General features: G+C 31.3%; 8 protein-coding genes and 3 long non-coding RNA genes across 22 annotated transcripts; 4 read left to right on the top strand and 7 right to left on the bottom strand.

The window, feature by feature from the left end:
• The first annotated feature begins 3,021 nt into the window (after positions 1-3,021).
• LOC121120797 (uncharacterized) lies at positions 3,022-3,930 on the top strand. The gene is made up of 3 exons (XR_005865208.2): positions 3,022-3,365; positions 3,585-3,660; positions 3,723-3,930. It is a non-coding gene; the product is annotated as an uncharacterized lncRNA (long non-coding RNA).
• A 9,109-nt stretch (positions 3,931-13,039) lies between these two features.
• LOC121120231 (mitochondrial ribosomal protein L11) lies at positions 13,040-13,929 on the bottom strand. The gene is made up of 2 exons (XM_040715071.2): positions 13,697-13,929; positions 13,040-13,637 (listed from the first exon to the last, which is right to left on the bottom strand). Exons 1-2 carry the CDS (start codon positions 13,817-13,819, stop codon positions 13,191-13,193), a joined length of 570 nt encoding a protein of 189 aa, XP_040571005.1. The 5' UTR covers positions 13,820-13,929; the 3' UTR covers positions 13,040-13,190.
• Positions 13,930-16,573: 2,644 nt separating this feature from the next.
• LOC121120387 (uncharacterized) lies at positions 16,574-17,470 on the top strand. The gene has a single exon (XM_040715254.2). It carries the CDS (start codon positions 16,574-16,576, stop codon positions 17,468-17,470), a length of 897 nt encoding a protein of 298 aa, XP_040571188.1.
• A 350-nt stretch (positions 17,471-17,820) lies between these two features.
• On the bottom strand, positions 17,821-19,907 carry Fdx1 (Ferredoxin 1). The gene is made up of 2 exons (XM_040715256.2): positions 18,286-19,907; positions 17,821-18,234 (listed from the first exon to the last, which is right to left on the bottom strand). The coding sequence occupies exons 1-2, from the start codon at positions 18,596-18,598 to the stop codon at positions 17,966-17,968; spliced, it is 582 nt and encodes a 193-aa protein (XP_040571190.2). The 5' UTR covers positions 18,599-19,907; the 3' UTR covers positions 17,821-17,965.
• Positions 19,908-20,200: 293 nt separating this feature from the next.
• Positions 20,201-22,374, top strand: LOC121120881 (speckle-type POZ protein). Its single transcript, XM_040715782.2, has 3 exons — positions 20,201-20,883; positions 21,180-21,440; positions 21,507-22,374. The coding sequence occupies exons 1-3, from the start codon at positions 20,627-20,629 to the stop codon at positions 22,165-22,167; spliced, it is 1,179 nt and encodes a 392-aa protein (XP_040571716.1). The 5' UTR covers positions 20,201-20,626; the 3' UTR covers positions 22,168-22,374.
• On the bottom strand, positions 22,367-26,322 carry Gdh (glutamate dehydrogenase, mitochondrial). Of its 7 annotated transcripts, XM_071889630.1 has the most exons (5): positions 25,729-26,019; positions 25,414-25,662; positions 25,042-25,248; positions 23,194-24,284; positions 22,367-23,127 (listed from the first exon to the last, which is right to left on the bottom strand). In XM_071889630.1, the coding sequence occupies exons 4-5, from the start codon at positions 24,259-24,261 to the stop codon at positions 22,537-22,539; spliced, it is 1,659 nt and encodes a 552-aa protein (XP_071745731.1). In that variant the 5' UTR covers positions 24,262-24,284; positions 25,042-25,248; positions 25,414-25,662; positions 25,729-26,019; the 3' UTR covers positions 22,367-22,536. The 7 variants fall into 7 exon arrangements, with proteins under 7 accessions (XP_071745731.1, XP_071745732.1, XP_071745730.1 ...); XM_071889631.1 differs by lacking the exon at positions 25,414-25,662 and having other exon boundaries at positions 25,729-26,045; XM_071889629.1 differs by lacking the exon at positions 25,042-25,248.
• Positions 26,323-34,988: 8,666 nt separating this feature from the next.
• Psa (puromycin-sensitive aminopeptidase) lies at positions 34,989-38,518 on the top strand. The gene is made up of 4 exons (XM_040715943.2): positions 34,989-35,889; positions 35,990-36,871; positions 36,935-37,778; positions 37,835-38,518. Exons 1-4 carry the CDS (start codon positions 35,450-35,452, stop codon positions 38,210-38,212), a joined length of 2,544 nt encoding a protein of 847 aa, XP_040571877.1. The 5' UTR covers positions 34,989-35,449; the 3' UTR covers positions 38,213-38,518.
• A 6,423-nt stretch (positions 38,519-44,941) lies between these two features.
• On the bottom strand, positions 44,942-46,594 carry LOC121120937 (uncharacterized). Its single transcript, XR_011780948.1, has 2 exons — positions 45,896-46,594; positions 44,942-45,320 (listed from the first exon to the last, which is right to left on the bottom strand). It is a non-coding gene; the product is annotated as an uncharacterized lncRNA (long non-coding RNA).
• A 12,001-nt stretch (positions 46,595-58,595) lies between these two features.
• On the bottom strand, positions 58,596-59,268 carry LOC121120669 (uncharacterized). The gene is made up of 2 exons (XR_011780949.1): positions 59,077-59,268; positions 58,596-59,020 (listed from the first exon to the last, which is right to left on the bottom strand). It is a non-coding gene; the product is annotated as an uncharacterized lncRNA (long non-coding RNA).
• A 1,952-nt stretch (positions 59,269-61,220) lies between these two features.
• Positions 61,221-98,743, bottom strand: LOC121120385 (arylalkylamine N-acetyltransferase-like 2). Its single transcript, XM_040715252.2, has 6 exons — positions 97,740-98,743; positions 97,274-97,665; positions 96,121-96,152; positions 74,962-75,125; positions 66,805-66,920; positions 61,221-61,721 (listed from the first exon to the last, which is right to left on the bottom strand). The coding sequence occupies exons 3-6, from the start codon at positions 96,127-96,129 to the stop codon at positions 61,279-61,281; spliced, it is 732 nt and encodes a 243-aa protein (XP_040571186.1). The 5' UTR covers positions 96,130-96,152; positions 97,274-97,665; positions 97,740-98,743; the 3' UTR covers positions 61,221-61,278.
• Positions 98,744-114,274: 15,531 nt separating this feature from the next.
• Positions 114,275-123,857, bottom strand: LOC121120773 (uncharacterized). 6 transcript variants are annotated; one of them, XM_040715635.2, is made up of 4 exons: positions 123,744-123,857; positions 122,794-123,032; positions 121,165-121,282; positions 114,275-115,123 (listed from the first exon to the last, which is right to left on the bottom strand). In XM_040715635.2, the coding sequence occupies exons 1-4, from the start codon at positions 123,771-123,773 to the stop codon at positions 114,755-114,757; spliced, it is 756 nt and encodes a 251-aa protein (XP_040571569.1). In that variant the 5' UTR covers positions 123,774-123,857; the 3' UTR covers positions 114,275-114,754. The 6 variants fall into 6 exon arrangements, with proteins under 6 accessions (XP_040571569.1, XP_040571572.1, XP_040571573.1 ...); XM_040715638.2 differs by having other exon boundaries at positions 123,696-123,855; XM_040715639.2 differs by having other exon boundaries at positions 123,700-123,853.
• Between the last annotated feature and the right edge of the window lie 16,899 nt (positions 123,858-140,756).

Genomic DNA, 140,756 nt, shown 5'->3' on the forward strand with positions numbered 1-140,756 from the left:
AAGAACTAGACTTTATTTAGTATACAGGGTGGGAGACTTCAACTCGGGCCATCTCTCGGGTTGTATTTAAATACATTTTTTTTTAAATATAATGTTTTTCATCTGTAGTGTGTGATTTGAAAGTAAATGTTTGAGGAAAGAGATAAAAAAATGTGAAATATTGCTGGTAAACATCTTTAAAAAATCTTTAATATTTTTATATGTACAAAATACAACTTATAACCCATGAAAGGGATTATTGTATATATATGGTGTTTTCTGTTACAGAAAGAATTTAATAATAATTTGCCCTTTGAAAACTATTTCCAAGAAATTACTATTACATTTCAAATTTGAACGAATGACATTCATCTTTTCAGATTGTCTGTGGATATGGAATGTAGGATGTTACGACATAACAAAGTGCTGAAAAAGAGCGTGTAATATCACCAATAAATTATGTTTTGAATTTCCCACCCCTAAGTCCGAGGAGGAATTATGTTCTGAGCCTCGTCATGGTGTCAAACACAAGATCTTCACAACGGGAAGCCTTTGTTACTCGCGTACTCGTCTTATAACTCCAGAAAAGCTATAGTTAAGGCGGAGATATCCAAACTAATCTCAGCGGGAATTTTACTAAAGTCAAAATCAAATTGCCCGACTCAATACATTTGGTGGAAAAACAAGACGTTTGCTGGCATATGGTAGGAGACTACAGGCAATTAAACAATCTCACACTCCCATATCGATAGTCAATGCCTCATATTCCCGACTTCATTCGAAATATTGGAAGTTCAAATTCAAATACTCACCAAATTGTACCTCAAGCGGGCCTACTATCAGGTTCCTATGTTGAGCGAAGACGCCAAGAAAGTGGCTATTAGTAGATGTGCCGGATTGCACGAGTTTACGAGGATGCACTTTAGACTCCGTAATGTCTCTAATACATCCAACGGTTGATGGATTCATATTTGGACACATGGAGTTTGTATTTGCTTTCATCGACGGTATAATGGTGAATTCAATGTCGGAAAGAGAGAATCACAATCACATAAAGCAGGTCCTTCAAGCTCTGACGGATAATGATCTTCGTCATAGTGTAGAAAAAAGTGAGTTTTGCAAGGCAAGGATTGAATTTTTGGGACAAGTCATCAGCAAAAACGATATTCGTCCTATCCAAAAAAAATCTCGATCAGATGAGAGTGCTTAATCGACCCAGAAAAGGTAAAGACTTACATAATTTAATTAATATGTTTAATTACTAAAAACATTTGTTCCCAACTTAGGAGGCACTGTTGACCCAATTGTATACATTGTTACCCAAGTTCAAAGGTTCCTCCGTAGAGTGGACAGAAGAAGATAACTCATCGTTCCTCAAATTATGGGATACTCTTGCCAATGATACTACCCTTGGGCATTATTCCCCCAAGAGGGGCCTTTTTCTGACTGTCTACGCGTCCGACAAAGCTATTCGCGGTGTGCTGGAACAGCAAGATGATCGAGGCATTTTCCTCCCATTTGGATTCTTTAGTAGGACTTCAAATGCAACGCAGACTCGAAGGGGGGTCTGTCAACCTCCATGCTGAATTATTATTTTTATGTCCCATCCACACGCCACTGGAGAGATTAATGCCGATTACCCATAGAATGTTAGTGCCGAGCTCTTTGAAGAAATGGAGGTATGTTGTATAAGCTACAACTAACTACAATCTATATGGTTCCTGGGTGTAACTGTGAAGAAAATTGGAACTTACATATGGACTGATGTTGTTACAGCTAGACACGTCAATCAACTTCGGCTTAATGGGAATGGTTGATTGGGGGTGATGTTATGTTTGCAATCTATCAAACTTTTTAATATATGTATGTCAATGTTTTTACCTATTGGGATTTTCTCCCTCTTTTGTTCTCTTTTAAAGTAGTACTTGTATTACTGTGTTTGTGACACATAATTTTGTCAGTCGAAGCAAGACCCTACTCTAGGGACAATAAAGATTCTATGTTCTTTCTCTCCTACACTTTTAGTACCTGGTCCATTATATTACGGCGATGAATCCCTAATCTACTTACTCTCACATTACATAATTGATATAAGTATTGATTAGTTACGTGTGAGCGTGCTCATGAAAAGTGTACAGTAATAATACGGTTTTCTTGGCGAGTTATCGTTTATATTTAGTGATGAAAATCGTGTGTATAACGGTCAAGTTATAAAAAAAGAAACCAAAAACCAACATGGTAACCCTGACAATTTGAAGAATTTCTTTGAAGATATCAGCTACAATCAGCTGTGACAAGGAATAAGTCATAGAGATAAAATACATTATATGATGATGTGAATGACTCTATCAAAAAAGATGAAAAAATTTGCATTCACTTAAGAGCTTACTCACAATTTAGTACGCATACATTCCTCCCAATTGTTATTATTATCCTTTAGTCCTTCTTTACTGCAATAGCTCCTTTTTAGGTTATTTTGAAAAATTATTCTTCTTTTAAATAAATTAAAGTAATTTCTTATGATTTTGTTTTCCTAAATACAAGTATTTTCTTACGATTTCTTCCCCTTCAAGAAAAAAAAAAATAGAAAAACGTAGTAAAATTTAAAAAAATAAAAGTTTCTGATGAAATTAGAACATATTCATCGGTTTCATGTTGGAATCAGTGTGATTTAGTTACATCTTCGAACCATATCATTATAAGGAAATTACCACCATACATCATATAAAACACATAACACGAAATAAAAAAGAAATAATCGTTTTGAATGAGGATTTGATTTAATGAAAGTCAAAATCATTTCTATTCAGGAACAATTACTTTTTAGCTCCTAAATAAAGGCAACGACAACATCAATCAAGAATTTATTTTCGAAAATTTTATAAAAATATAAATACTAAGTTAATCGGTGCCCTATAATCTTTGCTGCAATTAAAGGAAATATTGATGTTTTAATTATAGCATATAAAATTTTGAATTATTTCTGAATTAGACACTGTGTTATCCGATTCTATCGAAGATTGTCTTCGAATAACTATGGACCCTTCCATCTAGGTAACTGCGTATCACTTTTTTTCTTTTCTTTTTAATAATTTAATATCATTACACAGTTAAAGTATTATAAACGTAAAAGAAATAAGTCGACACTACATATTATAAATGAAATATTCACAAAAACAAAAAATGCAGGCGAGAAAAGAAATAAAAAACATCACCTAAAAAACATAATCAAAAACTGGATTTGACTAATTTTTGAAATAATCATCTAATATAAAACAATAAATAAATCCCAAAACCGATTTTAAAAAGTGAATTCGTTAAGAGCAAAATTTTCCGGATATTATGGTCATATTCCAACTTTTTCTTTTATAAAAGACTCCAAGTTTGTGCGTCTGCGTTTCTATTATTAAGTTATATATTGTCTCATCTATCCGATCTATGTTCTGGGATCTCTAATCCTCCATTGAAACCACATTCCCAAGAACCAATACTTTTTGGACGAGATAATTAGCGCTAATTTTGTTTATTTTTTCCCATGAGTTTGTCAATATCTACGTTAATTCATCATTTATTACTAAACCCGACTCTTTTCCATATTCTTTTAGGAGCGTATTCAAGCTTGTTCTTTCTTCTCAAATTTGACGCTTCTTAGTATAACCGTGCAATCGTCTACAAAAACAGGTTCGTCAGATACCTGTTTCCTAAAAAATTTCATCTATTAATATTTCCATTTTTCTTTATAGGGTTCTTACTATGAAGGAAAAGAGACCAAGACTTACAAGATCCCCTTGACGCATTCCTCTTTGCAATTCTAACATTGGGTCTCTTTCGATATCAATGTTTCGATTTATGTTGCGTTGGATATAATATTTTCAATTGTGTTGCAATATAGTTGTGAAAATCCTATATTTTTCATCTTACTTAATATACATAAATGAATGTTTAATAGAACCGTATGTTTTTTAACCCCCAGAAGTGTAGAGCAAAACCTTGGGTTCTTTGCTTGGAGCATTCAGCAATCGATTGGAAATACATTACTACATCTTCCGTTTGCCCCTGCCCTTTCTAAAGCCAAACTGAGTATCTGGGAGTACTCTTTCAATTATTGGTTTCATACATTCATTTAGATATCCAATCTAAATTTGATACTCTATTTCCAATAAAGTTGCCATCCTCCAGTTTTCTATTTTTCTTAAAAAAAAAATTCTCAGGACAAAAAGTTATGATTCATTTTTTTTTCTCTTTGTTCCAGCCCATTACAAAAAATGTTCATTATATAAAGCAATCATGAATTTGGCTATTTCTGGTACCCCTTTGTAGAACAGGAGTAAGTTCTGAAGGTCCTGTTGCTTTATCATTTTTCAGCTTAATATTTGTACGGACTTCGTACTCAGTAAATATTTTGTTTAATTATTTCTCTTCCTTGGGTGCAATAATATTTTCCGGTACTTTTTCTTTTATGACCGGTTTTTTGGATCGGTAGAGTTCTTGGTAGTAATTTTGCACATGTTCTACAATCGTCCGTGGGGATATTATCTTCTGTCCATCCACAAGTATCTTGTTCATCTTTTTTTTTTCAATTGTTTTCCTCAGATTTAAATTATTTGAATTCATTGCGAGTGTCTTATTTAACTTGTATCTATTAGGCTTCTTTATGTAGTTTTCCCCTTCAAACATGGCTTTGAGAAAGAAAAAGTCTAACAGTCTGTTCGACGATATTTTATCCATTTTTATCTTTAACCCCCAACATATCACGTATTATCTATATTCAGAACCAGGTGAGACGTATATCAAATAAAAACAATAAACATATTGTATATATTTCGTATCGAGTTTTAAAAGTTGGTAATTTCTGGCTTTTCTCTTCTAGAAGCATATGCCAATAACCATACACTGCGTCAAACATTATTGAAAAACATGGACTTCGTGTTGATTTAAGAAACTATTATACTGACATTACATTAGAGGATGAATGTAGAGTAACAAGGCCCCTTGTTACGATAAGAAATATAAGTCCTTGTTGATAGTTGACGACTTTAATGCCAGAAGTTTACTATGGTGAGATACAATAACTAACCCTCAAAGCGAGAATCTTGAAGAGTTTGTGAATACATATAATCTGGGCCTTCAATAAGATGTGTAGTAATGTTCCTGGGGGGTAGAGGAGAATTAATAATTGATATAAGGATTACAAATTGCTGGAGCCACCATCTAGTATCAGCATAGAAAACTGACTTGGATTATTCTAATTTTTCGGACCAAACACAAAATATAATATTCTAGATATCAATGCCATTGATTTAGAACCCAACATTATTGCAACTATGCTGCTGGAATCCTTACAAAACTCCAGCAGTGTAAGATCCAGGATCCTCAGAAATCAACCCAAAATTCTTGAAATTATTGTACAATAGAGAATCTATGAGAAATGTAACAGGGTTTTGCAAAACCAGTATGCTTTTCAGAAAGGAAAACTACTGACAGACACTGTAAGTAGCAGTTTGATAGATTGCTGCGAAAGCAGTTTTTATTGTAAGGAAGAAGCCTTAATGGGCTTTCTTGACAGTAAAGACAATTAATAAATTCCTCTTTGATCATATCGTTCATCCCCTCCGATTTTTTTCCCAGCAAAGCTTCAATCTAGCGAGTGAGTAAAAAATGAGCTTCGCAAATTACAAAGATCAGATTTTCTAAGGAATCACCAGGGCAGGCGGTCGACTCCAACAACAACTTCAGAATCTTTTTGTGGATTAAGTCCGTTACTTCTTTATTTTATAGAACGTGCCTGCCTAACAAGACTACAAACAAAAATACACCACCCACTTAAATTGTTCTATCATTCATGTAAAGAGAATCTACAATACCTTGATGGCTACCTAGCGAGGTATGGAGTCCCGACTCCAAACCAATACACACAGGTCGGGTCATTTAGACGAGGGTACAAGGTGACAAATGTATGGAGTATAAATGAATATGATCTAGTTGGATATTCTGACGGATCAAAAATAAATGGTTACATATGTGCTGGATAGGCCTTAACACAATATGATCTCGTTATTGGGAATAATCATTAAGACTTCATGATAAAAACACAGTATTCCAAGCTGAAGTTGAAACTTAGTAAATTTAGAAACTAATATCTTATTTGACAAAGCAAATGGCAAGAGGATATTAATATTATCTTACAGCATGTTGTCTATATATAGTTTAAATATAAAACCAGGAATCATGTTTGGAGAAAAAAATTATAAATGTAAAAATGCCCTCGAGAATTTCAAGTGGAATATCAGAGTTGGAGGGATAATAATAATATAACAGTGAACGAGTTTGCTGATGCTTTGGCTAAGAAGCAGTGTGGAAAGTGGTACACCAGTCTGTGTCCCCGATTCCGTGTTTCAGATTAAGAAAGCTCTCAGAAAAGCCACTTTGAATTAGTGGCGAACTATCTGCCAACAGTTGGATAGCTGCCGCTCATCCAAGCAGTTAATCGTCGAGCCGTACATCGAGATAAAAGTTTACAAAAGATATCAAATCTCAAGCTATGGTTAGTGGCCACATACAACTTAATTTTTTTTTTAAATAGGTAAAACCCTGAGTCCGATCTGTCGACTCTGTGGAGAAGATGAGGAAACACTATTTCATCTTAGCCTTGACTGTGGGCATACAGTGCAGGAAATGACGGAACTTGCTTTGGAGTCTTTGGAAAAGAAAAAATCAATAGGGGAGTAACTTTTGAGGATTTTTAATATGTTGTGTAATTATTTTTTATTTTATAATAATAAAGTTAGAAACTCATAGATGAACCTCTATTGGTTGATACCGGATTGAGTTTCGGTGTGTTCGGGTGCATGTAAGAAATAAACAATTTTATTAGATTACTTGTTTGAATATTGTAATAATATCAAAGATTAGAGATCAATTGTAGTTATATTTGATTCCCACACTATGTCTACAATTGCATAATTTAGACAGATGAAGTGCATCAGGAAAGGGATGATGAGTATTCAAACAGGGAGCTGGTAAAATCCAATTCAATTTTAGTCCTACTTTTAGGATGCAAAATTATATTTTTTTAGTACTTTAGAAAAAAATAATTTTTTATTTGAAATATTGCCTGTCATTTTATAAATATAAATGATTGAACCTTTGAATATGATTATATGACTAGAATATTTTTTATAAAAGTAGATAGCTTTTTGAAGTAACCCGACAATAAGGCCACATTGAAAAAATACATTGCAGCCAAGATTAATAGAAATACTATTAACCTTAATAGCAGCCGGTAATGGTTAATATAAAATCTAAGTCAAATATCAACTCAATTTGAAGTACTTTAAATCCATACGAAAAATGCTCTGTGCGTCTTTGTTTTTTTTATTTTCTGGTGTAAATAATCAAGAGCGTGAGAATGTGTATTATATTTGCATGTTTTTACAATTAATTATATTAAACCTTTTTTATTTAAACATCCCTTATTTTAATCATGTAAATTCGTAGTAATATTTACTAGTTTTAATCACCAATGTACGTTCTTCTACCATACATTTTATTCTCCCTTTTATATATTCTATACTTTAGTCGTCTTATATCATTTAACAAATACAATGTAAGATTATATTAATTTCCCGATTGACAATTTGAAATTGACAGAGAAGCCCCTTCACCATTTTTGCTCTTCACAAATTCGAGCGTTATCTTCTTGGCCTTACCTTCCATATCAAGACAAATCATAAATCCTTGAAATGTATGCTCAATCCTGAAAAGGAACTTCCTGCAGTTGTCACAACCCGCCTTTCTTGTTTCACTATAAACTCTCAGGCTTTGATTTCAAGATTATGCATGTGAAAAGAGATGATAATTCTCATGTAAATATGCTTTCACGTGGTTCCGTTGATGATGCTGAAACCATAGATAATACGACTTATATTATCATCTGCAATTGTGGTTCTTCCCTTGGATCTTCTGAGGATTAACTTTTAAGAGCAGTTGTTCAAGATAATGGAGCCCTTCATGTAGAAAAAGAGGCTACATATAAATATCAGGGGGCTTTAGGTCCCTCCCCAATCTCAAAATTACTAAGACCTATTGGAACGGAACGCTAAAATCTCAATTTTAGTGGACATATGCTTCAATATATATGTATTAAATAATATATATATATATCGCGTTCCTGACGACTGCTATGAGCCAACATAGACAAAACAGTTCAAATATTTTATCACCAATATTTTAGTCCTGTTTTTAAAAATAAATCATTAACTAATTCATATGAATTTGAACAGAATTTAGTAGGGATACCCTTATAGAGTAATAATGTACCTTTATCTTTGACTATTTAACTAAAAGTATTGGCGTAACCCAATAAGTTTTTCTTCCATTGCCATTTGAAGGAGTCGACTTTCTCTAAATTTATGAAGTAGTGACATTTATTATTAGAGGTATATATTATTTTCAACAATTAGCAGCATCCACAAATGTTTGATACAAAAAATTAAGTACTTAAATGATGGAACTTTATCTTGATTTGAAAAAAAAAAATCCTTGAGATACCCTAGATATTTACTAACCAACTTGCTTTTCAGTTAATTCAACCAGAATTGTCAAAGTAATTGCACTTCTCAAACTAACGGAATGATTTCATCAACAGAGGATAAATGTAATATATCTTTGGATTTGAAAATTTTGATATGATCAGAAGATTGATCATATCTAACAAAAATAAGTTCCGAAATGTATTAAATTATTTCTAAGATGAAGTAATGGCATCATAAGCAAATATAATTTCAAAGTTCTTTGATTGTCATCGTCATACGAAGTTGAAACAATTATGGAATGGCAGCATTAGTTTTATAGTAATATCTTTCTACTGGACATTGAAGTTTAATATAAATCAACTGGAACCAATCAATCATTCTGAAGTGTTATATTTTATCAAATTGTTAATATTGAGCAATTTACTTCCAATCATAAATAAGGCTTCTTTTAAAAGAAAAGTATAGGCTAAATAAGTAGAATTCATTGTATTGTACTATGGAGTGGGGTTTCTGACCGCAAATCTATGTACGTTGTACACCCTCACTCATAATTAATTTAGATAGCATGTGGGAAATGAATTTATATATAGCTACAACAATCCAAAAATATATATTACGAATATTAAAAATACTGGTTATGGTACTTGCATAGAAGTTTGATACCATTCACTAAAATTGATTTTTTTTTCTTCTTTTACTTGATAAACAGTTTCCTTCATTATTTGTTGTTCAATTATGTGTACATTTGATTTTGACACTTCACAAAACAGTAATTTATATTACTTTAGGCACTTGCAATAAAATTTTGGCTGATACTTATTTGATTCGATTTGGAGGTCATTACAGTGTTTCTGATCATTTAAGAATCCAAAGTTGGCCTACAATTTGCTTTTCTTCAAAATGAAAAATATTGATAACTTTATTCCTATGTATCACTTAAGAAAAGGAGCTTTAGTGAAACTTTTGAAATTCTGCAACATAACCTTAAAAATTGAAACCTCTGAATCCCTTTAATAATAGAGAATGTGTTAAAAAAAAGTAATTTTTAAATTGTTATAGATGTAAAAATGCTCTTTGAAGATTGAAACTTTTCAGACATAACTTTTTCACCAAAGTACAACAGAAAATTGATTTAACAGGCCACCCTAAAAATTGGATACCCAAATACACACAATAAAATAAAAATTTAGAAGAAGTTGAATTTTCCTGTAACCATAGACCTATTTATATGACCTTAAAACTATACTTTATTCACTTAAAATATAGTATAACTATTGATTTAACTATTAAAGGGCTACATGGGTGCATGTCGAAGGGAAAATCTGCCGTGTCCGTGACCCAAACACCGAGGCCTTCAAAGCCACTGTCAGCAAGCACTGAGACGCCCATGAGTTATGACATAGAACTACATCTGGATTTCACGCCTTCCACCGCCACCTGGGAGTCATCATTGCCACTAAAGGCGACTACATTAATGTCTAAGAGAGCTCAGACCCACATCTAATTATTTTGTTGAAATTCTGTTAACTAATATTGTTAATCAATCTTCCTGTTGAAGTTTAAAATTCTAAGTGTTCATATTTTAATGGACCTCTCTGTATGACAATGATTGTCTGGCCGAGTCATAGAGCAAATATATTTATCTGTATGCTCTCGGTGTAGATAAGAGATGAATAGCGTTTGGTATAATTTAATTATTACCTACTGATTTAGGGCCATTTTTCTGTTTCTTTTTGAAAGAAAGGTTGAGTCTTACAAGAAAAGTAACGACGTGAAATATATGGAGCTATCTTCTTCATTAAAATTCGAGTTTAGTTTCGAATATAATTTCATTAGAAAATATTGATTTTTTTTTGACAATTAATTAATTTTTTTTCTAAAATTACCTTATATTTCGAAAAAAAATAATCTTTTTTTTCAATAAATCAAGGTATATATTATAGTCATCTTGATATAAGGTAAAAGGTCTTGATGAGAAAAAAGATTCATATATAGTATATATAAAAGGTCTCGGCATTTCTATGCAAACAAAAATAAATAAATAAATTGTGACGTCACGGACGGGATAAAACTATATTGTTTAAACGTACTAAGTATATAAATTATTGTTCTGTTTCTTTGACATTTTTCTACTTTTCAAGCAAGATCCTATTATGACAAAGGTGCAATAAGTTAAAAAATATTAGGGAGACGAAGTAACAAATCTGGGGAAGGTGGCAAGATTCTCCTTGGGGAGGAGTGGCTAGCCATTTTAATGATTTCAAATTTCCTGTGTCACCTTTATTGGCTTCTTAATAGTTAGAAGTAATAAATATTACTATGAAATTATTGGGAGGGCCTGGGCTCCCTCGGCTCCCCAGTTCCATCAACTATAAACAATATATCACAAATATGAAATTTAGAGGCTTGTGTATTATACTAACGGTTACTGATTAAATAATGAACAGCAGATGTGCTTCACTTTTTATTGAAGGATAAATTTATAATGCAGAACATAGGAAATAATAAGAATTGGTTATTGCCGTAGATAAGTTATATATTCTAATTGTGCATTGAGGTATCTTCTTCGTATCATTGTCCTTGTCTTGGTGAAGAGATTCAGAACAGCCTTGTTATACTTGCTTCCAAAGGAGTCTTCCAAAACTTGACAAAAACGTTAGATTACATTTGGATGACGATCTAATAGAGGTAAATGAACTTCTGATCGAAAACTTCACAATCTTTTAAAAAATAATCAGATAGCACCATCAGTCCTCTAGACAAATGATATATCCATGGTGCCAGTCCATGATCATTCAAATATATGTTACTTGTCTTCTTCCCCAAATCTGGATGTAAAAGTTTCATCTTGTGGGCAATAAAACCCGATACATAACTGAGCCCCTGAAAGTTGAGTTCCCATTTTTTGAATTGATCTAGTTGATGGTCTATTGCAAAATCCACATGAACTTCATGAGGGATATCAAACGTAAATTCAAATTCTGAACAGCTTTCTTCACCAATTGTGATATGTAAGATGTCTCCAGTGATTTGCTTTATTACGGATTCTTTTTCCTCTTCATCCTCAATTCTATAAATGTCTTATTCTTTTTCAATCTGAACAGCCGGGTTCCTCACCAAAGATTCACAATTTTTTTCCAATCTCCAGAATTATCATCCTTTTCATTGCTCCAAGAGCTCCAGGGTGATCATAATCACAACCAGCACTTCTCAAACGGGTAAAAAAAATTTCAAGGCAATCTTGATTAGTTCTGGACATCAAAATGAAAGAAAGAGGACCATTAGAAATCAAATCATGGTACAAGGCTCGAGTTGATTTGATTGAAACTCGCATACCTCTCTGCCATGGCAATTCACTCTTATTTCCCCTTCCAATGACCTTAAATGTATCCAAAAAAAAATCCATTTTATCCAAGGCAATAAATTGATCTTCAAAATTGATACCCAGTGCACTTCTGAGCTTGACTTTGTCATAAATTTACCTGCTATTTACTACATCAAACCAATTGTTGATTATTTCTACTCCGGTTCCTTTATCAATAAATTGGTTACCATTTATTTGTCTTGCCTCCTCATTTCCCTCCTGGAACGAGGTGAACAAAATCTACTTGGTCTTCACCTTGATTATCGACACTGCTGGGAGTTTGAGAGGATGTTGATTCATGCAAATTTTTCGGGAACTTTTTATCACATTGATCGTCAGGCTTAGGAACAGTGGAAGTAGCAGACTCGGTACTGCATCTGTCTTTAGCCTCTTTCTGGGAGTAAAATTAAGAAGCTCATGTTCCAGGTCCCTCTTGTAGCTTCTATCATTAAAGTACATACTACACACTTGTGCATCTTCTACTTTAAATGTATCCTTCCTCTTGCAAAGATTCTTCCAAATCCTCTGTCGAACCATGTTCTTTGGAAAATTGTGGTATATGACACCATCTGGACTTTTGCAACCGAAGATTGCACATATTTTATGATTTTTTTTATGGGGTTGGACTCAGTTGGTTCCAACTAAATAACCAATTATTGATAGTAAAACTCCAACGAAATATCTTTCATATCGTTGGTTATCTTCTCTCCATGTAAATTCAAGTCCATTATTATTTAGATCCAAAGGATGTGTTATAATTATATTGGAAAGTAATTTATTTAATTCTTAGTCAAGTAAAATATGATTCTATGAAGTATCACTGAGTTTATTTTGAATTTTATCCCGTTCGTGACGTTATCTGCATGGTTAGCAGTGTTGACTGAAATGCAACGATCTTATATATAGGATACTTGCTATAAATCGCATGGCCTAATCAAAGTACGGGCTCGTTGTGGCCTAATAGGCTGGTGCTCTCTCTTGAAACTTATAATTGACACATAGTTTTAATTTATTTGAAATAAGAGAATTATTATTTTGTCATGATTTATGAGAATGTTGGATTATGATAACTTCTCTAACACGGATGATTCACATAATTTAAGATATTACATATATTTTTTAAACATGAAGTATTAAGAATTAAGCAAAATTGACTAACACGTTAGTTTGAACTTTGTTGTGTTATTTTCAATTTTTTAAATCAATTTACACGGTTAAATGGCGAGTTACTTTAACCGAAAGAGTCTGTATTGAAAAATTATTCAAGTAATAATAATTACATAATAAAAACTGTCTAATTTAATAAATCACTACTATTGACGCAATAGTTTAGCTTCTTTAATGGCTTTGATTTCAGCGAGCTGTTCTTCGACCACCTTAGAAGCATCTTTAAGAAATACGTCATATTCTTCAGGATCCAGATGATCTACGATTTTAATACCTACTCTACGAGCAGAAACACAAATCCTTTGAACAATTTCTTGTAAGTCAATCATTTGCAGCAGAGGATCCTCAGATTTGAGTTTGGCAATCTCGTAGACATGCTTTCGCGTAACCATACCAACAATTTCATTTTTCATTGCACCCCTTGAAATCCCTGCTGCTTGCTTAAGGAAATATTCGAATGGAGGATGAGCCATCACTAAGTTATGACTTCGATCAGCGTTAAGGGTGATTTTACACGGAATGGGGACTCCTGCTTTGAAAATGCTTGTCTTCAAGTTAAAGTCTTTAATAAATGATGCAATGTTGACACCCAACTTAAAAGAACCCACATAATGTATCAATATTTAAACCATTAAATTAATAGAATGCATACTTCTCCTAACTGAGATCCAAGTGGAGGACCTGGGCTTGCCATTTGAGCAGGAATATGAGTTACAATACGTATTCGTGATACATTAGTCGCAGCTTGTTTAGCTGCTTTACCCATTTTAGACATAATTAAAATTGTTTAAAGATTTCCTAACTAGTAATTAATAATTATCCATTCAAAAAACGAGGTGGACAAACAATGTCTTTTTTTCAACTATTTGATGAAACGGCACATCAGCTGTTTTGTTTATCTACGTCATTGGCCGAAGGTGTTATTCTTTAGATAATATAAAAGTAAACCTTTATAGTACCACGCAACCTTTACTCCAAAAAGAAAAAGAAAAAAGCCCGAAATCATCTCTTAGTTAGCCATATAAGTCAATTATACCGTTATACCAACTGCTATTTATCTCTTTTATACCCCGTAAAACACGGGACTATCACTGTCATCCATCATTTAAAAAAATGAATTTCATATTATAAAAATCATCATATTTTTATATTTTATTCTGTATTCTAATATTGCTTAGTAATATTTTATTAAAAGAGTAGTTATCATATTATTTCTGTGGAGAAATAGCCAAAAAAATTTTATAGAAATATTAAAATGGCCAAATTATATATTCACAATGAGGGATCAACAAGAAATTTTCTTTTGGAAATTTGGCATAAGTGTAGAATAAAACTTTTTAATTTGTGTATTTACCAAAAGAATACATTATAAATAGCGATAACGTATCAAGGGAGAAGAGGGAATCGACAGCTGACAAAAAAATAAAGAGTACTTTTGTGTTAGTGAGGTAACGCCCTGATTCGGAGGAGCAAAAGCTTCAATCACGCAACCTGGTGTCGTGGAGAACATCATTTTTGATGATCAATTCGACTTAGTGAACTCATTTGAACTTTAGACAATTATAAGGCTATCATATTTGTCGTAGTTGTAGTGTTATATCAACATCACTTGGTATTTTAAGCAACTCTTCCATTTTGAAATAATATTCGAAATCCTAAAAAATTGTTTTTGAAGAAAAAATGATGGATTGACTTATTGTACATATACAACTCAAAATCAATGTAGATATATCTTAAAAAGTTTTCTAAAATAAAATTTAAAAATATTATCAAACAATAATTTAAAATCATGAATTTGCCCTTCAAAAATAAATTATCTTCAGTTTTGTGCTTGCTCAAGATTAAGTAGTAAGTTTAATATCAATAATAAGAAATATTATATCCCTATTGATTTTTAAATAATATTTTAATTAATTCATAACGAGGCTTATGTAGTTATATGTTAGTTACCATACAGAAAGGTATATAAAACTTACATATCCTCAATTAATGAGTTTAGAAGTTTCAAAATTATCAAATTTTACATAATTACATTTAATTGAGCAGAAAGTTAGTAAAGTAGCATGTAGGTGAATGAATGTAGAATTAAAATAAGTTTCATTCAAATAACAGGGAATATTTCTCCGTTAATGTTGTATAAATAATGAAATTAATTCATTGGGATGAACAAGATTCTTATATTGGATGCCGAAATAGAACCAATTTGAAACATCAGTGAGACTGTATCAATGTTTTATATCCCCATTCATGAGCTTAAAAAGATCAAAATAATGTAATTTTTAGTAACTACAGGCTACTTAAATCTATAACTTTCCATTAAACAATAATTATGGCTGATGAATGATCTTAGAGTCAGCGGAGTCATAAATATTCACTACCAGCTTTGGTTTGCAACACAGAGAATATGTATATTTTTCCTATGATTTGAAAAGACAATATCCACTTGCAATTTGGTGTAGGTCAGATTTTTTTTTTTTATCGATTAGAACCTTGTGACAAGACCAGTTAGGTTTTTGACCAAAAATACTTAAGGTGATGATGTAGAAAGTAAAGTGGTTGAGAAGTAGTTTTCTCTAAGGAAGATTTTGAAAAATATTCAAGATCTTCTTTATCATTATGTGTAGAGAAAGGATACAAAAAATGCAGAATTTTATTAATTATCTAAATTAAAATCAACTGTTATGTCTGAAAACGATTAATGACATGCAATGTCTTTGTTCAAAAAAATATTAAAGTAAAAAATTAATTAAATAGTGAAATATTATAATTATCCTATATTAAGTAAGTTATACTGGAAAATCCATCTTTATAGGGGTATATCCTAATATTAACACTAATTAACAATTGTTTTCAATTAATAATAAAAGATTTTTCATCATAATTAACAATTACTTTTTATTCAAATATTGCTAGGCTTCACGAATATCATGTTCTTGGTACATAAACTAAGATATTTCCTAAATCTACCCAACTTTAAAAAAAAAAATTATTTCAATTATATATTAAAAAAATCACTAAAAATGTAATTCGCTGAATTATTTGAGATTTCACTATGACGTTAGATATGGCGACATAAGATAGTCCTTTTCAAAATTAAATCTTATAATTAAACGTATAATTTTAGGAAATGTCTGTTTATAAAAATGTTGGGATAATATTTTTTGAGGATTGTGGGAAGGAGAAATTGGTCACCTTTTGAAGATGATCACACAATTCGGGTAGTCAACTGTCATAGAAAGCCATTTTGATAAGGGAAAGCAATCTTTCTCTACCAGGCACAAGGTTCATTTTGCTGTATCTTTATGTATATATAATATATTACCTTGCTATAGTTTTCAAAATAATTATATGAATATACTTAAAAGATTTTTGGAGTGATTTACCGAGTAAACGAAACTAATCTTTATTGTTTTTGGAGTGATCTGAGTTTCAATTAAACACAAGTTTTAATATATATATTTTTTTAAACCTTCCTATAGCCGGCTAACTATATTGAGATTTTACTATAATTTTTCGAATAAGATACAATATGGGCTCTCACGAGCAACTTTGTCTCAAATGGAATGATTTTGAATCCAGTATTAAGACAGGTTTTTCAAAGCTTCGTAAACAAAAAGAGTTTTTTGATGTAACCATCGCAAGTAACGGTCGGTTTATGAAAGCTCACAAAGTGATACTCAGCGCATGTTCACCCTTTTTCCATCAAATAATTAAGAATATCCCTCACGATCATCCCTTCATTTATTTACGTGACATTAAGGCCGAACATCTTGAGTCACTCCTCTGTTTTATGTATGATGGAGAGGTGAATGTTTCACAAAATGAATTAGAGAACTTTCTTTCAGTGGCAGAAGAGCTACAAATACATGGGCTATCTCAGAAAGTCAGTGCAAGTGAGCCAGATTTAAAGAAGCGTAAATTAAACAGAATCTCTACTAAATGCAATCCAGAGGTCCTGAAATCCTCACCGTCAAGTCATAAAGGCAAAGTGAGTGAAGAAAAGGATAGTATTACTCTCTATGACGAAGAGATTGTTCCTGATGATGAATATATTGAAGAGGAGCACGAAAATTTCCTCCCAAATGATAGCAAGATTATAAAATTCCATTACGATACTCCTAGTGGCGAAGGGAATTCATCCACATCATCTCAGTCTTTCGAAAAAAATAAATCTTTGAACAAGAATGAATTAGATATTGCTATTGACAAACTCATTTGCAAAAGTCCAAACGGTCATATTTATTGTACTCGGTGTGATTATTCTACAGCTCTTCAAAGAAGTATTCGAGATCATATAGAAGCTAAGCACATTGTTACAGATGGTTTTGAGTGTGATCAATGCAGTTTACGATGTAAAACAAGAGCAAGTCTGAGGCGACATCACTATCGACGACATCCTAAAATTAGTAATGATTTCATAATATAAAATATGACTTAAGAGTTGTTCTTCTGATCCTTTCTTAGATACTTGATTAAAAAAACATTAGACTTTTCGTTTTCATTCCATGAATATGTACAAATATATTGACGTGAAGTTCCAAAATCTCACATCGAAAGTTTATGTTATCTATTTTTAAATACCTCATCTTCGTAATGTAATAAATAATTATTTATATGATACTCTTGTAATGAATTATTTGGCAAATTGTGTGGAAGTCTAACGGGTTCAATTTAATTTAATCACTTAGTTAGCATTAAAAAGAAAAGAGCGGAATTTCAGAGTCAGCAATTTCCAAATGATTTTATAATTCTAGATTCAACACAGAAAATCCAAAATTAAAAGGAATAATTATTTTATTTTAAAAATTGGTTTCTCAATTTGAATGAATACTTATTTCAATGAAATATCACCTTGAAATGGACTATGTAGTATTAACCAAAATACTAAAGAAAATTTGTAAAACAATGAGGTACATATAATTTAATGAGGTTGAGGTTTATGTCCATCCACATAGAAATTCCTAGTGGCCTGAGGTAATCTCACCACAATCCCACTCAATTCTTCTTTCATAACTATTTGACAACCAAGTCTAGAATTCAATTCCAAAAAAGGTGCCTGATCCAAGAGATCGTCCTCTTCCTCAGTGGGCTCAGGGAGTTTTTCCTCATGGTTTTCAACATACACATGACATGTAGTGCATGCCAGTGATGCTTCACATGAACCTTCCATATCTATACCATGTCTGTGAGCTAAAAAATGTAATCATATTATAGAACTCAAGATATATTAACTATTGTTACCCAAATATAAGAGCCTTTCGCCAACTTTTCCTTTCACTCGCTCCTCTATTCCGTCTTTGGTTATAATTGTCACGTTGATGATATCCGGTCCTGATATAGATTCATGCAAACGGAACTGTGAAGTCGAAAGAGCTCTTAGTGAACCAGGAACGCCTCTATTAAAGGCACGTATAATTGGATACATCAACATCATACATGAGTTTGTACTTAGTGAGTATTGTTGCATAATTTTTCCATCTAGCCAATATGTGTATATTAGCATACGGTACCCCTGGAGAGTAAAATCAGTAGGAAAGACTGAGTAGGTTTCCATTTCATATGTTCACAAGACTTTAATCCTTATTTATTCATACATAATAATAGTCCAGTTATCTTCTATTGGATAATTTAGACTTAATTTGTCTATATCTGAGCTGCATACAGAGTAAACTTGGTGTCCTTACTGATGGCCGTATCATATTTTAGGTGCATTAAGTATTGACATACATAATTATTGAAATGCCAATTGTTTTTTGTCACATTTTAAATGTATGATGATATAAAAATGCAAACAATACTATTATATTTTTATCAAATAAATATTTCAGAAATAAAATATCAACATATTTAACAAAATAATCATTCAACTATGCATTATACAGAAAAAGTTAACATATGGTTTATGATGAATTAATTGTTACATTGACGTAATTTCAGATTCAAACAATCTGCAGTAGTAAATATAATTATAGAAGTAAACAAATGACACTTTGCTCGGTCTTCCCTACTAACTTATATATGAAATACTCGATCAAAAATTATGAAACAATATGGAGGATCTGAGTTGCAGTGACTCAAGTGAGAGGGAAGATTTTTATAAAGTAATGACGTCATTGGAAGTAAGCATAAAAGGAAATAAATGAGACAGCTAGTTAATACTAATTTAAAGCTCCTAGCTAAACCATTAAACTTTTTACCACTAGTTAAAGTAGCTTTACATTTCTTTCCCTCTTTTTTATTATTTAATTCTCCATAAGCTATAAAACAAAATGATAAAACGCACCTCTCAGCTTGAGTTCATGGTTTATGTTTTTTGCCATACAAGAGGTCGCTTTTTAAAATACAACAAATGACGTCACTTTATCATTTTTCAATATCCCGTATGTAGGCAGTTTACGAAAATCGTCTTTTAAAAAAAGTGTTTTTTTGGTTAACTTCCAGAAAACTCCGGTAAAATTCGAATATGATTAGGTAAACTTTAGGATTTTTTCTATCAAATAGCAAAAATTTTTAAATATCGATCTACTGGCATAGACATTATTATACTTACAAAATTGTTCTTTCTAAATGACAAATTTAGTTGGCTAATAGAATACATAACTAATTTAACTATGGCTACGTATACTTTCATTCGCCAGCTGTGTAAAAAATCGAGTTAAAACACTTAATACATTTAAATTCGACCATTTAAAATTCGTCATTAAAAAAAGTTAATTTTCGTCAACTTTCGGAAATTTTTGGTAAAATACGAGTATGATCCGTTAAACTTTAAAACTTTGGTTATCAAATAGCAAAATTTAAAAAAAAAATCGATCCACTGACATAGAGATTATTGGACTCGTAAAATTATGTTCACAATGACTGATAACAAAAATATGAAATATTGAAGAGAATATAAAATATTGAAGAGACGTCATGTATATAAAAAACCTTTGATCGAAAGTGCATGTTATAACTTATACTATAAGGAAATGTGTTCGTATGTTATATATTTTTAATATATAATTTGAAATTGTTATTGCCCACTGTATTTTTAAATAACCTTAAACGATGGGGTTGGCTATAGGTTGTGGCACCTACCTATATAGACATAAAATTCAAAAGAACAAGTGACGTCATTTTTTGAGGAATATGAGAAAAAAATTCAATTTTCGGCATAGAAATGTGCAATACCTCCGTGTTTATGCTACAAATAGAAGACATTTTGGTGTCAACGAAATTCTACACTCAGTATACATCGCAGGAACCTATTTAAAGTCCTTGTTTATTTTTTTGTTCCCATCGCAGAGTTTACCTTGATGTTTAAGTTAAAAGGATCAGCTCATAGAGGCTGCGTAGTTATGGTCCTATAGAGTGACAACTACTACCTTGTACAAATATTGATCACGCGGTGCTTCGTTTTGCTACTTGATTTTATAGCTATGAATTTATAGTATAAATTCTGTGGCCACTTGAGAGTTGCCTGCTAGAAGTAAGAACTAAGAAGTAGGAATCAATCTAATTGAACTCCCTCCCCAGGCCAGAGTGAAGCCCCTCTCCTTGCATCAAGTGTCAGAAATTGAAGTAGGTGGAGTGAGCAGAGATGAAATCTTCCATGTCTACTCAAAAGCGCAAGTTCGGAGATCCTTATCCAATATCTGCTCAATCCAGTGGGCACTACGAGTCCAGGGTTGTAGAATCTTGGAGTCAAACAGAGCAGTTTAAGCTTCGCGGTCGCCATTATTGGACAATTGTAGACTTTATGCGTCGTGCTGCTTCCACAGAAGTTGGGAATTCCCTTTGCTCTCCAGTATTCTCCATCCCTATATCTGATGAGGGATCTTCCACCTCGAAAATTAGGTCCAATGTCTTGCGCATCCTCTACTTTTCTTATCCCCTAAAATCAGTCGCAATTCATTTATTTTTCATTATTTTAAATTATTTTTAATTAATCCTGGAAATCCCGAGATGTCAACTCTGCCATTTTTTTATTTTTTTAAAAGAGATTCCCTTCTTTTTTGACAGTTTGAATTTTTGACATGTTTTTTGAGTTCGTCTAATACACACAAATACACACACCTAAAAAAAGCCCTCATAAATTTCTGTTAAGATGTTGGACCGTTTTTGTTTTTTTTTACTTTATGATGAATAAAAAGCTCTGATAATTGTGATACAAGCCTGACGTTCCAATTGGAAGTATTTCCCAATGGAGAAGAAGGAGAGGATAACTCGGACTATGTCGCCGTTTTTCTCACTTCTCGTAAAATGGAAGAGTTGGAAGTGACCTATGATTTTTCTGTTCAAAAAGCAGACGGATCTCCTTGGGGTAAAATTGGAAACACTTGTAAAAAGTTTTCTCCTGATCAAAACAGTTGGGGCTACGGGAAAGCCTTTTCGAAGGCGAGACTCATAGAAAGGTAGTAAAGTGATAGTGCGCTGGTTCAAGTAGTCACCTTTATATGCTTTGTTAATTGTCATTTCAGGATGAGCGAATTACTACCTGATGGAAAATTGACCATTATTTGTAATTTAGAAATCTACTACGATGATCGACATACGCAAGGAAAAAAGCCAAAACTTGATTTTAACATCACGGACACACCTACTCTGCAAGAAGAGATTTCTACTGCATTTACTCGTTCTGAACTATCAGATATTCAATTAAAATGTGGAAGCATCACCTTTCATTGTCATAAAATCATACTAGCTTGTAGGTCTGATGTCTTCAGTGCTATGTTTTCCCATACAGACACTAAGGAAGCTCGCACCAATGTTGTGAAAATTGAAGACATTGATGAAGAAACCCTAGAAGCACTTCTTCAATTCATATATACTGATAAAATACATGATCTGAACAATTTTGCTTCCTCACTTCTTATTGCTGCTGACAAGTACAACATTAGTCGATTAAAATCTTTGTGTGAACAAAAAATTGCTGAGAGTATTGATGTATCTAATGCCGCAGATGTTCTTGTGTTAGCACACCTTCATGAAGCTGATAAACTTAAGACTGCAACTTTAGACTTCGTTTGTGAAAATATGAAGTCTGTTTCGGAGACTAGTGGCTGGAATCGTATCACAGAATCTCACCCCACGCTCATGAGCAAGGTTCTAGTTGCTATGACTAGTAGATTAAGAACTTAGTACATTCAGACCTTTTACTCTCTAGACAATATTTTATCTGCGGATTTTTTTTTTTTTCCTTTCGTACGATATTGATTCTGAACCATCATTTCAAGTACATTTATACATATATTTTTCATATTTTCTGTTCAATAGATTTAAGAACCAATTGTGATACTATCTTGCCCTTACATATTTTAAACCAAAATAAACGAATATCTTTAAAAAGTCGAAGGTGTATATTTTCTTGATAAAATCAATATGAAAAAAAAACTTTCAGTAAGATAAAATTGTAATAGTACGAATATATGATTCATAGTCGACCAAATAAAAGAGCGAAAACATAAGTTAACGATTAATTATATATTGGCAGAAAAAGTCAGTCGTTACTTAGTTGAAAGTAAGGCCTGCATCTCTATAGGTTTTGAAGATCTTCTTGACAGAATTGATATAAGCAGCTGTACGCAAATCCAACCCCAAGTTGTACTCGATGGCAGTATTCATAATAGCTTTTGCAGATCTCTCCATGGTATAATCTAAGCCAGAATGAACAATATCTTTTTCAGAAGCACCACTCATACGACGATCAAATTCAGGTGATGGAGTGACCGGAATTCTGCCACCAACTCGTCCAAATCTACGTTCTAAGGAATCTTGGACGGATTGAAGAAGATGATAATTTGATTCTCTTTCATATTTGAAAGTAAGACGTCCATAAGAAACATGATTCAAATTTTTGAGCCACTCAAAATAAGAGACAGTAACACCACCAGCATTGACATACATATCTGGAATGACCAAACAGTTTTGTTCTCTCAAAATAATATCTCCAGCGGGTGTAATGGGTCCATTGGCGGCCTCAGCGATGATCTTGGCTTGGATTTTGTGTGCATTGTTTCTATCAATGACCTTTTCCATAGCAGCTGGAATAAGGATGTCACACTTCTCGTATAGTAAATCATTTTTATCACCAGTATATGCCTGAAAGTAAGTATGCAAATATGGCAAATATAATCAGAAACTCTGAAGTATATTGAGTGGTCTTACCTGAGCACCAGGGAACCCAACAATAGTGCCATTCTCGTTTTTATAGTCTTCTAATGCCTTGGGATCAATACCCTCCTTACTATAAATAGCTCCATCCCATTCTACAATACCGACGCATCTTGCTCCAGCACGAGTCAGATATCTGGTAGTATGGAGACCCACATTACCAAATCCCTGAACGATAAAAGTTTTATCTCCAAAACCAGGTGTTTGTCCAATCATGGACATGTATTGGGCCTCATTAACAAAGTTCTCCAAGCCGTGAAATACACCTCTGCCTGTGGCTGAAGTGCGTCCGTGAATGCCACCTTGGTGAACTGGTTTACCTGTGATACAAGCAGATGCATTTTGATCCATATATCCAATAGTGTTGGCATACGTATCTGCAATCCAAGACATTTCTCTTTCTCCAGTGCCCATGTCTGGAGCAGGAACATCAATACCAGGTCCTAAGAACCCCTTTTTGGAGAGCTCCATGGCGAACCTCCTTGTAATTCTTTCAATCTCTTGATCAGAGTAGGCCTTGGGATCAATGCGAAGTCCAGCCTTTCCACCTCCAAAAGGCACATCAACACATGCACACTTGTAGGTCATGAGTGCAGCAAGAGCCTTCACTTCATCAGCACACACATCCATCGAGTAACGGATCCCTCCTTTGCAAGGGGTACGATGATGAGAGTGCTGCGCTCGGTAGCCCGTTATCATTTCGATGCTTCCGTCATCCCTTTGAAGAGGGAAATTCAGTTCCAAGACATGGGAACAGGGCTCAATAATTTTGAGAATCCCATGGACACGCTGGTGCTTCGCCTCTTCGGAAATCCTTTGCTTGGACAACTCTCCTCGAAGGTTATCTTCCAGGAGCACACAGGCCTTGTGGAAGTAATACTCCACCATATTGAAGAAGTTGGGATCTTCCGCCTCAGGGATGTCCACCAGCCGATCAGGGATCTCCCATTTCCCTAGAGACCCTCCTGATCCTGTGTGCAAATTCACACTTGCAGGAGCCAATTTCATGGCGCTCGCTTCTCGCAACGCCGTCCTCAGACCACACTTCAAAAGACTCACCATTTTATCACTAATTCCACTTTTATCTACAAGGAATAATTAAATAAGTCACTTAATTAGATATCAATATATAAGATGGACTAAAAAGTGAGTGGGAAAAGAAATGGCAATTGCAGTCACTAGAATTTGATTGATTCTAAAAAAGAATCTCTTGCCTATTTCTCAAAAGGGGCTCGCCCAACAGGTTTCATTCAACATTCATGGAGTCAGAAGAGTAAGAGTGTGACACTACAACCCTCATGTTTTCAACTAGGAGTCTCACTCTGACTCAGTAGAATCAATAAAAGACTATAGACTTAATAAATATTATATTAAATCTAGACTGATTCAGTTCAAGGATTCAGAGTGCGACAAACAAGAATTACTTGTACATTTACTTATAGATAGATTACAATTTACATCCCTCAATCTACGAAAAAAAACCACTTTATTTAATACTGTCATGATCCAAGTTAGAAACAAGATTAAAGGCGGAGATAATTATGTATTTGCACCAAGCTGAACCAATGGCAATGGGTCTACTTACTTTAAAATACTACTACTTAAAATAATTTTCAAATCACACAATTAATATTTCTAGGAGCAACCGAACGATTTGCCGTCACAAATCCAACTGAAGTAACGTCACTTAATTCAGAATCTTTTTCTTTTTTTAAAGAAATTGACAACTTTTAAAAAAGTATTAGACATTTAGAAATAACATAATAATCTACATTTTCTTATAATATAAAAAGTTCCAACCGTACTTTACAAAAAAAAAATTAAAATATTATATACACGTACTGTTCGATCATCTGGGCATATTTTTAATATGATGTGGTACTTTTATTTAGTACTTTTCCTTTTTAGCTTGATATATATATATATATAAGGCCCAATTCCACGTGATAATATGTATGAAGATGTGTACTTCAATGCATGCACCATAATAGGAACACGTGATCATCTAGAGACAGCATCAATAGTAGGGGAGTGCGAAAGAAAGAGTTCCTTAGCAAGGAGAGAAGATTGATTTATAAATTTTTACTAGAATCATGATTTCGTATTATATGTATAATACATCGGAGTTTAGTTTTCAAAAGGCTAGCAATATACTTACGTAACCAAATAATACTTCATAAATATATATTAAAACAAAGAAGCAAGTAGAACTACCTAGTAACGGATGGTTTTGTATATAATAGTTACAAAATTATAAGAAGCAAGGTAGAAGTCCAAAAAAAAGCTTTGACTATTTATTTTTTAAATGTAATAGGAATCATATGATAAATTACAAGTCAAATGAATGGCGATTATCTCGTACGATATTGAACTGACTTTCTCCTCACCCCAATCCATCAGTAATGCCAAAACTAATTTAAGTATGCATCAAATCCAAAAGGAGGACCTCCCACCCTTTGAGTTCTAAAAAGTGTATTTTGTATTTTTTTTTTTTTTATAATTAGAATAAATTAATAAATATAAACTTACCCGTATAATAACAAGGACCTTTCCTCCTCTTTAGTCTTGGTAAAAGACGTTGTAAATATTCTTTATATATTTACAAGTCGACTAAGACTTAAATTAAGAGAATTGTACACTTTTTTCCCCAAATAGAAAGGTTGTATATCTTTATTATTTAATATAAAGGCTACACAGTAAGACAAAGGAGGCCGATTTGGCAATAACAGAAACGTTGAGATAGTTAAAATAAATTTTCAAAGGGATGTGTTACTACTTAGAAGCTACAGTAGAGTAGGTGAATGGCGTACTCTGCACAACACATGATCACAGTAAATTTGAGTTATAAATGCGATAGTATTATTAATAAGTTATATAATATATTTATATCTTACTGTCCGTTAAGGAATGACTTTTTTTTTGTTAATACGTACATTTTGTTAAATTCTTCACAATATAAATATATACAATCTACTTTTTTTCTCATCTAAAGTAAACAACGATTCTTCCTTGATAACATTCAGAGCTTTTGTCAACTTTTATTGGTTTTGCAAACTTGTTCTGATGATGGCCTCATAATGTAAATTGCTTATGAGGTGATCAAAATATTATTTTATCAAGAACAAAGTCTTGGTTTTTGCATCATTGAATAAGAAATGCGAATATTGGGACATACACACAGTAATACCTTGGATTACGTACATACAAATATGTGTTTGAATTTTTCGTAATAGAAATAATAATGTTTATTTACATTATAATAATTAAATTTATTAATTGCAAAATATGGAATTATATATGTACCTACAATAATTAATCATTAATATTATACACAAAGTATCACAGAATGACAACAAAACTGACCCAGAGCTTGCTTCTTGATGGTAATTAATAATTATCTGCGAGTTTAGTCACAAAAAGTTCTTAAATAGAAGAGTATTTGCAGTGCCGTAATTACGGGGGCATGAGGGAGGCGAATTCCATTGATAATATACCGTATTCCAACTAAAATTTATATATATATTATTTACATAATTTAAATTTTATTCTACTATAGCTACATAATTTTGACCCCATCCTAAATTATTATGCTTAACAATCGAAAAAATTTATATGAGCCCCAGACTTGTGACTAAACTCAATGTTTACGGCTTGGTCCTTTCCTTTGGAATTAGGGTGTTATAGCTTATAGGTCTGATCACGAGACTGTGCAGTAGGTTTTATTGGAAGAGTTGCTACAAATCACTCAAGACATGCCTTGTTATCCAAATTGAAAAATGGGAACTCGTTGTCCACCAAAACGATCATTACTAAGTTCCTCCTAAATCAGAGGTGGTACTGTATACTTTTCTGCATTGTCTCATAGGTATTTTATGAAAAACCTTTAAAAACGTCTTTGGTCAAGCAACTTTATACTAGTTTATTTCGTTATGCAATTTTTGTATATATTTAAGAATAATAATAAATAAGACCTGTTCACAAATAATTTTTTAGGAATACGAGTTAAGTTTCCGGCTCGGATGCAGTTATCGTCAATATTAATATTTAATCATGTAAAAAAAAAAAAAATGGCGCTTAAATGATAATTTAAAATATATAATTGTTTTGAGTCCCGTATCTTTTTTAAGATTTTTTTTTAACTTTGAGTCCTATTTAAGATTGAAGTCATATTTTAATGAGATTCTGACATTACTTATTTATCAGGGAATAAGATATTATATTATAATCAACTAATCTATATATATGTAAAAGAGTTTGTGTGTGTCTTTTATGGGTGCCCAAACCATTGGGCTAGGAGGCTGAAACATTGCAAGGGTGCCACTTTTGAATCTGGTCAGGCTAAGATGGGCTTGCATATTTTTGATGAGGGGGCATATAAGGATAGCTTACCCTATATCAAAACACCAAAATTGTTTTTTGGAGCTCAAGGAGACTAGATAGAGGGTTAAGTTATAAATCAAAAAGTGACTGCCGTCTCAACAAACATCTATACCACGAACGACGTTTTTTAAATTTATTCAAAATCAAAAAAGTTAGGGGCAAAAAAAAAAAAAAACTCGGTGAAACTTGCAGTTTCGTTTTTTTTTTAAGTGCAAAAAATTGGATTTCCAATGAAATATTGGATTCTTGAATCAAATAAAGTTTGTCGAAATTTGTTTTGATATTCGTTTGCATATAAATTTGTCAAATACTAATTGATGTTTAACTTAAATTTTCTTAATAATTTTTCATTTGTTTTCTCTTTTTTCACTTTTTTTTACGAATAACTAATAAAGTTTGTAGAAATTTGTCCGGAAATTCGTTTGCATATAAATTTGACTTTTAAAAATTGGTATTTAACTAAAAAATCTGTAATTTTTTTTCCATATTTTTGCACTATTTTTTATCATTTTTTTATGCAAAATTAGTAAAAAAAAGTTTTTGCAATTTTCTTCGTGAATTTCGATTTCGGAATTTGTACCCATATATAAATAATGGACTTCTCATCTAGACAATTTTTTTGATGCATATATGTTGGTATGCTATTTGAAGTTTATAACACAATATATTTTCTTTAAAATTAATAATAATACTAATAAAGTTACAAGAGATTTGTAGATTACCTTACATAGCCGGATTGATATAGTGTGAAGAATCCAAGAAAGTTATAATTAAAATTATCAGGATCTTTTTAGACAACAACAAAACATTCATGTTATAATTATTAGTATACCGTATGCGGTATGCGTCATAAGACCGTGTACACTTTTTATACAGATAACGTTTATATTTCGCGAAAATTTCTTAAAAAGGGAGAAATAACAAAAAAACTTTTAGGTGTTTATTGAATAAATAAAATCAGCTGTAGGTGTTTTAGGAGTTTCAAAGTACAGAAATGGAAAAACTTCGTCAAAAAATCGTTGCCCGCATCAGAGCCGGTGAAAATCCCACCGTGATTGCACGTAACGTCGGGATCAGTAGGACCGCTGTATACAACGCCAAGAAGCTCTACAACGAAACCGAATCCTTTGTCGATCGTCATAGGCCGCAAAGATCATAATCGTTCCATACAGAAAGCCTTATAAGGAGTGTGAAGCCAAAGATAGACGCAAACCTTTTGGGACAACATCTGCCAAATGGCCAGGGACTTCAAGGTTCACGAAACGGCTTTTTGGTGCATCTTTAAGGAGTAGTTGGCCCTAAAGTCTAGGGCTGTCACAAAAGTTAAGGGTTTGAAGGCTTTAAACAGACAAAAGAGGCTGGAACGATCAAAAATCCTCCTTAATAAATTGAAGAAACCCAATAGGAAAGTCCTAATTTTTTCGGATGAAATTTTTTTCTCATTCGACCCAGTCAGCAACTCCCGCAGCCTTCGGTACATCGTAAATACCCTCAGAGACGCCCCTCCCGAGGTAAAATTCACCGGGGGTTCGAAACACCCAGCCAATGTTATGATGCTCGGTGTCATTTGTTCAGACGGTACGACGTTTCACCAGCGTGGATAAAATAGGCCTAGAAGGCCAATCAATATAAAATTATCATTTTCTCAATTAATTTGATCATTTTCAATGTGAGTAAACCTTTGCAGTATAACATAATTTTAAATACAAATCTGTTTATATTTAATATGACCTCATTAAATTCTGGCTAAAAAAACAAAAAACTTTCAGACTTTAAAAATAGACGGATATCTATTGTACACATCAGTTGAAAAAATAAGCATGTATGTATAATAATTATAAATGTATATAATATTATTCATATCGAAAGTACTGCGTAAGCATTAAGAGTACATATTTACTATTCACATATTGGGATGTTTTTATAATTTTATAGTTAAAATTATAATTTATAGAAAGCAAGGTCAAATAAGTTAATGATTCACTACACTAGAGAAATAGAGGAGATAAGATACAGATGGAAAAGTCCCTGTTTCTCGAACATTAAAAAAAGGGGCGTCCACAGAAGTGGGCTGGTGCCCCTCACAAATTAAGGAATTTTTGCTTTTTACTAGAGAATTTAATATTTTAATTTTTTCATAATTTAATATTTAATTTAATTTTTTTTTCCAAAAATGTAATTTTCAATTTTTTCCCAAATAATGGATTTTTTAAATTTTTCTCCAAAAAATTATTTTTCGTTAACATCTGTAAATTCTTTAAAAATTAAATTTTTTGTGAGCAACTGTAGATTTTTTAAATTTTTTCTAAAAAATTTAATTTTTTGAGAATAGCGATGTATTTTAGAAATATTTTTCGAAAACTTTGAATTAAAATTTGTTTCCGAAAATTCCCAAAAACTAATCGAACAGCTGTAGGTTTTTTAAATTTTTTGTAATTAGCAGTGGAGTTTTGAATTTTTTTTTCGTCTAATTTGAATTAAAAAATATCATTTTTGAAAAAAATTTCCAAAAAAAATTAACTTTGAAATTTTTTGGATTATTTTTCAATTTTTAAAAACTTTGGAAGAGGGATAATTGTATTTCTGAGAATACCTTTTTACATTTTCTTAAAGACATCTTTTACTTTTTTTAGTAAAACATGTCTTTTTATCTACTAGGGGTACTCTCAAGTATCATTTATCAACCGCCTCCTCTCCAGAGTACAAATAAACTTTTTTATTCATTAATTCAATAAATATCCGGTTATATATATGATAAATGGGTATGTTGAAAATTGAATTAAAGGATAAAATAAAATTTATAATGCAGAAAGACAAATATTCAATTTTTTTAAAATATATCAGCGAGATCTGAAATATTGTTTTTTATAATTGTTATGTATTTAATATGTCCTTTCTGGTTTTTATCTTCTTGTATATTCGTCTATGTATTATAAGTACTGAGTTTTACGTATTATAAATAGTGTCGTCTTTTGTAAATATATCAGAGTATGGTTAGAATACACATGATCTACTGTTACATTATTCCTCCACGTGAATTCTTCTCCTCATGTCTCTTGGTCATCCTGGATCTCTCCTATTATAAATAAGATTGTGTCTCTCCCTCGTCAAGACGCAACAATAATCAAAATACATTTTTTAATACTTTACTCTAAAATTTATTAATTTCCAAAGATTAAAACCCTAAAAACCGACAATGAGATGTTGGGCAAAATTTCCCCTTTTTGGAAATCAAAATATGGTCAGTGGTCGTCATAGCTTTTGTAATAAAAATTTAACATATATTTAAAAAAAAGGGCAATTAGTTAATGTTATCAGGAGGGCAAATACCCTCTCTGCCTAGGATTGATTATACTATCCCATGGGCCATGAGTAAGACAAAGTTCGGAGTCTCTCGAATACGGATTTTATCGTAAGTGAAAGTCTATGAAAAAATAATAGGACATACCCGTATTATATATTTTATTACGAATTATTTTATTAATACACACTAATACAAACTCGCTAATCCTCTTCCTAATTCCCTTTTTTTAATTTTTAATATATGTATATGTATGTCCTTTTTTCGGATTTTTTTTTTGGTGCATTTTCGAATCTACAACCCATACCTTAAAAAAACTTTGAGACACGGAGAATCAATCTTGTTTTATGGAAAAGATATCTGGTCTGCTTAGAATAAAACATAGCTTTATATACGTAACTCAGAATTCTGAACAACTTTTATCAAAGGCCTATATCTGTCTCCGTTTGCGAAATAAATACCCGGGTTATTCGTTTTTATTAGCGGACATACTGTACATCTACTGTCTATAATATTATAGACAGTAGATAGGGGGAGAGTAAGGATACATGTTACAAAAAATGGATTTTTTTATAAGCTCCCATAAGTTTCACAATTTAAAAGATAATTCAACCCCAAAGTATTTTTTTATATAGTGCAATAATTAATAGCCATTTATTGGTTTTTTCTAAACTAACCAAAAGTAGGATACTTGATACATCAGGAGGAGGAGAAATGGTAAAGGGTAGGATGAGACATGTTACAACAGGGAAGAAAAATGTAAAAACTGCCATTTGTCATGTCCAAGCATTTATTTTACTTTCTATTACAGATTGTCAGCATAAAGTAAATACTTATAATTACATATATAAGATAAACAAATAAAACATCTACGGAAATAGAGCATAGTTAATAATAAAATTAAAAAAATATTTTTAAAACTATTTACTGTGATTGATTATTAAAGTATAATATGAAATTACACAAAAAACAAAACATAATTAAATATAATATAAATAAATAGCACATGTATATATACATATTTAATGAAAATGGGGTGTAGTAAGTCTCCTCCAGAATAACTGTTACAATCAGAATAAATGATGTGAATTGAATATTGAAACTAATAATGTATTTCAAGCATGTTAATTAATTGAACAACATACTATACTATGATATTTAAAAAAATAAAATTAAAATTTCATGTTTTATAAAATCTCAACACTCAACTTAAATGTTTACTTTTTGTGACAAAAATTTCAATGTTGAAATTCTTTATAACTATAAGTATTAGGCAACCCGGATTTTATGTTGATTTGATAAACAAATTCAATTCTATAAAAACAGGGTGGTTAGATAATTTTACATTTTAAATTTATTGGCTGTGTAACATGTCTCCTCCGTAACAAGTATCCTCACTATCCCCTATATATATCTGAGAGTGAATGATAATTATTGCATATTTATAAAATTTAAAGACTAAATCCTCAAAAACTCATTTAATTATACTATTTTTATGTTTGGTTCCTCTTTGGGGAATGGAATCAACTCGGTTTTGGGGATTCCACAAATGATTTCTCCACATTTCCCATACATTTTTATTTTTAAAATAAATATAGGTCAATAAAACTTACCAAAGGGAATTTAAAATAAATAAATATATTCTGTATTTTAATAACTTAATGATTAAGCATAATTATAGGTCAAGTTTACAACCAGACAGATTTCTTATCACCAAATATATATATTTATCATGTACAACTCTGCAATACGGAATTTTTTTTTATTAACTATTACAATTGTATACCTACGTTTACTCATGAAAAATTACTAAAATTATTTATAATAGGTAAAGTATCCTATTACTAGGAATCAAGTTGATGCTAGAGATGATGGCTTCGATAATTTTGTGAAATAATTTCCACTAAGCCCGATGATATAATCATAGAGGAATTGTTTGGACAGGACTTTACCTCCAACAGAAGTTGTATTGTATGGCACTGCACTAAGTATCAAATTAATAAATTTGATTGAGGATATATCTTATTAAATTGGATCCAAATTATTTGTATAAATATATTTTTATCAACTTTAGATATAATACTTAAAAAGAATGCAAATTACATGAAATTGCTTTCAAATATTGAATTTTTTGCGAGGAATCATATTCAGCCATCACTTGTTCTAATCTTATGATTAGATTTTCATGAACTTCTTTGATTTGTTTAACGTCTATACTTTCTAATTCTCTTCTTTTTTCCATAACGGACTCCTCTTCTTTTTTCAAATAATCAATTAACTTCCATAGATTCGGATGCATGTTTGTAATTGAGCTCTGTAAAGCATTGTGGAATTCTTCTACACTATTCTTTGTTTTTATAACATCACTAATTTGTTTAGAGTAAACGTTCCACAACTCGATTGGAAAAGTTGGCTTTACTCTTCTCCTTCTTTCTCCATGGCCTCGCAGACCCCCGATGTAATGAGTTTCAAAGTACGATACAAATTCTTGAGGCAAATCGTCGTCATCGGCGAGGTCAATGTATCCGTCAATCACATCCGGAATGGGCAAAAACGCTAATGCAGAGAAGCATTTAATCTTCATGTTAAAATCGCCGTCGGTGGAATATCTTAATTTTAGACCTATGTTTTCAATGTGTTGGTATAAATTTTTGGTCATATGAAACAAACACCCAGTGATGTTTTTTAATGGAAATTTTGCACTAAAGGCATTTAAATTTGTCTTTTCAAAATCGATCATTAAGGTTTCTGGATTAAAGGATGAATTTAATTTTTTTAAAGCAGTAAAAAGTCTATTGTAGGTAGCATCTGACCTATTTGGGAGTAAAACAAATAATCTTGGCACGGATACATGTCCAATAATAATGTGTAGAGTGAAGAGCTGGAAATACATTTCAGATGAGCAGTTGAAGGAACCGTCAAATGCCCAATCTGTATTAGAAGTGAGATCCTCTAATGCAACTTGAGAGCCAAAAATCAATATTCTATCAGGATCGTATTGACCGCTATCATACAGTAAGAACTGTTCTCCGTTGTCCAAGAATAAGTAATCAAGAGGAATAGGATATCCGCATCTGCCGATGGGGATTGCAGGAATTCGATTTTCCTTTTGTTTCAAGTTGTTAATACTATCATCCAAATTCACTGAATTTGACATTAGAGATAAAGGGGTTTCGTCCATGTCAGATGATGGCATTTCACCAGTTAATATTCGTGAAGAAAGAGTAACTGATTTCACTTTTCTTTTTTTAGCAGACACTTTTGGTTTCGGAGGTTTCGAAGGTTTATTGGGATGATCATGTTCCCCTACTCTGCTACAAACAGATATATTAAGGCTGTCGTTCTCCTTTGTTATAGTGTGAAGCCTAGATTTACATTTATCCCTCTCGCATTTCCAGTATACTTTGAACCCATATTTTCTGTCAACTCTATAAATGTAGTTTTTATCATCCACTAATTTCATTCCACCTCTTTGACTTTTCACTAAATGAACCATTTTAACAGCTTGGATGTATGTACAAAAGGAATTAATTAATATTTATGTTGTAACTGTATCCCGAAAGCGATGAAGGATACTTAGGAAAAGTACTACATCAAATATATAAAATGTAGAAACTAAGCGCCAATAGAAGAACAGTTTAACTAGAAACATAAAATTATAATTAAGTAAGTTGTTTCTGTCATCCACGGATCACATCAATACTAATTTAATACTTTGTTAGTTACCAAGGTCATTTGTCCTTGAAAGTTATGACTTTTAAAGTATGTAGTTGCAAATCAGCATAATGTAGACAAACATTAGAGATGAATTAAAATCCTTTAAGAATAATAATTATTAATGAGGTTTTTAAAAAATCCAATAGGCGAGTCTTCCTTGCGGCAAATTTTCCTAGTACTCATCGGAAGGATTTTTTTATATCCTCATTCATGAACCACTATAAAGTATTTTTTGTCTGCTGTTGATCTCTTGGTCATAATATTAGTGTTCTGATTGTTAATCTTCTGAACTCGAACGTGTTACATCTAAATGCACAAACCAATATAGGGATGTGCTTTTAGATATAACCAAGGTTAATAGAAATACATTATGTATTTCTATAACCTTGGATGTAACAAGCTATATAGCTATAGCTATAGATCCAATCGTTGTGGGAATCCGTATTTATTAGCGTTCTTAGAATTTTAGTGTTCTGCTAATCACTAATCCTCTAATTGATCACTTCGCTAATTATTTCTTATTCCACTAATTAGCTGAATGCCCACCTGTGATAACTAGGATAGGAATGATTGTTTTGATAATTATTTTTACCGATGTGGAATTAAATTCCCATAATTTAAATCTCCATAATGAAGCTGTACAGAGTGCATTCAATAAAGTCGAAAGGTTCCGTGATTCTGCGGGAGATTCCCTTTTGAATAGAGCTCTTGAATGTTTACAAGAGATGCGACGGGTGTCCAGAGTGGCCACAGAAGTGAATACAAAATATATCAGAAAAAATAGACTATAAAGAAAAAAGTCTCGTCATCCTCAGACCTCAACTCAAAACTCCCAAGCAAATCAGTAGAATCATGAAGACGCCATTTTTGAGATTAAGGCCAGATGCGGTTCCATCCCACTATGATCTGTTCCTTAAGACATGCTACGAGACCTGGAAGTCCATTGGTCGAGTGGACGTCTTCTTTAGCCTCGAAACGGCATTGGATGTCATTGAGATGAATGCAATGGAAATGGAGATCAAATCCGCCAAGATCCGTAATGGACCCACGAGTGTATGCACTAGGATGAGTGTGGATCACCAAACACTCCAAATTGAGTTTCCTTGTGGTTCTTTGTTGCCTGGGGAACATGTTCTGGAGATTGAATTCGTTTCTGAAATCTCCAAGTCCCTCAAGGGGCTCTACCGATGTGGAAATGGATCCGACCCCATCCTCTGTACGCAGTTTGAGTCAACCAGTGCTCGCCTTTGCTTCCCTTGTTGGGACGAGCCCGCATTCAAAGCCACTTTTAGGTAATAGTAGTAACTAATAACTACTACTTAGTTGAAATCATGGAATTAATCCAATTTATAGCATCTTTTGCTAATCCACGCTTCACTTCTCTCTTTTCAGCATCTCAGTCGAAGCTCCCAAAGGGAAAACCGTTCTTTGCAACACTCAAATTGAGAAAGAAGTGCCTGGAGAAGGATCCAGTATTACCTATCATTTTGAAAAAACTCCAATAATGAGCACTTATCTTGTGGCAATCGTCATCGGAAACTTTGATATGATTGAGGCGAAAACCAAACAAAATGTTCTTGTGCGTGTCTTTGCCCCCCTTGGAAAGTCTAGTCAAGCTCAGCTCACTCTTGATACAACCATCAAATCCATTGAATTCTATAATGACTTCTTTAAAATTGATTATCCTCTCTCTAAGTGTGATGTTGTGGGTGTCCCTGAATTTTCCGCACTTGCTATGGAAAATTGGGGATTAATTATTTTCCGTGATTCCTATATTCTATATGATCCTAATGTAACGTCGGCTCATAAAAAAAGAGACACAATTGCTACAATAACTCACGAGATTGCGCATCAATGGTTTGGCAATTTGGTGACGATGGAGTGGTGGACTCATTTATGGTTAAATGAAGGTTTTGCTTCATTTATGGGCAACATATGTGCAATGAAAATTTACCCTGAGATGGATTTCAATGTAGATTTTGTGGTATATTATTTGAAGAATTCCCTTAAATTGGATGCTCTTAAAAACTCCCATCCCATTGAGGTGAACGTTGAAGATCCGGATGAGGTAGAAGAGATATTTGATGAAATTTCTTATGATAAAGGCTGTAGCATTTTAAGGATGTTATACCATTTTATGGGGGATGAAGAATTTCGAAATGGGTTGTGCCATTATTTTCAAAAGTTTGCCCATAAAAATACGGTCACTGAACATCTTTGGCAGGCCCTGGAAACTACCTCGTTCAAAGGAATAGAGGAAATGATGTTTACTTGGTAGGTTTAAAGAAATGAAAATTCAATATCTTTTTAATTTAAAAAAAAAAAATATATTTACAGGGTTAATCAAATTGGATTTCCTCTAGTCAGTGTTTCTAGCCACTTTGAGAATAAATCCCTCACACTCACTTTATCGCAAGAAAAGTTTAATATTGACGGTAGTAAGTCGGCTGATGGAGAGAAATGGATTATTCCCGTGAGTGTTATTACTGAGAATGATCAAAAACCACAAAACTTCCTCATGGAAGATAATAAATTCGAAATTGTCGTCAATAATCCAGGACAATGGTTCAAGTTAAACTCTGATTGCGTTGGCTTTTATCATGTGAATTACGATATTAAGGATTTGAATAATCTGAAGACCCCCATAGCATCCAAACTATTAGGAGAAATCGATAGATTCAATCTTTGGAATGATATCTTTTCATTGGTGGAAGGCGGGAAAATGTCAACTGTTTCAGCACTCAAGTTTTTGGACGCATTTAAGGAGGAGGATACTTATTCTGTGTGGAACAATATTATTGACAGCTGTCATAGGATATCATCCATCATCATGGATCAAACTTATTATCCTAATTATCTCAAATATGTTGTAAATGTCATGACAAACATTTACAATCAGGTGGGGTGGGAAGCCCTTCCAGGCGAGTCAGAGAAACAGAAACTCCTTCGTCCTAGTCTTATTAAAAGAATGGGTCTCAGTGGTCATGAAGGAGCTATTGAGGAGGCTAGAAGGAGATTCGATCTTCATTTCAATGGCTCTAAAAATATAGAAGCAAACCTTCGAAATCCAATCTATAGTATAGTTATGGCCCATGGTGATAAAAATACTCTTAAACAGATGTTAACCATGTACAGAAAAGAGGATCAAGAGGAAGAGAAGGAACGAATTGCTTCCGTTCTAGTAAGTCTTTATAGAGTTTCTCTTTTTTACGAGCCTAATTACTAATTTATTTGTAGGGATTTGTGAGAGACAAAGACGTTTTGATGGATGTCTGGGATTTCTGTACATCCTCAGAAGTACGTACTTGTGACTCTGTGTTATTGCTGGCGAGCTTTTCTACCAACATTGTTGGAAGACAACTCTTTTGGGACTTGTTCAAGAAGAACAATTCATTCTTTTTGATGAACCAGCCTGTCCAATTGTATATAAGATTAGTTGAACTTGTTTCGAGTGGACTTTACACCTATGAAAAGGCTGACGAAGTTGAGGCCTACTTCAAGGAAAATAATATTTCTCATATTCAGCGCACAATTGATCGCTGCGTCGAAAAAATTAGAATGAAGGCAAAGTGGTTTGAGCGTGATTCGGAGGAAATCAAAAAATTCTTTCAATAGATGCATAGTTTGACTTCGTTGTTTTTTTACATATTTATAGTGCATATGCTTCACCATTAGAAACGAATGACATTAAAAAGCTCATGTTATGTTCTCATCTACACAATATTTGCATTATAGTTTGTGGACAGTATTTTTGAGTTAAATGTCTGCACTTATAATTATTGTTATATGTATTAAAAATCTTTTTTCTTGTCAATTTAGTCGTTCAAAGGATTTTAAGTGCACAAAAATTGATACTTTTTTGTCATGCCATAAAAATATCATTACCTCAAGGTGTTCAATAAAGTTTTGATGTCTACAAAATATTCATTACTTCTTTTGGAAGTGAAATAATGTCTGCTGTTAGTATCAATTTCCTATTTAATTAAAAATAATAATACTGTATGCTTTAGATGATGACTTAATATTTATATATCATGGAAAATGCTTAATTTGAAATTATTTTAGTAGAATTGCGCCACATTTTTCATACAATTGTGAGATTTTATCAAAAAAGCAAACCAATTATTTTTATTTCACGTAGTTGTAGGGAGCAAGAGGGTGTTCTAATTTGATGTCAAAAATGAATTGTTTATTGGCATTTCTTCTTAAAAATTGACGTTTGATGAAAGCAAAAGCAAAATTGTTAAGAAAATGACACATATTTTAGTTGAGCATTTTTTATTACGAGAAAAATTTATATGCAAACGAATCTCAAGACAATTTTTTACAAACTTAAGAATCCAATATTTCATTGAAAATTCATTTTGTGGTACCTGAAAAAAAAACAAAAAACAAAAACGGGATTGCAATTTTTACCGAATCCTTTTTTTTGCACAAAACTTATTTTATTTGAATAAATATAGAAAACGTAGTTATTTGTATAGTTTTTTTTTTTTAAACGCCAGTAATTTTTTTATTTATAATTCAACACTATCTACTCTCCTTGTACTTTAAAATGCATTTTTTGTGCTTTGGGTATAGAATATGCCTCCTCCATCCGAAAATCGGTGTTGCGTGTTCTCTTTTTATAGGAATCCAGACAAAAACTGCCCAAATTCCTCATTTCATCAAGCGCTTATACACAATGACATCTCACATCACTATGTAACCATATTACCCCAACGTTTTTGTCTGCAACCTGTTTGCCAGAATCATTTTACGGTGAACCATTTCAACTTGATACACCTTTTTTAAAAAAAGTGTAGTTGTATTATACACAAGAACTAATATCTGAGTGATATGAAATTAAATAACGCTTTCTCTAAAGCTCTAATTCTGAGCTCGTTAATATGAAGATCTCGATCATTCCCTGTCCCCAACCTTGTTCAAAGGAACCGTATGATAATTAACCTGGTAAGGAAGTATCCGTAAAAACTTCTAGTGTTTGATTAAATTTATTTTCACTGGTGCAAAGGCTATTCTTAGTTCTTCCCACCTTGATATATCTTTCTCGCTCTCTGAGGAGATTTGTATTTCTGGATTGAAAGGGTCATCAAAATTTCCCTTTTCTTATCGAACTGAAGGTATCTCTCAAAGAGTGGGGCATACGCAAATACTTGTCTCACACTTTCAATTTACCCAGTTATTTGTTGAATGTCTCAGACCGACAACCCTCGCCTGTGATAGAATTTAGCGACAAGATCTCTGATCTTTTGCACAATTATTTGTTGAACGTCTTGGACTGACAACCCTCGCCTTTGGTGGAATTAGCAACAAGATCTGGGATGATTTGCGTAGTAATTTGTCGAAGGTCTCTAACCAACAAACCTCGTCTTTGGCGTAATTTAGGAACAAGGTTTCGGATCCTTGGAGTAGTTATTTGTTGAAGGTCTCGGACGGACAACCGTCGCCTTAGGAGGAATTAAGTGGCAAGATCTCGGATCTTTTGCACAGTTATTTGTTGAAGATCTCATAATGACAACCTTGTCCCATGGCAATATATTCTTATAACATCTCTAGATGAATAAGTTACGTCTTGGAATCCAAGAACTCTTATTCAAATTGACCTTGAACCCAAGAATTGTGTATAACATCAATTCTAAACAGAACGAGAGTGAGGGATGCACAACAGCAATGACCTGCATAATTAAGTCATCTAAATAATGCTACAACTTACCTTAAGTTGTGACTTCAAATATATGAAACCATTTGTTTCAAAAACTTAGTAAAAATTATCGGTGCTGATGTCAGACCGAAACATGAAATATTTAATTGGTAAATATTGTTTCGCCATCGAAACCTGAAAAAACGACTTGAAAATTCTTAAAGGAATAATATAAATCAAACACATCTGAAGAGCATAAAAAAGGAAACTTGGTCTAGCCAACATCTTAATGAATCAATTCATTCTAATTTAAATTTAGAATAAACTTATTAATGGCCTTGGTATTTATTGTTACTCTCCATCGATAGTTATCCTTCTTAGGAACAGCGAATATTCCAGAAATAAAGGAAGGAGACAAATCACTTTCAGAAACTGTCTCAATAGCTCCGGAAGACAACATTTCCCCAACTTCTTTATCCACTGCTTTTTTAGTCTCAGTGCATAAATGAGGATTGCCTCCACATAAGAATAAGAAGCTTCTTTAGATAAAAATTATGGTTTATAACCAAGGTTAATAGAAATACAAGGTTATACCCAAAGTGATAATTCTGTAGAGAAAAACGCGTGCAAGGAGAAGGGGGGGGGGCAGAAAGACTTATGGTATCATTTTTTAAAATACTTATGTAATTATCATATGCCTACTTTATAATGATTTTTGAGGGTATAAAGAAAGTATTTATTAGCAAAATGTTTAATGAAGATATATTACGTATAATTGACTTAGACGTTTTTTATGTTACAGTAGATTTGTAATCGTCACACTCCATAAAATTGTAACTCATTATGAACCATATTCTCAGAATAATAACTAATGAAACGACAAAGTAGAGTATTTTGAAATATATTTGAAGTTCCAAGTTAAAAAAGAAGGCTTAAATTAAATATAATCTACATACTAAAAAATAAACCATCATATATTTATGTTAAATATACAAAATTAAACAATTGTAATCATATAACTAATAACAATAAATTATAAATACAGAATATTGAAATAATAAATTGATCCAAATAATATTTTCTTTTTCTGGCATGAATTCAGTTAAATATATCGTAACTTTATGTTGCTAAACAAAAGCCAGACGTGGAGTTTATTCAAAAAGATCATCTCCCTTTTTTCCTAATGTGGAAGTTGCTATATACAATTGTGCACAGGATAGATATATCTCAACGGATGAGATCTAAATAATTATTAATAATAAAGTAAATATCAAAATCATAAAATTAGACAGTAAATATACTAACCAATAAAAAATTTTTAGAATTAAATCCATCGTAAAGATTTAGTGCAAAAGCTAATTATGTAGTATTATCCGGCGATATTACTCCTTGTTAAGGGCATCAAAAAAGATTTCCCCCCGTTATTTATCCTTGTATAATAACAGTATACTATTATTATGAAGGATACGCACAATTGCTAATTATAATGCTACACCCAATCTAACTACCCCCGTTGTTGTGACCATTTAAGCAGTTGTTTTTGCGTTTTATGAGTTTTTTGAACACCATTTCTCGGGGCTTATCAACCATAGCTAATCCTCAAGTGATAAAAAAGTAATATTTATTGACTATGTAATATTGGAAAACCTAATGATCATACCCAAGTCTTTAAATGAAGAAACTAATGTTTAGGTATAAGTATGTCGTAGAGGTAGTTAGATTCATCAGGGTGACAAGATTCTTATTATAAAGTTTTGTTGTCTATTTCTAAAATATCTAGGCTAGAACATAATCGCAAATGTATAACTACACTATGAGTCATAGCGTAGTTATACATTTGTATTTACATTTACATAGCCTATGACATAAAATTAAACGTTGTTGATAATATATGTATGTATATATTATAGATTAAACATAAGTAGAATAAAACCACAAGTTCTGGTATACAACAATTTATTTAATTGTTACTTATAACAATATTATATGTAAAAATGAGAACAATAATAAAGTCAATGTGTTGAATAACTACGTGAGTTATAAATTTTATTCAAATATATCGGAACGCTAGCCATACAAATCGGCCATCGAAATTTTGGAATCCATCTATATCAAAAACAAAAATGAAATTTTTGCACGACATCTGTTGGCTACACGAAGGCAAATCCCGGGAGAATGATTGGATCACTACTTCCAAGCATTGAAACTCTTAAGTAAAGATTGCAAATTTAGGGCCTTCACTGCTGAAGAAGCAAAAAATAGCGCACTAAGGGATGCTTTCATACATGGACTCTACTCATTACACATAAGATAAAGGATCTTAGAGACTGAGACGCTTGATTTGTAAAAAGTTTATGAATAAGCAAGATCTATGGAATTTGCCGAGAGCCAATCTCTCTCTTACTTACATTCGCCTGCCGTTCCCTTAATTAACACTGTTACTGAAGGTCAAGAAGTATCATCGGCAGTTTCTTCTGAGGATAAACAAATAACTTCTTTAGTTGCTGTAAATAGATGCTATTTCTGGGGATATATAAAACATTTCCGTGATGAATGTCCCGCAAAAAATGCTGTCTTTATGAATTGGTTTGCAAGTCTTTGACGAATGAAAAAAATCCTTATATCTCGTCTGCAATTACAAGAGTCACAAATAATAGAACTCCTTTTTGTAATGTTCCACGAACACCACTTACAGACTTCTTCTTCTACTGACAAACGAGGTTTGGAAAAAGTGCTTGTTTTGGCATCAATGGATGCAAAAATAGTCAACGCATTAGTAGACAATGGGAGGACAGAAAGGTTTATATCATCAAACCTTGCTGAGAAGTACAATTGGCGATTAATTCCTTCCTAGCTAAGAGTATCTATGTTGTCTTCAACGTATCAACCTGAAATTATGAGCGTCTATGATGTTGAGAAACCAAAATCACAGACAAATTCACTTTTTGTTCTTCGAAATGTCTGCTGCGAATGTATAATTGGTCATAACATACTCAAAGAGCATTTGAAAATATAAATCCCTTTCCGAAGTCCGAGAAAGTTATTAAAAATAGGTTTTCCCTAAATTTTGAAAGCTCCTTATCCAACACTTCTTATGAGCCTCACGTCTGACTGTTGACCTATTATAGCAATTAAATAACAGCGGTACTCTGAGCTCAATAATAGGTTTTTGAGTCATAAAAATGTCTTGTGATCGACTACTCGCAAACCGAACCATTAATAGATATACACTTTTGGATGTCTATCCGCTCCCACGTTTAGACTATCTATTGATTAGAATTACAAAATATTCTGTATTTAGTAGTATATATATCTGAAAAGTCCATACCATCAGATAGCCATAGAAGGAAAAGAGAAGAAATTCACTGCATTTGAAGCGTGTGGTAAGCTTTATCAATTCACGAGAATCCCGTTTGGTTTCCAAACAGTAATTGATTTTATAACCTCAAACGAAAAATTGAAAAGTACTTATGTGTATATGGATGATATCACTATTTGTGGAAGAAGTCAAGAAAAACATGATGTTAACTTAGTAAAATTCAAAAAAGTTGTCCAAAAGTATGGACTAGTGATTAACAAAAATAAAAGTAAATATTCTTTTACTAAAATAACCCATTCAGCTGGATCCAGATAGAGTATGTATATCCACCTTTGGATACTTCATTTCCGAAAAATACTCCTATATTATGACGAGTATTTGGAATGTTTGCTCATTACACAAAATGGGTCAGAAATTTTTCTGAAAATGTTAGACCTTTAATAAATGTTACGTGTTTTCCGACGGAAAAAAAGAAAAGAAATGATACCTTTGTTAAACTAAAAGGAGAAATTGCTAGCTCAGTTCTCCCTGCCGTGGACCAGGAAGAATTTATGACTGTTGAAACAGACGCTTCAGAACATGCAATTGGAGCGGCCCTTAATCAAAAAAGAAGACCAGTTCTTTTTTTCTCAAGAACTGTAAATAAAAGGGAAATCAGGGATTCCTCTGTTGAAAAGGAAGTGTATGTTATCGTGGAGGCTATTTGCAAGTGGCGGTATTTCCTGATTGATAAACACTTTTCCATAATAACTGATCAAGAAACTGTGTCCTTCATGTTTAAGAAAAAAAAACATTCCGGTAGAATCGAGAATAAGAAAGTGCTTAGATGGAGACTCTAACTTTCATGTTTCTGGTATGACATCATCTATAGATCAGGAGAAGAAAATGCTGCGATGGATTTGCTTTCTCGAATATTCACTTCAACCCAAACTATTGATGATCTAAAAATGCTAAATATAAGTCTTGCTCATCCAGGGATAAGTAGACTAGCTCATTTTTTCAGTTACACAAATTTACCATTTCCATTGAGGACATTATAAGAGTTGTCAAAATACGTGATAGACAATAATAAATACATAAAAAAAACTAAAGGACTCTAGGAAAATAGCAGTTAAGGGAAAAATAAACAATTCAATCTAAAAACAAGGAAGACTATTTTCCTATCACCGACTAATAATATCGTGTTATAGTTGTGCCGTAGTCCCCTTATTCTTCTCTTTTCCCTAGGGAGAGACGGCTTGTTCAAACTGGCTTCGTATCTAGAGGAACATGTAGCATTTTCTAATTTAAAGCCAATCAGAATTGAAAACTACTAAATACTACATTCCTTGCCTCGAGTGTCCACTCTTTGCCCAGGGTCCTTTAACAAAAACGAATGAAATAGGAACTAAATTTCTGTATTTTTCACAAATTGCTTTAGTGAGTATTTAAAAATACTATAATAAATTAAATTAATAAACAATTGATGAATGAATATGTAGAATGATTGAATAAATAAAAAAAATGTCATAGCCTGGTAGTTGGAAAGACATAGACACTAGGGTACATCTTTCGGTTGTGAATCCCTTCTACTTCCTCCGTACGCACCAAGGAAAAATAATGGAATAACAGTATCTTTACAGATTGATGAATCCTCAACTGGAGTAGTACACGCATGATAAGACCAGTATCTGTCTTGAAATATATCCGATTTTACCAAATCTCCACAAGGACTCGACTTTTGATACTTGACATAGCACCAAAGTGCTCCATCATTCGTACTGAAAACATACAAAGTTGAAAAATAACTCAAGACTTGTTACCACCTATAAGTTTAGTGTCACGTTATAATGTTTGGAACTAAACCATAATTTTAAAAATCTTATATGTTTTGATGTACAAAAATTCTTATTTTACAAAATTAAGTGGTTTTGTAAGAATAAAGCGAACTACTAATGGAAATACATTGCTTTATGAAGGAAACTTTAGGAAATATGTGAGTGACCAATGACTAATAAGTTTTGAAGCTTTTCTTCTTGTGTATGTTATCTTCCACGTTAGTGGTTCTCTACCATGGTTCATATCTTACAAACATTCCAATACTTACCGTTATCTTATAGCTTGCTTAAGAATGTCATGCTTTTGAAAGATATCTTATTGATATCTACTTGCTATTGTTAAAATGCTGAAGAAAAAGAACTATTGACTAAGATTAAAATAAATCATTATTCGTTATTTTGCTTTAAACAATTTTGATTTTACATTTTCATATAAAAAGATCAAAATAAGTGTTTATCGAAATTGAAATTCAAAAACAGTTAAAAAACCAACCTAATGTTCATATAAACAGTTTTACCTTTCACAATTTCCGTGCAGTATTCCCCTTCCATCAATGTATTGAAGTGGAATACACTGACATAAACAATTCCGTTGGCTTCCTCGTAGCTCCATCGAAGTTATTAGAGGTAAAAGAGGCAAAATGCAAATAATTGTGAGGAAAAGTTTCTTCAGCGTCATTTTTTAAATAAGACTGAGTGAATATGAGGTAGGTTACTCTCCTTTTATAGTAAGACACACTCAGGTAATCCCAAGATGAAATAATGTAATAATATGATGTAATTCGACTACCTAAATTCCACATGGACTCTTTTTCAAATTTGTTATTCGTACAACTAATGACACCATACTTATGTATGTAAAGGTCAGCAATGAAAAAGGAGTTAGCATATATTAGTATTTACAATTGTTTACACTTATTGCCTTGTTTTGATGCCTGAATGTATACATTACGTATATACTTACATAGATATTTTATTATTCATGAATGGGTAGTATACAAAGTTCTAATTCAATAAACTTTATTGCAATTTATTACAACATAGGTTGTGATAAGATTGAAAGGAGGGAAAACTTTTATATTGCGATCCCAAGAGTGAACTAATTTTCCAATGAATATCTATTCAAAGAACACGGAACAAATCTCTCAGAAATAAATTACTCTGGTACAAGATTTAATCAACATATCACGAATTGTACACCACAAGGAGGGGTGAAGGGGCAATTGCCACCCCTTAGGTTACACAAACCTAGGAATATCCAGTCTTTTATAAATAAAAAAATGTCATCAGAAAATATATTTTATGAAATAAAATGTCTTCAAAAAAATGTTTTAAAAAATAGTGGGATCAAAAATTAACTACCCAACCCCTAATAAGTTATCATCTCCTACGCCAATAAATTACACATGCCCACCCCATATCTACATAGTACACACAAGTACATATATCAAGGTGTAAGATTGTATTGTTTTGATATGCAAAAATGTTATTTCCATGACTCATAGGGGATTAGGAAGAGTCAAGTAGGTGAAATATATGACTTGATGTATGAGAAACTATTTCATTTTTTTAATGAAAAAAACAAAGTTTAGAAATTAGTCAATGAGAAAAAAGGTTGTTGCGTGTGTTTTTTCTTCTTTTTTGTTCATTATTTGATAAGTCGTCGTGGTGTTCCCTTTTTTTCTGAAGTAAGCATTATTGCCTACCTTTGGTATAAAAAAAAATGCAGAACAGTTTCAACGTATGCCACTGTGAATATTTCAAGTGTATTGGAGCACTTAATTTAATTTTTTTATGCACATTTCATGCAAATTCTTTTGATCTATGTTTTTCATGACATCAAAAAAACGTCCTAGAAATTTTTTTCATAAGTTTTCCCTTGTCAGAAATACATTATTTGTTGAAATTAAACCACTGGTTCAGAAGATATTACTATTTGAAATTTTTGGTTCACAAATTTATGCTTCTACCTATCTATTTCGTTCGTAATAAGCCTCAAAACAATTCCCAATTAATCTGTACCACCCTATACATATATTTAAAGGTTAATTTATTGAAAGGAGTAGTCTTTTGAAGATTAGCGATGGAGACGGGTTATATTTACTATAAGTCTAATGTAGTGAAGTGATTCTAAACTTGCCTACAATTCTTCCCACGTTCCCACATAAAAGAAACGCCTAATATGAGTTTAACAATCGCTCTAACGTAAATAACATTTTGTGTAGTGTACTACATACCTGCAATTTACTTAACGGTTCTTGTTTAAAAGCTATTTTCAAATTCATGTCAATAACCTGCATCACAATATTTATGTATCGTAGTTATGATTATAATGTTGGTTCGTAAGCCTCAGGAAGATCTGTATGTAAACTTATGCAACTCCCTTAATTAAATCCCATTGAATGTCATTAACTATACAAAATAAGCCCATAAAAGTCATATTTGACATTTTAGCTAGTGTTGAACTCATGGTTTAAAACTTTATTTATATTTTCTTAATTCAGTTCAGACAAATGTTTGAATATAATTGATAATTAGCAATTGCGATATTTGCAATTAAAAACTGCAATAAAACCAATATTCATAATAAATAGTGTTGTTTCTGTCCTTATTTATTCAGTCTAGTCTAGTTCAGTCATACACTGGTCCTTACGACTATCCGTCTTTAAGACTGTCTGTACTTAAACTGATTTAAAAAGAGTAAATAAAGCTCAGGGACGTCATCAAGGACTTAACTTTATAAGTTGGTATGCTTGATATGCAGGACTAAACTGGACTGGATCGAGACTGAAGTGGACCGAGACTGAACTGGACATTAAGGCTTCAGTTATAAATAAGGACCGATACATCACTACTTGTTGGCATTTATGCATGGAATGCAGATTATTTTTTCCCTTTCCTTCATTTCTTTTCAAATTTTTTTTGACCAACTATTGTTTTTTTTTTAATATTTGTAAAGAGAGAACAGATTTTACAATTTGATGCACCGTACCGATTTCTAGGCAAGACATACATCATAGAGTTTAACTCTGGTACTTTAATAGTAACAGTCAAGGAAGAGGATATATAGCTACTCTTGGTAACAGTTATACAGTAATTAGCTTATACTCCAAGAGGTCACTATTAAAAAGCGTTGTGGAATTCAAATATCAGTCCGAAAAGCGTTGTGGTATAACATTGTATTTCTATTAATCTTGATTACATGATTGTTTTAAGAAGTTAAAATAATAGTATTTATCTATAATATGTCATATTATCAGAATTATAATAAAAAACTTATTTAATTACTTAAGTCATTCATTATACGATTGTTTTTATTCAAATCCCTCTTTTATTTTAAAATGAAAAATAGAAAATAGTCCTAAGTACTCAAACAAAAAGAAGAAAAAGAAGTGTATGTAGTCATTGACTAGACTCTATAACATTCAATACTCTTTTGAAAATATAAATTGAATTAGTCATAACCTAAATCAATTTATTTTTTCTTGAACGGGTTATTAATGGATGTGAGTCATTTCCAGCAGGGATAAAGTAATTGATCATTTCATATCAAATCGCCCAAAAGAGGCAATATTTCGCCTGATTATATAAGAATTTGATGAAATTTAGTAGAAATAAAAATTTTACCTGTAAACTTCAAATATATATATAGATATATCATTTATTTATTTGCAATTTTAGCAAAACCACTTGTGAATTCATGTTTGGCATTGTATGGATAATTGACTTCTTTAGGGCCTCTACATACTTCATGATCCACCCTCCCCTAGAAATAAAAATCAGGCTCAGGCCCAGGCTGTTTGCAGGCCAAAAATCCGGGCTCCAAAAGTGACGAAACTTTGTGGCCATTACATCCTGCAATTTTCTGTAAAACAGAAGCTGTACAATGGCAAAGTTGGATCTGCACGAGGTCAACCGGCCCTTCCAAAACTTCCAACGGCTTGTGGCCGAGGTTATCAAGAAAGGCAAATTTCATTATAAATAATTGAATGTAATTAAATGTAGTTTTCAAATAATATAAAATTTATGGTTCTACTCCTTTAATATGGGACTTTCAATTAGTCCTGTCCCACCCAGTCCCGTCTTTTTATTGGTCCTTGAAAATAGAGTTGAGTCAGGCCTTATTTATTCAGTCCAGTCTAATCTGAGGACCTGTCATTAATGCCGTCAGTCTTTCAGATTGCCAGTACTAGAACTGATTAAAAAAGAAGAAATAAATGAAAGTGACGTTAAAAAGAACCAAACTTTATTAGTTTTATGACTGATGTGCAGGACTAAACTAGACTGTACAATAGGCTTCAGTCCTAAATAAAGACCACTCCAGCACTAATTTAATACGTCCCAAATTTTAGAGGGTCCTTAACAAGGTATTTTTTTCGTAGATCCTTAGTCAATCATTTCTTACTTTTGCTTCAGCAATATTAATTACATGTATTTCAACATAATTCTACTTAATAAGCCGAAGTATTAGATTCATTTTATGATGTTGATAGAATGAAAGACTAACATACAAATCGGAAAAGGAAAAACAGTTGATTTGTATGCTCTTTCTTCATTTTTGTTCATTATTTAATAAGTCGTGGGTGTATTAACACCTCCTACTGAAAGAAGAATCCTCACTTATCTTTGGTGTAAATTGATTTAAAAATGGATAACTTAAATAAATAAATGTGAATTTAAATATTATTATTTTTTTTTTCTTGGCCTTTTCTTTATGTTATTCAAACTATTTCAAAAATATTTAAAACAAAAACAAGGAAATCACATCAAATATATCATAATAAAACATATCAGGTAGAAAGTTATAAGCGATTTTAAATTAAAATTTCAAATTAAATGCAATTTACAGTGTTCGAGTACAAAGTTAAAATAGGAATTATTCCATTTAAATTATTGTCGTTTATAGTCCTTAGCTTATATAAAATATACTGTGTCTTGGTGATCATGGCGTCAATTTTAGCGTTATTACTTGTTGTCAGAAAGTGGATACTTCCAAGTTTCTTAGCATGTCGCTCTTCAATGAATTTTGTAATACTCATGTAAGTCAACTGTAGTTGGACGCATTCCCACATGATGTGATATGTCGTTTTAGGCATTTCTTTGCAGAAAAAGCATAAATTTCTTTCATCTTTAAAAACTTGTCAGCGTCTTCAAGTATGCCTGTTAGTAAACGATATTTAAATCATTTTTCAGGAGAAGTTAGGAGTTTAATTTTTACAATATGCTGGGCTTTGTTAGGATATATTTCGTCTCTTTAAATAATTTTGGAAGGGCAGAAGAGAAGGAATTTTGTAATAGTTCCTTACGAAGTCCGTTAAAATTGATGAAATTCTCAACCTAAAAGGCACATTTGTTCTTTGAAAATTCACACAAGAACCGAAGATCGAAGATAAGCGTTTAGAGGCAATTTGATTGATCAAAGACTTAGACAAAATGACATTCCCTGCTATATTGGAGCATATGGTTTTTATATTCATTTTATTGAAACTTTATTTTAATATTTTCCTGTACTAATGCTATTTTAAATGTAGAAGTTTTCCTCTTTATAGGAGTAATTCATTTTCTCCCCCCATAGACTAGACGACCTTCGAGGGCAAAGTTGATTAAGTTGTCTTCTCCAGACATTATCTTGACATTTGACATACCATAGAGTTGTTCCCGTTGCTTTAACTAGAGTTTCCGGAACCCTCTTTGGTTTCCCCTGTACGTAACATCAGACCCAGACTTTCATAGTAGGCAAGAATTTCTTTTGTGAAAGACATTACTGATCTTGGAATTTGGCAATCTAATCAAGTGAGTACCTAAATGAAGAGAAAGTATAAGTTCTGTGGGTGTTTTTCCACATTGCTACGGTGTTGCCCTATACCAAAGTAGTAGCTCTTCAATAGACAATGATCGATTTTTTCGAAGGAGGTTCTTGACAATACCTATGGCTCTCTCAGTCAAAAATTTAGACTGAGGGTGATATGGAGGTGACAAAACTACCCCTCCCCCCCATTCAGACAACCTTGTAATGGATTTCTCACTTGAAAATTGTAAAACATTATCAGTGTGTACTTCCCGCAGAAATCCAAAGCGAGAAAACCAAGGGAATATCTATCTCAATGTTGCTATGGTCAACGTATCCTTCATTACTTCAAGCTCGATCCAATTTGATCCCGAGCCAATTAAGAATAGGATGTTCTTTCCATTGAAGGATCAATACTCTGGAATGCGTTCCAATTTGGAGGCAGGGGAGGAAGGTGTGTATTCTTCTTTTTGGTTTGGACGATACTCCTGACATGAAGAGCAAGTGTGTATGAAATTTTCAATGTCTACACAAATTCTAGGCCAACAAACTAACATCTGAGCTTCTGCCTTTATCTTAATTATAGCTCGGTAGTTCAGTTATAGCTCGTTTAGGAAGGTCTTTTGAAGAGGGAGCGGAACCACGAGCCTGATTACCCCGAAAAGATGGCAATTTCTCAACGATTTCTCCATTTATGGCGCCTTCAATTGCTTTGAGTAGTTCACTGTCCTGTTGGGCATTACTGAAGATAGAAGAATCGGCTGTTTCTGACTGAGAAAGGGATTGGACCATCCATGGGATCTTTTCTTCTGGCATTACATCATCAACATGAAGTCTTGAATTAGCATCAGCATTAAGATTGTGCGGTTTTTTATGTGTTCTATTGTATAGTCAAACGTGGGGAACAGCATAGGGTATCGAGACACCTCGCCGATACAACTCCTATTAACTCTTTTCCGGGATTGAAAATGTATACCAGGGGTTTATGATCCGTCTGTGTGTTAAACTGTCGACCCATGAGACACTGTATGAACTTGTTCAGGCCTTACACAATCCTTGTCGCTTCCTTATTGATATGAGGGTAGTTGTTTTCGGCCGCTGTTAGTTTCCCTGAACCAAAAGCCACCGAACGATCAACTCCCTCAATGAATTCTGAGAGGATAACCCCAATCCAAAAGATGAGGTATCAGTCGAAAGTTTGAGTGGACGTGAAGGGTCATAATGTGTGAGAACGGGAGTGCTAGCTAAAGCTTTTTTAATTTTCTTAAATCTTACCTCCTGCTTCTCCTACCAAGAGAAGTCAATATTCTTCTTTGTAAGTTCGTATAGAGGGGCTGCCTCTATTAGGGATCTATTATGATTAGGGATGAAAGTTCCATAATTTACACCATTCCTAGAAAGGACTTGACCTCAGTACACGAAGTAGAAGATGGGAAATTGATAACAGGGTGGATCAGTTCCGGATTTACAGATCGAAATTCTTTGGAAATCCTGTGTTCAAGGTAAATGAGTTTATTCGCTCCAATGATGTATTTCCTTGCCTCCAGCCTCGCCTCAGCATCTTGAACCCGACGAAATACTTCCTTCACGGCTCTAATGTGCTCCTCCTTACTCAGTATAGACTTTAAGACCTTTGAACCCTTGAAATTACTTCTCCTGTGCTGCTTGCACGATTGCTGGAGCATATGCAAATACATTTGCAGTACATGATACCTGATGAGGCCCAACGACCTTTTGATAATTAGAATCTTCATCGAAAACATATTGCTTTTACTACCTCGTGAAATCCAACTTTTTTGAAGAATTTTGCTCCTGCAAAATTTGCAAACCCCTCATCCAGGTGCAGTAGTGGATAGAGTTGTATATGTATCACGGAAGAAATAGTATGAGTGAAGTCAGCACAAATCCTGAATTTTCCATCTGGCTTCAGTATTGACACAATAGGAGACACCCACTCAGATGATCCTACACGACCCAGTGTTCCCCTATTGACCATGTCCCGAAGCTCTTGCATATTTTTAGAAGGAAATCATCTCCTGTGCACAGTGTCCCGCGCGGGTTGCTTCGATGATATAAATTCTCCTGACTATTTCCATGCTTGAACGACGAGATGCTCAAAAAATCTGTTATTAAAATTGACAGATAACACATTCAGCTTCAAACAAGTATTAAATAATTTATCTCAAAACCTCTCCAATATTAATAATTAGCCGTTTAAGTTATTCCGGATTTACCTTGTCACTCCTGAATACTATAAAAATCTAATTAAAAAAAGGGTTTAAAGGCTAAACTTATTGCAGTTGAAGGTTTTAATTGTTATTTTTGTTTTTTTCTATGGCTTCTATGACAGTAACAAATGTAGATTGAAGGCGATGGGCGTTCGAAGACCTTAATTTTGTTGCATAATGTAATAAATCATGTCCAACAAAATACTAAAATAATTAGTTTATGGAACTTTACGACAACAACAATATTATACGTTCCTAGTCTGTTTTTTCTCTTTATACTCCAAACATATTTATAAAAGTATATCAAATAATGCAAGTTTGATACAAAAGGAAATTAGAACTAAGAATCATTCAAAAAAAAAAAAAATATATTATTATTTAAGCCTCAGTCCATTTGGGAACAATCACAACTTAAGTTTTTTTTTGCTGCTGGTCGGATCGGGTTAAGGAGTTTAAAGGGTGCACTATTAATGGTAATAATAGAAATTAAGACAATGAGAATTGAAAATATACAGGGTGTACAATGTGTAAACTATCTATGCTACTACTTTGGTGCACTCTCTTGGGGAAACACAGGCATCTGATTTTTTTTTGTTAGATAGCTTGTTGAAACTTGCACCAGTTGAAAAAAAAAAAAATGGGAATCAATTGACGAATCTGTTCTCTCAAATATTTGAAAAAGGCATGGCACCCTCCTTAAAACCCCGCCAGGAGCAATAACGTAATAATTACTCGAACTTTGGGACTCAGTGAGACGTTCGTTCGCAAGGTTAGGAGATAATTTGAGGACTCTAAAGATAATTTTGAGGCCATCACCATGTGGGCTGCGGTAAAAGGGACTCCTGATGTGTTCCCCAAAGCCTTAAGATCAACACTAATTCTTACCTGGACGTGCTAGAAACCAAGGTGAAGCCCTGGATCAACATGGTTGCCAATGGGAGGTCTCACATGTCGCAGCAGGACTCGGTTCCCTGCCACACCTCGAAAAGTATCAAATGGCTGGAAAACAATTTTGACGACTTCATCTCGCTTTATTTTTGTCCTCCAAACTTGCCAGATCTGAACCTTATGGATTTTTTTTTGTGGGGTGATCGAACAACAATCCAAACAAACATTAAAGATGAACTTATCAGTCGGATCAAATAGGATTTCCAGGATATGCCAAGGGATCAAGTGACGAAGATCTGCTCGCGCTTTGGCTCCTATAGGGGCTGTAATTGAGGATTGAGGTGCTTTTCTCGAATAAAATAAATCAGAATCCATAATCATAATCTGGTTTTATTTTTTTAATTTCATTACTGGTCGGAAATAAATTGCGCTTGGATATTAATTCTTTAGTGACACAGATAGCTTGTATTATGATTAACACAAGATTGAAATTTGTTCTTTCTTCTTAAAATATAAAAATAAACCCTTAAATTTTACTGTATTTATTATTTACTAACGTGATAGCGAAATTAGAAAGTTTTACCAGTAGATTCTGCTCTAAGATAATTAGAACGTAAAATTACATTCTTTACTTTTAAATATGTTACAATAATGATCAGTGAACAAACTGAACACTTTTTTACCATTATATGAATTCAATAGTATTGAATTAATATAAATAGTAGGATAAATTATTTATGAATGCATTAATCAACAAGTGTGTGTAGCTTAACTTAACGTGTCATTTATGGGGGACACCACAGTTGGACCCAGGAGGCCGAAACTTTGAATAGTTTTCTCTTTTGAACCTTGTGAGGCTAAGACGGGGGTCATATCCTATACCTAAAAAAAGTTTTTTGGAGCTCAAAAAGACAAGATAAAGTATTGAATTACAAATGAAAATATGTTGGCGTCTCAAAAAACAACTATACCAACTAAAACTACGTTTTCTAAATTTATTCAAAATCAAAAAAAGTTATGGCAAAAAAAGAAATCGGTAAAAATTCCAATTTCGTTTTTCTTTAGGTGCCAAAGAATGAAATTTCTAAGAAATAGTAGCTTTGTAAACAAAAAAAAGTTTGTAGAAATTTGTCTGGAGCTTTTTTTGGATATATGTTTGACAAAGGAAACCTATAGTTAGAGGAAGGGTCATCTTTTTTTACTCATGACCAATGGAAGTGAAAAGTAGAAGTCCAGCTGTTGATTCTTGTACTATTTTACTTCTCAAAATCAATTCATCCTAGTATTTTCCTTATTTTTTATCAGGCCTCAGAGGTATCATGACTTGTACTCATATCGGACTCGGAACATTAAGAATTGGACTCTGAAAAATTATGTGCTATATCCGTCTGAAGATCTATGTGCCATGAAATGGATGATGTATTGTGTGCAAGGCAAGAGGCAAATTCGTCTCATTTTATTAAAGATGTCCATTCTGAGTATCATGAATCACACTCAACTCGGACAAGATAGCATAAGGACTTTAGAGTAATCCCAGAATCGTTATACGAACTTAAGTACGGAAAAGGTGGATTCCACTACGCCACATAATATTATATTCGCATGAAGGAGTGTTCTGATAAATGTGCTTTGGTCTTCTAAGGATTTATGTGTATTGAGTTAAGAAAAAACATAGTTATCCCTTATACTCTTTGTGTATTTTAAAAGATACTCAAGTAGGCATGTTAATTAATAAAACAAGCCTGAGTCAGGATGGTGAGACGATTAGACTTATGTTTCACGAAATTACTATAATGGAACTGAAATTATCAATGAAACAAAAGATATACCGAAATATTGATATATTTATTGATCGTATATTTTAACAATAAAAATTAATTATTCTAAAATATTAAACAACAACTATTTATTCAAAAGTTAATTGAGATAATTTTGCTATTCGCCTTTTGGAAGCTGGATCGTTTTCTGCTCTTTTTTTCCTTTTCTCATGTACTTTGTCATTCACAGAAGATGCAAAGTTTTTGCTATATAGTTGAAAGTTATCTTGGAGATTTCTTCAATAAATTTAAAAAAAGAAGGACCTTTACCAAATTTGGAAAGTAAACATTGTAAACCGTCAGATTCTTCAACACCTTATGAATATATCCGGTGGATTTTGAAAAGAAAAAAAATAATGCTTTTTTGGCTACTTCCCGAAATATATCATCTTTTAATTTTATAGAAGCAAGAGTAGTCAAAAATACAACATCGGATAGATAAATCAGTCCTCCTCTTTCTTTTAAATCTGTTATAAAAATTAGAATTGTTTTAAAGGATTTTTGCTATTGAAGCATTCGTTCCTCAATAAAAGAAAGTCGTCATAATCTTCAAGTTTATTGAAGTCTTCAAATTCCACAATCTGATTATGTAACAAATCGGATTCCCTGGAATGCCTTGATTCTGCTGAAGAATAGCTGGTAGATCTTGGCATAGGAATACTTAATTGATAGTTATGGGGATAGATTGAAGGAATACCTTCTTGTTTTAAAATCTTTTTTTTTTAAATCCCCCCAGACATATGGAACGGCAAATCTTTTTATCTGATCTCTTATTAATGAAATTGTCCGATCTAAAATGAAGAGAGCAACCCTTTGAATTGTAAATGGTGTCAATTTTTTTTGTGGAACAGCCTTGATTCAGAAATCTCTCGGTAGCTTATTCTGGGAATAATGATATAATGAAGGTTTACATTCATAGTCTTCAAGGAGAACATATCCTTTACAGTATGTCCAAAAATTGATGGTGGTTTTAAAAAAAAAATCATGAAAATAACATAAACAAGTGATTTTTTTTGGCATAGATCTTTATTACCTTCCTAATATGAAGATCTTTAAGCTTAATACATTTTTTATGCATTTTGGCATCCCTTCATACAGATTATTCAAAGTATCTAGAGAAATTTTTTCCTAAGCTTTTGTCGAGATACAAACTCTTTCTGATCTTGATGAATAATTTTGGTTAAAACTATTTTTAATCTTTTTGGGAGAATTCCTATCATTATTCTATACTACTATTTAAAACAATAATCAGTCCAAGATTTTGTAAATACCCGGGATCTTTTCTCCACTTTTGGTATTCAAGAAATTAAACCTTCCGCCATAAAAGTTAGAACGTGTCCAACATTCCTCATATACCCTGCACAGTACTAAAACCAGTAATTTCCTAATTTCCTATATAGAATTCTATAGGGAATCCTGAAATTCCAGGTGACATATTTTTTTTATTTATAATTTTTCAAATAAATTAAAATCTTTTTATTCAGGATTCGATTACTACTATTTGTACAATTTATATTTTGAACAAAACCTGCTGTAATGTACTTACATTTTAGGCACAGAGAATCTTAATTAGAATTTGTACACTTATAAAGGGGTTTGTTATAGTCTTTCAGAGTTGCAGAAATTTCTTTTGGATCTTCAGTGATCCTACCTCGTTGATTGAACAGAATATTCAAACTTTTTTTCTCTTGTTTTACATTCTCCATGCTCTGAAGAGTTCTCTGCTTCTTAAAGTATTTAGTTCCAATCTTATTATGTTATTATATATTTACTTATATTGATTAATCAAATTTGAGAGGCTAAGAGTCATAATTAGTTATCTATTGCTAAGAAAAACATTGTCTTAGTCGCCACCATGAGCACACAGTACGAGAAGAGAATTGAGATATCAGCGCTGCTCTGCACGGGAGTGTATCAGTAGACAATTGAGGAGCAGACTGGGGCCTCGAGGATGATGATTTATAATCTCTCAATGGATGGATGCCATTGCTTGTAGTGTGTGAATGGAAATTCGTCGATTACGTTCAAGTGTCATTTTCTCGACTTGTATGTAAGATAGAGAGCTCAGGTTTAGTTTTGTAACTAATCTTTTATGCTTTAATATCACTCAACCTTAATTAGTTATTGATTTAGTAAGTGTTTAGATTTCAATGGACCCCTCGGTAGACTCTCGAGTCTTACCGACGGAAGGGAATGATAAAACTGTTATTATTTAATCCTGTTGAGCCTTTTGCTATGAAAACAAAGTAAGATGTTATTCCATATAAAAGGAGTATTTTTGGCACTTTTTAATAGCAATTATTTTAAACCATTGATAATGCCAAAAACTCATTTTTACATCTCTAATAACCATATAAAGGGGATAGGGTATTGTCCAACTAATATACTTAACTAAGACCAATAAGAAAGATAATTATTAGGCTTGCTTACATTTTTTCATTTGTAAAATTTTATATGTATTTGTTACATAAGCAATGTAATTTATAAACAACATACATATTTTGACCTTATGGCTTTAATTTCAATGATAACATGGATTAAAAACTTAAATCAAATTGAGTAAATCAAGCGTAATCGTAAATAACTTTGATCAAAAGATAAACACTCTTCGATACAACTATGTTGAGGATCGACCATCAGAGAATAAATGCTTGTCAGTTGTTACAATTTTCTCGACTGTTCCTCTAAGGAATCCCATTCAATCGTTCATCACTGTTTCCACCATATTTCTGCATTGGACCTCGAGCACTTAAAAAGAACAAGGGAACAATGCTGTCCCTACAAGTATGGGAGTTCTCTTCTGGAGTAGTACAAGCATGATGAGACCAGTATCTATCTCGAAATAGTTGGGATTGTGACAAATCATCACATTGACTATATTGTTGATGTTTTACATAGCACCACTTAGCTCCATTGTACGTGCTTTTAAAAAAAGAAGAGTATTATGAATAATTATATTTAAAAAAAATGTCAATTACCTGGTACAATTTCCATGCATAATGCCTTTTCTATCCACATATTGAAGAGGAATGCATTGGCATAAACAGTTTCTATGACTTCCACGAGAGTCCTTATGATATAACTTTGATTTGCCTGCCATTAGTAATGAGAGCAGAGATACAAAACAGAGAGCAAGGAGATGTTTCTTCAAGCCCATATTGTAAATGAGTGGTCTAATTCAGACATGGAGCCGGTTTTTCAATGCTTCGAAGATGTTTTCTTTGGTAATTCCAAAAAGGAATGAATTAATAAGATGATGCAATAAAAAAGAAACGCGGGGGAAGGAACGCACACCCAAAGAAGGAAAAAAAGTGTCTACATACAAGTAATACAGAGTAAATCTTAAATATACATGTGTACATTGATCAACTCGATCCAATAGAACCAATGCGATTTTTATATGTATCATTAAAATATGAAATTCCGTTCCTTTTGCAAGCCATGTTACCCCAAATCAATAGTATGAAAGCTAATTTAAATCTTTCTTAGCAAGGATTTATTATGCCTTAGAGAGTATTACATTCCTTTGACTTATAATATGCATTTCTTTGGAAAGATACAGTAATTCAGTACGTAAAAATACATGTTATTTTTCTAGCTCTACTCTTTATTATTCTTTAAAGAAAAATAGTTTCTCAAAATTAAATGATACTCAGCCCATTATTCTAATTGATAGACTGTTCTTCCATGGAACTCCATTAAAGTTTAACAAAAGCTAAGTTGAGTATAAACAGTCATCACTTAGAGCAGGGATTCCCAACCTTTTTTTTTGTGATGTACAACTTGTAAAATATTTATTTAAAACAAGTACCCCTTACTAGCACAAGACATTTTTAGATTCAGTGACAGGGGCGTCTGCATGATTAGATATATACATATATTTTTATTATTATTTTTTTTTTTTTGGGGGGGGGGGCCTGGTTTTGGGAACTTTTTGAAAATAAATCAAAAATTAATTTTTTTCTAAAAATTTCAAAATATTGAATTTTGTCAATAAAAATTAAAAAATTCACGGCTATTCACAAAAAAATTTCATAAATTCATATCTATTCTCAAAAAATTAAGCTTTTGGAAAAAAAAAAAAAAAAAAAAAAATCCACAATTTTTCACAAAAAAAAATTAAACTTTTTGAAAGAAAATTTCAAATATAAATTTCAAAAAAAAAAATTGAATATAAAATTTTTCCCCAAAAAATTTAAAAATCCATAGTTATTGATAAAAAATTAAATTAAATTTCAAATATTACATTTTCTAGTAAAAAAACGAAAATTCCTTAATTATTATTATTATTATTTTTTTTTTTTTTTTGGGGGGTCTACAGCCCTTCCAATGCAATACCCTGTGGTTCCCCCCTGAGTTATGTTAATTGAAAATATTCTTTCAAAATCTTAAGTACCCTATTTCAACAATAATAATCACAACTTATACTTTGTTTATGTCCTAATCTAATGTTGTTAAGATTATTTTGTGTAATTTGGATTCTATGTCAACTGCAGAACACGAAATAAAATTCGTTTAACATTTGGGTTAACGTTTAACCCAGGTTCAATAACTAAGACAAAAAAGATGTTCGTTAACTGAGGGTTAAAGGAGATTATAAGGTTTAGGAAAGAAATAAAAAAAAAGAAGAAGAGAGAATAGGACAAAGGATGTTTGACCATAACATGACAGTTGAGCGAACGAAAGTTCAAACATATAATACTAAATATCTGTCAGTGAAGACTCAAATGCGCCGGCTACAAATGGGCAAGACGATCACAGGCTTCGTTTGTAATTATAGGTATCCATTCGACTATATATATCTAATAAATGGCTGTTTTTTTCATAAAAATATCACAAAATGTTGATAAATAGCCTTATGAACTGATGTTATGTTATTGTAGTAATATCTCAGTTCTTCCACCATTTTCTTTTCTTACCTAACGTTTAAATTGTCCTTTTTAAAAAAAGTGTGCAAATATAGATACGAACATGCAGCGTGAACAATTTTTAAAATTTTACAGTCTTTTTAATTTTTGCATTAAATGAAGCAAAAGATTTGAGAATTGATCTTAATTTCCTAATATCCCGAGTAACGCCGGGATAACCTACTCTAGTAAACATTAAAACATATTCCTTCACATTAAAACAAAACAATTATTTATTCTTCTTATGTACAAACATAAAAATGCTCCTGCAATCTATTTCAATGGTCTCACAAAGAGTTTGATTGTATCATGCATCCCAAACTTGTTGAACACAACCTTGCCATGAGGACGATACTCCTCAAAAGCCATTTCCTTTAACAAAGTAAATCCCTCCTTCGTGAAAATTTTTTGACTGAAGAATGAAGTTGCCTCCGTTACATACAACTCAAAGCCCTTCTTCTTCCCAAGTTCCATAGATCTATGTACAATCTCCGTTCCTAAGCCCGGGTAACGCTTTTCAGAATGTGTATTTAAAATGAAGAGCTCCATGTAACGAGATACGTTATACGTCTCGAAAATATCTGCTGAGCTAGCAATATACTCCAGGAAATCCAAAACAAGACCAAATTTAACCGGCATCACTTCCCAACGTGGTATGACCATGTTACATCCTTCATGCTCAGATGAGCTACTTGACTCAGAAGGCTCTGGAGATTCTTAAATTATGAAACAAAAATTAGCATGTTCGTTAGGATGAATCAAATGCCATTGATTCTTAAAATTTTCATGGAATTTGTTATCCAGGGGAGTGTTTGTGCAAAAATGAGCCCAAGCACTTATATGTTTTATTGAGCCATTGAAACCATAAAAAAATATCAACTTTCTTGTCTTTGTTTTTTTAACTCTAAACTAGACATGTTTGGTATCAAATTAAAGATATTGACTCGAATAATGTAAAAATATATATAGTATGTTAAAAAAACTTCACATTTGCGAGAATGGGTAACAAATCCAAGAACCTTTGTGTGTTTGATGCACCCTATATACATTGTGTATAATAGGTCTTTAAGGATTTGTGGGATAAATACTGATATGAATTATTTGAAAGTTAAAAAACAGATAATAATAAGCAATTTCAAATTTTATTTTGAAATCCCAGGAAAATAAACAAAAAAAAAAAAAAAGTCCAAAAAAGACTACTTCGGCAACTTTTTTAATTTGCACTGTGCCTTTTAAACATAAATAGGTTAAAAAAATAATTAAAATCTCTAAGTATTTATTAAATTAACATAGTTTCAGAATTCCAGATTAAAAAAAAGTCACAATCCTAATCCAATATCTAAAGGAGTTACACACCATTTTTAAATTCAACCAACTTTTTATTTCATATGTCATGAAACAAGTTTATTTTAGAAGGTATTTATAATTTTAAAGTTTATTTATTCCGGGAAAATTTTATTTTTTTAAATGGTTTAAAAATACATTAATATGATACACGTAAATATATGTATATTCTAAATTTTTAAAGATAAACTGATTCATACTAAACAGAACCAACCCAAATAAAATTCAAATATTCGTTGCTGTTTTCTACCTTGAAATTATCACACCAATGCGAATAAATTTATCTTATTGGTTTGTTCTGAATTTAAACCAAGCTTACAACTTTCCTAATTGAAAAACATTTCAACAATTTTGAAAGTATAATAAAGTTTAGGTCACTCTATACTTTTTTCAGGGTTGTCAAGTACAGAATCTGAATATAACTAATCTCCGAAAAAAGTATTTTTGAAATTGGGGTTAGAAGTTACTTTAAAGTTGCACTATACTTTCAATTTTTTTTAAATGTCTTATTATAGGGGAGATTGTTAGCTCCCCCATGTTTAAGCCATTTTTATAAAAAATATTTAAAAATAACTAAAGAAATAATTATATATATATCTTAAATTGTTGAATTGTTAAAGACGGGCAATCTACCAAGTATGGACTGTATCATTTGTCCTTACAAGGCCTTAAAAAAATACAATTTGCAGAAATCTGTAATTGGACTGCGAATTTTTTCCCCGTCATTTATTCCTCTCAACGATGACTTGATTCTGCTCTTCCAGTTTTCAGGGACACTCAATCGTCTTCGATCTAGATCACATAGTATATCCGTCTCATCTTCAAAATTAGCCATTGCCATCTTCCAATACCAAGGATATGACATAATATAGAGACCTGAAGTCCCCTCAAGAGGAAACTTGAATCTCCTGTCATTGAATAGATATGATGAGCTAAAATCGCATCAAATTTATGTATTTCCTTTACAGAGTCAATAGCAGCCTCAATATGGCGAGAATTATCCGATATTTTCCTGTGTTTTAAAAAAACCATTTTCTGCAATTCCAATATTTTTATTCAAAATTGGTTCCATTTGACGAGCTAGTACTCCGGAGAGAATTCTAAGGATTCGTTGATAACTGTAATAGACCTCCAGTAATGAAAATCTATTCCGTCCTCTTTTTTTGGAATGAGAGTCATCCTCCCCTTCGTCTGCGTTTTTGGCATTGTCCTGAATCTCTCTATGGAGTAACCAATTTTTTGCAAATAAGTGTAACCTCATCCCGAAAAAGTGTAAAAAATTTATACGAAATACCATCAAGACCTGATGCTTTACTATCCTTAATATGAAATTTAATGTAATGAACGATATTTTCCCATGTAAAAATCCTATTCTCAGGATTACTTGGGATTAATTTTCTTTTAGGAAAGCATTTTCTTTCTGTGCATACTATTTTCTGGAATCTAGTATGAAAATAATTCACAATATCACTCGTATTTGTAAGAATTTTATCCTTTACTGACAGCTGCTTTAAGCAAAAATGGGCATTACTCTCCAAACTACGTTTATCCTCCATTTCTCCCACATCAAATTCAGCAACCCAAAATTAATTGACGAAGTCGGCCATAACTGTTCGAGAGAAAATTGGGCCCTCCTCAATAATAATTTCAACTTTAGATTGGATCTTTATGTCTTTTTTTTTTTTTTCAAGAAATTGCAGTACAGTAACTTTTATAATTCTCCTCAGCATCTGTTCTGCTTGATTTGGTGAAAATGAATCATCGAAAATTCTGGCCAAGTGCGTCTTTAGTTTTATCTTAAATTTGTCTTCTTCCAGGATTCCTTTTGATATTTTAAAACCGCTATTGTTCCGTTTTCCATGAAGTTCCATTATAATTAACTTATGATGGAATGAGGTTCTGATTTGTATGAAGCTGTTGTCAACAAACAAACTAATTGTGGACAGACCAAAGACATATCAATTCTTGACATCTGACTTCCCCTTCTCCAAGAAAAAATATCTAACAAGCTCAACACATGGACAAAATTTACAAGATTAAACTCGCAAACTAAATTTCTCAAAATGGTTATATTCGGATGTCGTAGGGGAATTTTAAAACGATCAACGTTTAGATCACCTATCAAAATAAAAGGCAAGGTATCTTTCCTCTGATTATTAATAATAGCCTGAATGAAAGAAGAGGATTTATAACCGGGACCATAAGCATTTATAAGACAAAATTTGAATCCATGGGCGTCTATTCGAATTTTGTGCCAATCACTTTTGTTTGAGTATTCTTTGATACAAGAAGCATCCTCAAGTCTCCTCGTAATTAGAGTTAAGACTCCTCTATCGAACCATTCCCAGTGAAAAAAAACAACACCAAAACCGTTAGGGTAACAAATAGACAGTTACTATTACACGAGGAGCAAGAATTATCCGATATAATGTCTTGAAGACAAATTATGTCAGGATCCAATAACATCAAATGATTAATAAGTGCATGCCTAGATCTTCTATCTTTGCCTCCTCGGTTAATCAGAGAAATTATCCGGTTAATATCCATGTATAATTTTATTTTATTGGAAATTCTGACAGGAAAGAAGTCCACAATTCTGTTTTTTTTTTGGAAAGCTACATTTTAATATAAAGGTGAATGCATAAAAGAACATGCCGATCTCTTTTACTCCTACTACTAAATAATATATATTTTATTTACAAGGCATGTTGTGGACCCCTTTGTGATGCATCTTCAGAGACACTGTCTTCATTGGATCTCTTTTCCATTGAATCTTCAACTGGTCTTGATGATCTTTTTGGTACTTTTTTAATCAGGGGTTTGTTTTTGAATATGAGTTAATTCGTTTGTCTCACTCGATTCAGTCGAGCCAACTGTATCAAGGTTTTCCGTTGTGTTATTGGACCCTTCAGGCTGCTCAGCGTCAAACACATCAGTAATATGAGCTTCAGGGCTTTGTTTTCCAGACTGTGTCTCTGTCTCATTTTTAGTTGGTTTTTCGTTTGGGAGTGGTTCTTCCCTAGCAGTTCACGAAAACATTTCAAAAATTAAATTTAATTGAAAAAAATTTCAAAAATCCATAGTTATTCACAGAAAAATTATTCTTTTTGTAAAAAAATTTGAAAAATAAAACTTTTGGAAATTGGGATGTTTGGGGGGGGCTACAATCTCTCCAGTCTATTCCCTGCAGATGCCTTGTATAGCGTTACAATCTTAATATTTTTAAATCTATAACTCTGAAACTATGTGAGTTTAATTAGTACAGGGGAAACCAAACTACATCTCTTCTATCTTATAATGTGTTGCAATCAGACAGTAGAAGTTGTAACAGGGTAGCAGTGGTTTTATTCTAAAGTTTTTCTTGGAAATGCAGTCAATTGTTAGCATAAATTGGAGTAGAGAAGAAAGTACGTTTGTCCTCAAAAATATGTATTGCCAATAAAATGGTAAACATAATCTTTTATAAAATTAAACTAATTTCAAATTAGCTCCTGAGCTTTTATTGGTGGGATTTATGAAAATCAGATAATTTTGTTTCAATGATTTTGTAATGAATGAAAATAAATTAAAGAAACAGTTTTCTGTAGATTATAAATTGAAGCAAATAACTCCGCAGATATAATAATAGCGAGCTAAATTTGATGATTTTAGATTTAATGTCATACCATAATTTTAAACCAGTGTGTTTTATCCAAATTTGGTAGTTGGAACCGGATTTATTCCCAAAATCCGAAAGTTATACACCAATTTTTAATCATTTTATCGACTAACAAATCAAAATTATGACAAATATATGTCGTTAATTGAATTTTGCATCTTTTTATAGTAATTAACTTTTCCTCTTTTACTTCTCAATGCAGAGTTATTTAAAAAGAAACAAAAAAAAATGAAAAAATCACAGGTATTACACTACCAAAGTTCGGTGTATTCAGAATGGGACATTTCACTTGTCTGATATTAACTTCAAACTATGTAAAATCAAATTTCCATACTCCGTACTATAATTATGAAACAAAAAAATCTTTTCTGATTTATTAAACTTGTTTGATTGTCTTTTGAAAAAATGTAATTATGTTGTCAACCCTGTACAACAATATTTTATAGATAATTTTTTCGAAATTGTTTTATGTTTAAAAAGGAATTTGACTGGTCATACATGTTTTTTGGACAATAAATGACAGTGAAAATTCTGTCACATACCATAAATTACTTTGATGGTCAGGTCCAAAAATATTAATTAAGATAAAATAACTTTTAAAAATGGTTAGAATGAACACATTTTGGTTTTTAGTAATTAATTAAACTCTTTCAATAGCTTTTGTGTTAAAATTTGAAAATTTCGTTTTTCATTTTTGTGGGAAATAATAATAATAATCCTCTTTAAAAAACCCAAAACAATTTTCAAGGATTTGTTCTCTTCTCACGTGTTAAAATGGTAAAGTAGTAAAGCCTTACGCTTGCATTCAGTCCCGATTGCTATTCCAACCAATTCTTTGGTTTGTGTATCTTCAGCCAAGACGGTTAAACCTTCGCTCACATTTTTTTTCACGTATGTATCGAACCAAGGCATTCTATTCGGGGGAGAATAATATTATATAAAATTAGTATCTAAATTAATTATGGAATTATTACTAGAGGATAAAGAAATATATATTATATTGAATGAATGATGGCTAGTCAACTCAAAAAATTGTTTATCATGATCGTATACCACCGTTATATGTTTTAGGTTAGCTATTCTTTTTAAGTATTATTACTCTGTTTGAACTTCCTGTACTTTGATTATGGCTCTCACAATACTGATGCATCAGTTTTTATTTTTTGAAAAAATCCTCTACAGTGAGTAGCAAATTTACAAAATAGAAAAACTTCAATCCATTACAATTTATAAGGAGCAGAAAAAACAATCATTGTATTTTTGACACCTTTAAGGTCTTTAAAGTGAACTAAAGCACCCTTATCTACGCCATTCAGAGATTGAAATCTGCCTTGAACGAATTGTTGAATTCCATTTACCTACTCGGCTGTTGGGCCAAGTTATAAAAAGAAATTCTTTTTTAAATCAGGCAAAGGAATGAGGCTTAGTTTTGATGCTGCCAGGGCTGGGTGGTCATTTTAAGTGAAGATTCCGATATAAATGAACTATATACTACTCTTTCAATTGTAATTTAATAAAAAAATTGTCACACTACTAAAAAAAAACGTGTCATTTGTAATTTAAAGTACCCTAAAATATATGAAAGTCCCTGTTACCATTCCTCAAATCTGTAGAATTGTAAAAAATATGACCTTAGATGAGCGTGAGACCTTTTGTATTTGCAATAACCCTTCATTTACTTAGAGAGTAATTTTAATTTTCTAGTTTATTAGGTAGGAACATCTAACTACTTGTATATGTAGAGTGCCTGAGCTCATGGATAATGGAGAGTAATACTAAGGAGCTGTTGGGAAGTAATAAGTGTTAGTCCTTATACCTGGAGTAGAAGTGAGGATCGACATCGAAGTAATTCCATCCAATATCCTTGCTAGATGCAAATTTGAATTTATGATTAATAAAAAAATCCAATAGCTGATTGCAGCTAATCTACCAGAACATCATGACAGCTAAGCAGCTCTCCTTCTTAACATTGTTGTAATTGTCAGGGGGACCACTTTTATTTTCGTTTTACTTCAAAACGGTCTAGCAGTTTATATTTTTTACTATTATACAAATTTTTACTTATGATAAACTTTTTACATTAGGGTATCTATTTTACTAAATAGTAACATGATTTGAAGCCTATTTTCGTACAAAGTTTCGTTAATTTATAAGAACTCCACAATATTTAAAAGAATACTGAGCATATTCTACGGAGACCATTTATTGACCCCATATTTGTTTTCAATTTTAGAAAACATTTATTGGTATAGATAATTTGGACATGAGGCCTACTGTTGATTACTCATTGAATTGTGTCATACTTTCTTATAGGCAGTTTTTCATGGAAAGATTAGGGAAATTTATACTCCATACTTATTTTTCTGATTAAATAAAAAAAGTTTTTTTTTGTTTGAATGACTAAGCTTTTGCTATATTATTGCACCACTAATTTTCTATTCGATATGATAGTGTTTCACCATTGATTGCGGTGAATTTTCTTTATGAATATTACAAACCCTTCAGGAATGCATGTAACATTCTTACATAATTATTTATACCTTATTTCTTTCCCCTTTCATTTATTTAATAATCGCAGTGTAAAAAAACAAAACAAAAACATTGATACAGCAGGCATGAAATTATGTCATAGACGGAAAATAAAATTCCAGCATTCCAAGTTTGAAACTGATCAATAAAAAAAGAAAAATAACACAAAAAATACGATTTATACAGCGTTACCTTGGTAACACAAAATTAACCTATATTCTTTTTGTCAGCCATCGATTCCCTCGTCTCACTTGATACTTAATGATAATTTATTCTTTTTGATAAATAAACAAACTAATAAGTTATAATACTTATACACCGTTTTCAAAAGGACAGAATACAATTTCTTGTAGATCCCTTTAGTCGTATATTTATAAATAGTGGCCATTTCATTATTTATATGAAGAAATTTTGGCTATCATATGCAAATACGCGTATGAAAATTTGGACTGATCCCAATAACTGAGAGTCCTAAAAACCAATATGACTGATACTAAGACTGAATTGGACCCAATATATAACGACTGACATAAAAGTATTGTTATGACTGGTGTTTGAAAATATTTTGAATAAAAATAATATCAAATTGGATATTATTTATAATAATAAACATTTTTCAATGTAGCTTCATGTGGCATTTATGGTATTGCAAATTATTTTTATGTACTTAAGATTCATGAAGGGCTAGGCCTTGTTGACAAAAGTATGACGGTAGTCGAAGCTATTGAGGAACTTCTTCAAGGCCTCATACTCTAAATGTGTCTAGATTAAAAAGTTCAATATATTAAAATCAATCCTTTTTGGGATCTTTTTTAAGGCTTCGTACTCCAAATGCGTCTAAATTGGAAATTACAATATATTAATTTCTTGCCATTTTATCAGCAAGAATTATTTTCTCCAGAAGTCAGGTTTTTAAAACACGCCTTAAGTTGAGCGTACAGTACTAGGACAATGTGAAGGGTCAATATCCAGACGTTTGTGTATACTTACTGTTATTGAAGAAGGTATAGTTTGTGCAGCAATCTCTTTTCTTCAAATGTAGAACTATTATTCATTATAAATAATTTTCGAATGGATTTACCATTTTTCTCTGCTTCTCTACTCCAAACTTTTGTGCTAAAAACAAATTATAATGTGGTGCTATAGCTGGGTTATTAAATCACAGATGAAGTTGACCAAATTTCAATATCAAGGTTAAAACAACGCCCAAAAACAAACAATCAATTGGGAAGGAGGAAATAATTACAGTTAAAAATCAATCCTAACAATACGATAATTTAATAATACACCACTAATTTGACAGAATTCCCAGCTGGTAAACAGGAAAGTTGTTGCAGGGGTGCCAATTGAATATACCTGCTCTAGAAAATACCAGAAGTGGACACTCAATAAGTTTTCGTTAGTCTGCTAATTTTCTTTGCCATCCCGCTATCAATAAATTTTTATGTTCATGGGTCTGCTAACTTAATACAAAGGTCTTTCAAAGTACCTGCAGATTAACAAGGAATCCGTCTAGGTTAGAGGTTCCCAACAAGAGAGGAATAATTAATCTTCAGTAGGGGGGGGGGATATCTGTCTTGTTCTTGACCTGATACTCTCTTGAGAAGGCAAGCATCCACTCCACTCTGAGTGAAGAAAAACTAAATGTTGTTCGAAAATGAAACCTATTAAATGGCCGGCAACCCCCACCAAGTAGATTTTTCTTTCAGTCTTCATTATATTTTGTATGTAAAGTCCTTGAGACTTCTTCCTTACTGGACCTCGTGGAAGTGGCACTAACAAAAAATTTGAAAATAGGCTCAAATATCAAATCTTCAAAAATCAGTGAATCTCTAGGTGAGACAGAAGTAATGATGGGAATAAAGATCTCACAATTTTTGTATTTCGCTAATAACTAATCTGTTAATTTGTCAATCTGGTAATTGTTTCGGAGTTACAACAATTAGTAGAAGTGATTAGCAAATGTCTACCTCTGCAAAATAAAATTATCTTTACATTTATATTTTTAAATTTATTTTTATTATCTTTATAATTATCTTGAAAGTCAGATTATTGAATTTTAAATGAATGCGGATTTTCAAATAATGCTATATATGATATAATGTTTTATAGTAATAAAACCAAAGAATATAAGTATCAGAATTTCATTTTTCTGTTCTAAACTCGCAAACAGACGAAGGATCAGTCTGAAATTTGGTAAATGAATACTTGACTGCGCTCCAGGTAACCTGGTCAATAAACTCTGAAATAGTCATATGAATATGCTTTTGACCTTTTTATATTTTCTTTACTAATGATACATTCATTTATAAAATTAAAATGAAAGAATTGGTAATTATACCTCAAATGCAATCCCCTTTCTACGTCTGAGTAACTCAACTAAAGCTATTATCTATTAGGTTATATATTCATATGAAAAAAAGCTTGAAAACCTTAAAAAACTTTTTTTTGTTCATTATTTAATTTAAGGCCTTTTAGGTTGTCAGAGTGGGTAACAAAGTTGAATTAATTATAAGTTCGGGTATCTCTTCTAGTAAAGTATCAAATCAATATGTATTGATTTTTTTACATTATATTTGTTTAAAAGAACACTAAAATAGGTTTTTGGACAGTAATATCGTCATTCGCAACATAGGAAATAGGGAACTTGTTGCATTGATTACCATTTTAACTTGTGACACACCTTTAAGCTTTACTAAATTGAATGAACAGTGTTTTTAAAGTATATATTTAGAAAGTAGCACTTTTCATTCTGTATTTATTACTTCCAGAATAGTTGAGCAAGCGGTGAGTTTCGACCTGGAAACCCAAGACAGGTTTGACAAAATTATAATTTTAAGTAATTTGGTTGAATTTCGGCCTATACCGGTCTTGTAAAAGTATAAGATTTTTTTTTCCACAGTCAGAATTTCCAGATTGGTTTAGAAAATATCGTTTAAGACAGAGCCGAAGAGAAAAATTGAGTCTTGGACCGAGTCTCAACACTAGTTAGCCACTTCATAAATTAATAAAGCATTACTACTTATCAAGATACTTACAAGCAGGCTTACAACAACTTAAATATCTAAAATATTGTATAATATGTTATTCATATTATGGGCTTATGATTTATGAATAAGTATATTTGTGGTAAAAATTCTAGAATAGAATTGCTTTAAGCAAATACATTTTTTGTGGTAAGATTCATTATTTAATCACGAGTCTATATCCTCCATGAATAAATATGTACCTTTAACTATTTATATTCTGGGATTTAGTAGTATGATGAGTAATCTCAAAACAATCGTTTCTTCTAAGAAAAAGGGGGTGGAACGCTAATCATAATAGAACTACATCATTTTTGATTTTACGTTTAATTTCTTTAAGAAGGATTTTTGTTAAAAATACTAAACCTCTTTACTGTATAGATAAATAACACTATAAAATGTTTTTTTTTTGCTAAATAATATTATAAATAAGCTTTTATTTAGACAACCCCATAATACGGCCATTCAAACGCTTAGAAATTAGTTCGACGAAGTATTATTAATATGGTTTCATAGAAATAAAATTTTCGGATCTTTAAATGATTTTTTCTTACGAAACCCCAATGAAACTAAAAACGCTAAGTTTTAAAAATTTACTTCAAAAATAAATAAATTTTTTCTAGTAAACTTATATGATATTTCTATATTCTAAATGTTGTAATAAGAAAATTACAAGCTACAAAACACAATTGTTCAATTTACACAATTTTCATATCTTCTTTTTACGTTTTCTCAAATTCAAAAGTAGATATTAAAAACTTGTAAGAGTATTATTTAATTTTTTAAGTTATATTAGTGTTTTAAAATTAGTTGACTTGTTTGTAAAAATTGATTCTGGATATTAATAAAGTCAATAATTTTTTTTTTATTAAAATACCGGATGTAGAAAAAGCTGTGGCATCAACTGGAGAAAAAAATATCTCCAATTTGGTTTATTGTTGGACACCGGTTACCCGAGGCCGACTGCTTAATGGTGTTGAAGGAAAAGGTGGTCCTATAGATCACCAAAATCAGGAGGAAGTCCAACAAGGGCATATACGTATTTCAGCATAACTGTATATTTGGCCCATACTTCTAATATTGTACAAGACTGGATGGGTAGCAACATGAATAAAATTTACTAATTGCAATTTAGATTTTGAGTTTCTATTCGTGCGATTTTTTGAAAATTAATTAATTACTTCAATTTTAATACACAAAAACGATTTTTCCAATTCATATTCATAATTTTAAATCGGCAAAATTATTTGAAAACGAATTACTCCACGAATAATGATACTAAAGAGCTAATTCTGGTGCATCAGATTTGGTGTAATGGAAAATTTTTAAATTGGTAGTTTCTCAATTAAAACTGGATTTATTTCCAAAAAAAAGCCCAACATTTTTCAGAGCTTTGCAAAATCGCCAATAAGTCATTACCATTTTTACAATGGTATGGGTGTGTTGGAATTTGATAACTCATTCGATATATTGTAAGTTCAAGTATACTGTACGATTTGTGACAACCATTCATTATTTGCATTAGCTTATAATAATCCAAGTTAATTAAAATAGGTGTGTCAAGAAATTTTTATTTGTCTCTTTGTGTGCTTTTGGCACAAAAAGTTTGGGAACCACTTTCTTAGAGGATTTGTATTTAGGGAGGTTTCGTGAAATATCATCCAATTAATCCTGATAATTAGCTCGAGCTTGAACAAAGGTTTCTCAAGTTTTTGAAATTATGCTTGCGTGAGATTTTGAGATCTTATGTCAATTTACTAAATATGAAAATCGTATTTCAATTGAAAATTAGTTTACAAAAAATAAAGATTTATCTTCCAACGCCATTTCCACACAGGAAGGAACTCGTGGTGTCTCTGAGGGAACCAATATTTGAGTCTTCTTAGAGTGAACCAGCTACATGAGAGGCAGACTCGTTAACTGGAAAAGCAGAGATTAACCAATAGAGTATGGGAAAAAGATTCCAGCTTATCTTGGGACATAACTTCAACAGTTTATTCTTGCAATCTTTAAAATTATTCTTTAAATCTCAAATTTTTTGATGTTATCTCATAAGAGGTAGAAACAAAAAAAATTTAATAGAAACGTATATAAATTAGCAAAAATAACGCTGATTTTATACCTCATCTAAAGTAATGAGCGCTTTCTACTTATGTAGCGCATAAATTAACTGAAGATACACCTATCGAACCATATGAATAATAATCTCAGTAGCAGGAAGATACCATGGTTTCCATCAGGATTTAGCAAATGCGTGGGGAAATTGGGATTTTGTTGTGAACTCATTGAAGTTTTATTCAGCAATCTCTGCCAGACATATCAAAACTTTCAATTTTATCATCAGACTGCACAAAAAACATTACCAAAATTAAAGTATGTGGATAAAATTATTTTTGTAAAATCATCATTATTTTTAATGACCCTTTTTATGAGCCCTTACAACCCCCCCCTCACAAAAGTTTTCTTTCTCCCTATCCTGTTGATTGAATTTGATTTAAAATTATTTTGAACTACAATGTTGAATGATAAAAACGCAATTCTACTTTATGAATTTATATTTATACACCCAATAGCTAAAAAAAAAAAGAATAGGAAAAAATAATCAAATGTAAAATACAGTGAGGAACATAAAAATATTTGAAGCACCCCTCTATGTTGTTGACATACTTATTTATTACTACTACAATTTGAATGTTTTGATCGACTACAACGGCTTCAACTTCTTCTTCACATCAACACTCTTTGTTTTTTTAACCCACCTTAAGTGTGATTCAATGATCAAGTCCTGAGTATTTTTATAACTAACACAACAATTATCATCTCTTGAAATTATTTAAAATCCCTGTAAAAATAGGTAATAGCCTTTGTATTCATGATTGTAAACCATAGTAAATTAAATCTGTTGAAAGTTCCTTAAAATAAATGTTTATCCAAATATCTATTAAAAGCTTTATTTTTATAACCATAGATAGAAAAAACGACCTTTAAAACTAATTACAACTTTCTATTCTCAATTAGTTCAATTTTTGACTGAGAAATAAGAAAAGTAATTAAAAGAATTTATTTTTTGGTGCAAAAAAGGGGACTTAAAATGGATGGTACAATGTAACTAGGCAACAAACATATACAGGGTATTTTTTTTATCTAGGATAATTGTTGTGGATGGGCATTTTGTGGAAAAAAATATTACTTTATTCTTCTAACATTGAACAAAATTACTATCCACAGTCAATGATATTTTTTTGATCGAGGTTTCTTGAATTGTTGAAAACAACATAGATACATTTTTTTTTGTCTTTTTTTGTTTCATTATTATTTTAACTGTCTTGTTGCCTCTTTTCTTAGAGTACAATATACAAAAAGTAATTTAAAGATCTGTTAACATTGTGTGATGTTTACCTGTATCCTGGATCGCAGATATTAATGGAAGCATTCAATGGTTCATGACTCACAAAATGCCGATATAGGAAATTTACCACCTTTTCCTCATCTTTGGATGATTCTGCTAATTTAAACGACACCCGGGTTTTCCAATCAAGCTCTTTCATTTCTTCGGCAGCTTCCTAGAATGAAATTTAAAAATAGATAAATTAATATATATGTATATATAGGTATGTTTCTAATATCATAGTTGTTAAATTAGATGACTTTTTTTCTATAAACCTAATTATAAACAAAAATGTTTGTTTAAATATGTAATATCTTAAGAATGAATAAATTTAATTATAAAAAATTATTAAATTGATGTTAATTTAAGTATAGGTATAAAATATATACTTTTTTGATAATATGTATTTGGATTGCTAGTCCACTTAATGAAAGCTTTATAATAATATGTTGTAATTTATAATGGAATATTGGAAAGCAATACTCTAGTGAAAGCGTAGTTACACTTAGTACACACATAGGAATGTATGTTATAGATGAATTCAAATCATTTATACAAAAACTAATATCTCTGTTGTTAAAAATAGGTCATTTAGTGCTTGAAAATACAAAAAAAAGACCTCATAATTGATTCACAAGACGTAAAAAAAGGTGTAAAATTTGTTTCCATAACGTAGTCTTTCTCAAACGTTAATTTTTTTTAAATCTTTCTTAAACGACTCTTCTGGTTAAATGTTTTGTATTGTTAAAATTTAATATCTGTTCAAAAAGCTTTTGCTGCAGTGTGCTGCATCCAACACGCTAGAAACTCCGATTTGGGGACTGGGGGTCTTTAGAATATGAGATGATGCATTTAACAACATCTTAAAGTCCACGGTAAATGATGACCCAACGTTCAGAATGGGGAGACTAACCAAAGACCTCAGCGTTTACTTCAAGACCGTCAAGGTGGACATCTATGAAGATTTGGGCTTCAATACCTATGTCCGAAAACCAATGCACCTCCTCAGTAAGAAGGTTTTAAGTGAAGAGACTCGAGAGGTGCAAGAAAATCCGCCCGCTCCCCAGAAATCTACCCCTTCAACTATTTCTAGTGGGGTGCCATCGAGAAGAATACCAATTCGACCATTCACTCCAATGTGGACTCCTGCAAAGCTGCCATCGACAAGGAGTGGATAGTCTGCCCTCAATAGATTATCAAGGAGGAGTGCGCCAGCCTTAGTGCCATAATCAAGACCGTCATTGAGACCCTTGGATGGCATATTGAATGATATAGCCTTTGTACCACAGCTCTCAGTTTCGAAAAAAAAGTATATTAAAAAATCCTAAAAAATAAAAAGTTACGCGGACTTCATTCAACTTTTTCTTGACCGCTCATTTTGCCTCCCTATTCTGTACAACTTCAAACAATTGCTAGATATTATATCATTGTTTCTGTTATCAAAAGAAGAAACCCCAAAAATTTTATTCAAAAGTACAACTATCAAATTTCTGAGAAGTCTTAATACTTAAATATTACAGTTTTTAATATACTTAAACAATGTCTCCTTTTTTTCATCTCTATTCGTTATATATGTTATTTATAGAGTAGTAGAAAATATGATCTGCCGGTATGCTAAAAAAGAAACTGAAAATCAACATGGTGATCCTGACAATTTGAAGAATGTTTTGGATGATGATTTCATAATATAGCTGCGAGCAGCTATATTATGAAGGAAATAAACACAAATTTCACTTCGTATCTAGAGAGGACATGGGTAGGATTTACCTTGTTGTTGATATGTCGATAATTCCAACAAAGACTTACACTTATAACTAGTATTGTGCCAGTCCTTATTTTGTCGGTCCAGTCCTGTCCATTATTAGGACTGGCCCTATCAGTCCTTGAGACTGCTCGGTCTTTCGGACTATAAGTACTAGAACGGATTAAAAGAGGAGAAATAAAGTTCATTGACGTCATCAGTTATCAAACTTGATAACTTTTAGGACTGACACAACACTAACTTATTACTCCCCAACAGCTCCTAAGTGTTACTCTCTGTCTTTTACGTACTAGTGATCACTTTATAAATTCATGCTATATCTTAAAGAATATAAAAATAAGGATAATAGCCTTGGAAAATAAAAACACTTCTCTGATTGAAACTGAAAAAAATTGTCATACTAATGGGATATTTTTTACAACTCTAGTCATTTGCACTAAGAACACAAAGTAGTTAAATACAGAACCAATAGATTTCCCTCCCATAATAACCGCTTTAGCTGTCAACTACACCTTATTTTGTCCATTTTTTGTACTTATGGAAGTGCATAAAAATATACCTTAAGTATAAAAAAATTGAGAAACACTGACTAAAATTACTTTTTATACCATATTTAGACCTTATAAATTTACTAATTGAAATTAGGGCTATGGTATTTTAGATACCTTTGAAAATATTGATATCGTGGCAACCCTATTTTATTCATTCTAAAGTATCTTAAAATTTGCTAAAACAAATAAATTTACCAATGGATTAAAAAAAATATTGACAATTCATTGATTATTTAGTCTCATTTATTTAATACTTAAACTTGAATCAATTTTATTATTTTATTCTACCCTTGAAAGGAATTTTAAAAGCAACGTCGACTTAATAAAAAAAGAAATTTTCGATTATGCATACATTTTTTTTCTTCACCCATTCATAAAATAAATATCTACATATATTTTTTATAGAATTATTCATTTTAAAATGTTTATCTTTGCATTGAAGAAAAATATTCGTATATTAAAAGCAGAGCTGATTAAAAAAATATTTTTTTTAAATTCAATAAATATACTTATGCACATAATCCCTGATTTCGAAAATGGAATAAAAATCCGATTTTTATTTTTGAATGACTTGTAAAAACTGTTACTAAAAAAATTAGAGAATAATTGTTCTTCTACAATTTACACTTGGAAACCTATGAAAAATAATCCCACAAATTTTATTTGAGACTTTTGATTCTTCGGTTAGAAATTCTGATTTTTATTTAGATCCATGTTCTTTTAGATGTTTTTTTTTTTTTAAGACATAAATAAATTTCCTCCATTGAACAATTCTAAAATTAGAAATGTAATTTTTGAATACACAAGGGATGTTTTCATTTTTTTTTCAATGACACAGTAATGGAATGTGATAACTCATAAGTAACTAAATCTTATTTATTCTGCTGAATGATCCATTGATTACACAAGAGAACACTCATATTGTACAAATGAATTCAAGCCAAAAAGTGAATTTATTTTTAGGCACAAAATCCAAAACTAATTTTAGTTTTTCTCTCAGTCATCTAAATTCTGAAATATCTGGGACTATAGTAATTCGAGACTATGATTGTTCAGAATAATTTTGACCCTCAATACAATTCTCAAATTAAAAATAAGATAAATTGAAAATATGTAAAAGTATTTTTTATGATTGAAAAATGTTTTTATTAATTCTGTAACTTGGTCCGAACTCAATATATTTCCCTTTTTAGGCTGAAAAATGATGAAAAACGACACTCTTCTTTCGAACCTTGTAACTTCTTCATAACACAGAGTGATGAGGAATATCATAGCTTATATTATAAAAAAACATTCAGTTTATAATTTTAAAAAAGATGAATTAAAAAAAATATGCATTTCCAAGGATTTTAGTTGCATTTTTTATGTGATTGCATTCGCATTCGCATCTCATCGTGAATGGATCGTTTTATTGTTTCGATCCTGGTATCTCATTCCCAAGAAAAGAGTCCACTCTACTCCCTTATGAGGTCTGATAGTTTTTCTCGGATGAATTCTCCTACTGTCATCCCACGTGGAATTCGAAATCCTTCGATTGCCTCGATCTTCCTTTTTACGCGGCATAATGTCATGAAATTGGGATTGAAATCGGAAAAAATATTATCGTAATGTTGACAATTTGTACACCCCCACACAAATGGGATCACTACAAAATGGAACACAAATCCTTGGAGATGCATATTTTTTAAATGGATCTTTTTTTAAATGATACATTGAATATTTTTCTATAATATAAGCTATGATACTTCTCATCACTGTTTGTTATAAATAAGTTATAAGTATTTGGTCAAGGGATTCAACTTGGTCTCTTGTACGTCCAGGTAAGCATCGGTGTTAACCCTGAGGCCTTGGGGGAACACATGAGAGGCAGAGCGAGGCCTTCAGATTTAACCACCCCAAATACCATTATATGAACTGGAAACTTCGTCTATATGACGATGTTCACATCTAGGTGCCGAAGGCCAACCATACGTTCTGCTTGTTACTCTTGATGCGGTGGAGGAGCTTTTGAGGAGGGGTTTAATCACTTTTCCTTGCGCTTTTTTCCAAAATCTTTCTAATCTTGTATTCGTAGAATGAAAGGTTTTCGTAAATACAGAGCCGGATTAACGACTCTGATCGGCCAATTTCTCGAGCAATTGCCCTGATGGACTTCCTGGGGTCCTCATTGACGATTTGTTGGACTCTAATATAAGTTAAGATACCCAAAAATATGACTATAGGTGCCAAACAATAAGTATTTTGCTATCTTTTTATAAAAAAAAAAAACAATAAAACATCTCTAATATTTTGTATATAAATATACTTGAACATTTTTTTAACAATTGGATAAGGCAACAGAAGTAAGGAAGGCACACTCATCTCTTGGAAAATGTTCTGTTTATCGATGGGGACTGTATTAGAGAGAATTTTTAATTTTGTAAACCGCTGCCAAACAAAACAACATGAGAATAAATCTATCGTGCACCAACTTGAATATCTTCAATAGGGAGGATTGAGTTAGAAGAACTGTATTAGTAAATGTATCCTTTTATTTTGATTTAGCTGTATCTTGCAATTGATTGTAGTTCTCCTGGTCTTGATGTTAGGTTAGTGTGTTGCTTAGGCGGTTCTACAAATTTGTGAAGCACTTTTGAATTCTGTGTTTTTAAAGATTAAAGGCTTTAATATTAGACATTATTTGCAATTTGTATTATACTCTGTTCATTACTGTCTTATTTAATTAAGAAGGACATTTGCATTTAGGCTTATTAGGTGTTATTTTTAATCGTACTATACACCAATTTGAAGGTGTACTGACTGAAAAAAAAGAGAAGCACTGTTTAGAGCCTTCATTTAATTTAAAAAAACTTCATTTGGCCGCAATATTACCTGTCAAATATAGTCTATTGCTAAGCACTTCGGTAGGATTAATCAGAATAATTTGTTTTTATAAGTTGACCACCCAGACGACTACATTTTATTAAAGATAAATTCTTCTTCCCTTTTTTTGTTGACGGACCATATGTATTTTACTAATATATAATATATATTTTTTTTCCTTAGCAGTTGTATTTATTATTTAATTCCTGAGTCGTGAACTTCCTTTCCCAAATAGATTCAATCATATTCGAAACCTGATTGAATATTCCTATGAGATCATAAAAGATGGAGCGTAACTCTGAGGATTTGTTGCGAAAATTGGGGATCTATATCGGAGTAATTCTTGCCAAGGTCCTTTTTTATTTCCTTCTCCCTCTCCTCACAAGTCACAGCTAATTGTAACTGATCTCTTCCAAAACATTCCTCAAATTGTCAGGGTTATCATGTTAATTTTTGGTGTCTTTTTTTTAATATGCCTATTATACACAGGATTTTCATCACTATTAATACATATCCTTACAAGGCAGAAAACATTATTAAATTTTATCAAATTAATTAATTTCTCTGAGAGTCTAATTTTATTAAATACGTGCATATATTTAAAATGAATCAGACAATCCAATTATGCTGAACAAATAGAATCTTATTTGTTCGTAAAAAAACTTTTATACCTTATCTACTCAATCTATTTAAAATTCCGTACATACATTCTAAAAAAATAAGAAGTTTGGTCGGATCATATCGCTTGGGAGAAAATGATCTTTGTATGTTTTGTGAATAGAAAGTAAACTAAATGATGAGAAAAATAGTTTATACGATTTATACGTTGTACCAGACCCAAAAATTGTACTGTGTATGTTCCATATCCAAACTAATATTGATACTATTTTTATCTTAAAAAAGTATATTAGAAATAGTCATGTTAATAGACTTATAATTGTCCGTCAAAAATAATATTAATTTTAGTATTTTTTCTATAGGATATCCAATCTAAAAACAAAACAAAACAAAACAGTATTTAAAGGTTAAAAAGTCCCTTAGTTTTTCATTTATTTCTATTTAAAACGTAAATAATGAGGATGTACCGATATTGAATTTCAGGCAATTCCGATACCATCTTTATGGACAATTACGATTCGTCATTATGTATAAAATAAATTGATACACAAATAACAAAATAGTTTACTTTTTTTAATGTTTAACTTTTTATTAATTGCAGCTAGGGGAAAAATAAATAAATATATCAATCAAAATTAGTTGTTAATAAATTAAAATTTAAAAAGTTAATTTCTCTCTGTGCTCAGGAGTCAATATATTTCTGTTTGGTTCATATATATTGTCTACGCTACTAAAAAGTCTTTCACTTTCAATGGATCAAATTGAGCATGATAAATATTTACAATCAAGCGTAGATAAATAGTGAAGTTCTAAAATATGAGCTTTCCACCGTGACAAGGGATTTGAGTTTTTACTCTCCTTTTTATATTTTAGATAAATTGGTAATTCTTTAATTTAAAGATGAATGTAATTTTTCTTTTCGTTTATTTTGATTGCTGATAATGACTGCCATGCCCTGATCAAAGCTATATTACGTCAAATAACTCTCAGTCAAACTAACATAACATGTTCTTGCATTAGATTGAGAAACATCAATTTCCAATTCAATTTCTAGATATTATATTATTTTCAAGCATTCACTTTCAAATATTTTCCTTTTTCTGTTCATATATTAGGTCACTTCGAATTTGTTTAATAGATTTTTTTGAGAGAATTCTAATAACGAATTTTGAAAGCTTGGGTTCAAAAACGTTGATATGTTTATACTTTTGTCCTCAACATATTTTTAAAGTCTTGACTTGATAAATATATTTATTTTTATAATAATAGTGCCAACCCTCCGAACTTTGGATCCTGTGATATTTTATCCATGAAATGATTTAAGAGCTTAACAGGTGGAATGATCTCAGAGGTATTTGGTGAATTTTTGCTGAAAATGTGACAATTAACCAGTTATAAATACAGTTTCATAACGAATAATAACTAAGTATAAGGAGATTGCTGTAATATAACACGTATTTTCGACAATTGACCTTCCAATGCGTGGATCATCTTTGGCATAAAAAACAACCGGAACAGAATCTAAGAAACCAAAATACTGCATGATTGGCTGTTAATATATGAGGACCACTTTTGTGTTGATGGGTAACATGTATATTATATCTCCTAAAATGAGAAATTAAAAAAATAGAAGCATTATTCATCTCTAAATATAACTTTTAGCATTACAATTTTTAAAACGAGTGGGTGAACATTAAAGCCATATTTGAAATCAACTACTTTTTACACCATTTTACTCCGACTTTACGAAGAAGTTCTATTTGTTGGTAACTTTACTGATTTCGCTTCGGTCGGACAAATTATTTTCATTTCTAAGCAAGATAAGGATCCAAGATTTTTAAAAAAATTACGCCCGTTGACTATGGAAAACTGCATATACAAAAAAAAATCCTACATTTTAGGCAACCATTTAAGTCAAGTTTTGAAGCAGATATTACATCCGACCCAATATGGTTTTAGAAAATAAATAAATAATGAAGAGTATACCTTTTACGTCGCAGAACTTTATAAAATCATCTGACAATGGTTCTTTAATGACTGTTGATTTTTCTAAAGCTTTTGATACTATCTCTTACAAATTCATAATGGAAACGTTATTTAAAAAAAGATTTGGGGATTTTATCGTCAGGATGGCTGGAGCTCTACTAGCCAAATCACAAACCATAGTTCGGTATGAAAACAAATCCGCTATATTTGATAACAGAATAGGAGTGCGACAAGGGGACCCTTCCTCTGTTCTACTTTTTAATATGTGCATCGACCCTTTAATCCAGAAAATTCACATGGATGGTGACATAATTGGTTTTTCTACCCTTTCGTCTCACCCAAAATGTCTTTGTTAACTAGATGATCCATGATTTTTTCAGAGGATCCACTATAAACAATAAAATCTTTTAATATAACTTTACGTCCACTAGATTTTTCCCACATAGTTTCTTAGCCGATATCATGGAATCATTGAAAAAGCATGTCCAACCTTTAACACGATAGAAGCCATGAAGTTATTAGGGTCTTTGACTGGAACGGAGTGCTTTGAAAAAAATTTAGAAGAATTCACCAGACAGATTGGGGAGGCTTGTGGTTTTTTTTCAGCCTTCAATCTTAACACCTGGTACAAAGTTCGGGCTTGGAACACGTACATAATTTCAAAAATGATTCACCTTTTACGAGTAACTCCCTATGATGAAGAAATTGCCACTCAGATTATCATGATGGAGATGACGTTTTTAAAATTAAATAAGAAAAAAATATATTGGTGAAGAGAATTCATAATCCCCTAAAATATGGTGGCCTTTCCGTGATATCTTTACATATTTTAAGGAAATCGCTTAACTCCTACTGGATAGGGCAACTTTGGACAGAGGAACATTTCTGCAGTACTCATCTCTCAATATTTTTAGATAAGAAGTATAAGAGTGAGCCTTACAAAGGTCTTAGAAGTATTCTGAAAAAATTGACAAGATATCTGGAAAGTATGAAAATACTTTCCAAGGGATCGTCGATATCTATACTCTTTTGAGAAGTCCCTTAGTTGAGAAATTCGTACTAGAGGTTCTCTCAGTGATATGAAAATTAGGACAATTGGAGTCGCTTATACAGGCAAAACAGCAAATTCAGGGGAGCTGATAAATAAAATAGCCTTATTAAAATACAAGTTAGCTTTTTGGAGTTATGTACCAGTTCCAAGACCTGCATTGCCGATACGTCTTCGATTGTTTTTTCTTAGTAAGTTGGATCTTACAAAATCCAGTCAAACTCCGTCATGGGAGCTTTTTAAAAAATACTTGGAGTGAATGGCAATCAATTACCCTGTAAAGAAAATCATAAGGGTTATAAAAAATTACTTACTATCATCATCACAAAATGGCTTAAGTATAGAATATTATCAGGTACCCTAGAAGTAAGATCAGAATTTTTTTTTAAGGAGATAAAATAATATGTGGCTTTTTTTGGACCAAGGGCAAGACGAGCAATCATTTCCTAGTTGAATGAGAGACGTTCCTTCCAGTTTATAACGCCACCTGTAAACTTATAGAGGAACATTTTGATTTTTTTTAAGATTAAAAGGGATTATTTTTTAGCCTTTTACTCCGGAAAAAAGGAAAAGATTATTAATGGAACTACTACAAAGGCTCAACATATTTTGTATGCGAAAAGTGCTTCCTCGGACTTTGAAATCTCCGATATTTTAACCGGTGTGAAACTTCACCTTACTGTCTTAGAAACGATAGTCCTTTTATAAACAAACTCTACAATTCAGTGTTTCCTTTTCAAGTTTTTGCGTGTTATATTAATTTTTTTTAAATTCTATGTCTATAATAAAATTTTAGATTCTTTTTGTTTTATTAGACGTGTGTATGTTTATGTATATGTATTATTGATTTCAATAATTTTCGTTTTTTATAGTCCTACTATTAAATTGAATAATAGATAAGCCTTGTTTGCCAGGAGAAAAAAAAATGTTATCAGCAGATTAAAAAAAATATGAAAGTAACAGTGAATGAATGTTACTTTAGAAAATTTTGGAAAACTCTTTTGATATTTTGATAATATGTAACTCAAGTTCGCTCCAAGTTTTGAGATCCTTTTCATTATGTATTTCCTTGATAATAATCTTAAAGAACCTTTATAGTTTGTGAATGACTCATTTGATGGATGTATATAATAGATCATTTGATAGCTATTGAATTATGCAACAAAATACTTTATACAGCTTTTTTTATTCTGTTATAAAAAAAGTATTTTTCTACCTTAAATATATCAAATATCATAACCTCTGATTTTGATAAAACAGATATTCGAAAAAATTAAATCAATAACTCAATTTAGAAAAAAAGATTAGCGTGGTAGGTTTATGGAATTGGGAGATATGAAAAGTACATATTAGTAAATTATACATTTAATGTTTTTGAGAGGGATAATGCATATAAAGTTAGGCAAATCTTGTGATTTTGAAACATTTTACTTGTAATACCTACCTTTTCATTCCGATAAATGGTTATTGTAAGAGTTTATTTCTTACTCAAAATCAATGGTTTAACTAAACCATTAGTTGTATTAAAAATATAAATAATTAATAATCAACTAATTTATGTAGAATAATTTGAAGATGGAAGGTGTTTTATAAGCAATGTGAGTGGTTTCATTTGTTCACATATCATCCATTTCTATGGAATGACCCATGTCTTTATATACTCGTATTTAATGATATAGTGATCACTAATGTAGTATGTAGTTGCGATAATGAAGATGATTTTATATAGATGTCCTCTGAACAAATTCACTTTGTAGAACAATGAACAAAAAAAATATGTTTAACATATTATATAAACTTTGAAAATGTCTCAATAAAGAACAAGCATTTTGCATGGTTCAAATCAAATTTGAGCAATATGAGTGACCAAAACTTTCGAAGAACATTGTTTATTTGGAGATTTATGCAATTATTTGACAATTATCAACATAGTGAAGGATCATTTTTTATTTATAAAATTTATATATTTTCGTAACCTGATATTGACCCAAATGGCCGCTTTGCCTTTCGGAAAGACTTTATGTGAGCTCAAAATTATTGTAATGATTAAAGATACCATATTCATACAATTTATTTCATTCTAATTTTGAAATAATATGATTATGTCCAATCTATGCTCTGGATATCAAAACTTTATTTTCTCCGATATTTTGAGCTACAAGATGGCACAACTTGTTATTCTTATTTGTATAAGGGTATATATTTTCTTTTTATTAACAATAAGTAGATAAAGTAATGGACTATATATAATGGGTATTAATTTTTTATATAATAAGCCGATTATGGTCTATTTATCTTCAATACACAACCAAAATTAAACTATTTTCTTGTAATAGTCAATAAGCGATTTACAAATTTATTTATTTTGTCTTCTTAATATATTATATTTGGAAACAATGAAATTAAATATAAAGTAGTAATCCTGTAGTAAGTTACTTAACAAAATTTGGTTTGGTGAATTAATTAAAAAGATTACTAATTCTACACGTGGATTTAATGCACACTTTTCTCCAAAAACAAATTTAAAAAATCCCAAAAATTGGAAGGATAATGTTGACCATTCAATAAGACTTTTTTATCAGTATAAAAACTCTTGCGATTATTTTCACATTTTAAAGCAAAAGATGAAGTTATATCATTTACAAAACCATTTAAATAAACTTGAAATATTGGGTTTAATAGAAAGGCTGATCAAGTAGCTTACATACTGAAGAAAGCCTTAAGAAAGCTGTACCAAAAATACAAATTAGATAAATTACACTTTAGGGATACTTGAGAGGGATATGTGATTGTGTTATTTTTTCTGCCATCAATTTTTTTAATATTGTCTAATAGTTGATTTATTAATGTTCAATTAGTTCTTATAATACTGTGAGCAGTTTCTTATTACGAATATAAAGTACTGACTTACTAACAACTGATTTTGGCCATTGTTTTCCTTACTTCAATTTATAGAGGAAAGATGATATCTTATATTTTCAATTTTAAATATGCTATAATTATGTTACAAAATTCCAATTTACGGAGAGAAAAAAATATGCAAGAGGGGTGTGCGGAAGTCTAGAAGTGTTTTGGGGATCCCTATACAAATGCTGGATTTTCATACCTTAAATGGGGAATATCAATTTGACGTCATTTATATTTCATTTAAATAAATTCTTAATCTTTTACGCAATTTAATTTTTTTTTTCAATTCGTTGCTTTGTTTAATCGCGCCATTTGCTGGAAAATAAATAATTTCAAGATAGCCTTCAAAATTACAGATAAGGTGTATCAAATAAACTATTAAATACAAGGTATAAGTGACCTTGATAAATTTATTTATTAGTATTTATTTTAATGTTTACAACTAATCTGCTTATGCAAAATACATTAAGACCTTCAATCTTTATTAATGCGCAATATGAAAGTACTTTGTCTTAATTTTCAACCTCTTTTTTGTAATACAATATTTATTGTTTAGAGTGCGTGAGAAGATATTCATATACTCAAATGTCATATTATGCAATTCAATTGCAGGTATTTAAATTATCATCATTTGCACAATAGTGTATTCTGTAATTCATGAAAATTTTATTCAATACTCTAGATGTTTAAGAAAGTTGTGTTTGTTTTATTGAAATATCATATTTTATTAGATCACAAATTTTGGTGAAGGTTTCTTATAACATGAACACTACGAAAAAAAGACAGGAAATTTCGATGATAAATTGGTCATAACATGCTTAATATTGAAGCTAGAGACATGGTTTTGTTATCAAAATGTTTTTTTACTTGTGCAAATAAAATAAAACAAGTTTAAAAGGAAAACATTGAAATAATTTTTTTTGTAACATATCTTATGAGTTAATACAAAAACAATCTTGTACAAAAATCAAGAAAAAGAGAAATGCACTATTTATTTTTTTACGTCATACATTAATTCACCCAAATAATTCATAATCATATTTCTTTTAATTATAGAAACTGGTATTCAAATTTCTGGGATATGTAGATTAATGTTGAAATAAATATATAACATAAGTTTAATTTTTTTTTTGTACACACCTAAAACTTTTTTACGATCTATTTTACCTGCTAGCAGGTAATTTTAAAAACAATTTAAAAGAAAAAAAATAAAACCACAACACAATACAGTATCAAGCTACACACAAATAAAGGCCTAATTAAACATAAACATTAAATAGTCATTGAACTAATCGTTGTTTATGTTGGTCTTCGTTGGTGTAGAAATTTCTTTCAAATGTTCAATAAAATTATATGGTATTGGAGTTGGAGTACTTCTAAGTTTGTACAAAAGGATAAAAACTTTCGTAAAAAAACATTTATTTCATCTTGATGGAGACCCATGTAAATAAAAGAAAAGTGTGTTTGTTAAAAAATAACTACATACGTATGGAAAATCATGAGAGATATCTTGTTTCTTATATTTCTTGTGCAATCACATTCTGACAAAAAATGAACTGGTGTCTCTAAACAGGCGTTGCAGTAAAAATATAGTCTTTCTTCTAGGCTCTTTCCATAAATACTTCCTGTCGTAAGCGTATTAGTGACAACTCTATACTTAAACCAATAAACATAATAATTAAAGTTTCTATTCGATAGACTTTCAAGAATTTTGTGAGTTGATGCTTCCTTCTTCACGGAGTCTCTCTTACGATTAATCTGTTGATTGTATTGAGTTTTGATCAGTTCTTAAACTTGTAAGAAGCGAACTGAACGTTTTTAAATCACTTTTATATAGTTGAGAAAGATGTCTCTGGGACCTACTTCACGCTAATTAAACTCAATATTTTTTATAATTCCTAGCCTTTCTATTTTTTGACATTTAGTTAGATTAATCCCACTATTGAAGATCTCATCAAGGTACTCTAGCTTCCCTTTGATGGAAGTTCAAGACAAGTAAATAAACCTTCAATTTTTCTGCACAGGTTCTTGCCAATTCATAACTGGGTGGACTTTCGAAGATATGTCTTCGCTTATGGTAGCAATGCCAGCCCAGAACGGATTTATCGTCTTTAGTGTTTCAATAATTTTATGAGGACCTTTTCCTCTCATTAAATCAATTTCCTTTCCGATTTTTTCCACCAAGTTATATTCTATAATCATGTTCCAATAGGTGTTCCTTTCCAAAAGTCTCATCTACCACAAAAAACAACAACAATGATTTCCAGACCATTGATTAGAATCATTCTCAATCTTCCTTGGATAAGTATTTATCTTTCAGGATATTCTTCTATCTTTCCCTTCCGTTCTCAAAAATTTGAAATATATTTCTTCTATATGTGGATTAATTTTGAAATAAAAATAAAACACAAATCTAAAGTATTATTATTGATATTCTATTTATTGAAAATAGTGTCTTAAACTGATTTTTTATAAGAAGGTAATTCTCCTTTAGAAATTTAAAAAGAACAGTTTTATCGGCATCTAACTAACGAAAAAAGTGTTATTCTCCTTTTCCCTCTCTGCCACAGATATCAGCCATAACATGACTAAATTAAGCTTGAAAAATACAGTAAGGGTTTTATACTTTATTTAAATTTTTTGAATATATCCAGGTTTTCGAATCTTTACGGATCATAAAAAAGATCTGCGGGATTTTTAAGATCAAAAAAAGCTTATGGAATTGCTTAATGCAAAATTCTATTTATATCAAACGTAGCATCCGTATAATTTTGGTTTCGGATCTGGATCCAAAAGTTCGGGTACCGAAAATTTACTCAACTATCACGTCTAAAGACCCAAACCGTCCTGAATCTGAGAATATGTGTATCTGTTCTATGTTTACGTTAAGATATTTTTTCTTTTGGACGAAAGTTTGAGGGATATTGAATTACAAAAAAGTTATGGTCACAAAGTTTATTCTAAAGTGAGATATGTTCTTATTTTTTTGTTAATTAGAAAGCCATCTATGTACATAGAGAACTATCAGGGGAATATCAAATCGTATAAGAGTGTATCAAGTAAAAAAAAGATGGAAAAAAAAAACCCAGTTATATTTTTCCTTCTATTGAACAAAAATTTTGTAGCATGTCATTACATTTTCTACTTGTACACAAAACTAACACACCAAAAAAGTTTTTACAATGAATTAGCAAGATGTTGAAACCCTCACATCAATACAAAAGAAAGCAAGGGAGAAAACTACTTATAAACGATACAAATATGTTCCCGTTCATACATAAGGCAAGATATAACGATTTTTTTGGAAAATTGATTGTAGATTATATCAGTATTCGTCGACAAAATATTCTCAATTTATCTAAATAAGTTGTTCTTACTTTAATCGGCATGTTAAATAAAAAGAAACTGAAAATCAACATGGTAACCCTGACAATTTGATGAATTTTTTGGAGGGGTACTAGGAAAACTGCCCTGGGGAAAATTGCCTGTTGAAGGTTGCCATGGAGGAAAATTGGCAGTTAGGAAAATTGCCAATTAGGAAAATTGCCCGTATTTAATTCTAACTTCATGATGAATGATGATGAACACATTATAAATTCGCTTATATCATTTATGACAACTATCTAAACCTATTTGTTTGTTCCATTCCCCAAGGGACTACCTTCAAGTGTGAGTAATATTATTCCAATACAATTTCCTTGCAAGTCAATCCAATCTTCTAAAAAATGGATCGAGAGTATTGGTAAGGAGGAGAGGGATCTTGGGGCCACTTAAAATATGGTTCAATACCCTCCGCCCTTGGATTGGCCTGGGGGTAAGAGGGGATTGCTAAAAACTTTTGCAAGAATAAAAAAGAGTACATAATTAAGTCTTCATCGCAAACATTTGGCTGCTACCATGAATTACAACCTGGGACTATAGGCGCCGGAGTACTTCTTGATGAAGGCCTCAGACATCACAGCCCACTGTTGCTCAACGGAGGCTTTGATGTCATCCAAATTTCGGGGTAGCACAGGTTCTGTGATGATGGGTTTGATCAGTGTTACAGGAACAAGATTAGGGAACAAGAAAATGGCTGGACAAGCACAACAGATTTATTAAATAAATATCTCTCTTTTTCTATTACTGGTGACGTCATTGGGATGAGCTTTAGTTATAATTACTATACTATATAATTTCAAAAAGTAAAAATTTAAATATATTCATATCTATATTTCTTAAGCGATATTTTACTCGATAGAATGCCAAAGCTAAGTTTTTAAATTTAATAAATTATCAAACATTAAGGATCAAAATGATAAATACAAATTCTGGCTTCATCAGAGTTGAATTATCTTTTCTTCGACAAGCCAAAATTTAAGCCTTCCTCTGACAAGGTCTTTCGGGAATAGGTGGTATGAAACGCCTCTTGTGTTTTTACAAATAGCCATTGTAAAGACTCTTATAGTTTAATTTACCTAATTAAATAAAATATATGAAAAATCAAAAGTATTATAACATATTGTTTATTAACTTTTGTTGCGTCTATGTCTTAATAATTGATAATAAATAGAGAGAGAGAGATTTATTTAATAAATCTGCTGTACTTGCCAAACTATTTTCTGGTTGTCTAACCTTGTTTTATTAACATTGGGTTTGATGTTCTCTAATTAACTGACGGTACATTTTATTTTACAAAATATAATCTATATTTATCCGGAAGTTATATATTAATAATAAACAACAACCTCTCTTCCTTCAAGCTTAAATAAATAAATAATTTAAATTAAAGTTACATTCTAAACGATACTCTTTTATTTGGGTTGTTATTGAGATTTATTTTTTTATTATGTATATTTGGAGTCGGGTTTTTGGTCTTTTCACTTTGGCTGGTGACTCTTAAGAACCGTTTATTCCTCTATTATACCTTTCCGTCTTCCATATTAATAATATATATTATGTATTCTGTACATCGATGGATAGTTTATTAAATTCAAATTTTCGAATAGAGTTATAGATCGATATAATTTTCTTTTAGACCCTACCCACTCTTGCATAATGGACTCTCTTATATCATCTTGTGCATTCGATGTTTTTTTGCAGTGCAAAGTTTACCATTCTTATGAGAAAATTGGAATCCACACTGTCTGCTCAATCTTTCTTATCTCTCAGGACTTTGACTTCTTCTTCGATATATGTTGACTTCTTTTGACTTTGTATTTGCGTTGACGCCTTTTGAATATTTTGATTATTCTGCCGATTCTACTATTCTACATAAAGTAAGAATATCTTTCAAATTCAGCTGTGGAATTTTCTCCATCAACTTTTTACCTACTTCATCGTCGTTGATGACACAAATGATTAAAACAGCTAACCAATCCTCGAAAATTCCTCGCAATTTTGCTAAAATTTTCAAGGAACAGTAAAATTCATTAAATGATTCCGTACACCCTTGTTCTCTTCTAAATAAGTTTTATCGAGTCACTGTAATTTTTCTTTTTTCCTTTAGGTATTCAGTAATGTCTTCTATTTAAAGTCATATTTGTGTTGGCAGGAATTTCTACGATATGTGAAACTTTTGTGAGGAATTCAGTTAAGAAACATATCCAAACTATTCATCTTAGCTATTGATGAGTTTTTCCCATTAATTTCTATTAATATTTATTATAGGGATAATTATGTCAATTTCGGCTTCAATCTATGGGATAAATAATCCATGAACGATAAAATCTCCTCTGTATTCGATTGAACTTTTCAACAGCTTCCCTTGTTGTCTCTATCCTCCTTTTAATCTTGAAGTTACTTGGAGTCTTCACTACTAATATATCCTTCACATATTTTATTTGTGCATCAAATAATCTTAATTGTGCTTCTTTAGATCTCTGTACTTCTAATAAGTTGGTCTCCTTCGTCGTCATCCTTGAATGTTCTTTCAAATGGAAGCTATTCTTGTATCTCAGGTTCCAAAATGCTTGAATATGCAATTTAAGGGATAATTGCTGCGCCATGTAATGATGTCCTTGAATTAACTGACGATTAATTTGATCTTACATAATTTTACAGATTATAATATAGATTAATATATAGTGATTTATATGGAAGTTATATATTTACTAATAATATAAAAACAGGCTCTCTCCTTGACTTCACCCTAAATGACATAATCGATGGGGAACAGTCTGGGGAGGAGAATAAAACTGTTAATTCATAATGTTTTCATCAAGTCAACAATTTCGGGGCTGACTAGACCTAGTTGGCCTTGGCTGCTGTTGAAATGAGTTGCTGATGTCCTCGTACATAAGATTTCTTCTTCAAATCCTTCACATATCTCCTCACAGTCCAATCATTGACATTAAGAGCCTTGGTTTGTTACCTCATCAACTTAACCGGGCTTCAGGTGATTGTCATGTCCACTTCTTCCATGATTCCGATGTTACGGAGTCAATTTCTGTAAAGGGACCTATATATGTTCTCACCTGAACCCACCATGCTTTTGTTCTTGTAAACAAGACTCCAGGAGCACCCTATGCCCTTCATGATCATTATTTGAGCATGGAGCAAATCAGTTACCCTGTACTTTTTCGCCTCCATGTTGACAACTGTAAATTTTTGAAAGTTATTTTTTATTTTTTATTAACTGGAATATTACTTACTTTCAATAACACAACCTTATACTTTAAACTATTCACACTATAGTAATCCAGATTGATTTAAAATAAAGTCCACGATTTTACCTCGCACACAGTACATTGTTCAATGTAAATACATACAATATTTTTCTTCACATTCCATAACCTTAAGCTTTGCCCGCAAGTTGGGATTTTACTATAGACAACAGATTGTATGTACTATGTATTTCCCTTTTACACAGTTTTAAGATATGTTTCTGTGTAACTTTTGAATACTCCAATTCAATGTTTTTATGTTTAAGTATAGTCCATGTTGTGAAGTTTTTTTTTCACTCCAATTTTTATTCGAATCTGAAGTCGCAGTTTAATGTAATATGAAATATAATTCTGTAATAATAGCTTAGACAATTTAAAGCTTAGATAATAAGATTTGAATAGATATTTGTTTGTAAATTGTTTTATTCAGTCTTGAAAGATTATTTCAACATATTGAATAAGATTAGTTATGTATTTATATTAACAAAATGTCAAGATAAATATCATAATTATTCGTAATAATTATAGAATGAATGTAGATTTGTCCTAATATTGCATCTGCAGCATCCAAATTTTGCATTTTCCTTACACATTGTACATTGGCAACGTGTTAACTTAGGGGAAGACATAGTAAGGAGAAAGCAATTGTCGCCTCTAAAGCTTTTACCAGCTGTTTCTCTTAAAAATATATGGAGAATAGGTCAATATGTCAGTGAAATAATAAACAAAACAAGTATACATTTGTTCTAACTTTTATTAGTCACCAGACTTGAACAGCGAAAGCACTACTGACCAGTTAAATATAGACTATCACCCTTCCTTCAAAGAATTCTTCCCCATAAACAACTGTTATTTCATTCAAGAGATCATATCTCGATATGCTCATTACCTTTGTTATATTTGGAAAGACTCTGAGGAGATGTCAGGTTCAATACTTGGTTTCAACTCTATTCTACTCTCTTGCCTTATCTATGAAACTGTGTCTAAAATTTCGTTAATAGTAATATATATCTTAAGAAAACAATATATTCTTATAAATCACTATGCTTATCCTACTGGTGAGAAGTTAATTTTTTAACCACCTAATTACAAAAATGAATAATAATGTTAAAAAGGGTAGGAAATGATTAAAAATTGATTTTGAGAAATATCAAGGATCACAAAAACATTTGTAATTGAAATATAATTATGTAGACCGTATACTTTACGAGAAATTCGCCTTTTTCTGGAAGCTATTAATTTGAATTGAACAATACACTCGATTCGAGCAATATTCTTGAGATGTGCAACACCCCTGCAAATAATTTATACTTATTGTTTATTTAATATTAAGTATAGTACTCAGGACGGCAGATAAACAGAAAATAATTAATAAATTAAAAATGTTGGATGTAGATTGAAAAATCCATACTTATACATATGTAGTGGTAAATTAATAAACCTACTTCCTATCATTGATTAATCAAAATTTTACCTTCTAAATTTGAATTGGAGTCTGAAGCTTTTAACTCTCAATTATATTACTTGGGTCTTCACAAACCCTAAGTTTTTTAAAGTGTTTTTTTTGTATTACATAAACGTTCTTTTCCTCCTCTTTTAAGGGAAATTACTGATTTATCTTCATTATTCCATATCGATTTTCCTGTCTAAGAGTTGGTGTAAATTATTCTTAGTTTTGATTTTAATCAATTTTAGATTATCATAGATGCAATAGAGTATATGATAAGTTTATAAACAAAAGATTTAAATAACCCCCAAAAAAACTCAAATACATTCGGAATTTACATTTAATATACCTACAAATAATTTATGTGTATATTAAATTTTGTTATTTTATTATAGAAGTTAATCTATTTAATTCATAAGAAAGATATAAAAATATTATATTATTATGTTTATATTTGCTCTCTATTAGAATGTGATGTAAAGATTTTTACCAAAAAATATATAACTTACGACGGTCAAAAATACTCTGAACGCGTATAGCTTGTAAGGAGAAATTTAAATAAAATTGTTCATGATATCACTTTTTGTTTTGAAGTTTGAAAAATCCAAGGAATGTATAAACGTTGAGATTTGAAGATAAAGTAAGGGGGAAGTTAATTTCGAGTAAGATTAGATTCTTGAGTATTTTGACTTTTTAGTCAGAGTCAAGTCTGTAGACGCACTTTATTAAAAACCAAATTGAGTTAGAGTCTCCATATATGATAATAAATTTATGGAATACACCGGATTGTCAGTGCTTTTGACTATATTTCACAAAAAAAAAACCCTTTTCACAAATTCAGAGAGTGCAGATCATATAAGGAGCATTTGATATATTGAAACATGATAATAATTGCCATCGAAAGTGTGTCAACTTACTCTTAAGAAACAAAATTTGAGTCAGTTTTGGTTGTTACCTGTAGTTCAATACATTACAGTTATTCAATGATAGTAATATTACGTAAATTATTCTGTTGAAAATGAAGAAAATTCATCCACGAAACGACAATTATCATTCATTCAATGTCTCCCGTTAATTTTTCCCTTGCATTTTAATGTTTAATTAAAACGCAAGTAATTTTACATTTGCTAAATATATTTAAGATGTATACAACCCATTTTCTTTTTGATTGGATAACTATTTTTCGTAAAAATAATTGAGTTGTTCAATATAACTCATAAAAAATATTATGCCACCAAGTTTTCATTAAAAAATATCATTACAAATATCAAAAATGATTTATCTACAACTTGTATAATTATCAAATATATTTACAAATAAATCGCAAATAAGTAAATAATCTTACCTTCGCCATTTCTATCAAAACTTGTGTGATTCCTGGAATAAAAACAACTATTAATTCATATATCGAATATCAAGGATTGAAAAGTGAGACTTAATAGGATTTTTTAATGTATTTCATATCAAGTTACATAATCATTATAGCTAAAAATATAATAGTTAAAATAATCCGTGAAAATACCTTTATATCGACTAAAATGCATCGTTAAACAATTGTATTCATCTTTGGATCATACTATATAAATAATTTAGAGGATTTCCAACATACATCATTTAGAATCATAAAAGCGACACCATTTTCTTGTTCTCCATGCTCAAAATATTAACTTTTTAATTTGTTCAGTTTATATTAAAATGTATTTCTACAGATAAATTTATCAAAAAAACTACAAACACATTGGGATTATTTGGAGCAAAATACAAAATTATTCTCTATCATTGTTTTTTTTTATTTATAAAGCAACTTTACTTTTACATATTACACTAACTTAGTGACATCTGAATACATATTATACGCATTTTGTTGTGGAAAAAATTTGTCTCATACGAATGTTCTTTAAAATAACGATTTTTTAATTCGAATGTTTTGAATCAATTTTAAATATTTATAAATCGGTCAACAAACTAAGGATTTATGAATACTTTTGCTTTTGGCTTCAACACCTCTGTACTTTTAAAAAATATGTTTTGATGAATCGTTCAGTAGAAACATTATACTCATAATTGAAGGAAAAACTACAATAGTAAAATCCATTATTTTAAGGACAATGAACCAGTGTTCACCCATAATTTTATTTCAATGATGTACATAGTGAAATAGATTAAAATAGTAGTCGTAGTCTTGGTTTTGGGTCTGTAAATCTTAGAAAAAGATACAACTCTTACAATTTTAACTCATTTGGTCCATAATAGGTCTGGAAATGGCCTCAGAGTAAAATTGAGTGAATAAAAAACCGGTTTAATTTTCTTGTTATTTGTGCCATAGTTTTAGCAAAATAAGTTTTGATCAACAATGTATATTTCAGTCTAGAGAAATTTCATTAAGAGCAAATTGAATAAAATAAATAATCGCCATTGGACCGAGTCTCAACATAAATAGATAGTAAATCCTTTTTATCAAGGCCTTGTATCAAATTATGGTAGTAGACCATGCTTACCTATGTAATCCTAAGAAAATTCGATATGGAGTAGATTGAGTCTTAGTTGAGCATATAGTATAAAATGTATTCTATAAATATGAGGAGCAAAGTGGAAAAAGAAAAAGCTCTAGAGAAAAAGTGTTTTTTTTTGCTTCTTAAAAAAAAAAAAAAACCAAGTCTTGACTTAGACGCTGGTACTCCTGCCTGCTAAATCAACTCAAGTTACTATTTCTATTAACTAACTAATATATGTATATAATATCAGCGTGTATAAAAAAAAGAGTGCAAGAGACGTAATATGTTGTAAGTTTAGGAAAGGAATGAAACTTTTAGTTTTTGGAAGAAGAGTATATACTGAGTGCGATAGGGAAATTTTCCACGATCAAGAAGCAAAACCAAAACCTTAATAACTTTTGATTAAAAAAATAAAGTAATAAAAAACTTTTAGAAATCAATAATGGCAAGAATTATTCTATATGGTTACCTCCAGCCTCTATCACAGCCTCCACATGAGGTTGGAACTTGACACAGGTTGCCACAATATAATCAGCAGACATGTTGGCCCATTGCTTCTTGACACTGGTCTTGAGCTCCTCCACATTTCGAGTAATGTCTTCCCAACCTTGCTCTCAAAGACACTCCATACACTGAAGTCGAGGGGATTGAGATCAGGACTGGAACAGGGCCAGAATGGCTTGTCCCAGAAGTGAGGAAAGTGCTCCTTGCAGAAGTTCCGTATTTTCAAGGCCGTATGGCAAGGTGTATGGTCCTGGATCCACACGTAGTTGTTCTCAGGATAGTTAACCTTCAGCCAGGCCAAGATTTTCCACCTACGGACCTTATATTAGACCTAGGCCGAGGTCATCATAAAATCCCCACCTGAGGGTGATCTAACTTGTCAGCCAAGCGACGCGTTGAAGCTGTTGGATCTTCCTTGATCTTGGCCTCCATGGACTTGAGTAACATTTTATTTCGCTTCAAACCATTTCCTCCATTTCTAGCCTTCCTTTGGACTCCTTTCCCCTTTTCCTTGGCCACCCTGATGTTCCAAACTGTCCTCATGGTCACACCGACAATATTTGAAATTCTTTTTGAATAAACATCTGCGTTAAGAAGATCCGAAACCCTTTGCCTTTAGTATTCCTGTTCACTCATTTTTTGTCCGATTTTTTGATCAAATCAATACAATGCGCAAGAAAAACAACACATGTATTGGAACATTGCTTAAAATGTGACCTGAAACTTTAATTAGTGCAAAAAAATAATTTTAATGATGCAGAAAATTTCCCTGCCGCACTTTGTAGGTATAATGGTGTAGTTGTGAGTTAGTATTTAGGCCAATTTCCTTCGTTCCCCCCTTTTACTCATCCTTTCTTCTTCTTCTTCAAAAGGAAGTTTTCCTTGGTTGTTGTTCCTCTTCTTTTTTCTTCTATTTTCGTCGATGAGCTGCGCCTCAGTTACGCATCTCTGAGAGTAAAAATAATAACTAAAAGAATAAAATAGAAGGACATAATATATACATGTTTGTCTATACAGCTTAAAAAATATAATTATATATTGTAATTGCAGCTTGAACATTTTTCTTTATTTTCCAAAGCTGTTATGATTATTCTTGAATTGAGAATAAATAAGTATTAAGTAATCAATAGTACGTGAAATTATATCACTGAATATAATTGTTGGGAAAAATAAGTGTAAGTTCTTGTTGGACTGAGAGAAAAATTAAGGGTCGATATTGTTCTAATTCCTGCCTATATGAGATAGATTTCTATTTATTTCCTTCACAATATAGTTGCTCCCAGCTACTAGAATCCCAGAATTACGCCATTTTTATAAAATAATTATTAAAATTTAAAAAATCCAAAACCTTGTACTTTTTAAAGATGTAATGTGAAGAGTAGACTGGTTTGATTTTCAACTTTTTTCGAATTTTGATTACAGGTAGTGGGGAAAAGTTTTCATGTGCTATGAAAATTACAAATACCAAATTGCATTCTCCTACGTCGTCATCTTTAGGTCGCACATCTCGATCAAATTATGAAAAAGGCCGAAACTCTTTAGTTAGCGAATATAGATACTATGGATATATTTTTAGTTAATTTCTATTAAATAGTTTTGATATACATTTTTTTAACAATAAAAAGTATTTAAAAAGTGTTTTTTTTTAAATTGTCCTATGTAACAATAAATTAGAAAAAGACATAAGAAAATTTGATGACCCGCGCATAGCGCGAATCCTTTTTTTTTACATTTTCAGTGAGGAAGTTCACATTTTTCTTATATTCTCTCTTTTTGATACATAAAAAGCTTCAGAACAAAACGTTACTAATGTTTATTATAGGTTAGAATAATGTCTATCACGATTGATTAATGCCATATTTTAATCCTTATTGGCGAAATAAATATCTTTTGTCTCATTTCAAACTTAGAACAAGATGTACTACTAATAATTTTAATTAAGAATTTACACTTATTCGGATGTAAATAACAGTATAAAAGATAACAGTTAACTTTTGAATAGTCGCAAGGGGCAAAGGTGGCCACAGGTTCCATGTCCTGCGATTAGTATTATATTGTCCGTCAATTTTCATTTTAAATCAAGAAAAAAATATGTAAAAAAACAGAATTTATATAGAATTAAAATAATGAATAAAAATTAATATTTAAAAAATAAAGCAAAGAATAAAAATATCGTATCTACGAGTAAAAAACAAGAATAAAAAATAAAGAAAAATTAAGATAATTTTAATGCAATTCTCAGTTAAAAAAAGGGTTCCACTAACTTAAGATCACTTTTTCAAAAGAAGATTTGAAATTTATGTTCTAAAAGTTATTCAAGGTCAGAAGTTCCCCAAAACAATATTTATTTAAATAGTGTAAGATTAAGGGCCCTAAAATTAGTTCTCACCACTAAAACACTATAAAGGTTTATTTAAACAAATACTTCCTAAACTTAGTAGTTTTTTTTCAGATTTTTAACGCTAAATATCAACTAACTTTTTTTCAAAGGCTCGGGATACATTGGTTAGAATTAAAATGTGAACATTTGATAATGATTTATGGACCACTATTGAAAATGTATGATTCTAGTTAAAGTTGCTCCGATTTAGTAAATGTACTTTTCTTAAGAAACACAATCCAATTATATGCTTAGAATTATTTAAGAACACTATTTCTTTGGATAATATTGAACAAAAGTGCTTTTATTAAAATCCATACCACGACTCAAGCAATAACATAAAACAAACATATTTACACTTATTATTTTAAAATAAATTATTTAGAATGTTTTTTTTAGGTACACCTGAGAGAAAAAATAATATAGTACAATAATTATCATCCACTCCTTCAATTAAGAATTAATTTTAATTAATAGGTTATCCATTCATTAAATGAAGATTGATTTATTAGGCATAACCGATAGGACTTTACACTCTGGTACAGTCAACGTTATATACTTATAAAATCTAACATATTAAAATTTTATAGCAACAATGATTCAGTTTATAAAGATTAAGTTGATTTTTTCCAGCTAGTACGACTTGGTACACCATTAATTGTAGCCCTTCTTAGTCCGTTTCCTTAATTCTCTCTTTCCCCTCTGTCGTTGAAGAAGTATTCTTTAATTATATTATTAATTATGTTTTTAGATGTGTGACGAAGACAACAAGTAGTGACAACAATCTTCAAGGTTTTAACCGGATTAACGCTCGCTGAGTCGGTAAGTGAATGTTTTCTACTGTAATTGGAGAGTGATATTGAATTGAGAGGTAACAAGAAATTGGAGCTGATAGTCTGTCAACGGTTTTTTTCTCTCTCTCGGTTTGAATAGTTTGCATTTACAGGGGTTCCCAGTTTATCTCAGTTTTCGGGAACAATCAAAATCCGAGTTATACAAAATTCACGTACCTGTGAATTTAATATTATTTATTTCCAGCAAAAACAGTACAAAAAATCCCTTAAATCAATGATTTGACTATTCAAAGAAAAGAAGGAAAACTTTATGGAGTTTCAGAAGCATGCATGATTAGTTTTCTTTAGACAAACACAAACCTTTCCTTTCTATATGAGGTGAAGTATGTAAAATTTGAAGTCATCACAATTCTTAAATAAGAGATTCCATTGCACTTTTTTTTAGTAAGTCATTTAAATGGTATTTTCTCTTTTTGTACAATATTAAGATTTTTCCATGTTGTAATAAGTATACTATAGTAGAATAAGGAACAAAGTAAATTATTTAATTAACAAAAAATAGGATCTAAAAAGGAAAGAAAAATAGTAATTCAGCTGAAAATATTACTATTTGTTATCCTTTAATTGTTTTGTTAAAACAATAGGCATATTTTAAGAGGGAGAAAGGGATATATTCCTCATATTTTAATGAATTTAAGGCACATTTGTCGTAGAACATTTAATTTCCTTATTTTAGTAAAAAAAAATAGGAAAAAGTATAATATAGATTATTTGCTAAAATATTGTTTTAAATTCCTCTTTAATAGATATAAGTCTTGAATTTATGGATATACATATTCCATCATATTACAAAACGAGTAAAAAATCTGTCATATTAAGACCTAATTGTCTAAATCTGTGTTTCTCAAACGTTAGTATATGGAGGCTTGAGTAAGTGGGATTGGGATGGAAGTTTGATAAAAAAGGGCAATTAAAAATATAGTTTTATGAATAAAAAATGCATCCCAAAAATGTATTTATATAGAAGATCCTCCAAAAATGTATTTTTTTTACATTTATGAGAAGGGTTATCCAAATATTTTGCATAATATTGTGTCAATAACTACCCAATTATAAAAGTTTTACAATAATGGTGGTTATTGGAGATATTGATATTTCTCCATTGTATGCAGGCAATTTAAAAAGTTTGAGACCAACACACCAAAAGGATGCAAAAATCTATAAATAATGATTGTACCGAGTGGTTCAAAAAAATTCAACAAGATACAATTTATTAATCAAGAATATAATTTTAACAAAATTAATATTAAAGATAAATGTGTATCTGAGTTCTCTAAATAATAAATGTAGCCGCTATTAGCAGCAATTATGGCTTCCATGCGTTGGAGGAAGGTAGGCCACTCGCTGCAGATGAAGTATTCTGTCCTGGCGTTCCAGTCCTGGCTAACAGTAGCTTTGAGGACCTTGGTGGTTGGATGATGGGAAATGTAGATCTTCTCCTTGAAATATACCTTTTGGTTGTAAGTCCAGGGTTTAGTATCAGGTATTTACAGAGCCAAAAGTGTCAAAAAAGAACTCAAAAGACAAATTTAAAACTCATAGTAGAAGATGGGATTGATTCATTGTTTGTGTCAAAAGTGTCCTCTCCACCCTCTAAAGGCTCTTCCACCCACTTTTTGATAGCTGTCTGGACAGTCTGGTGTGAAATTCCGTGATCTCTTGCTTGGTCCTCATGGACTTGATGGGATAGTCCGTGGCTGTTTCTTTATCTCGTTCGGTTCCAACTTGGCACTTTTGACAGATCCCTACTTCCTTTCGAACGCTTTGGACATGCTGGTGGCGTAGACGATGGTTCTGGAGACGCACAACTGCTTGGAGTTTGCGAATGGAAATTTGTTGATCCTGTTCTAGTGTCATTTTCTCGACTTGTACTTAAGTTAAAGAGCTCCAGTTTGATTTGTTTTCTATCTAATTGCTTCTGCTTTAACATATCGAAATATGAATTAATTGCAATTATCAATCTTAATAAATTATTCAATTAGTAAGTGTTCAGATTTCAATAGACCACCCGGTAAATTAAAACATATTTTTAAATTCTAAAATACGTGTTCATAAATTTAAAAAAAAAAGAATTGTATTTTCTGTTAAAAAATTAAATATGAATAATTTATTTGTTAATATTATTGTGTGATTCTTTTAAGAATTTTATATTGATAATTAACTATTATTGAGTAATCTTATAAACAAAATTACTTTAAAACAAAATAACATTTTAAATTTTTACTTGGTGTACATTTCAAATTTGCAAAACCTAGGGAACAAGGCATTTTAAAAAATGAAGAATAGCCAATATATATAAAAAATATAAGTATTTGACTCTTTCAATGAGTTTATTAACATTGTTCTAACTATAATCAGCTCCACAAAATTGGAAAAAAAGAATTTTGCTACATGATATAGGTATATATAAAAAACTTATTAAGAACAAAATAATTTTTACACGGATGGATATCCTATTTAATTGATGATAGTTAGCGATGTCTTATATTTTTATTATATATATGTACTTTAGAAACATGTCTCCTTAAATATTTTAACATACGCACATATATAGATAGTTAGCTCATTAACTATGAGCAGGAATCTTTCATTTGTCACGTTTTAACAAAAATATTTTTATACAATGAATGATAATTCCATATCATAATTCTTTCGTATTGAATATATTTTTACATTTATCGAAATAAAATGGTCGAAAAAGCACCTTGTTAAATTTTTTGTACCACCTTCTGCTAAGGGCAGCTAAGTTTCATGAATCCCCTATTCTTTGACATTTAAAGATATTGCTCCAGCCTCCCCTAGAATATAGTGCAAATAAAATTTGTCCTATATATATTTATCTTCTTGACCTGCTGTAAACATGGGAAAAGTTAATAATGAAGTCCCTCAATTTTGTCAAGGAGGATAGGAAATTTGCGGCTATGTTTCAAATTTAGACAGGTTGTATTTATTTCCACTCCCCCTGGAAGGGCTTTGGAAATATTTTTAACTAAATCATTTATTCATTTGCAAGATGCTCAGAATTATTTGCTCTTTGAGTTGAATATTTATCATTTTAATTTGAATGAAAACCTCCCCAAGTACTCGTTTGCTTACATTCTTTATGGAATACCTAAAGAGAAGGAAAAGGCGACACCAGAGAAAAGGGCTGTCTACTTTGCTCTACCGGGTGCATCGAGAAAACCTTTACACTTTCAATCTAGAAATTAGCAAGATGTGTTACATAACCTGTTGTCATTGATCTAAGCCCCTTGGTAGTAATGATGGTTTCCAGGTGGCCACGGAAGGCCTTGCACCCATTTCGGATGTAGTCCTCAGACATGACATCCCAGTGCTGGTTGACGGTGTCCTTGAGGTTGTTGATATTTGGTTGAATGATAGAACATGGACTCAACATGTCCCCAAAAAGTGAAGTCCACTGGATTGACATCTGGTGAGTTTCTCATTTTTAATTTTCTTTGGCCAGAAAGACAAGTTGTCCTACAACCACTTCTGGGCCTTTTTAGATGTGTGTGCAGGCACACAATCCTGCTAGAATACCACGTTCATGTCCGGGTAGTTGATCTGGACCCATGTTAATAACTTCTCCTTTAAGGCTTGTACGTAATAGACCCATGTGAGCCTTTACCCGACTGGGAACAAGATTAGGGGAATGACATTGCCATCTGAGGTCACAAAGCCCAAAGACATGACCAATGCAGGGTGCTTTGATGTAGTGAGAGTCCGAGAGACTTATCAACCTCCCCAAAGGACAAATACCTGTCATTTTGGTGGTTTCGCTCGGGTTCCACCGTCCATATTTTCTCATCACTGAAGATCACAAGATAACTGGCCTTGGCCTTCTTGATGTTATTCAATAGAGCCTTGCAACGTTAGACATGCGTCTCTTTGGTGCATAGACCGAAATTCGTTGCTCATGTTCAGATGGCATTTTCTCAGCTTCTAAGACACTTAGGAAATCTAGTTTTTTTGTTTATTTTTAGTATTTGACCCGAACAATTTACCGCATTCCCAAAAATCTTGATTTATGAAGCAAAAATGAACTGTTCAGATTTTTTCGCTGCACCCGTTAGTTAGCACTAAAGCATACATAGCTAGCTACTTCACTTCTGAGTGTCTAATTAAGCCTTCACTCTCTGAGAAAAATGTGCATTGCTTCTTTAGCAAGATACGTAGCATTTTCCTTTATAATTTCCCGTTACAAGGATAAAGAATGGAACTACGTTTAAGACATTTTAAGTTTTTCCCACAATTGTTGTCTAAGTTCTACTTAACCCTTAAATGTTTAGTTAGCCGATACCTGATGATGAGGAAAATAACATCGAAGATATAGTTGTTGTCTGGTTTAAATTTGATTCTTTTTGTATTTTATATACCTATATTTTGTAGTGGTAGACTTTAGTATATTTTTATATTGTATTTAAAAAACATGAGTGAATGTTGAAGGGTTCAACTTTGATCTAGAGGGGTAATTTAAAAACTATTGCCTTTATTTATGATAAATTTTATTGCAATCCTTCTTGTTATATTTTAATCTTTATTTTGTTCTATATATATTGAATAGTTTTAATAACATTCCAAATTAAAATTGAAAAAAAAAGTAATGAAACTCAATTTCATATGTTCTGCCAGTTTGTATGTTTTTTCATTGGGTCAACGATATGTAGTATAATAAAATTATTGAGTAAACATCATAATAACTCTCAACCTTAAATACAGATTTAAAAAAATTTAATATACAAAGTATTTCAGTTACAATCACATTTAAACAGATGCAAATTTTGTCTCGAGCTGGAACCCTATTTCCATTAATTTTGCGACCACAACTGTGACTTTTTGCGTTGTCGTGATAGAAAATGACTTTTTTTGTGGGCCAATCGTTGGCGTTTTTCTTGCAGCTAGGTTTTCAAACGGTCCAATAATAATTGATAATATGTACCTGAGTTAGTTCAACCATTTTCCAAATAGATCATTGCGAAACCAAAAGATAGTCACTATAATCTTTCCGCCGATTCCTCGATTCAAACAAAGCCAAACAGAAAGAAATATACCGATATGTTTGAAAGTTGGTGTGTCTTCTTCCAAGAGATGTTAGTAACCAAACATAACTTCATTACGCACCAGTTGTGCCATTTCTAGGACTTTGCACGGACTTTTCAAACGACCCTCGTATGTAGGCACATTCTTTTAGTAATACTTTGTTATCATTTGAAACTCTAAGCACTAGGAGAAATACAAAAGTACAAGGAAAATATATTACTTATTCGGGACAACAAGAAAAAAGTGTTTTAAGCAAATTATTGAATACATGCTGAATAAATAGATTTCCAACATAGTTTTTATACAGTCGTTATATTTATTCAATATCTCAGCCTTTAATCAATATTTTGTTTAGAGAGCTTTTCTCATACTTTTAGTGCGTTGATATTTAGAAATTTATTATTGAGTAATGAGTATTATTTTTTTAAAGAAAGTATTTATTTAAAATAGTTGTTAAAAAGTAAATTTAGAAGAAATGAAATAAAACAGAATATACCTATCTATCTAAAAGCCTACGTTCATTGCCAATTTTACAGGGTTTCAGAAGGCAAAGATAATATACGAAGCCCTTTCCAAAACGTGACATGGATTTTTTTTTTTTTTGCATGTTCACTATCTCCTTCTTTTTTTTTATCGGTGTGACAATTATTTCTTTTATGAAAAATATATAATAACTTTTTCTTTAAGTACAATTTCACCATTTTTGACAAAATGTTTTGTAGCTTATTTTGGCTAATATTTATTTTAGAAATGCTGTATTACTATTTTTTTGTCTATTTTGTGACAATAAAAATGAGAATACATAAAAGCAATATCAATTTTGTAAATATTTTGACAATATTATTACATTTTTTAAAAATTTGCAAACAACCACTGCCCTAATGTACTCTGTGCATTTTAGTATTTTTTACATTACAGCGTGAGCATAAGTACCTCAAACGACCCCTTAAAAGCAACACTATCTATCTTATTAGTAATACTTATAAGGTATTAATAATAAAATATTTATTGCTACACTTCAAATAAAACATACAATCAGTACGGGTGCATGTAAAAATAACTTTAACTTTTGGTGCCCTCGCAATAGTTTGCCGGATTAGGTATCTTAATGCAGTCCGTCCTGAACGTGCATTGTTCAGCCAGCCCCCGATATTAGAATTCATAAAAAAACTGGAAAGGCTGGAGACGGAATGTCCTCCGCTGTGTCCTCACAATTATTAATTTAGGACATTCATACACCAGATGAAGTGGTTATTTATCTCTACAACCACACCCAAACTATAGTTGGCTAATTTCATGGTTCATGAGGTGATAGTGTTGGCGTAGGAGACAATGGACTGTGATAAACTGAGCCAAGTAGTCCAATTTTCCTTTCGAAAAATCCAAGAGATGCTTCCATCTCCCGTTAGTTAGATTGAGTCTGTTAATCGACCAACTATAAAAGCGTGTTGTGCATACAAATAAAGAGGCAGTTGTTCTTGAAGATGGCATTGAAGAATCCGTTCAAGTGTTTTACAGACAAAACTTGACTAAGTTATATGGCGAAATGACTTTGGATTAGTATACGATTTGTTCCCTGGTTTGGGAACGAAGATAGCTCTGATCTCTCGCCCAACAAATGGAATCTACTTTAATCGTACAAGGCGTATAAAGCAAAGGTGAAGATATTCCAGCATTTTTATTGGAAGGTGTTTTAGTACACAAGGGGAAATTCCATCAGGACCCGTTACCTTAAAGCTATGAAAGGAGAGCACAGACGTTTCTAGCTTTTCCAACGTAATAACACCATCCAAATCATCACTCTCTTCAAGCGAACTCACTGAAAATGTATCCTCAACAAGGTCAGGATCAGGATCCGATTCACCCCCATTAACATCAAAGAGAAGACCTACATGGGCAGTAATTTTATCGAACGACATTGACCACCTTTGCCTCTTTGAACACGTCGTAAGATGTTGTGAACGTGGGATCTAAGAGATTCGAGTCTTTCGTTTCACCTCCTTATTGGCTTGAGAGGAGCAATCAAATCCAGTACTTCCTGAAAAGTCCCAGTCCAAGCTGTGGAAATTCTCAAGGCTGCTAGTCAGGGGCTTGGGCAGATCCTTTAATTTTCCAGATATTATATAGTGAAATCTTTGCCAGTTGGCTTTAATAAGGTTACGATATTTCTCCACGACTTGTTCATAGCTACGTGTGGAGTATTTAAGGTATGAGTTATCACTATGTGAATACTCAATGTTCACCTGCCAATCTTTAACCTGCATACATTAGTTAAGTTATTGTTCGTAATCGTGATGCCAATATGAGTTGAGCCACGTTCAGTTTGAAAAGTAGGTGTGATTCCAATATTTTGAATACTTAAATTAAATTCCTCAACCACTTCCTGAAGAGCATCACCTCGACCATTTGAACTAGGAGATGCCCAAAGGGGATATGAGCATTGGAGTCACATTCAATCACTAGCAGCAGATGTTGATGTTTACAGTAAGTAAGTATTGCAAGGATTTTATTTGGGGTCTCACATTAAGAGAGATATCAAAATAAGCAGAACAGTAGTGTACATTCAGGTTTTGTGCACGAACAGCTCGACTGTGGTGGACATTACAAGCTTGTTGAAAAAAAATTGTGGTGATATCATCCCAGGTGCATTCTTCAACAATCCAAAGGAGACTCCTTGTCAACACGTATTCATACCCTTCCACCTAGTTTTCCCACAAGAAATTTAGTTGGGCTACTGGAGAAGATAAAGTTTGAATTAGATCTAAGAAGAGGATTCCTGGATGAGAGCAATCCCATAATCAAGGTCACGCAGACGCAGTTCAGTTCCTGAGGATTTCGCATGATGAAGGGGTTTTTGAAATATACGGAATGGAGGTGACATATTTGTAAATATTTATGAATTAAACCTGAGTAGATGACTCCAAAGGTCATTTAGTTTTCTTTGTCTTATCATTCAGTTTCGGAGGTGTCATGCTTGGTTTGCGTTTAGGATGTTTCTTGTTATTATATTTATTTGTACGTGAAGATTTTCTGAATCTAATATCTCGAATCCTTAAATTTTCTTCTTTCACGGACTCTTGTTTCTCATCTTCTTTCTCTTCCCCTTCACCAGTCCCTTCCTTTCCTGTTACTTCATCGACTTCTATTGTACCTTTTTTCTTAGCTACGATTTCCTGAACCTCTGCTATCCTTAAGGCATTTGTTGATATTTCAACTTCTTTAGTTTTTTCACTATGTTCAGAACCTACTGAACTTGGAATTAATGAAGCAATTACCATCGTATTTGTTTTCTTCGTATTTTCTCCGGCATCATACTTGACAGTTATAGGAATTTTATTTCCTTCTTTTATCTTCCTTGATATTCTCCTCACAAGCCACCTACGATATTCTCATGGAGATTTAGATTTGTTTTCACATTCATTTAACAAGCGACCAAAATGATAGCATCTGCCACACTACTTCGTTCTTCTCGAAAAATAAAGCGGTCTGTTCTCTTGATCTATTGGTTAGTAGCTTGGGAGGTTGTTGTATATAGTTTCCGATCACTCTAAGAATTAAGTTCAGAATTTGGCTTCCTATTTTATTGTGGGCTTTCTCGGGTTAATCAAATACACCTCTATTGTTATGTGCCTGGAAATTCACGTCAGATCTTTTCTTTCATTTTTCAATCGACTCTACTTTTATGAAAATACCTACACAATGACGTACAGTATCTGGCGAAATAACTCATTTGATTTCTGATACTGTTACATCAAAAAGTACATAATTGTTCAACTCTTTCATGAGTCGTCCTGATTCTACATTAACGGCAAACTCAACTACTTCTCTGTTAAGCAAATTAGCAACACAAGGTAATTTAACTATAGACGTGACCTCTTCCTTCAAAGTTCTTCTCACTGACGTAAAAAGAGGTATCTGTGGGAGGCATAAGCATATTCAGTCTAGGTCCTCTGCTCCTAGCCCTAATAATAAAACCTAATAATAAGGTTGCTGCATTACCAAAAGAGACATCTTTTGAACTCATTATAGTACCATCTACCCATCTCACAAAGAGAGGTATCATCATGCATGTAAATCCAGTGTGCTTTTTAGCCGGCACGTTAATTTGTAATTGGTAGTATAAAGAACGAAAAATTTTCCTAATCAGTTGACATTATTATTGAAGTAGTGAACATCCTTTCTTAAATAGATTCAATTATATTCAAAACCTGTTAGAACGTTCATGTGTGCTCATAAAAGACGGAGCAGAACCTTGAGGATTTGTTGCGGCGATATAATTGTTGGACTCAGAGTAGAATTTGGGATGGATATTGAAGTAAAACTAGGAAATGCCATTGTTTATATCCTTTTTTCCTTCCACTTTTATCACAGCTGATTGTAGCTGATTAATGAAATGCCATGAACATTATTGTTTTTCGAAAGTTGTAATCAAATTGCAGTGTTTTTTTGTCTGTAGCCTAGTAACATGATGTTTTTCCCACGAGTCTTTTAGTTTTGGCTGCACTAAATGAGTTAAAATGGACAAGGCTGGTCGAGAGGAGAGAAGATTGATGGGGAGGGAGAGCCTCCTCAGCTTCAATGTTTAACTGTGTTAATAATCTAGCTTCGTAACAAGGCAAACACCAACATCACCAAAGAGAAGTAGAGAAGATGAATAATTAGACAGAGAGAGAGAGAGAGAAAGATGAGCCAAGCGCAAGTACTAGCACCATATTATAAACTGCTGGGTCGGACTCTCCTTTTCCCTTTCTTTCTCTCTCTGTCTTCTTCATAATGTATTGAGGGAGGACGAGTATGAAGGCTCTGGTTTTACGATTAAGAAGTCGAACCTGGAATTTAAAAAAAAGGAATCATCTCATCTCCCCTTTTTCGTTCTCTTCTCTTATGAGAACGAAGTTATTCACACGAAATGTTATATCAAAACTAATTATTTCATATGATTCCTGTTTTACTTATTTATCATTCTTTATTATTTTTTATCGTTTTAAATTGATTAAATTTATTTAAATTGGCTAATATTTATTTTATAAATGCTGTATTACTATTCTTTTTTTTTTTTTTTTTTTTTGTCTATTTTGTGACAATAAAAATGAGAATACATAAAAGCAAAATCAATTTTGTAAATATTTTGACAATATAATTACATTTTTTTAGAGTTTGCTAACAACCACTGCCTATATGTACTATATGCAGTTTAGTATTTTTTACGTTACAGCGTGAGCGCTAGGACATGTACCTTAAACGATCCTTTAAGAGCACAACACTATCTATCTTATTAGGAATACTTATAAAGTAATAAAATAAAGGTTGTATTAGTATATTTATCCGATTAGATTTGTTAGTTTTTCTAAATCATCATATCTACCTCTTTCTAATAAACCGGAAAAGAGTCATAAGGAAAACAAACATTGATATGAGTCACTTGCATAAGTATTTTTGTACAACTATGGTTTTTTTAGTACCACGAAATGAATGTCATAAGTTATAATCCCTCTGTTAATTAATTTTTATTGACATCGTATATAGAAAATATTATTTTAAAGCAGCAAAAATAGAGGCTATTCTGAACAAGAGGCTTGGTCTCCAGTAGAAAGGGTTCTTAAAGGGAAGAAAGATAACAGATATATCAAGGAATATACAAACCGCTATTGAGACTGTGCAAAATAAGGGGAGTTTTGGTGCTATCTTTTCAATGGATTTCTGTAAGGCTTTTGATACAATCACTCATGCCAATATTCTAAAGACTACTAAGAAACTTCTCCCTCGAAAATTTTTCTACCCAATAGGGGATTTACTCTACAATGGTACTTCCACTATATATAAGGGAGATTTAGAAAGGGAACCTATAGTTTTAAAAAAGTGTTGTTGCCAGGTGTGTCCCTCAGCTCCACTTCTTCTTGCTGCAGGGTTGAAAGATCTGAATGATGGTATCCTAAGGAAGTACAAAGACTTTAGAATTGATTTTGGTCCGTCTAAGCATTTAATAGATATGTCTGCAGACGGTATTACTTTAATGCTGGATGCAAATTCTAAAAAACAATTAATAAAACGTATTAAAATTTTATTTAATTACATATTGAAATATGAAGGGAGGTCTGGATTGAAGATCAATAGAGATAAAACATCCATTCTTCCTATTGGCTTATGGATTCCCCGTTGGGGTTGTAGGACTGCAGATTGTTCAATCAAGGAAGTAATTGAAATTCGAGAAATTGATTGGAGTAATCTAGGAGCTTCTACTTCGAACTGGTCACATCTTCATAACTATATAATGAGGTATATTGCAGGATGGAGGAATGCCAATATCCAAACGAGGATTGACATGTACAACACTCAAATTGTTCCAAAGGCTGTGTATAAGGTAACATCTATCCCTTGGTTGGTGGAAAAGGCAATGGACAAAAAAAATTGTTAGTTGGAGAAGTTATTTCACTGGAGATACATACCTGCTCTGAAAAGACCTAAAAAAAAACTAGGAGGTGGGTTGGCCTTGCTGTCGAGAATCATACCAAAAATATATAAGAAAATATTTATTGATCTAACGAAGAATGGGGATACCGAATGGCGTTCGTCCATTTCCTCTACCCCAATATAAGATTGGTTGATGCTGGGTACGGATTGGAGTAATAATATGAGAACGATGCATTCCCCATCCACGGCAGCTAGTCAGAGAATTATTTGGAAAGGTGCTCCGAATTTTCCATCTTCCTCAACAATTAAAATTGTGCGTCGGAATTGTGACAAAAAGTTTTTCTTTGAAAATAAAGAAGACCCGCAAATGCTAGAATTTGAGCCTATATCGAGAAAAATCATATATCATGATATTCACGATGGTTCGGTGTTTAGTTACGGAAAATATATCTTCCCTCTTATAAGAGCTGCATTAAATCATTTACCACCAATACTGTGGCATCTGTTAATGAATTATTACTCTCAAACAGAAGTAGAAGCCACAAGAATTTGTGACTATTTTCGGCACTTACTCGAGTTACCTTGTAAATAGACAAACAGAATTATGGTCTCAATCTCGAACATAAAGGATGGGAAAAAATTTACTGGCCAATTCCAAATTTCATCAGGTTGTATTTATTTTAACACTCCCTGTAAGGATTATGGTAAAATGTTTAATTCGACATTTCACCCTTTTGCAAGTTGTCCGGCTCTCAAAATTGTATGAGAGTTTGTCATATTGAATGTTCCAAAGATTATGGAGAAGTTTGTCTCCCCTTTATTGTTATTTGGAATCCCTTTTAAAAGCCGATATGCAAAAAATCAAGTAATAGAACATGCTATTACAAGCTGCAAAAGCTTGATTGCAAAAAAATTAACCATTGAAGAGCCCATTAAAGTAGAACATCTTAGAGCAATAATGATTGCGGCTGCCGCAAGATATTTACCCTGTTTTACAAAGGTTCCTAATATTGGTTTAACTTCATGGAAACCTGATGGAGATCTAATAAGATATTATCTTTCTTGTTCAGATGTAAGTTTAGTCGATTGGTTCAAAATTTTGGAAAGTTTAAAAATGAATCGATTTCAAATAATTAGTTTGTTGTTGCTTGCGTTAGTATATTTTATTCAAATAGTTTTATAAATATGTCTCAAATATCAAAGATGATTTTATGGTGATAACTTTTTAGAGACCTAATTCTAAACTAAAATGTTTATTTATATATGTAATGTATGTAATCTCTCTAGATTGAATGAAGTTTATAAAAAAAAAGTTACAATTTCGCTGTTCATAGAAAAGATTCTTTTTTTATTCGAATGTTAAAGTTGGGTTGTCCCAAGTGTATGACCTAGGCTATGTTTATGTGAACATGCAAATGAATTATCGATTTTATAACTTATATTATTTTATAATGTATTTTAGTAATGGAGATACTTAAATCTCTCACCTTCATGTATAATTTTCTGACTTATTGTTAATGATTACCATTAAAATCCCCCAAAAAAGAAAAAAAAATAGTGAGGGTCTACCTCTGGATGCATAAATGATCGTAAACCAAAACTAATTTAAAATAAATTGACTACCATTCAATAGAAAGTATTATACATTTACAAGAACCAACATGGTTTTCGCATCAATGCCCCTTGATGTGAGAATTAATCAAAGAACATTCCTTACAATCCAAATTGTGATCATGCATTCGTGCTTCCAAATCACTCATAAACTAATTATCAATTCCAAAATATTAATGTTTATTTCTATAGTTATTTCCAACATTTGTGTTTTTTGATAGTGTATTTAAAAAAATATATAGGGTATGTATAATTGTTCAAAATAAACATTTATAGATAAGATTAGTTATACTTGATTATATAATACATATTAATTTTTAATTAAAACATTTAATAACAAATCACATAATATAAAAAGTATGGTTTTTTGAAGGAAAAATCCTAAAAAATAAATTTCAACATATTCATAACTATATCATCTCTTTAATGACGCCATAATTGCATAATAGTGGAAAACCACGTCATTTGGATCATTTTGGTTTTTGATACACTAGCAGGTATCGAAAAAGTTTCGATAGAAAATATTTAAAATATTATTTTAATTGCCTAAAAAATGAGAATAAACTCAATAGTAATGTATGTCAACAAAACGGCCGACTCTCAGAATAATGACGTCACTTGACAATGTTCTAAAATGGATTATATCCTCAAACAAACTATAGTCCTACATTAAATGAGTTCTATTCAAGCCTCTGATGAATCAAAAATATCATCAAATTTTCGCCCAGACTCCTCTTTTTGATCTCTTCTTCCCTCTGACGACTCATCGCTTCTTCGAAGATCAATTGCAAATCGAGTTTTTGGAGGTCCTCCAGCCTCATTTTTCTTAGCTGAAAATTTAGAGAATGCTGTAGCTAGGGCATAGGTGAGCTTACGTGCCTCATTTCTTGAATCACAGACAAATCCATAACATTGAAATCCTCGTGACTGAATATGTAATGAGGAATCTGGATGGTGATTATGTTGAACTTCTTCATAGGTGTCCTTGACGACAATCATGGCAAAAACTCTTGTGTATACAAGGTCTTGGACTCCATAGGAAATTGTATCAATCTGTTTGTAAGAAAAAGAAAAAAATAGTGACATTATGCTTGTTTTTATGTTTTGTACATACTTATACATATACGAATGTAGAAAACACAATATATATTTTTTTTTTGTGGATAAAAAATACATTTTCTAAAAAGTATATTTGTACATTAAAATACTCAACACCTGTTCTTCATAAAGTTTCTCTTCTTTTTTTTCATGTGTGAATGTGTTTAAATAGTCCAATTGTGATCATCATACTTATGGCAATTTCTTATGAAGTGAAACTTATTTTTTTCTTCATATTTTTAGTAATAAATATAATAATAACCCATTTGCACAATAGTATCCCCACAATGTCAACAACTTCAATGCTTTATCATCTTTGTCAGATGTTGATTTCTAGGCAATATATTACGTTAAATTAAAATTATTTCATATCATTAAACTGGAAATATCTCTACTATTAAAAAGAGCATTTTCATGTGACCTCAGCATTGTCGAAGTCGCCCATCTCGGAAGATCAAACTTTATAAGAAAAAAAAAACCCTGTTTCATTCAAATTAAAGAAAATGGTGAGGAAATACTTATTTGTTATGGTTGCATCAGTCCAAGGACTATGTATATTAATCAATCTTGTTTCTCTCTGGGTTTTTTTTTCAGTTTTTTCCACTCTCAACGACAATTGACAAACGAAAAGGAAAAATTTGAAGAAAATAAATATATGGTACCTAGCCTTCTGTATTTTTCTTAATGCCAACTGTTAATTATTATTTAGAAAATAGTTATTAATTATGATATATATTGTATTGATAATTTTATTAAAATAGGTATCAAAGACAGAGTATTAAATGATTCGAATTCTAAATAAAAGGTCCTTGATTCATACAAATAAATATAAAAATCCAAACCCTATATAATACCTCTTTTGAGTACATAATACGGAGAGTAAGCTGTTTCAAGTCATGGAGGAATCAACTTTTGAAAATAATGAAAAAAGTTGTAAAGAAAAAACAATACATTTTTGTTTATTTAAAAAAGCGAGCCGTGGTCAACTCTTTTTCTCCTCGGACCCGGTAGTTGATTCTATGGTCCTAACTAGGATTAAATAAAAGCATGAATGATAGCAAAATCATATAATACTAGAAAATTATATGGCAAGATAGACGCAAAATGATGTAGTACTAAAAGACCAATTTTGCTCAGTCTTAAGATTGACAAAATTAATCAGAACTAGACTGAGATAACTTCAATCTTTATAGTTTTTTTTAGACTGAATTCAAATTCGTACTGTCAAATATATGGACCTACACTTCTAGTTTAACAAAAATATAGAATGATAACATCTAGCTTTATTAATTAGTATCATACACATTTAAAAAAAATGATATTCCAGCGTTATACATACATGTAAGCCAGAGATGACCAATCTTTTAATATAATAGACCCATTTCCCATTGAAATATTTTAATGGGCCACAAAATCTATTAAATTAAGTGTCATGAAAAATGAATTTATTAAAACACAACTCTTAAATACATATTAAGGCCAAATCTAATTTTTCCAAACCAAACTGCTTAAAAGAAGGCCAATATGGCAACCCTGTTCAGGGGTGTCCGCGTGATTTTTTTTTTTTTTTTTTGAAAAAATAAAATAAAAAAATCTCCATTGCATAATTTGATCAACTTGTTTTTCTGTTTTCTCATTAAAAAAATTCCCAGAGCGATAATTTTTCTAAAAATACTACTTGAAGCGAGAATGAGGTTTAATTGAAATATTACTATTTTTCTATGGTATTAACTAGTATTTAATATAGGTACAATGTCGTTTCTTATTTATTTTTTAAGTCTTTCAGTATAGTTCATTTTTTTAAATTTTTTTTGGAAAACTGTACGTATTCATTTGTAAAAAATATCAGCTATGAGTATCCAATATGGTGGCATCCACGATTATGAACAATGCAATTTGTGAGGTCAGTGAAAACACTCCTAGGAAGACAATATTCCCAAAATTGAAGATAAGTAGCGTAGTTGGCCATCTACCAACTAATTTTGAGACCTTTCCAACGTAAAAGGTTAAAGGAGATGAAAGGGATCCTATTTGGTATGTGAGTTCAATAATTAACAAATGTACATTTTGACAAATAAGAATTTGATATTGATTCATTAACATCAATTATGAGTTGATTGTTACTACATCAGATAATTATTTGTATCTTTATAAGAGAGTCTCTAATATATAATTAGGGTTTCTTCTTCATTAGTATTAATTCTACTATTATTATTATACGGCTCTTTAGAAAATAAGGGCAATGGTAAAAAGGTAATGTTTTATTCAATTATTTCATATGTTAATTATCAAAAAAGTTTGCTCATATTATCGGATTAAAAAAAAAAAAAATTTTTTTTAAGGATTTCATCCATAACAACCTCTAATTTATGAGTATTATATGAATAAACTCCATCATAAGTTTATATATATAAAACAAGTTTACCTCAGTTATTCAAAAATTAAACCTGTATTTTTTATCAACTGTCGACGTTTCTGCTTCTTTTTCTCTAATCAGTGTTCTGAAAGTTGGTTGATTGAATTCAAATTATCTCTTATTGTTAAGTTGTGAATAATTTCCAATAATTAGTGAATCATTAATCATAGAGTTCTAAAAAAATTAACTTATAAGTTAAAATAAATAAACTTAAGTAACTATGACAATTTGAATCATAATTTGAAGGAGAGCAGCTAAGCTGTCATGGTCTATTATAATATTAGCTGCAAGCAGTTATAAGTGGGCGAAGAAACACAAATTAAACCTGTATCTAGTAAAGACGTGGACAGGAATTACTGGGGTGTCCACAGAATTATATTTGGAGCAGGAGAGGGTAGGGGCTTGTTTTTTGGATTTTTCTTGGAAAAAAATCTTAAAATTAAATTTTTGGAAAACATTTTAAAGAATTAAAATTTTTTGGGAACAAATTTTGTGAAATGAAATTTTTTGTTCACAAATTCGAGAAATTAAACTTTTTGGAAAATAAAAATTGAGAAATTAAATTTTTTAGAAAAATAAATTTTCATTATTGAAATTTTTTCAAAAAAAAAATCAAAAACTCACAGCTTCTTACAAAAAAATTTTTTCAAATATAAAATTAAAAAAATTCGAATATTTAATTTTCTTCTAAAAAGAAAAAAAATCCTTAATGTGGGCTACATTTTGTACCTTTTTTCTGATTCTTTTTAGAGGTAACGACATGATAAATTAAAATATTACCTTCTATACTCTTTACTAGTTGTGCAATATTTGTCGGATTTAATTAAAATATATGTAACTTTCCCTTCAATAAAAAGAAAATATATAATTTCGACATACGAAAAACAATACAATTAAATTTAATGTCTAGTCTGTTTATACTTTAATATTAAATGAGTTATTTCTACACTTTTAATTGTCTCCTTATCTTTTTTTTTTAGAATAATAAATACATATAAAAATATAACATTAGATAAAAAAACTTCAGAGCATTACAGTTCTTTAAATTACAAATTCTTATGAATAAAATATAATTGAAACTTCTTTATCCCTTTACAAATATAAAATGTTATCAAAAAAAGTCATTTTCAATTGAAATTGATTTTAACACCCCCAATTTCGCACAATTTCAGGTATAGAACAATGTAGTAAACAAGGGGTGCGCCAAATTAATAAGTTTTTGCTTTTTACTAGAAGATTTAATTTAATTCCAAAAAAAACTTGATCCCTCCTGAAGAATTAAAGAATATTAATAAGTGTTTGAGAGGAAAAAAAACATGTTGGGAGACCTTTGGTCAAAAGGAGCACTCACATAAAAACAAACACAATTCGTTTACACATACCTGAGTTTATATTTTACTAAAGTCTTAACATAGGTATATGCACATGAATTATAACCAATAAAAAAAACAAATAGACACAGTGTTTTCTTGTTATACACACAAGCATGCAATATATAATTAATACGACTACTTTATTATTTCTTAGATAAAAATATGTTTATATGATTTACATCATAGAGCACTACATACAATGCACCCTGTACATACAAGTTCGATTCTATATTCTTTCCAGGGGTGTCCGCAGAGCGTGGGCTGGAAGGGCTTTAGCCACGCTCCAAATGAAGAATTTTTTGAGTCAGGATTTAAAAAATGTTAGCTGAAAATAGGGAAAAAATTCAATATTTGAATTTCTTTCCAAAAAAATTCTTTTTTTGTGGAAAGCTATAGTTTTTTGAAAAAAATTTCCAATCTTGTAAATATATACTTGGCCAAATATGAGTTTTTAGTTTTATCTCTAAAGATATTCTGTAATCTGATAAAAAGTTTTAAAAACAGATTATTCATCAATAAACTAAAGATAAAATACGCTAAAGTCTCCTATTTACATAAGTATTGATTCATTAATTGAGGTAAGAATATAATCAGTCGTTATTGAATTAACAAACAGTTCAATAAATGGATAATGCAATTATAAGTTAATATAATATAACGATTCACGTTGTCCATTATTCCTATGAAACTCTATAAAGCTTTTTACCTTGAAACAATTAAATATTCTTCTTATGGCACAGATAAAATAAATAAAAAATATGGAAAACATTTTTACTACCGGACAGATGGTACTTTAGCCATGCATTGAGATTCACAATTTGTAGTTTTTAATTTTATATATTTACAGGAACAAACTTTTAAAACTAATAACTATAAATGGATTCCGGGCAATATTCCTAGTAGCTTAAAAATATTCTTACAAAGATATTATTATAGTGTAATACCAAATATTAGTGTGGTGGTCAATACCACTTTACTTGAGAACTACACAAGACTTTAGTCTTTTTCTTATTTTTTTAGAAACGGAGAGTTTTCATTTAGTTGCTTTGATCTTGGTTGGGTTCGAGATTAATACGAGACCAAGATCTTCTAACTTGATTGAGAGATCAAGACTGATCTCAAGAGCCACAGCACATATACCCATGAATAATAAAAATAGCTTAATTATTTTTTTCTTTTAAATCCTTTTTTAGAGTTACGAGGTGGGTTCAAAAAGTAAGGTTACTTCGCGGGTAACGTATATTTGGTACGCTGGACTTTTTTATTTTTTTATGCGAGTACATTAAAAAAGGAATATATTTTTTTGTTTAAAGCTATATAAAATGTTTAGTTTGTTTGTGTGCGGCTTACCAGTTATAAGTATTCGAGTGTTCTGGGATTTTTTGCTATACATTTCTCTGCCATTTGGAAAAATTCGGCAAAAGGACATATAACAAAAAATTCCCGAATACGCAAAATACTTTTCCACCTTATTAATGCTCTACAACTTGATTGGTCGGATTTGAAATAGCTCTTGTTTAGTTACGAACAATTATGGGATTAACTTCTAATGATTTTGGACTTTTTTGAGGGTTTTTTTAGATGGAAGGTTGTGAGATACAACTAGGTAAACGATATTTTTACCATTACTATAATTATCACTTTGACTAAAATCAGATAATTTTATTTAATTCGCAAATAAATATAGATAATAGATCGATAAGCTGATGATGAATTTTATTGTATTTTAATTGCATTGTAAGTTCAAATTCATTCAGCATTTTACACATTATCAATAGTAGCCTAATTTTAACGATCGCCTTGATATACCATAATTAAAAACACATTTAAGTAATTATGACACATCAGTTTGTGGTTAAGCAACCTTCTGATTATATTGATGAGTGCGTACATATGTTTCTACAGACGAACAATGAATATTTTTTTTGGAATGAAGCAATAGTTTGACATTGATTCATTTTATCTTTAAGGATTTTTTTAATAAATTGAAAGCATGTTTAAACAATAACTGATGCAAGAACTAACCCCTTGATAGTTCTTGCTCATTAGCTGAGTAGATAAAAATGACTCCACATAATATGATTTTAGTTCACTTAAAAAACGTATAACTAATACGATGAATTTAGTCATTTTCATGTGCATGGAAAATATTGATATTATATTTAAGTAACATATTGAACCTGAATTTATTAACCAATAAGACATACCTCAAAATGACCAGAGTCATAGGTTGGATTTTGATTCTTATTATGAGGTATAAGTTGAACGCCTTGATTTGATATGGTCATATTCAGAAGAGCAAGTGGAGCTCCGGACCTTTGTCCCCTACAATGAATTATAAGTACTCTTTTAAATAATTTAAAACTTTTGATACAGTTACATATACATATGTGCAGGGATTATTATTATTTTTTTTTTTTCGGGGGGGGACTTTGGATTTTTTTTAAAAACAAATCCAAGAATTTCAAAAATCCATTGCTATGCACAAAAAAATTAAACTTCAATTGAAAAAAAAAATTGAAAAATTACATTTTTTGAAAAAAAATTCAAAAATTCACAGCTATTAACAAAAAATTAAATTTAAAAAAAATAAATATCATATATTAAATTTTGAGGAAGTATTTTTCAAAAATCCATAGATATTCACATAAAAATTAAAATACTAATTTTTTTTGCTCTGCTGGATAATTTTCCCGAATGACGAAAAAAAATCATAATAAAAAGCAAAAATTACCTTTGAAGGGGGAGCGGAATACAGCCCCTCAAGCCCGCCAACTTGTGGACGGCCCTGATTTGGTGAGTTAAGACAAAAACTATCTTAAATCAAAATCAAGAAATGTCGAATATACTCTATATTTTATCGCCTTAGTCAAATATAAGACTTGTATTCAAACTTCAGAGATGAGTTGAGATACCCAAAAATGTTATCTTATGCTTAATAATCTTCATTTCATTTACAGGACTTAATTTGGTCTCGATATAATCTTTCAAATAAAATCTATTAGTTTATCGTTCTTTGATGGTAAGGATTAATTTTTGGTTCTTAATGTGCTTTCAAAGGATAAATCAGAGTAATTTGGAAATAGAAATTGACAATAATTCGTATATATATATATAAAAATGTAATGCAGATCCAATTTTAAGTAAAAATTTTCAGGCATACTTTTATGTTGACGGGGCACATATGTAGATAGAATAGTGATGCTAAGTAACATTAAAGTAATTAGTTGAAGAGACTAAATTTTTTATTTTCTAAATTGATTATTGAAAAGCATTAAATAAATAAAAAATCATAAATATGGCTACTGTTCTATACTAGTAGTTCCCAACAATGGACACTAGGAGCTTTTGAGCTCCATGGTACATCGTCAAGGGCTCTGTGAGAGACCACATAAATAGTAAGAAAAAATATTGGATTGAGTATTTAAAGAATATTTAATATAAAAAATGGTCTCTGGAGTGTTTCAATGACTGAGAATCACTGCTTTATATTATAGCTAACATTCTTGGGTATACCAACATATACCTGAAAGTTGAGTATATCTTCCATAATGGATCAATATAACATACCTATGAAATTTTGGGCCGTTTATATTTTTGAAAAAGTTAAAATAATAAATTGGAATTCTCTCAATTTGTGAATTTTGTTCCAGATTACTTTTGTATTGCCCCTGCACAAATGTTTATCAGTCTTGTATATAATATTTGTATAAATAAGTATTGTGAAAAAAGGCATTGTAAAAACTTTCTACAATGACAAGGAATTATTTATAAATTAATAGATACAAAACAGTTCCATCATTTGCCAAAATAAAATGAAGTAAAATTCAAACTACCTTACAACCCTCACTAACTCATCCACTGGTTCCCTTGTATGCTTTATACCCCAAAGTCCAAGGGCAGGACGTCTTCCAAGATATTTCACAGTAAAAGTCTTTGGTAAACTCACTCGGAGTGGATCGTGTCCGCCGTCACTACTACTATCTCCTTCCTCTTCGTGAGGCATTCTTTGTGACGCGTTCTCCTTTTTACCTTCTTCCTTGTGTATCCGGAGACGAGAGAGATTATCACTTAGCTTCAGATGTTGATATTTTATATTTTCACCAAACTTTTTAATCATTATGACGTTATTCAACATTCTTAGAAAACATATCTTTATATCTTTACTCCACCACAATATATAATAATTATAATGTATTTACAAATTTGTTAAAAAAGAGGAAATAAGCCAATTTATTTTCCTAATGGATTATGAAGCCATTTAAGGCTAAGGGAAACTTTTTTTGTGTGTGTGTAGTCATGAATAAAATTACTTTTACTTCATTTTTTTCAATTAAAATATCGATGAACTGCCGCTTGATTTAAATACAAATTATCTTTATAATATGAGTATCAATAATATGTAAAGCCAATATAGCCACACTTTGAAAAAAATAAATATTGAATCTACATAATATTTGTCATGTGATCTCTTACAAGAGATAATCGGATAAAAAAGTCATAGAAATGCTAATACGAGTATAAATATCCTAATTTCTTTCCAATGGGTACTTTATAAAAGAAAAGAAATATTTGTGGCTAACAATCTGCTGCCTTTCTTTAATGGTTATTAAATATGCACTTGCATAAATTTCTTTTTAATTGTATATTTCACTTTAAAAAAATATGTATTAACAAAATTTATGGATATGTGTGTTTTAAGAATTACTTTTTTTTGTCATTCGAATAAGTAACTTACTCACAACTTTGGTGAAAATATAACAAGGACTCAATTATCACAACTGACAAACACTGTTGTATAAGATTTTTTGATCATGTTAGATCTTATTTAAGACCACAATAATTTATCTTCACAAAATAGAAGGATATGCACAGAATTAGTAACGAATCATGACTACATGGTATTTAGATAATGCTCTCAATGTGTTTTTTACAAAAAAAAAAAAAAAAAAAAAAAAAAAACGTATTTAAAAAAAAATCATATGGTGAAAATCTGACGTCTTTTTTTTTGTATTTTATATCCTCGCGTGTGTTTTATTTATATTATTTTATTGTCTTCATATGTTAAAAAGTTATTATTATTATTATTTTTTTACATATCAATTATGAATTTAATTACAGACTCATAACATGAATTCCTGTATATATTCGAATCCAAAGTATTCAAGCCTCATAATTATAGGATTTTAACCATTTTTTGATAGCCGATCAAATTAGCTGATACTATATCTCAAATCAAATCCAAGGCTTTGAATACTTTTATCGAGTCATCAGATTTCTTTTGATTCAAGGCCTATAATTATAATGTCGAATCTATAATGTTAAGGCTTTTCTTGAGTATTAACTATTTTATTAGTTCAGGCCGAGTCGCGAGTCTTGGCTATCGATTAAATATAATGTCAAGAGTCTTTGAATGTGAGATCAAGTTGAGTCACAGGTCTTCAAAAAATGGACTCAAATCCAAATCTAGTGATAGTCTCGAGTACAAGTTTTCAGTTCCATTGAAAATTTAACTTAATTGTTTGATTTACCACTCCTTATATACAAAAAATTCCATTAAAGGGTTTTGAAATATAGAAAAGAAGGTAATAACGACTTTGTAGGTACAAGTTATAATCATGATACATATAAGTTTAAATTGTAAGGGATTTATTTTTCTAAAATTTGCCATAAGTTCTTTTCTTAAGAACAATTTACAGACGTAGCAATCAGCTATAGAAGTATTGGAGGGATGGGCGGGGTTTTATTGTAGAGGCGAGATTCTAGAGGGTTTTTTTAATTACCGAGTAGCCCATTCCAATCTGAACACTTTGAACTGTTAACTTCAACAAGGTATAATTTATTAATTAATAATATAATTTCAACAAAATTAATACTATAAATAGATGTTTGTCTGAGTTATGGTAAGCATTAATGTAGCCGCCGTTATCGGCAATTATGGCTAACATGCGGCAGCAGAAGGCCCAGTACCTGCTGTAGATTTTGTCCTTTGTCATGGCGTCGCTGTGCTTCCTGACAGTGGCATTGATAACCTTTGTGTTTGGAGGAAGGACATGCACACAAAAGGGTTAGTGGAGAGGGTTAGCTTCAGGGCTGTAGAGGGGGCAAAAGCGTCAAAAAAGCGTTCAAAAGACTAATTCAAAAATCCTTTAAAAGGGGCATGCAACGGAAGAGATGGGGTTCTTTTATTGCTGATATCAAAAATGGCCTCTCCAACCTCACAAGGCTATTTCCACCCACTTTTTTGATAGCTCTCTGGACAGTCTGTTGTGGAAGCCAAAGATATTTTGCATGGCCCTTCACGGACTTGAGGGGATTCGCCTGGGCTGCTTTCATTAACTCCTCTCGGGTCCAGTTTGGCCTTATTGACCTTCTTCCTCTACAACGTTTCGAACTTGTCGATAGCGTAGATGATGTTGCTGGAGATGATCAATTGCTTGGAGTGCACGAATGGAAATTCGTTAAAGTGTCATTTTCTCAACTTGTAAGTAAGCTAGATACCTCAGGTTTGTTTTGTTTTGTAACTAGTTGCTTATACCTTAACATATCGAAATATGAATTAATTTCAATTGCTCAACCCTCATTAATTATTGAATTAGTAAGTGTTCAGATTTCAAAGGATTTTATGTTGTCACACCATGAATAACCACATTATTACTATTTGATTTGTAAAGGACTCAAAATTAAGTCTGTAATTATACTCTACAAGAGCTTAAAAAAGGTTCAGCCAGGTTATCAAAAGATTGGTTAAAATATCTCCGTAAGTTTTGCATTACTGAACATGAATCCCAACTCTTTATTAAATTAATTGATATCAATTGTTCGAGTAAAAATCATATTGATTATTCTTATACCTTATTTATAGCTTAAATAATCTTTTGATACTCTTTAATGTAATTTATAGAAGAAGTTTTTACATAGAAGCTTTTAATCAAATATCTACGTATCTTCAATAAAAAAGCTTTCAAATAAATGATTAAATACACTATACAGTTAGTTTAATAACACAAAATTTGGCAATTGGAAAAGATTCCTTTCTTAATATATTTAATGTTATTTAGATTATAACAATTGTATTATATTCTGTAGATAACGATAAGAAGAAACACAATTGAATAAAAAATACTCAATATGCTAGAGACAGTATCACATACTCGATTGATTATTCAAATCTGCAATAAACTTTTTTTCTATACATTAGATAATTATTTAGGATTTTCAATTATAACTTTTTTTCTATACATTAGATTATTATCTAGGATTTTCAATTATAACTTTTTTTATTGAAATTTATAACCATTTTTGAGAATAAGAAATACTAAAATACGTGTGAAAATATACTTAATTTTGGCAAAATTGATTAATAGTTTTATATATAAATTTGCATTTAGTGCAGACTTATATAAATACTTGCGTAAAATATGACATTCTTGTATGTAAAAATAAAATAAAAAAACCCGAAAATAACATAGTAACCATGACAATGGTTAGAATCTTTGGGAAGTGAGAAGCTTATTTTTCATAGATTTTTATTGGATTAGCTGCAAAGATTAATAAGAAGGAAAATGCAAGGGACATGATGCCCTTGCGGAGTGAGGTAGGTCCGTTTGAGGGATCACCTTTGTCGGTATGTTCCAAAGGACATTTATTCCGTGAAGTCCCTACTCTCCCGTTCGCCTGTTGATTGTTGAATGAGGAAATGTGGATGATGCTCCTAATAAAAATATGGACGGTCAGTATTTACCAACATTTGATTGGTCTATCGTATTACTTATTACATTATATTACCCCACAAAATCAAGAGCTCCCAAGTATTTTTTTCCGCTGTTGATTTGTTTACTAGCACGTTGTTACATTTATTTTAACTCATAAACATTTTTCCTACAACAGGGTTCGGAAATCTTTTGGAGAGAAGGGGACAAACAGCTATGTAGTATCATGGCTGAGGGCCAAACAACAATCAGTGTAAAGTCATGTTGGATAACTATGTTATTGAATATATAATTGATTTTCTGGGCGTTTGAAGAAAATAAGAATTCAATAAAATTTATTTAAACAATACCCTCATTTTTTACTACAGGAATTATAATAAAGAAATGAAATGTAAACACAATTTAAAAAAAAAATCTATATTTTACTAAAAAATAAGGAAAGTAGGAAAAATGCTAATTATTTAGTGAGACGTTTGTTTCCGTTCATCTGCAAAGAAGAGAATTTCTGAAATTCTGGATTAGTATGCCTATATTTCGATGATTGTCCTTGATAAGATGGCGGGTCTTTCAAAATTCACTCGCAGCCGAGGGTTGACGACCTCTGTTCTGGAAGGTACAAAAATATACCCAAAATCAGTTGGTAATTTAAACTTCTTTCCAAAAGGTTTAATATTATTCAATAATCTTTGGGAATTATTCACGACTTAATTGACAACGAAATACAGAGTAAATATTTGTGTTATAAAAGTATTTTTAATGAAAGAATGAGAGATTTAATGAAAATTATATTATCTATAAAAAATTAATAGGCAATGCGTAATTATTTTTGTAGTCCATCACTTCTTTAGTCCCTCTTCTTTATCATAGGATGCGTTTAGTTCATTATAGTTGAGCAATATATATAGTTGTAAATTCTAAGCATTTTCTAGCGTGAATGATTTTTTTAATGTTTCTTTAATTGGTTAGGTGGAGTTGCACTGATTAAGTATAAGTAAACATTATAGTATTACAATTACTCCAACTAACCTAGGAATCTTGTAAAAAGTTCATTTACATAATGTAAATTTCTTTCTCTATGAATCACCTAGGCGCGAACATACGCACATTCGGTTTAAGAGAACAATTTCTTTCGAGTGTGTTGTCCATGATATTTTTTGTATTTGGCAATCTGAGAAGTGTTTTTTTACTTTTGACAGTTGTTATCATCCGTAAGTTCTTAAGGCATCAAAGCTGCCCATCCCCAGAATATTTTAAAAATAGTCAAAGTTACCATTACATTTTTTTTGCATATCGAAAGTGCTTAGAATTTACAAGTTTAGAATTGTTTAAGTATGTACATTTATTACAGATCAAGTTACTGAAATGAAAACATGCCTACGCATAAAAATATGAAAGTACGATTTTCTAAACCATATTTTTCTACTTTCATTTAAAGAGAGTAAATAAATATCTCCTTAAATGTACAATTATAATTATCAAGATACGTTCATCAGGATCTTTTCCTTCCATTTGTAAATTTTGTATGTACGAATATTCGTTCTTCACCTCCTCGCAGATAATATCAAGTATGTATACGAGTAAATTATACTATGTTTATAATGATATAGTTTGCTGTTGTAATTAAAGGACAAAAATCATTCAAGCTTCAACCTTACTTACTCGCATAATGTAGTTAACAGATTATGTAGTTATTGTTTATATGCTTAGTTGTATTATATAAAAATAAAAATATACAAGGACGTCCCCAGGATTATCTTTGGGGGGGATTGGTTTTTGATAAAAAAAAAAAAAAAAATCCAAAAATTACAATTTTTTCGAAAAAGTATGAAAAATTGAATTTTTTGGAAAAACAAATTTTAGGAGAAAATTAAAAATACCAAAAAAATTCTAAAACTAATTTCCAAATATAAAATTTTTGAAATAAAAATTTGAATATTAAATTTTAAGAGAAAAATGTCAAAAATCCATAGTTACTCTTAAAATATTAAATTTTTTTGAAATTTTTTTCAAAAATTCAAAGTTGTTCACAAAAATGATATTTTTGGAAAAAAAATTAAAAAATCTAAAGCTGTTCACAGATTTTTTTTTTTTTGACAAATTTAATTAAATTTATCAAAAAAAAGAAAGGGGATCTACAGCCCCTCCTGCCCTCTCCTGCAGATGCCCAAAGTGTAGAAGTAGTAACGTTGTTTGCTTAATAATTCATCATATTTACATTTATCGAATATATTATACAATTTAATCCAATCCAATACTACTCGAGGATAATCTAATAAAACGCCTTGATAGCTAAGCTGCTAGCTCCTTCCAAACATTTTTCAAATTGTTAATGTTACTTTTTCATTATTATTTTTTTGCATAGAGGAAGTGTTTAAAATTTTCAACTCAAGTTAAGCATGAGTAATGTGTAGGGATGTGAATATTAGATAAATTGAGGTTAGCGTTAATTGAAAAAAAAAAAAGAATATATATATATATGCTAATAAGAGCAAAATATAAATGGTGTTATTAACCTATATTTTGAAAGTTCTAACTTATCAGTGAGCAAGAAGTACTAATATTAATTTCAGTCACCATATTTATATGACATTCTCTAAGGTGGGGTTATTACTCTCTTTTCCATTGTAGCAATATTCATTCATATCCCTAGTCATGTTTAAATGGTAGTTGTAAAAAATATGACCAGTCTGTGTGTGAAAAACAGAAATAGAAAAGTAACGTTGTCACCCTGGCAATTTGATGAATATTTGGGAGGATAGCAGCTTAACTTTCATAAAGTTATATTAGATGAAATTCAATCAGCCGTGAGAGAAAGAAAATAAACAGAAATCTAACTCCATATCTAGCAAAGATATAGGCTGGAATTACTCCGATTTTATAATCCCATCATGGACATCAACTTATCCTCATTTAAAATTTGGCTTTAGTAATATGTGTCTCGCGGTGTGTAAGTAGTGAAGTAGATCTACACTTGATGGCATTAAGAAAATAAGATTGAGTAATAAAAAAACTTTTTTTACAGTTTTGTGATAGTTTTACTCAGCATTGTTTGTGCGTACGTCAAAAGCGGACACCTGGAAAGAGAAAATACGCCATATTTTACAGTTTTTCTTTGATAGAGGCAAAAATACAAGCCAGGACGCTGAAAATGTGAATAGTGTATATGGTTCTGGTACTGTAACAGGCAATCAAGTGCAATTTTGTTTTTGTCAATTCTGTTTCGGTAGTTTTGATGTTGAAGATGTACCAATTGTCGAAAATGTGCAAAAAATAATGGAAATCGACGAGTCCGATCGTCATGTAAGCACCGTTTTGATTACCAAAGCATATGCGAAAAAAAAATCCATTAAAAATAATCGATTTCTTTTTACTATACCTAATATATATATATTTTTTAATTTTTGATATGACGTGCTGAGCTTTAGCTAGAAACGTCAGTTGCTAAATTTTTATTTCTTAGACCAAGTAATCAAACAGTTCTAAGATAATATTTGCACACTCAAAAATGAGTCCCCTAACGACAAACTTTACTTTATTCATACATATATTGTCAGCTGTCGATGCGTTTATTATTATTAGTGTCCTGAACATTGATTTCTTGAACTCAAATTCAACATTTTTAGCAGTATTTAAGAATAATCGGAATGACGTAATTCATGAATGATCACATAATTTTGAGTCTTTATTCGATTACTTTTTGCAAGACAGTTTAAGAAATGTAGTAAAGATATAATTTTACTACGTGTTTATAAGTGTATTAAATTATTTTATTTTCAAATAAAGTTAATAAATTATGTTCAGCGTACAAGGAATCATCATCCACGCGCTACTACTTCCCTCTCTTCTATTTTAAAGACCCACAGGTTTTATGGATGCTGACATAGTGAAAGATTATAGTGTACGAAAATTTCTGTAGATAGATTTTCCAGATGAATAGAACCAAGCCTTTATTCAAGTCTAAAATTTCCGAGTTTAAGTCACCATGCTTCGAGTCCAAATTAAGGCCCAGTTCAGACTCGGGCACTACAGCGCCGAATCGATAAAAAATTTATTACAAATTTTGAGTTCAAAAGATAACCACAGATTTTTCATTTACTATTATTTTTTTTAAATTATGAATTAAAAGATGACATTTTATACATGTATAATTATTTCCTCTGAATAGCTCAGTTGAACCTTGTTCACATTATTATGTATGTGAAAGATATTGGAATCCAGGATACAATAAATTTCACTCAAAATATTTTTCTTAAAGTAAAATAATTTTAAAACAACTCTTTCCCCAAAAGACAAATGACTGCAAATCCGGGTTTCCTAGTCTTGCTGGTAACGAGTTCATTAAAAATTATTTGAGTTCAGACTCGAAAACTACATTTCTAGAATATGAAACGATGAATCTTTATTTCAAATCTAAACCTTGAGCTTTTTACCATTCCTCATATATTATTCAAAAGTAGTATAAATGACCTATGTTCATTTGCAAATATGATCATAGGTAATGCCTTAATAAACGCAAATTAGAGAAACATTGAAATACTATTTACATTATTAAAAGCCATTTATCATTATACAAACAACTCCGCCAATCATAAAATGAAAAATTAATTTATTGGAAAAAAATAAAATAAATAGAAACTTTAATCAAATAAATTATATAAATTAATTAACTTGTCACATCCATTTACATATTTTGCCTTTTATCTAGTTATAAAAATAAATACTTTCTCCCAAAAATTATTTATATTATACTATTTTATTACTATGGACAGCATTAACGCACTAACAATAGGGGTAGGATTCGTATGAGTTAAATATACGAGCATTATAAATACTAAAACTATTTTACAATTAATAAATATAGTTAAGTAATATTAGTAAGAGTGATCTAAATCTTGTTTATTTTTTAGCTGGCCCGTTTTTTCAGAATTTGTAATATAATTAATTTTCTCTTCCTTAGTATTCTGTATAACTAACTGTATTCCAAATTTGATTAAACATTCGTGTGTGCTCATAAAAGGCAGAGAACAACCTTGAAATTGTTTCAGAGTTATAAGTGTAAGTCCATGATGAACTCAGAGTAGAATTGAAGATCGACATCGGAGTAATTCTTCCCAATGTTCTTGATTATTTTTTTCTCGTCCTCCTCCGTTATCACAGTTGATCAACACCAAAATGATTTAACAGAGGGCGCATTTAAGAATATATGAAAGTGAAGCACTAAAATTTAGAATTTAATTAAAACTTTTAAATTTTAGTAGACTGGAGTTTTATGAACATTATGGATTTATGTGTGTGTTGTCACGATACCAATATTTTTGAATCAGTTCTAGTCATAAATTGCTAAAGTTACACGATTCTTTTCCAAACTTTTTAACTAAAAATGTAGATAAGGAGCAGTTCCAATACACTAACAGGGTCATTGTCTTGAAGGATAATCAGCTGACCATGGGAAATCAATCAGAACTTGAGCTCCTGGTTGTTCCAATGACAAAAAAGGATGCTCAAGAAATCACCAATAACAGATAATGGAATTCTAGATTATTTCCTTCCCCTCTTGATGGAAATGAAGCAAAAATGAGTGTCTTTCTCTTTTTTTTCCTTTTTTTCAACGCGTCCCTCCTTTTTTGTTCACCTCATGTGGAAATATAAATACTGCGTCATTATTCACGGTCTCTATGATTCCATGAACAAACCAACAGATGAATATTTGTTTTTAATTTCACATTATTCAACTTCCTTTTCAATTGATATTCATTTAGATGTATATATTTCCTCTAATAATTTACTTAAGATAATTTAGATGATTATCTCTGATCTTCGATAAAACCTATGCCTTTCTGGATCGGTAAAACTCTCAACCAACAGTATTGCAATGTTTGTAAACTTCCACACATACTTTATGGATTTTTGAGAACACAAGAGTTGATGATAGGCAGGCAAGGTAATATCCAAGGGTTAATACTTTTTATTTACTATTTTCTGTTATCAATGACAATGATCCCGTTCAGAACCCGATTAATGTGGGGGAGTATAGTAACGGAGTCTAAAAGCCGACAAATTATGGGTTTCGTTATTGATGGACATATTTGAGTATTTACTTGGCCAAAACCATAGGATAAATTACATCTTTGATCCAGTAGCCACATATTTAACAGTAAAAAGGAGTTTCTTAGACTAGTTTTTTTACACTACTTGTATCCTTATAACTGTTACCTCGTGATGAATTTGTTAGACCGTACGATCCAAACAATAATGAGACGTTTCATAACAAACATAAAACTAGATCAATAATATACTATCTTCGAAATTTGAATATTTGGAAAACTTTTCAAGAAATGAGATCAAAAAGAAGGATAGAGTGACGTAGCTAAGTGGACAACGCACGAGCGATAAATTATTCATTTGGATTCAATGTGAAGGTTATATTCGAGGGAAATATACATTATGTACATATATGGATTTCAAAGACCGTTCCTGGTCAGATGGTGTAATGGTAATACTTAAGAATGATAATTTTGGTAAGAATAGAAAAGCGTGCGAGGAGAAGAGAAGAAATACTTATGGCATCATTGATTAAATAATATACATCTTCTTCTATCAATGAAGAATGTTATCATTCCCGCCTTTATTATTCAATATTAATACAATATTAGATGATGATAGTCAATAGATAACTGAATAAAATGCCTAAAATAACGTCGCCTTCTGTCTAGATTTCTGAAAATGGAGGCCCAGGAATTTGGAAAATACTTAGCGGATGAGAAACAGATGGTTTGACGGATTTGTCGATATAAATGTGCCTTTAGTCCCCTGTCTAGAATTACACGCCACTCATTATCCTCATCTCATATCAAGAGTATGGATATTCATCTATAAAATCAAGTTAATGATGAATACATCAAGTCAGACTTTAACTCTGATCTCACAAAGATGCTTATTGCATGTAATATAACATTATCCATTGCTAATCTTCTACATTCAAATAATTTATGGAGAAATACACGGGTAAACCTATCCCTTCCCGAGGAACCATCATTAAATTAATGGAGGATGTTGGTACTGTTGTTTTGAGTCATCCACACCAAATGACGATCAAGTTATTAGTAAAAAGTATTTACTAATATCGAAATGGAACTCTGAATTTTGTACTATCTCACAGTTAGTATTCAATTTTTTTTAAATCTAACCATAAAATATGATTCTATTTTAGCTACACATATCAAGAATTATGATACACAACTCATTAAATGGCAAAAACAACTGCTTAAACGGTCACAACAACGGGGGGTAGTAGCTTTGGATGGTTCGCAACTAGTTTGTCTGAGACCAGTTTCTTCGCTTAAAGACTTGGGTATGATTATTAGGTTTTCCAATATTACATAGTCAATAAATATTTTTTTTTATCACTTAAGGCTTAGCTATGGTTGATAGGCTCCAAGAAATGGTGTTCAGATAACTCATAAAAGACAAAAACAACTGCTTAAATGGTCACAACAACGGGGGTAGTTACATTGGGTGTAGCATTATAATTAGCAATTGTGTATATCCTTCATGATAATAGTATGTTGCTATATAAGCATAAATAACTGGGAAAATATCTTTTTTGATACTCTTAATAAGGAGTAATATCGCCGGACATTACTACATAGTTAGCTTTTGCTCTAAATCTTTAAGATGGATTTATTTGTAACATTATTTTTATTAGTATATTTATTGTCTAATTTTATGATTTTCTCATTTACTTTATTATTAAAATTAGTTAGATTTCATTGGTAGAGATATATCTATCCCGTGCACAATTGTATATAGCAACTTCTACATGAAGAAGAGGGGTGATTATCTTTTTGATTATACTCCACGTCTCGCTTGTGTTTTGCAACCTAAAGTTATGTCATATTTAACTAGATTCCGGTGTCAGAACAAGAAAATATTATTTGGATCAATCTATTATTTCAATATTTTGTATATATAATTTATTGTTATTAGTTATATGATTCCAATTGTTTAATTTTGTATATTTAGCATAAATGTATGATGGTATTTTTTTATTATGTAGATTATATCTAATGAAAGCCTTCTTTTTTAAACTTTGAGCTTCAAATATATTTCGAAATACTCTACTTTGTCGTTTCATTAGCTATTATTCTGAGAATAAGGTTCATAATGAATTACAATTTTAGCGTGAGTGGAGCGGCAAAAATTAATTTTCTTTTCACTATATACATGTAAAATTCTACACATCAGAGGGACCCAGCTAAAAGTTGGGTATACTTGCCCACCTAAAGGTGACCCTGGGCATGGTCCATGGGTACAACCATGCGATATACAAACAAAGGATATAACAGCAAAAATAAATAAATACATATCTTCACTGGAAGAACCTTTGAAGATATATTTTCTGTTAGTGAAATTCTCCAGGAGATCAACTCTTCTAGGAGTCTCAATGACAAAAGAGGATGGAGCGATCGGTATCAACACTAACACAGAGAAAGTTCTAGAATCTATCTATAGTACTACGTTGTGGTACGATAGGTACCATATTAATATATAGGATAGGGTAAAAATATGGAATGCAGTCGCAATACCCCGAGTAGTCCACTTACTTAGGTATACCCCTTAATCAGAGAAAATTAAAGACAAAATACAAATCATTCAGGAAAAATTTATATTGTGTTTAAGCGAGCTTATCATTCAAAGAACCACCAGTCAGCTCCAATTTCATCGTGGGACATAGGTCTAAAAAATATAGAAACCGTGTGGAAATCTTTAATCTTTACATGTCTGATTAGACTCAGGAGCTGTTCGGATTTTCGGCCAAAATGCATCAAAGACCAATTTTTTTAATTTTCATGGGTCCTGCTGAGCTGTTTAAGTCTTCAATAGTGGTTAGTACTTACTGGAAGAAACTGACCTATTCATAGAAATCAATTGTGTACTCCGTTCTTCCTATCCTGGGCTTAGATGAACCATTGAACTTCAACCACAGGTTGAATACTAGAGATGAATTCTTCAAGGCATCAGGACTTTCAGTAATTGTGCAATTGTGGAGCCAGTCCATAGATGCCACCCCAACGACCTATTTACATGCTAAAAGAATTAAAAAAAAAAGATTATGCCGTATTATACCGTGGGATGATGTTCTGAAAAAATCACTAAAAATATTTTCTATGGACTCAAAAGAAAAGGGGTTTAACTACAGGATGGATACTTCTAATCTTTTTACAAATAAATCGAGAGTCGAAGAAACAGAGAAAGACTATACTTTCTGTTATTTTAGTTTAGATACTTCAAGACATCTGGTTTGAGATTGCCCAAGTGTGGTTAACATTTTGCACATGATCAGAGAGTTTTTAAGGAAATACTACAAATCCGAAATAAAAATTGGGGATTGGCAGGTAATGTCACCACCGAAGCTTAGATTTCACTTCAAAATAGAATGCTTAATAACAAAGGTACTATTTATTTATTCTCTACGCCGTAAGAAATAAGAGCTCTTGCATACCTACTCGTCTGCACAGACTCTTCTTGAGATTCCATGAAGTGCTGGAGAGGTTCGAAAGGAATGGAATTGTCTTATAGTTATGTTCTTTATATTAGTTGTTTTGCAGATTTTCGTTAAGATGTTATTATCTTTTTCATTTACCAGTGCTCTTTTTCTGTTTGTTTGAACGATGAACAACACATGATTGTCACTAGTGAATTAATATTATATTGTGATGAAGTTGCTAGGTGTTTTTGGAATGTATAGATATACAGAGAAAAAATAATTATGTGATTGAAAAAAAAAAAAAAAATTAGCCGGCATATCAAAAATACATACTCGAACTTTATCATTCATAGAATTTTTTCAGAAATTGGGATATTTTGAAACTTTTTGAGAGATTAGATCACTGTTTAGGTTGATAATTATAAATTATTATAAAATATTTTTTTACTAGTATCATACTTATATTTAATATACTAAAAATATTTATAATGTACCATTCAATTTTTATAGGTGTACATTCTTTCTTATCAAAGTTTTTTCGCTTATTACATTTCCGAACAAAATCCCACTTTTCTTCAAACCAAAACTTCTTATTAATACAGAGAGCATTTTCCCAGGAATGATATTTTCTTTGTTAAAGAAGCTACGAACTTTGACATGAAATTGATTAAGTCGTCCACCTCCATTTGCTCCATTTTTTTTTAATGACGTGTTTTATATCCCGGCTCAATACAATAATGGGACATTCTCATATAAATTAAAATGCATGGTTTAATAAATTTTAAGAGTGAATCAGTTCTTAAAAATCATATATACTATGTTACTCATTCATAGTATATTCACGGGAGTATATTAAGTTATAGAAAAGGAAAAAATAAGTGTAATGAGTTATGACAACTAATGTAAAGGATAAAAATATTTTTCCTTGTTCCTTCCCTTCTTTTGTGTAATCCATGATTATGACGTATAACTAAAGATAAAATAACGCAACCTTTATACATATATAAAAAAATCTATATATTTACAAGACATTTCTTCCTTTACAGAGTAATTGATTAAGTACTCGTCGAAGAGCATGATTGTTTACTTTTATATGTAATATTTTGATTTAAATTATTTGTGTAAGTCCTTAGAAAGTTAGAAATCACATATATATTGCTGTTTAAAACATGCTATATACCTATTATTATATATATTTCTGAAAATGAGAATAAATTTATGTCTACATTATATATAAATAAATTGAAGTAACTTACTGGTATATTAGCTAAGTATAATAACAAAAAACAGATCATTTTATTATCTTTTCATACAAAGACGGATTGCGGATTTCTATATAAAAAATAGAGTTAGTAGAGAATAAAATATTGATTCTATCATTCAGCAATCCGTCGTCATAAATATTAAGAAAATTTTATGATTATATGCCAAATGAATGAGATTTAACTCATCCTTAAATAGAGTTTATTTGGGATTGACGCTTTAATACACTCTAATAAATATATTCAAATATCAGCAAACCTAGTTTAATGCAAGGACTATTATATAAATTATGTATGTACAACAAAATAAATATATTTGTCATACTCATATCTTTAACTAACTATAATGCTTTGTATTAGGGTGAACCCCTGACGGACAAAAACCCCAGAAGACAACCCCCCAGAGATATAATAAAAAAAGTATAGTTTATATAGGTTTTGATCAAAAGTTCACAATGGAAACACCTACACCTTTATTATAAGAAAATAGTAGTTAGTTTCGACTACAGAAGTGTAGATATAAGGAGAGGGGGAACATCCTCCAGTCCTGTCTTGAGGTTGTTAATGTATTTGTAATTCTTAGTTCCAACCGTCGTCTCTAGAATAAGTCTAAACTACAAAACCGATCATATTAAGATCTGGAGAGGAAAGTAGCCACATTTCAACCAGAAAATACTTTTCATACTAGGCTTAAACCTTTTTTGCTATGTAGAATGTTGCACCGTGCTGCTGGAAAAGGTAAAAACCCTGCCATTGTTGCAAATTTGTCAATGGAAGGTCTTTGTTCCTCAAAATGTCAAATTATACGATTTGGTTGGCCTTGACCCCTCTGAAATGAATTCTCTTTTTGCCATATGAGGTCAAATTAGCTCAGGCCCTCACTGTTTATCGTCGTTAAATCAATTTTTATCTATAGCATAAATAAAGGATTAAATACGTCCTAAAATATACTGATTAATCTGCATATTCAATATAAGTGTGACCAATCGTTTTCTTTTCTCTGCACATGCTCTCTTTTTACAATCTGTTCAGGGATTTTTTTAAATTTATGAAATGTCTGGTTTTATAGATCGACTTCTATAGAAAATAAAATTTTATTTAAACTTAGTCAGGCTGCATAATTTTACACCCTTAACAGACGGCATGGGTACAATTGTACACACTTATATTTTGGTTGAAATAGTTTTTGGTTTTTAAAATGTTTAATTAATTTTTTTTTAAAGTTAGTTTTTGCTGCCTTTGTCACGGGAGAGTATTATTCTCCTGTTCTCTATTCATGATACGATCTGGTTATATATGATTTAGAATTCAAAGTACTTTAACATAACATAATGCTTTTCAAATGTATTGGTTTCTTATTTCATTATAATACTTAAACCTTAAATTCATTAAATGGTCATGCACTAAATTTGTACACACTTTTTTTGCATCTTTTGTTTCCCCTTTTCTACACATTTGGATTTGGTACACATTTCTTTAATTCCTTCTTCTTATAAATTACATAATTTTTTATCATTTAGAACTAATGTTCATAATTTCTAGATCCCTCCTTCTTCCAACTTGCGTACGTCATTTGTACATATTCTCTAACTTGAAAATATTAACTGCTTCCCTCCTCAGCTTAGTGGCCTCATTTTTTGGAAGACAAAATATCAAGAGTATGATCTCCCTTAACAATATTATAATGAGATTATTGTTCTAGGCAAACCACCTTGCCATATCCTTATCGAGTCTAAAGATATGACAAATCCATTTTTCTTAGATTCGGGTCGGTTCGGATCTTTAGACAAAATAAAATATATCATTAAATTTAGTGTACCTGAAAATTCGGATCCTGATCCGAAACCCAAATTAGACAGGTACTTGTCTCCAAGGTTAATATAAATACAAGGTTATGCCCTCATGTAATCCAGCTCGCCAGAATTTTCACTTTGATGTACCGTACCGACTACTAAGAAAAACAAACAGATTTTGACATCATAAAGTATCACAGCGGTACTTCAAGGAAGGTCATATATAGCTACTCTTGGTAACAGTTATACTGCTTGAAGCCACTATTAAAAAGCGTGTTGGAAGTCAACCATCAGTGGGAAAAGCGTAATGGTATAATCTTGGATTTCTATTAACCTTGCTTGTCTCGAATTTTATGAGTATTTTACCCGAAGTTCAGACCTAAATAAAATAGAATCCGGATTAAGATTACATATTTGTACGCCCAAGCGCGTTGACCATAGATAAGAATAGGTAGTCGTCACTTGGTGCCAGGTCCGGACTGTAGCATGGATGCATAATAACGTCCCATCTAAGCTCCCGGAGCTTCCGGTGTGTCATCAAAGACGAGTACTGTCTGGTGTTGTCTTGATGAAGTACACTTCCACTCAAACGTCGAGTTTCTTTTTGTATCGATCCTTCTGCAAATGGTTCAAATTGGTTTTATGATGAATGTTCAGCTCTTGGGCGATGCTACGACAGCTAACATGATGGTCTATTTTGATATTTTCCATGATTTTAACGACATTTTCGGTCGCACGCCTGCCAGTGTGTGGTGCATCATTCACCTCCACTACATAAGAACGAAATTGTTCAAACTACTGTAGTGCCACACGAACTGAAAGAGTATCGCCCCTGTATAATTAATAAATGTTTTGCTTTCAAGTTGTAAAAATGTTAATAAAGCGAATTTCTTCCTTTGAGACCTCCATACTTGACACACAATAATTCACGACTGAACTGACCAAGTCCAATAATGTCAGGAAAACCTTTTGTACTGCACACTCCCAACTTTACATCACCTTATGGTATGATCCGATGTGATCAATAATGAACTGGATATACATAGTTTTAAAAATAAGAGCGGGAAACACGAAATCACTTTTTCCCCAATATATGTTATTTCTTCCAAGTCTCTATTTTATTATACAAGTCGTTTCAGACCTCTTCCAATGGTTTGTATCTATTTCACCACGTCTGATACAACAGAAGTAGAATTGAGGATCCACATCAGAGTAATTCCAACCTACATGTCCTTGCTTTATAAGGAGTGGGATTTGTTTTTACTTCCTTCTTCTCAAGGTTTTTGCAGCTGATCTAATACAACTTTATGATAGCTAAGCTGCTCTCCTACAAAAATTCTTCATATTCTCAGGATTATCAAGTTCATTTACGAATATTTTATTATTATACCATACAGGCAGGACATATTTTATACACTATAGACTATAGTCAATATTATAAAAGAGGTTAAGATAATCTATCCTTTATAAATGTTCCGAAAATATTACCAGTATTAAAAACATTTGTTTATCGAATTAATTAAATATATTTATTGTTAGTCCTAG

The sequence above is a fragment of the Lepeophtheirus salmonis genome, chromosome 6 (assembly GCF_016086655.4).
Source record: "Lepeophtheirus salmonis chromosome 6, UVic_Lsal_1.4, whole genome shotgun sequence".
Lineage (NCBI taxonomy): Eukaryota > Metazoa > Arthropoda > Copepoda > Siphonostomatoida > Caligidae > Lepeophtheirus > Lepeophtheirus salmonis.

What these genes read in the sequence shown, in the direction of transcription:
- LOC121120231 (XM_040715071.2), bottom strand. Translation starts at nt 13,819, where the DNA reads ATGTCTAAAATGGGTAAAGCAGCTAAACAAGCTGCGACTAATGTATCA. An exon ending in TTGGATCTCAGTTAGGAGAA is followed by an intron (nt 13,638 to 13,696) that starts GTATGCATTCTA and finishes GGTTCTTTTAAG; the next exon opens with TTGGGTGTCAACATTGCATC.
- LOC121120387 (XM_040715254.2), top strand. Translation starts at nt 16,574, where the DNA reads ATGGGCTCTCACGAGCAACTTTGTCTCAAATGGAATGATTTTGAATCC.
- Fdx1 (XM_040715256.2), bottom strand. Translation starts at nt 18,598, where the DNA reads ATGGAAACCTACTCAGTCTTTCCTACTGATTTTACTCTCCAGGGGTAC. An exon ending in CGAAAGGCTCTTATATTTGG is followed by an intron (nt 18,235 to 18,285) that starts GTAACAATAGTT and finishes TACATTTTTTAG; the next exon opens with CTCACAGACATGGTATAGAT.
- LOC121120881 (XM_040715782.2), top strand. Translation starts at nt 20,627, where the DNA reads ATGAAATCTTCCATGTCTACTCAAAAGCGCAAGTTCGGAGATCCTTAT. An exon ending in TCTTCCACCTCGAAAATTAG is followed by an intron (nt 20,884 to 21,179) that starts GTCCAATGTCTT and finishes ATGAATAAAAAG; the next exon opens with CTCTGATAATTGTGATACAA. An exon ending in AAGGCGAGACTCATAGAAAG is followed by an intron (nt 21,441 to 21,506) that starts GTAGTAAAGTGA and finishes TTGTCATTTCAG; the next exon opens with GATGAGCGAATTACTACCTG.
- Gdh (XM_040715779.2), bottom strand. Translation starts at nt 24,261, where the DNA reads ATGGTGAGTCTTTTGAAGTGTGGTCTGAGGACGGCGTTGCGAGAAGCG. An exon ending in TTGGGTTCCCTGGTGCTCAG is followed by an intron (nt 23,128 to 23,193) that starts GTAAGACCACTC and finishes ACTTACTTTCAG; the next exon opens with GCATATACTGGTGATAAAAA.
- Psa (XM_040715943.2), top strand. Translation starts at nt 35,450, where the DNA reads ATGAAGACGCCATTTTTGAGATTAAGGCCAGATGCGGTTCCATCCCAC. An exon ending in GCATTCAAAGCCACTTTTAG is followed by an intron (nt 35,890 to 35,989) that starts GTAATAGTAGTA and finishes CTCTCTTTTCAG; the next exon opens with CATCTCAGTCGAAGCTCCCA. An exon ending in GAGGAAATGATGTTTACTTG is followed by an intron (nt 36,872 to 36,934) that starts GTAGGTTTAAAG and finishes ATATATTTACAG; the next exon opens with GGTTAATCAAATTGGATTTC.
- LOC121120385 (XM_040715252.2), bottom strand. An exon ending in ATCTGCGATCCAGGATACAG is followed by an intron (nt 66,921 to 74,961) that starts GTAAACATCACA and finishes TCCCCCGAATAG; the next exon opens with AATGCCTTGGTTCGATACAT. An exon ending in AATCGGGACTGAATGCAAGC is followed by an intron (nt 61,722 to 66,804) that starts GTAAGGCTTTAC and finishes TCATAATTTAAG; the next exon opens with AATCTCCAGAGCCTTCTGAG.
- LOC121120773 (XM_040715634.2), bottom strand. Translation starts at nt 123,095, where the DNA reads ATGTTGAATAACGTCATAATGATTAAAAAGTTTGGTGAAAATATAAAA. An exon ending in GAGTTAGTGAGGGTTGTAAG is followed by an intron (nt 121,283 to 122,793) that starts GTAGTTTGAATT and finishes AATTCATTGTAG; the next exon opens with GGGACAAAGGTCCGGAGCTC. An exon ending in ATGACTCTGGTCATTTTGAG is followed by an intron (nt 115,124 to 121,164) that starts GTATGTCTTATT and finishes TCTTACAAACAG; the next exon opens with ATTGATACAATTTCCTATGG.